Source organism: Saccostrea echinata, unplaced genomic scaffold, assembly GCF_033153115.1.
Source record: "Saccostrea echinata isolate AGI-Se365-2 ecotype Australia unplaced genomic scaffold, CSIRO_AGI_Sech_v1 ptg000009l, whole genome shotgun sequence".
NCBI classification, from domain to species: Eukaryota; Metazoa; Mollusca; class Bivalvia; order Ostreida; family Ostreidae; genus Saccostrea; species Saccostrea echinata.
In genome coordinates, this window is record NW_026889758.1 from 18,189,287 (window position 1) to 18,327,500 (window position 138,214).

A 138,214-nucleotide genomic window follows, 5' to 3' on the forward strand; every position below is an offset into this window, starting at 1 on the left:
TGCTTTTCAGTATTTTGTTTTCATAGTAACATATGTAAAAATTGGTTTCTCAAATATTTTTCATGCATCTTCACCTTTTGGAAACAGAACATGTTCAAAAGTGCCATTTTCAACTTTAGGGCATATTGCCATGATAACCATGACACATAGCAACCGATTTTTGCCTGATATATGTTTATGATATCATTGACTTTTATCATAGAGAGTTTGGAGAGATTCTGGGACTGTGCATGCCATGGCTCTACATAGGAGTTCCAAGGCATAAAATGGCTCTTAAGTATCACTGGCCCTTAAAATATCTGTATCATCAATAAAATCATCAGAATGAAATAGATTTGCTTCAATAATCCTCCACCTCAGTAAAATAGCTAGTTATAAGTCCAGGATGTAACAATATAAGTATCTCAAGAATAAAGCAGATATCATAAACTGCTTACTAAATGTATACAATAAATGGGTAAATATTAATTTAAAAATAAATAAATAATATTAATCTTGGAAGTATTTCCTTTTTACCAGTGAAAAGTTTTTTTTATATAGTGCTATTTTTTTAGTTTGTAGAATGTAATATATCAAAGCTAAAAATAAGAACATAAAAATTACAATTCCTTTATAGAAACAATAAAATGTTATCTCAAAGCAATAATTAATTCAATATTGGTCCAAAAGAAAGAGATGCGTTTGGCTGTGAGATTAAATCTATATTTCTGCATGATATCTCTGCCATCTTTTTATAAGCCATGTAAACATGTAGTGGAATCAGGACACAAATAAAATTAGTCTTCATCAAACATGCAACAAATGTATCTGTAAACTCAAAGCTATTCTGTATTTATTTCTGGAAGTATGGAATCATTTATTAAAAATACAATGAAGAAAATAAAACTCACAATATCTTTGATATAAAGATTAGCCATACCTCAAAATTTCTGATTTCTAAAACAAAATCATAAGAGGTACACTTATTAATCAATAAATACTTTTAAACAATTTGTACACAGCAAAACCATCATATAGAAATCCAGTTAAAACAAGTTTTATGAAAAATTATTTAATTTACTAGCTTGCTCATATGTGCATTTCCCTAATACAACCATATTAATTCAACTCTAAACAATTTACATATCAAATAAAACATAAGCACCTATCTAGTCTCCTCTGTTAAAAGTCTTGACAAACAAGTGTGACATAAAAGGAAATGTTAATAATGCCAAATTATACATCTTCCTTTTTTTTATGTTCAAAACTTCTTCCAACAGTATCGACACATTATCCTTAACAAGGTTCATGCTTTAAATTGTGAACAAATTTTCTAAAAGCAGATTAATCACAATTCATTAAACACCCAAATATCTGATTTAAAAAGAATAAAGCAAAAATCTGATTTAAAAATAAAATAAAACGAGATGTTTTTATATGAAACACAATTTTCACAACTGTGGCCAATTTTTTTTTTGGTGGAGATTTTTCTTCAACCTTTGAACTTGCATTTATATTTATGGCTAGTGTTAAAGACATCAATGAAGAGGAAGACATATGAATGAACAGAACAAAATAATATGACCTATCTTTGATCTGAAATCAATAGGAAATTATGTATTGAATTAATTAGCCATTCACTTATATAGTAGGCCAACTTTAAAATGTTTGCTTGCCCTCTCCCGACTCAGGTTGGAAAAATTGAGTCAGTAGGTAGGTGAGAACTTTTTTTTTTCAAAGAAATTTTCAAAATCAATGAGGAATTTTCAAAATCTTTTTTCTGGAATGCATAAACAAGAGGCCCAAGGGCCTTGAATCGCTCTTCTGATAAACTGTACAACCTATCACTTCTATTTGAAGCCTCTAAGTATCCAGTATATTTAGATAAACCCTTGAAATTCCAAAGGTAGGTCATCATGACCTACATTTTAGATGAAACACTCTGAGAATCAAAGATGATTCAAAGCCAATTAGTACCTAAGTAATGGTCATGGTGACCTACTTATCACTTGTCATTCTCTGAGGACCCAAGATGCATCAACTAAGTTTGAGGATTCTAAGCCAATTAATACCTAAAATATTTTTAAAATTATAACCATAAAATTTCAAAAGTAGGTCACAGTGACCTACTTTTCAGATGACATACTTTGATGACCCAAGATGCATCAACTGACAAAGTTTGATGATTCTAAGCCAATTAGTACCCAAAATATTTAATTATAGCCATATAAATTGAAAAGTAGTTCACAGTGACCTACTTTTCAGTTGACGTTTTTTGAAGACCCAAGATGCATCCCCTTACAAAGTTTTATGATCATAGGCCTTAAAATGTCCAAATTATGCTTCTAAAATGCTTTGAAATCAAATTCCTGCAAAGTTCAAAAAGTAGGTCACTGTGACCAACTTTTTAATAAATATGTTTTATCGCCCCAAGATGCATCATCTTACAAGATTTAATGATTCTAAACTTCTCAGTATTCGAATTAATGATCTTAATTGTTTTGAAAAATATTAGCCATAAAATTCAAAAAGTAGGTCAAGGTGACCTACTTTTTAGTTGGCGTACTTTGAAGACCCAAGATACATCAACTGATAAAGTTTGATGATCATAGGCCTTAAATTGTTCAAAATATGCCTCTAAATCATTTTAAAAAGAATGGCCGCAAAATTTACGAAGTAGGTCACCGTGACCTACTTTTGAGTCAACGTGATATGAGGTCCTTAGATGCATCAACTGACAAGATTTGATGATCCTAGTCCTTATATTAAGCAAAATATCAACATTTTAATAAAATGTAATTTTTGGTCAACTTTGAACTGACCTTGAGACAACGCCCTTTGCCCCAGGCTAAATCCCCGTGCAAATTTTAATCTACAACATACATGTATCCTCATCCTTTTGTGTAAGTTTGGTGATAATCTGCCCAGTGGTTCTTGAGAAGATTTTTCAGCAACCAGTACTTTTGTTTCTATTTTCCTAATTATCTCCCCTTGTTTAAGGGTCACAACCCAAGTTTTAGTATAAACCAGAGCCCTTGGGCCAAGGATACCCAGTGACAAATTTGACAATAATTGGCCAAAGCGTTCTTGAGTTATGGCCCATATTCTAAAAAGTTTACGCACACTGCACAAATGGCCATAGCATTAGCTCTTTGAGCCTTTGGCTCAGAAGAGCTAAAAATAATTGCTTCCTTAAGGATAAAATAAAGTTTGAGTTGGGCCATTTTTAGCCAGTCGGTCGGGAGAGGTGCAACCAAACAATTTTTTAAAGATAATGTACCACCTAAAACCATTATTTTAATCTTTTCTTTAAAACTACCCTCTGGGCAAGGTGACACAAGTTATAAAAGAAATACTAGTGTGCATGTTTAGTACAAATATTTATCTTAATGACTAGTATACTATCAATAAACTCATGCCTGAGCCACTGTTTGGATTCCCTTTTTGTGACAACCCATTCCTCAAACTATTGCTTAATATGGGACATTAAAAATAAAATACTTATGCAATAAAATCATTTCACAGAATCACAGTTCCTAATTTGGTAAAAATACAGATAAATAGAAATAATTTTAAAAATTATACATGTTCATTTACACTGTACCTGTAGAAATAGTTTAGGTTCCCTGTATTCTATACTAGAAATTGCCTACAGCTGAATGTTCTTCACCATGTGACCTGGGATTTGTATTCTTCTTTTAAAGAGAACTGTTTTACAGAATCATATACAAGTGTAGCGAGGAATGAAAATAAAATGTTCTGTATGAGCCTGGGACGCAGCCCCTTGGTAAGAAATGTCAAAAGCCCTTCGTCTCTGTAGAGATTCATGGCAGCTACCTGTATACTTGTCTGGCTAACCTGAAACAGTCACAAATATCATGTACTACCCAGATAATATCATTTTCTGTTCTAAATAAGGAAAGATTTCAGAAATTTTTTTGCACATGTTTTTAATCAAAGTCTCAACTTACTCATTCCATTCCATATACATGTATTTGAAATGACACACTGGATTTCAATATATAATTCATCAAGTTTCATTACAATATCAAACTAGACAAAATGAAAAAACGTTGCAGAAATGATAGATACATTGTAATTGATTAACTGTTAATTAAATAACTACATTGTATTTACTAAATATCTTGAATGGCAGTTAATTACAAATGAGTTGTTAAATTATATGCATCTTTGCAAGTCACAGGTATTCTGTGTCAATTCTATTTCCAAATACTCTTGGCTGCCTACTGCAAAAATTGCTCATTCTCATGAATGAATCACTGAATATTCATTTTAAAGTAATGTCAGATTTATTTCGACAAATGAAATCATTCTGTAGCAATTCGGGTAGGTTTACATTGAAGTTCTTAAATGAAATCATATTTGCTATATTGCTTCACAGATTTATTGATAAAAAAACAATAGATCCTGAAGAACAGAGGCAAGTAAATATATTCTTAAATACTTATAAAGCTTAACATTAAAAGACAGAGTTTTGAATGCGGATTTTGTGCAAATATAAGCTGAATAGCATTTTGTTTTTAAGACAAGGAAATTTAATCAAAATTGATATTTGCTGGTTATGTTTACATCCAAATATAGGATACCGGTATGTCAATCATTTTTCATTGGAGTAAGTAGTTAGATTGTTTGCTCTAGAGTCGCAATGTAAGGACTTGATCCTTATGTTGCGGGTTCGAATCACACTGCAGGACGTAGAGACCGGTCCTTTGAATGAGACCATATAAACAGAGGTCCCGTGTCGCAGTAGGTGCTTGCACAAAAAAGATCCCTCACTGCTCAATGGCCCCTAGTGCCTAGTATAGGTCTAAATTTGCAACCCTCCACCGGCAAATGGTGGCGTCTGCATATGAGTGAAAAATTCTTGAGAGGGACGTTAAACTTCTGGCAAAAAGCATCAGATCAATATTCCATTTGTTGAATAAGTGTCATCAATATTTATGGGAATGAGCAAATTTCACAGTAGAAAGCCACAGGTTTGTGGAAACAGAATGGACACAAAACCTGTGGCTTGTGATGATGAATTATTACATAAAAAATGAAGAATCAAAGAAGGGGAAAGAAAACAGAATGTAAAACAAAGTAAACAAGTTATAGGAAAATACCAAACTGACCACTGTAAACTGGAAAATTTTTACATTGATTTCTTTTTGCAAATTTGGGTCACAGTAGTATACATGTACTTTATTTTTATGCTTCTAAATTTTGCAAATTCACATCATTGTTAAAAATAAAGGAAAAACAACAAAAAATAAAAGTTTTTATTTATCAGAATTCAAAGCTTAGGTGGAGAAAATAAATAGAGGATATTCATTGTTTTGTGGTTGGATATGGAATTTATTTCACGAGTGGGACAGGATTTTTTGATATTTTTCTGTCTCACAAGTGAAATAAATTTCATATCAAACTACAAAACATTGAATTTTCTGTTTATTACATTTTCTTTGATTTTCCCTTTGCCTCTGTCTTTTCTTAACACAGTGTCATAGGCTATGACATCACAGTTGAGCAGTTGAGTCGCCATAGATAAGCAGTTTTTTGGAGATTGAAAACATTGTATTATGGATTTTAGCAACATACTTGGGAAGAAATTGGCAGTTTTAGTCTCTATCAAGATGGTTTAGTTGTATCTCTATCTTATTACAGGCCAGAAATCATTTTTTACTTACTTTGATATCCTTTCACACTGTGACAAAATATCAGTTTGGTATCCCTTCACACTGTGAGAGAATATCACTTTTATTCTATAAATAAATCACAGTATTTCACCAATGAAGATGTAATAATCTTTTTTAATAACTGATGTAAAAATAAGTGTTGTGTTTTTCTTAGGTACCTAGCTGCTTATATGTACTCTGTTATTTTAGGTCAGCATGCATGCAATGGGAAATTTCACGTCCCTTCAGTGCACACATACATGTAGTTCAAACAGAGAAGACAAAAGCTGCCAAAGATAATATTGGGCTGCAGAGAACCGATAATCAATGTGGGAGAAGTGCTATGGCCAATTGTTTGACAATTAAAGTCTCACTTATTATTGTAATTGTCTCCAAATTAGTGTCAGGTTTTTATGGTATGTTGATCCAAAAGTAATATGTCACAACAGTTGCTATAAATTCTTTTTAATTAATAATCGAATGTTATCCACAAAATTTAATATACTAATACCTCTTTTTTTTTTCACTTCTGCCTTAAAATTTCATTCAGATATATATGCAGTACTTTTATATATTAAAATAAACACAATGTTGGGTCTCATCAATCATCGCACAGCAAAGATGATATCAACATCGTTATGATGTTTCTCTTTGGCAGTCATTTTCAGTTCATCTGCAACTTAGATCTATGCAAAAAGAATGAATTTAAAAATAAAATTTGGACATGTTCAAATAATTTTATTACAATAACTCGAAACAAGACAATTTATGATAAAATTGCAGTAAAATTATTAAAAAGAACCACGTGAGATGTTTATTTAAGATATGCGGATGAACTGAAAATAAGTGCTGAAAAGTAACATCTAAAGGACATTCGTAATATTCCTGCCGTGCGGTGACAGACGAGACCTCGAGAACTAACTTTGTGTTCATTGAAAAAATATTAAAAAGTACTGCATATATTAGAATAAAATTTTAAGGTAAAAAACTAAAATTAAAATAATTAGGAGAATTAGTATGCAAATATTTGTTGATACCATTCAATTATTAAAGATTTTATAGTAGTTGTGACATTACTTTTCGATCAACCCTCGTACATACAAGAACTGCAGAATTAAATCTCGTAAACAAACCTTCAGATAAAAATTATTAAGAATAAAAATATTCAAGTTCATTTTAGTTAGATCAAAACCTCTTTTCACAAATGATTGATTAAAACATAACATTAAAAAAAGAATTTTACATTCAAAAATAAATTAAAATTTGTTTGATATTAAATTACTTTTTTTGTTTATTTTTATGATTTTTTTTTTTTTTTACATATGCATAGCATGTGCAAAAATTGCTAAAAATTTATTGACAATAAAAATTTTCAGATTGAAAGAAATGAAAAGTGTATATGATACTCTAAAAACTTTATAGTCCAGAATAAACCTCCATCTTCAGTTAGCACTTTAGGCCATGGGCCTCTTGCTCTTCAAATATACAAAATTAATTTACCTGTGCTCTTGTGGTTGTGATGGAGAGACCATTTGTTATTATCGCTACTCCGAATCCTGATATAACACCACTGGCAGTATTCCTCAGCACTCTAGATTTCTCAGGATACATATTGGCCAGAATACCTACAAAACACCACTCCCTTATTTCAAGCATACAAGCAAAAGGAGATGGGCGAACATAGCGTGCAGAAAGCCTATAGCTTCAGAAATGTAAAAATCATGTTCAGTTTGTGAATTTAATATTTAGAGCAAAGTTCTCATTATTGAAATTTATGTAATTGTGATAAACAAAACTTTTCTGAGGAAAATTTTCTTGGCAAAATTTATTCTTTTATGAAAAAAATTAATGTGGTATTCGTGGGGTTCGAACCCTAGCAATAAAAATCCTGAGAATCATTTTCTTTCGAGACTAGCACGCTAACCACTAGACTACACAAGTCCTGACGAACAGTGGCATTTAAATCATGTTTGTGATATGACCCTTGACTTAATGGACTTCAAGTATTTCTCGAAAAGATGCGAATGTTATGTCATAAAAGTATATTTTTAAGGTATAGTGGGTCATTGCTCCATATTTTTGGTAACCAAAAAATGTATATTTTTATGCAAACTTTGAGGATTAACTTTCAAAAAGGTGGAGCGAAGACCCACTCATATCGAAAAATAGTGTTATAGTATGCGAAAATTACTCTTTTTGCCCGCTTTAGTGTGTGTCTAATATTTCACAGGCAAATAATTTCAATCTTTGAGGGATTTTTGCAAATTGTAGAGATTTTACATAAAGTATATTTTAATGTTAGACGAAATATTAAGGAAAATTTTGATATAATAGAAATTTAATTTTTCATCTTCATGTTTGTCACACTATAGGCTTATCGCTCGTCATGTTCACCCATCTCCTTTACAACATATAAGGCAATATCATGATTCAAACTTGAGGATTCTTGTTCTTATGAAAATGGCTGAAACCCTTACAATAAATCTGTGTATTTTCTTTGTTTGATTTGACATTGTTTCAGCAGTATTCATGAAAGTTATTGATGAGAAATGTTATGTTTCTTCCAAACAGAAGAACTGTCAAATTTACTTTATTGAAGGGTCATATACATACTTACCACCTAAATCATCACCAGTAAAGTATTGATTTTAATTAAAATTGCTTCATTAAAAAGTTATTTGGAATTTTTTCTATGATTCAAGCAAATCACACTTTATTTGTGACTGTAATGAATGATGAGAAATCTGAATAACTGGAACATCAGAGCTGAAAGTATGACTACCTGACACAAATTCAAAGGAGGACCACCACAAGGCACTATGAAGTCCATTGTTAATCATCAGCAATGGCAGAGCTCTCCAAAAGCCCTTAAGTCCATGTCGATTTCCCACATCTTTAATAACTGAACTCTCTAATATCCAACGTCCTCCATGTCTAATTTCTTTGGGGTACCGCAAAGGCTGGAGGCTTTTAAGAATTTGGACTTCTTGTTGACTACTAGCCTGCTTTGATAACAGAATCACATACTGGTTTACCACATCAAATGGACAGTTTATGAAAGAGGCTGTGCATGAGGCAGTAAATCCTGCTATAAACGGGTGTGAAGTCAGTTCTCGTACAACTTCATAAGTACTAACATACGTTAGAGAGGACAGGGTCTGTCCAAATGCTCGAAATGTCACTCCCCTAAAAAGTCCATTAACTCCCTGTCTCCGATAAATCTTGGCAAAGGCATCAGTTATATTCTTATAAAGTTTCTCTTTCTCTACAAAGTAGATAACATATAACATTGCATTCACCTTAAAGTTACATTATATGGCGGAAATGTGTCTGTTCTTAAATTCAAAGAGAGACATTTATATTCTATCAACTTTTTGGACATATACGCACTTGCACTTCATGAAAAATATGCCCATGTGCAAGTCTGTGTTATTTACAAACCAATGACATTCACAAACTAAAAAAAAATCCTTATACATGTTATACATGTATATACATTTTAATGCTCTAAAAAAAAACCCAAAATACACTCCATATTTAAATTTTTTGCTGCCCTATGTCGTTATATATATATTTTTTTTACATTTCCATTGCATTATTTTGATTCACCATAACACAATTTCTCATGTACATGTATATTTCTTTGAGTGACTATACACAAAAATGACATTCAAATCAATTTCATAGTTGGCTTACTAAAATTAAAAAACAGTAAATGTAAATATATGTATATAATATCAACATCCTGACAATATGGACAAGGGATTTCAACATACATACCTTTCTGTTGCTGTTGGAGAATTGTGACCTTTGTAAATGGGTAGTAGAACACTCTCATGGCACAAGACGAAAAAGTCATAGTTGGAAAGAACTTGTACAGATCTAGCATGTGCATTTCTATAATGTTAGGATGAGGGACTGTTGTATTCACAGAAGGCTTTCCTGTTTCAGATATCATGTTGCTGACCTTTCCTGATATAAAACTCGGCAGAAGTGTGTAATGTTATCGTGGAAAATTAAAATAATGCATCATTGCTTTGTTACTTAATGTCACTGTCCAATGCATGTTGCACCTTTCCAAATTACATATTCTGAAAGACAAACATATTCAAAAATCTGTGCAATTGTATACAATATATCTACATGCACTCGACATTATAAAATTTCTTTATCTAAAAAAAAATACAGGTAGGTGTTTAATTTTATTTTATTATTACATATTGTATTATTTTTTTGTCAAGAAAAAAAAATGATGAGATTCATTGCTAGTGAATATATCATATTTGGTACATACACAAACAAGAGGCCCATGGGCCACATCGCTCACTTGAGCACATTGGCTAGGCAAAAGCACAAATCAGTTCAGTATTGAAAAGATTACTGGGGGGGGGGGGGCTTGAATTTTAAACTACATGATGATGCTTCCATGTCAATATAACAAATGGCTTTGTTGTACTTGAGAAGATTTTAAAAAAAATTTCCCATATATTCTTTTGTAAAAATTTGATCCCCCATTGTGGCATCTCCCTATCGAAGGGGTCATCATTTGAACAAACTTGAATCTACACTACCTGAGGATGCTTCCATATCAATATGACTAAACAGCTTTTCTGTTCTTGAGAAGAAATATTTTTTCTATATGTTCTTATGTAAAACTTTTGATCCCCCACTGCGCCCCACCCTACCCCCTAGGGTTTTTCATTTGAACAAAATTGAATTTACACTATCTGAGGATGCTTCCAAATCTAAACATGATTTTCAGTTCTTGAGAAGAAGATATTTTCCTATACGTTCCCAAGTAAAATTAACGATCCCCAATTGTGGCCCCACCCTATCCCCGGGGGTCATCAGGAGGATGCTTCCATATAAATATGACTCATCACGGCTTTGCTGTTCTTGAGAAGAAGATTTTTCCTATATATTTCTATGTAAAACTTTGATCCTCCATTGTGGCCCTGCCCTTACCCCGGGGATCATGATTTGAACAAATTTGAATCTACACTACCTGAGGATGCTTCCACATGAGTTTCATCTTTCCTGGCCCTGTGGTTCTTGAGAAGAAGATTTTTAAAAGATGTTATTAATTTTTCACTAATTCTTTATTATCTCCCCTTGAAAGAGGGCCTGGCCCTTCATTTGAACAAACTTGAATCCCCTTCACCCAAGGATGCTTTGTGGCAAGTTTGGTTGAAATTGGCCCAGTGGTTCTGGAGAAGAAGTCAAAAATGTGAAAAGTTTACAGACAGACGGACTACAGACAAAATGTGATCAGAAAAGCTCACTTGAGCTTTCAGCTCAGGTGAGCTAAAAATTATAAACTCTACTGCAGAGTTTTATTTAACTAGCCCTTGCCAAAATGTAGTCATTAAGTTTTGGGTTCATGAAGTTTCATGGAGACCGATATGCAGATGAAATATATGGAGATAATGAACAGTATTCAAGCTCAAAAGTCCATTATACAATACAAAATAGGAGCAGAGCAAACACGGACCTCCAAACATCAGAGGTGGGATCAGGTGCCATGGAGGAGTGAGCATCCCCTGCTGACCGGTCACACCCGCCGTGTGCTCCTTGTCATGATCGGGAAATAACGGAGAAATCCGTCGACAATTCAGTGTGTAAATAATGGCCTAACAATTAGTATGAAAAACGTCAGTCAGCATTTGACTCAATGATAAATAATTATTGTATTTGCTGACAAGGTCATTGTATCGACCATAGAACTTACGAAATGATGACTTTAAATGAGACAGCTGATATTCTTGTTTTATCAACTTATTTGTCAATAATTTACCTCGTTTTAGAAATTGTACATATGTAGAGCATGCTCTTGCGTATCGAATCAACTGAGAGATATAAACCCCTAATGCAGGTGATGAAGGTATATTGCTGCATAAGTAAGGGAAGTTGACGATTGAAAAGTTAAAGTCATCACGTTTATCATAAAGCTTGGTTGTTAGATTACCATTAACGTCTTTTTCAAGTAAAATATCCAAATATGAAACAGATGTGTCAGACTCTGTGGTATCTTTTATCTCAAGTTCACCAGGATATATCGTATCGACATAAGAATGAAAATAGCCATTGTTAATTGACAATACGTCGTCTATATATCTAAATGTCGAGTTGAACGCCACAGCAAGTGTTTTCTTCTTTTCACATACAAGATTTTGGACAAATTCTGCTTCATATGAATACAAAAAAAGGTCTGCTTATACCAGGGCGCAATTGGTACCCATAGGAATTCCAATAGATTGTTGGAAGACCTGGTCTCCAAAAACCACATAGATATTGTCAATCAGAAACTCAAGCATCTTTTTAATGTCAACTTCAGAGTACTTGTGTGTACAATCAGAATGTTTTTTAACAAAATAATTTTGCAAATGACCAATGACAAGGTAAGTATATTTACGAGTTCCATCTATTGCAAAAAGTCAGATGATAAAACAAAATTATTCGAAAAAAATCATCAATAATTCGAGAGTCCTCCCACTCTTACACTACCTTCTTATATGGAAATTTCTTGGGAAGAGTCAGATCTCACCTGGGAGTCCATGATCCCAACGACAATGAACATAGCAATACAGACCTTAGCCATTGTGTTAAGTTTCGTAAAAATATAGATCACTAAAACATCTTACAACATCATAATGTATAATTTTGACTAGGGTGATTCCACTGATCCGTTTATGATGATAAACATGTTATGATGTATAATTAAAGTAAGACACAAATATGTGAATAGCAAAGAAGTAAAATAATATTTCTGCATCCCAGCATGACAAATGGGCATGGGAAATTATTACAAAATGACAGAATGGATAAAAAAAGACCTATCCTAATTGGTATTTGGAGAGTTTTTGTTTTCAATATGGTGTGTACAATGCCCCTTCCTTGAAAACATATGTCCATATGAACTGATGAAAGGGTTAAGGGCGGAGTATGAGTCAGAGGAATTTCGGGTCACTCATACCAACAGCCCAAGAATAAAAACGTTAACATTCCTTTTGGCTCCTTGAGGAAAAAAAACCACAATATGTATTATACGTTAAACTTATTTCAGATCCTAGTGAATAAAAGTATGGTTATGGCATCAGCTGATAACTGCCGGGTATCAAGATGGCACTATGCAATTTCAGTGAAGACATTTTGTAAATCTAACAGTTTCTGTGACATAAACTTACTCATTTATAATACTTTAATTTCAAACATAGATCTGCTACTGGAATAACAAAAAATCATACTCACTTTAATTCTTTATAAAACAGTCCCATCCAAAATCAAGTACTACAACAAATCTTATATAACTATTATCGACCTTCCGGTGGGCTATTTTCACTTTTTCTTTAAAATACAATATCGATCCCGATGAGAAAAAAAATCATACGTTCTGTATATTTCATGTAACAACAACAACAATAATAATAACGTCATCGACACTCATTTATGGCATGTCAAACATTGCAATATTTGATCCTCTCTGTTTATATTGTATATTTTTTTTTCATTTGTATTGTATAATTCTTATTTGTATTCTATAATTTTCCATTTGCATTGTAAAATTTATCATTTGTATTGTATAATTTTATATTTGAATTGTATAATTTTTATTTGTATTCTGTAATTTTGCATTTGTACTCTAAAATTTTCCGTCTGAATTGTATAACTTTTTATTTGCATTCTAAATTTTCTATTTGTATTGTAAAAAAATTCATTTGTATTGTATATTTTTTTTTATTTGTATTCTATATTTTTCATTTGCATTGTATAATTTTTTATTTGTATTGTATAATTTTTATTTGTATTGTATAATTTTTAATTTATATTGTATAATTTTTCATTTGAATTCGATAATTTTTCATTTGTATTGTATCCGAAGATTGTTTATTTGTTTCATTACGAAGGATTTCATTGGTCAAGTTCTAACCTGTAATGTGTTGAAGACGAGCGAGATACCTATCTTCAATTCATTTAGATAGGTTCAATTGGTTTAAAGATAGGTACAATTGATTTGAAGATAGGTACAATTGAAACATATCAACAAAGGATTTGAAGATACAGGTACAGTTCAATTATACCTAAGTTCAATTCGTTTTGTGTTCTTGAAAATAATGAAAGCTCGCTCTTACAGCGTCTTGAACATGGAGGGAACTGCACAGAGCATTTTTATTGGAAGTAGTTGTTATTGTCAGTATCTTTAAAATTAAAGATAGGTTCAATTCAATTTCACCTATCTTTAAATCAATTTTACCTATCTTTAATTCATGGCATTTGTACCTATCTTCAAATCAATTGTACCCGGCTATCTTCAAATGAATTAAAGCTATCTTTAATTCATTTGGAGATATGTACAATTGATTGAAGATAGGTTCAAATATTTGAATATACGTATAAGTTGAATTTTTAGCGAGACGCAAATTAAGCGATTTATCAAAAAAAAAAAGGTATATATTTTTAGCGAGAAGTAATTTTAGCGATTCTATAATGTCAACCAAGATAGCTTTAACAACCAATGCGGGATAAATTAATAGCGATATTCAATTTGAGCGATCTCAAAACCCTCGCTAATAATGCCAAAATTAAATCCTCGCTAAAAATCCTGCTTATACGATCTGTTAATTCGGCGTTCCATAGAGGAACGTTATGGGTCACAATCGACGACGGAAAATTTTGTGTATTCTCTGCTTCCTACAATGAAGGGCGACCTTTCGAGGACTGAGAATTAAATATGAAAAAAAAAATTAAGGATAGTGGTGAATTTCAGTGAGACCCTCAGTCAAGAGTGGTTTGCTAGCCCAAAAATCATTGAGATGCTTAAGGGACTCGTGTTACATGTAAACACAGGGAGCAGTACTTAAAAATGATCATGACGTTATCAAAGACGTGAATTACGCTTGCTTTCGTGCGCCGATGTACACTAACACACGTTCTCCATTTTTACATTATTATTATTTTTTTTATTCAATGTGTTATTATCATTAAACTTTTAATTCACAATCATAAAATCTTGCATTTTACTCTGACAATAAAAGAAATTTAATTTAGCACAGATAAACTAAATTGTTTACCCTGTCTACGACTTTTTGACAACCCTCGTATATGAAACAGATGTTTTAGACTCTTTGATGTCTTTTTTCCGAGTTCAAAGGGATATACATGTAAGTATTTCTAATCAAGGTAGGAATGAAATTGAATATTGTGAATTGATAAAATACAAAAAACAGGTCTGCTAAAACGGGGTACAAAAATTATCAATGGGAATTCCAACAGATTTGTCTTCAAAACTATATAGATATTGTCAATCAGAAACTCAAGCATCTTTTTAATATCAACTGCAGAGTATTTGTGTGTATAGAATCAGAATGTTTTGTTTAACAAATAAGTTTGCAGATGACCAGTAACAAGGTATGTGAGGTATCTTTACGAGTTCCATTTTTATTGAAAAAGCAGTTGTCTATGACGTCAAAAAGCCTGGTCTTTAATCTACCATGGAGAATGGTTGTAAAAAGTGTTCAGAGATAGTACGTTTTGATGCTATTGATTTTGGTAAAAAAAAAAAATTAATTTGAAATTTTCTAAGAGATCCTTTGAGTTCTTTAAAAAGTATCCACATCTGATTAACACTAATTATTGAATATGTTGCACAGTAATTCTGAATTTTCTACTTCCTTAAATGCTGTTTACATTTTTGTGAGGAGTAAAGAGAGAGTCTTGTTGGAACATTTTCTAGAACCCGTTATGTATCTTCCTTTGTAAGGATTTTTATGTAGTTTTGGAATCCAGTTTCGGTATCGTAATTTATCCTCCCTTAGAAAATGATATTTGTTTAAAGAGAAATCTTTTTTTTTTATGTATCACTTTTAGAAAGACCTCTAAGCTATCATCACTGTAAAAATTAAGTGATGTATACTTGCAAACTTTAATCAATATACATGTAACTCCCCGAAATCTTTAACACTGGAACCAAAAGTGTGCAAAACTTGGATTGAACAGTCTGCTTATAAATTCCAACAATACCTCTATAGTGATCAAGAGTTCAAAAACAAAATTAAGAAAAATTCGCATAATATTTTGAATATTAATAAAGGCAGATAATCTAGAAATTTGGAAAAAAAAAAAACACTGAAAAATAAGTTTAACAGTTTCAGAAGTAGTCTGTAATACTTGCCATGTACATATGGGTTCCAGGACAAGTTAGTCTAAGACGTAAATACCGGTTGTATAAATATTTGTCAAACCATGGTTCTGATTTTTTTTTTGTGTAGGTTAAATAGAAGACTCCACAGAGTCTGCCACATCTGTTTCATATTTGGATGATTAACTGACAATAGACGATAAGGGCCAACTTAAAACTAAATTGTATGACAAACGAGACGACTTCAGCTTTTCCATCGACAACTTTCTTATTAATGCAGTAATATTCCGCTATCACCTGCATGTAGTGTTTACGTCTCCCAACTTATTTAATACTGAAGAGCATGCTCTGAGTACGATCGATTTTTAAAACCGAGACAGGCTACTGACAGATAAGTTGATGTTACAGGGATTTGAACAACCTCGTTTAATGTCAACATTTCGTAAATTCTATGGTTGTTATAATGACCTTGTTTACAAATAGAGCCTATCATTGGGTCGTATTTTAACTGATATATTTCACCAATTATTGGGTCATTGTGTTTTAAACAAAATTTGACTACAGATTATTCTATCTACCTGATCAATACATAGGGCTCTGTCTACCTGATCAATACATAGGGCTCTGTCTACCTGATCAATACATAGGGCTCTGTCTACCTGATCAATACATAGGGCTCACGGCGGGTGTGACCGGTTGACAGGAGATGCTTGCTTGTTCTGGCACCCCTAATTCCACATCTGGAATTTCCATTGTTTGCTTTCTGCCCTGTTCACAGATTTGTATTGTTTGTAGATCTTATGATGTTCGTTAACTTCATCCTTGTCACATCATAAAATTTTCTGACAATTTAACGCAAATAATTTTTAAACATATTTTTATTGGTTTAATTTCTTGAAAAAACTGACGAATTAGGTGATAAAACATTCATTATTAAGGGTCCTCGCAGTAACCATTTTTCTGATTAGATAGCTGGTGGCATTATAAATTTTAAAAAGGATTTTATCGAATTTGCTTTTTAAGTTTATTGCTAAGGTGAAAGCATTTTCTCCTCTCATTTAGTTGACCAAGAGCATCACGACAAACTTGCTTAATAATAATAATAATAATAATAATAATAATAATAAAAGTCATATTTTTCTGGAAGGTTTACATTTGGTCAATTCACTTAGGATAATCAGCTCTACATTGAAATTGTCAATTCAGTCAATTCACATCCAAGTTTTAATTTATGCAAATCAGTGCTTTTCAGAAAAGTTTTTTAATTTCAATTGGAAAACAGTCTTCCATTTTTAAGAGAAAAATGGTTCACATCTAGTTGAATAACTAATGTGTGGTATATCTAACATATTTAATTTATTATTTTATTATGAATAACCACAAAAGGATTGGACAGCAGGCGCTGCCTATATAAGTCCTCTCTATAATATCTAATGTATATTAACCATGAAAAAACAACAACCAAAATTTAATAACACATAGTGAATATCAATTTTTGTTTACACATAGAGAACATACAGAAAACTAAACTGCGTACAACCAATTAAAACAACAAAATGCATATTTAAAGTTTGAATCAATTATATCAAACAAATAAACATTTTGGTACATATACATGTAAAATGTGTTCTTGATAATGAACGTTCGTTTTAAACATATTTATAATATGTCGACCCGGAGCATAAAAATGTATTTATAATAGTATTGAAAATAGCTCATTAACCAAATTTTTGTTTAGACACTCTATCTCATTTAAGGCCATCTTTAAAAAAATGTTTGGTTGCCATCTCTCGAAGGATTGGCTAAAAACGGCCCGACTGAAAACTTTTTTTTAACTTCCAGGAGTCAACTATTTTTTATGCATTCTGGAAAATAGATTTTGAAAGTTGTTAAAGATTTTTTAGGAAAAAAAATTGTCACCCACCTACCGACCCATTTTTATCATCCTTAGTCGGGTGAGGGCAATAGATTTTGAAAGTTGTTAAAGATTTTTTAGGAAAAAAAATTGTCACCCACCTACCGACCCATTTTTATCATCCTTAGTCGGGAGAGGGAAATTAAACATTATTTTAAAGTTGGCCTAAGATCAAATATATTAACAAATACATCTAAAACACATGATTGATCAATGTTCTTCATCTTCACATTTTACATGTTAAAAAAAATATAAAAATCTTCTTGACAAATGATAATATTTAAAAACAAAACAGTAAATAAATAAATAAACCAAAAAATAGAATGCAAAACAATACACATAACTACAAATATTACTTAAACATTTACTATACAACTTAAAGCTCAGTTTCACCAAAGATTTGCCCTACATGTAAGGGTATAAGATAATAATAAAAATACAAACTTAAATCATAAACAATGTTTGGAAACATGTATAATTGTAAAACAACATGCCTCGACGACTTATCTTGTGGATATTCACAAGGACGGAAAAGTCACGAAACTCTTGTCCTATTACAGTATGTATTCCCATGACAAATCAAGGAAATCCACAGACTGGATTATATTGCATCTCTGGATTTTTTGTTCCATGTACGATATTCCTATAAATGCCCAATACAAACAATCATTAGAAAGTACATTGAGGAAAGCATCATAGTAAACAGAGATAATTTGTACAGCTGCCCAGACAGAAACATAATTTGTGTACTTACATTAAAAAATCCATAATTTGAAGAATTTGGTAACAAATCTCCAAGACAAAAACTCAAATCCACTCTCCCATAGAAGCCTACACAGCTTGTAATTGAGCATGACAAATTTTCCCTCGCAACTCCTGTGCAACTGGAACTTTGTGCATGCATATTCAACAGGCTGTTTGTTCTAGGCAATACTATTGCCATGTTGGCAAGCCGTTTTCTGAGACTATGCAAGAAAAAAATGTGTCTTTATACTTCTTGTACATAATATCACTTTGAATCTAGCCAATCAGGTTAACCCTTTTTCTTAAAATCGATGTTATTTTGCTGTTGGATTAGATTACATCAAGTGATATTTTGCCACACATACGATACCATGGTTTTCCACCATTTGCTGGGAGTTTCCATTCTTTTTGGAAAGATTGTCTTTTCTGTAAAGCATTCCCTAATATGATTACAGCGACATGCAACTTTTTTTCAATTTCAAAATACAACATGAAAAAAATGAAACAGATTTCAATTTTAAAGTGACATAGCGCTTGCAAGATGAAAGACAAATAAATTAATTTTACCAAATTTATTAATTAAAAAAAAGGGGGCCAGATAGCCGTCATAATGCCTACTTAGTATATAGGTCTGATATACATTATATATACATGTAAGTGCTTTTAAATGCATTATATCTTTATATTTTAGATAAAATTTTCTCAAAGTAGTGGGGATATTTTACCTTACCAAACAATGCTTTAAGTAACCTTGTAGACTGCGTGTTATAACATGTGCTATATTTCAGTCAGTCGTGGCTATAGCTGGCAGTTTTTTCCTGCATATATAAGCTCAAGAACGGAGACAATGTAGAGGTCTACTCCAATAAAATTGGACCGTGCTCTACTACTGGAAATGCGCACATAATAATTCTAATGATTGATATCTGTAAAAATGCACTTAAATCTGATTTGACTAGGTCCTCCTACTTCGGAGACTGATTGTTCTGTAACAGAGTCAAGCAGTCTATAGTTCCTTTATAGCTCTATAAATAGTTAGTACATTTATCAAATAGTCCTTTTTTACTTGACCCATATTTTCCGGTCATGTACTTTATTATATGAAGTACATGTATATAGAACAGAGTAAGTAGGTTTTTTTTGTCAGTGGTAAGAAGTACACAACAACAAAACAAATGCACATGAACATCTCTTATCCTATTGCTGAGTTATTTTATCGTTGTTCCGGTGAAAATGAATTGTTCAAAAAAATACACCCATTCCCCGCTAACCCTCCTTGATTCTTTGGGCCTAAGAAGCGGATACCTAAATATAGTTATTTGTAGGTAATAATATTAAGCCAAACTGTGTTCTCAAATGGTTAAACAGAAGTTGGACCTGTACGAAATAAATTACATTTGACACAGATACAAGTTAAAATATTTTACTTTTGTCACACAGTCTGATGTATTTCAGTGCATTAAGATAATTTTGAGCCACAGGAACATATTTGTTTTATAATGAAACACACTATTAAAGTAAAACATCTGAATTTGATCTATAGCAAGCATTAATTTGACGTATGAAAGTCACTAGTTTTAAGGAAAAACTAGATGCAAAAAGAAATCAGGCCAGGGATTAATCATATATCGTTTGACATTAGAACTACATTGGTAATTGTGACACGTCTTTGAAAATCACATTTCTACAAAATCCAAGAGATGTGTACCATATACAGGGTCACTAACTCCCTTGATTTCTGGCCCTTGGGGTGAGGGAGCAAGATCGGGAATGATTGATTGATTGTGTGTTGTTTTACTTCCCGTTCGAGAATTTTTCACTCATATAGAGACGTCACCGTATACCGATGAAGGGCTTCAAATTTAGACCTTTACTCGGCATTCAGGGCAATTGAGCAGTGACGGTTAATTATCGTGCCAACGCCTCGGTTTTTAATGTCTCATCCGAAAGACTCGCAACTTTCACTCTAAAAGTGCCAAGCACTTGGCGAAGGAACAGTGCTACCTATTTTTTTTTTTATCGACTTAGGTCAGTTGCAGCCGTGATTCGAACACACGACCTTCCGATCACGGAGCGAACGCTCTACCGACTGAGCTACCGTGACGGTCAGGTCGGGAATGAAAGCAAATGAGAATGCAAGCCTTAAAATGCAAGGGCGATAGCATTTGGCATCAAGATTGCTATGGCCACAATGCAAGAATAGTATCACCCTTGATATGTAGCTTTCGCCGCCTCGCCTTGTCATCCACCTCCTTTGCGTTGTCGGTGTAAACCAAATGCCGATTCTTAAGAACCCCAAAGAACTTTTGAAGAATTTAAAATCTCATAACTTTTCAAACATCAACACCATCAAAACATATAATATATATGCTTTATGCAACCATTCCTTACAATAAATTAAAGAGCAGGCATCATAGACAACTTTTTCCTCAATTAAAAAAACGGAACTCTTAAACTTGTTTGCCTGTTGTTTTAACGTACCTCTCGAGAATTTTTCACTCATATGGAGACGCCACCACTTGTCGGTGGAGGGCTGCAAATTTATTCCGATAATCGGCACTCAGGGACATTGAGCAGTGAGGGATCTTTTTCGTGCCAACAACTGCTGCGACACTGACCTCCTTTTACTCGGTCTCATCCGAAGGACCATTCTCCACGCCCCGCAGTGGGATTCGAACCCGCAACGGAAGGATTAGCTCCATACTGTGCGACTCTAGAGCAGACGCTTTAACCACTGCGTCACACAGGTCACTTTAATATCTTGTGATTGGTCATCTACAAAATTACATTATTAAAAACCATTCTGATTCTACATACAAATACTCTGAAGTTGATACTAAAAAGATACTGGAGTTCCTCATTGACAATATATATTTAGTCTTTGGAGACTAGGTCCTTCAACAATCCGTTGGAACTCCAAAGGGCATTAATTGTGCTCCTTTATAAGCCGACCTGGTTTTATATTTGTATGAAGCAAAATTTATTTAAAAACTTTGACACGAGAAGAACACTTTTGCTGTGTCCTTCAAATCGACATTTAGATATTTCGACGACGTTTTATTAATTAACAATAGTTACCCTCATTCATTTGTCATATCCCAGTGAACTCAGAATGAAAGGTATTACAGAATCTGCCACATCTGTTTCATATTTGGATGTTTACTGCCTGTAGACGATAATGGCCAACTAATAATCAAACTTTATGAAAAACTGACTGACTTTAGCTTTTCCATCGTATTATTCCATCATCACCTGCATAGTATGTGTTTACTGTATTTATGAGATTTATCAATGTTCTTTATCTTTGTTGCCCTCATTCCTTTGCGTTTTTCGCTGCACAAGATATCGCCATAGCTACCTCAGACTCAGGTGATTAAAATGTATTGTGATATTAATATACTTATTGGTGGAGGCCCGATTTAGTTCGGACAGTATTACACTTAGATACATACACGTTACTTGTTTGTGGAGGTAGGATAATTACCCATTAACAAAGTTGCAAGGAGCTTTGTAATCCTTTTACGTTCTTGTTGTTGTATCTAGTTTATCGCTAAGGTAAATTACTATATTAAACTTAAGGAGGGATTCTTCTCATATTTCTTGTATAAACATTAAAGAAATTTTCATAGATTCAAGAAGACATTATCATTAAATAATGGTATCAATTAGATTAAATTTGACCGTATTATTTTAAAAGCAAGGTCAGGTCAAGGTCATTATCTTTTTCCTTGACCTTAGGAATAAAAAAATACTGTTGCCAATCATGAAATGCCTACTTCTATTTCAAAAGATTAAATGTTTTTCTTTTTGCATAAAAAGATATTACCATATAGGTTATATCAGATGATGCTACCAAACTGACATAAATAATTTAACTTGAATAGATATTGGCTATCCGAATTTCCTCTATTTTTCTTAGATTTTAAGGATATATAAGTTATTTTTATATGCTTTGTATATTTAAATTTTTCTTATTTTCACATATGGTAAAGTAGTCATATAAAGATACAAATTGATACAAAAAGACAAAGTTTTGAAAGTTTACTAAGAGAGAAAATAACTTTTTATGGAGTTTGGCTCATATTTGTACTTTTTAAAAGTACCTTTTAAAAGTTAACAAAATTATAGTTTGTTTGAACCAAAAGTCTCTGATGAGACTGTAGCTCTACTAGTCTGTACGTATAACAAAAGTAGCACTTGGATTTGAAACTTTGCAACATGCGACAATAAACAGAATTATGTATCTTAATGTAGTCTACTTCTGTGCCAAGTTAAATTGAAATCAAACGAAAACTGTAGGAGGAGTGGCGTTTTGAAAGTATTTCACAGAAATTTCTATTTTTAGTAACCATGACAACACCATTCACTGAAATCAAAAACCGAAATACATATTATGTATTGTAGTGTATTCTAATTGTGTGCCAAGTTATATTGAAATCAGACCAAAACTGTAGCAGGAGTAATGTTTTAAAGGAATTTCCCAGAAATTTTTATTTTTAGTAACCATGGCAACACCGTAAATCGAAATCATAAACCGATGCACTTATTTATGTATCTTAGTGTAGTCTACTTGTGTGCCAAGTTATACTGAAATCAGACCAAAACTGTAGAAGGAGTAGCGTTTTAAAGGAATTTCACAGAAATTTCTATTTTTAGTAACCATGGCAACACCGTTCATCGAAATCAAAAACTGATGTACTAAATTATATATATCAGTGTAGTCTACTTGTGTGCCAAGTTATATTGAAATCATACCAAAACTGTAGGAGGAGTAGCATTTTGAAAAATTGTTTACAGACAGACGGACGACGGACACCTTACTATCGCATAAGCTCTTCTGGTCTCTGACCAGTAGAGCTAAAAATCATATTAATTTGATATATTTTTAAACTTCAGTCCATTATTTTTAATTTTACTTACATTTGAAATTTTCTTTTAGTCTTTGATTGTTTAAAAATTTTAACTAAATTCATTGATTTTGAGAAGCAGAAAAGGAGATATTTTCATACGCCGCTGTTCCGCCCAAAATATAGTCCCTGCTAGATTTCAAACTCAGTTTACCATTTCTATTTAAAATTGTACGATTATGGTGAGGAAAGAAAAATATGATCTTTTAAATCTCTTACATCTAATTATATAAGACATATAACCAAATATAATTTGAATATTTCATTTAGTCAGAAATCAGACAAGAATCCCTCCTTAATACTGTAATTTGTTTAAATAGCCCCGACGTATATTAACCTGTTTTCAGAACACAGATGAGTAGATATAAAAACTCGATTAAGCATTTATATCAGTGTAAGATGTATACATAAAAAGGTACAGTTGTTACATTGTTTTCTGAGACTTGAATGAAAACCCTTCGTCGGGGGGTATTTAAGAGTATAAGATTCAAAAAAAGATCTAGTCTATATCTTGGTCTGTCACAGAAAGCGGACAAATCTTTTTTTTTTTTACTTTTTCAAGAAAATATGATAGACTGATAGACTGTTGAATAATTATATCACATCCTCCAAGTCTTCAGTATATAGAATTTCTGTCTAAACCGCTTTTAGAATAAATAAAAGATGCAAAAAGTGAGTGTTCTCAACAAAATTATAGCAGCTTATTCCTAGCGTTAGGCTAGTATAAATTTTTTACTTGGTGCCTGCCAAATTTGATATGGTCAAAAACCTTTTTACGGATTAAATGGTTTAGTAATTTATTTTTATTTAACATATGTAACAGAAATAATACGATAATAATTTTCATAAAATACATTCTCATAACTCTCTCTCTCTCTCTCTCTCTCTCTCTCTCTCTCTCTGGATTACTGCTGCTTCAGTCCCCCGGCCAACATTGCTGTGAATTCTGCAAAAAAAAGTTTTCAGAAGCTAATGTACATTAACAGATGATGAGTTATTTAAGAATGATATTTATAAAAAGCAAGTTGTGGCCTTAGAATCGAGAAAATCTTGATCCTGACCTTTGAGACACTGTTCAGTCGAATATGATTTTTATTGAATAAAGGTGGCATGAACACCGTTTGCTCAAGTGAGTCATGTCACATGTTGAAAGAGGGGAGGGGGAAGGTCGCTCTTCTTAAGTTTTGCTGATAGCTGATAGAAATGAATTCCGATACTTAAGGACAGAATAAATGTGTTTCATTTCTTTGTTTCGAAATGGATTTCAAAGTTTTTGAAATATGTGTGTAACAAATCCATATGTAAAGACAATATTTGAGTTACAGTTATCAAACTTGACCAAAATTTGATTTGCAGTACCTTCGTAATCAATTTGTCCATCACCGTCCCTATCGGCCTCGAGGAGCATCTCATCAGCCTCATCATCAGAGAGTTTTTCACCCAAATTCGTCATTATATGACGTAGCTCTGACGCAGTAATGTAGCCTTTGTTTTCTTTGTCGAAGACTTTGAATGCCTCTCTTATGTCATTTTCAACATCTACTTCTTGCATTTTTCTTGCCATCATTTGCAAAAATTCACTAAAATCGATGATTCCATTTCCTAATTAAATAAAAATGATATGGATGAAACAATGCATACATTGAACAATAGGTATTTAATTTAATTTTATTTATTTGTTTTGTTTTTATTTATTTTAATTTTTTTCTTTTGCCAGTTTTTTAGTGGGGGGGGGGATTCAACAATACAAAGGGGTGGGATCAGGTACCAAGGAGGAGTAAGCATCCGCTGTAGACCAGTCACACCCGCCGTGTGCTGCTTGTCAAGATCGGACAAAACGGAAAAATACGTAGACAATTCGGTGTGAAAATAATGGCCTAACAATTTTTGTGAAAAAGGTCACTTACATGTATAATTTGATTTAATGATAGATTGTATTTGCTGATAAGGTAAATGTATCGACCATAGAATTTGCGAAATGTTGACTTTAAACGAGGCTGTTGATATCCTTGTTTTATCAACTTATTTGTCAATAGCTTGCATCTTTTTAGAAATTGTTCGTAAGTAGAGAAGTACGCATCGAATCAACTATAAATATCATATATTTATAAATATTAATTTTCGTCCGCCACAAATACTCTAATCAACTCAGCTGTTTATTCAGCCTCCCCCACCCCTATCTTTTCAATATCTCAAAAAGTTAATGAGATCAAATCCATTTTGAATCTAAAATAATTATTTTAAAGATGATGGCCTTGAACATTTGTACATAAGTTTTGAATACTAGACCATTATGAGCAGGGCTTTTTAATACGGTGCAGTTCTAAAGCACATGTCAGTTTGTATTTACTGTTATTCAATACGCTGCCAGTTAAATTAAGTTGTAAAATGCTAAAACACTAACAACTGTACTCTAAAAACAAAAATATCTTCAAATTTGAAAATAGGCGAATAAGCCTAGAAGAATGACTACGGTTAAACAAGAAAGTGAAAAATCAAATGTCAATTATAGAAATTTTTCTTTGATATTTCAGTTAACATTAATATGAACGTTTCCGTCATGTAAAATCTCCACAAATCGCAACAATCTCAAACGTATTAAAATCATTCGTCAGTGAAATAGCATCCACACACCAAATAACGCAAAAGTGATAATATTATCATACTGTATGACAATTTTTCCATATGATTGAGTCTTTGCTCCATTTTTTTGAAAGTTAATCTTAATGTAAGGCGTAAAAATAGTGTACATCCTTAGATGCATCATCCATGCAAGTTTGGTCAATATAGGGCTTATAGTTATTTGGAAATGAGACCTGCTCTAAAAACTTTAACCTGCTCTAAGAATTTTAACCTGCTTCAAAAACATTAACCTGGTCATTCTTCAGCTGAAATTGCAGCATCTCAAACCTTGACTGGTACAATGAAACATACTAGAAGCATCCTCCATGCATCTCTGATTGATATAGGGCACAGAAGTACTTGAAAAGAAAACTGCACCAAAAATTTTTACCTGGGACGCCAACGGTATTACATAAGCTACTTCGTTGAGGTGAGCTAAAAATGAGTGGTGAATTATACAAATTTCTACGGAAATACTGAAAATTTAGAAATTGAGTCTTGTATAAATTAAATACTTCAAAATACTTCAAATAATAAATTAAATACTTCAAAATTCTCCAGAAGCTTATGTAAGCAGGGTAATGTTAATACTTGTTTTAAGATAGGACAAAGAAAAATTACCATCAACATCTATGGCTTCCACTAGATCATCAAGTTCCTCAGGAGAGGGGTTCTGTCCTAGGGATCGAAGAACCACACCTAATTCTTCTGTAGAAATCGTCCCGTCACCATCCTTATCAAACACACGAAATGCTTGGCGGTACTCTGAGGAAATATCATATATTTAATTTTTTTTAATGGGAATCATTATTTCATTGTTTAATTGATATTGATTCCATATAAAACTATTAATTTGGACAGAGTTATAATTAGAGATAAAAAAAGATACCTTCTATTTGTTCTTTCGTAAAATTTTCCTGAAAAGTAAATTGAAATTAAAATAAATTCTTGAACAGTTTCCGAGCTCTTGAAGTGTCCCAAGAGAAAGAGGAATTAAAAATTTAAAATGCATATTTTACAAGCCTCCAAATCATAGAAGTTATAAAAAAGAAACCTTCATGTAAATACTTTTAACTTACCCTTGAGAATTTTCTTAAGGTTTAACAACTATGTTTACATCATACAATGTAATTCAATATGTGACAACTGTACATTAATTACTGTTATTTGTTCAATGAAGAGACTTTCAGATTTAAATACCCTCTTAAATCTGCAGGGTAGAAGAGCAGACCAACATAATTACATCTCTAAAGAAATTATTCTAAATAAGATTTTATCATTGTGTTCATTTCTCGCCTTTACCTTTCGTAAAATTAATACACTGTGTATGTACTTTGATAAAATATCAAGATTGCCCTGAAAGTTACTCAACATCCACACATAACTTTTATCATTATTTAACAACAATTATTATAAACATTATCTCAGTGAAAAATTAAAAGTTTATCAGTTACTTTCATCCTGAAAATATTTATCTTTTTTTCCAAATATGTTTTGATATAAAAATGTACATAAATTTTGTTTCTTACATATATGGAAATGAAACAACTTACATTATCAATCTCCTCCGTTTCTAAACTTTTCTCTGCGCTTGACATATTCAAATGCATTAAGTTAAATCATGATCATATGTTTTTATATTTTTATAAAAGCTTTTTTCCCCATATTGCCTCACGCTTACAAAGATGAAATCAAATCATCGTATCTTTTCATTCGGTACAAAAGAAAATGGAAAATATTTGACGGGTGAATAAAAGTATATTTTACGTCACTTACCATTTTGTGTAGATCTTTTGAAGGTTAATCCATGTACTCGTTTACTATTTTCTTTTGGCATTAATTTATCCTACATTTGCCGTGAGGTTGACACTTACAAAGACGTGTCAGTTTATGACTTCAGTAGATTTGGTTTTTCTCTCTTAATGTTTAAAATACAGGCAATACAGACGTTTCGTATTTTCGTTTATTTAATATCCTTACGTAATGTTAAAAGAAATCAGGTAGTTTCCTTTAATGTTTCACATCATTGGGTAACGATAAATATCTGCTGGAGTTCAACTTCTGACAGAAAGATTTAAATCAAGATATATACAAAGCTCATAAAACATTTATTTATAAATGATACCAAATTAAGCGAAATATTTAAACACACAACAGGGCACGTCTGTAAGGAGGAAAATCATAAAAATATTTGTTCTTCCTACTGTGTCTCCAGCGAAACAGGATTCAAGCGACCTTTGCTTGTAAATAAACTGAGTTTGCATTACAAGCTTCAATGCTTTCCCCGTGTTTACATATGGGATGAGGCTATTGTAATTGTGTTCGGTACTTTATTTTGGGGCATATATATTGAATATTGTCTCACAGTTTACCGTTAGGATATTGTTAAAGCCAAACTTGTTTACATATAAGTTTACTTAAAGATTTGATGCGAAAGAAATTTGTTATTGAGACTGAGTCTTTGTCTGTAGAATTAATCTGAAACTTGACATCAGAAGACATTCAGATTTTAAAATTTCATTTCTCGAGCACGATGAATTATTTATTTAAAGATTTTTGTGGTGCAGATGTATTTCGAAATAAATAAATAAATAAATAATTTAAAAAATCAATTTTTTTGTTATTTTCTTTTTTCCTCTCTCTCCATCTAACTCTCTCTTTTCACTTGGTGTTGGGTAAACGATGTAATTAAAAGTGAACACGATTCGTAAAAGGCAGAGATCTACGTTTGTCCGCCATATTACTCTGGAATTTTTGTCAACTGTACGGCCCTATGTAAGTCGTTAACTTGGTCTCGGTTCAACGAATCAGTCTTGACCGGTGTAGACAGGCGTATTCTACAAAGCTATTGTAAAACTTTCGGTAGCGACAAGAGTACGACAGGAGAGAAGGTTACCAAAGAAACTTGCATCAGTTGCACAGGTAAGTGCAGTACAAACAAACACAAATACACGTAAACTGCAATAAAATGTAAACAAGGGTAATGTAAGATAACCAACACAAACACGTGTCGTCCATTTCACGTAGGTACCCGTTACAAGAATGCAGTCAGGTGTAACGAATGCGAAGGGTATACCCCCTGATATCCTAGGACAACTATATGGCATATACCTCTTTACGAGTCGTGTTCAGCTTGAAGGAGCGAAGGGACATTATCCGAGGCTTTTGTATACTTTTAGGACTAGATAAAATGAAACACACTTTTACTTATTTCAAGGTTCCAGCCATTCTTAGGCCCGAGAAATGGAGCGATTTTTAAAAAAAATCTTTTTAAGTATTGAGCAAGCAAATTAACATGAGTATTAATGAGTAAATATATCCCCTACCAAATTGTGAAATACATAACCCCTGGATTCCGCTCAAAGGATGGAATAAACTGGTTAATATATTGAAAATACATTGCACACTTACTGATACATGTAGATTGATTGCTTTACGTCCCTTGCAAGATGAATTCACATCATATGAGACGTATGCCGGTGAAGGGTTTCAAATTTGGACATTATTTAGCAAGCAGAGCCAATGAGCATTAAGAAATCATTATCGTGCTAATGCCTGTCGTGACATGGGGACTCGGGTTTTAAGGTCTCAACCGAAAGACCTGCAACTTTCAATTTAAATGGCCTAGAGCTTGGCGAAGGGAGAGTTGCTTCCTAATTTTTATCGACTTAGGTTTTTGCGACTTGAAACCACAATTTTTCGATCATGTGGCGAGCCCTCTACCGAAAGGTCTACGGTGACGGTCTCACTGCATCATTGAAAATCTTAGGTATGGTCATCTACTCGTCTAGCAGGTAAAATGTTTGACTGATTACAAACAGCAAACTCTCTACCACAAGTGTGAAATTCATGTTCCCTTGTTCTAGGGTTCAACCCAAGATCGGGGTAATTTAATATATTGAAAATAATCACTGTAATGAAAATGTTATTTGTTACTAAATGATAATTATAATAGTAAAAATTTTATAAAAAATGTAAAATTTCTTCCATTTGGTCATGGAAATACGCATTTTAAAGTCTTCTTTTATCGGGAACATGTAGTAAAAAACAGGTTGCATTATTCTAATGATCAGTAAGCACTCTACCAAAAATAACTGAAACGTCTCCTGGGTCCAGGCAGGCCCATAGGAAGCAAATTCAGTTGGGGGGGGGGTACAGCCATACATTTTCAGTTGACAGTTGAGGGGGCACAAAAAAAGGTCATCAACTACCAAAAATTCCTTGACAAGCAAAAAAAAAAAAAAAAAAAAAAAAAAAAAAAAGGACATCAAACGTTTTTATTGAGGGGGCACAAGTATATAGTTTCTATTTTTACTATAGCAATCTATATATCGGCAAAATTATTGGGGGAGGGGGGCACGCCCCCCCCCCCCCCCCGGTTCCTACGGCCATGGTCCAGGGTTTACATGTAGGTTTCAAAGCTCCGTTGATCAAAGACATAGGAAACCCGTGATACTCAGGTAACCGTCAAGCAGCACCATATGCATGGATGGACTTTTTGTTTTATCAGTTATACTGTAAAGAAGATAGACAAAATAAGGGTTCTTCGTCGACATACGCTCTAAGAAGATAGACAAAATAAGGGTTCTTCGTCGACATACGCTCTAAGAAGATAGACAAAATAAGGGTTCTTCCTCGGCATACGCTCTTACTAACAAGTTTTAATAGCGTTCTTTATACCAGCCTGCCCTTAGAAAAATTACCCTACTAGCATGAAAGGTAAAAATAATAATAAGGTATCGAGTAAATAAATGACAATTCTTTATTCTCTGTCGTAAAGAATCACAAGTCAATTTCCCTCTTTATTTTGAGATCGTATCAATTTGTGAATTTTCTAGGTGGAGGTAAATGCATAATTTACATCATGTAAATTTTACATTTACCTCCACTTAAGTAAGTTCAATACTTACAATATGAAGATGGACATGGACTTTCATTCTCGAGCCATTTTTTTCATTAAAACCTCATTTCAAACCGATGAGATATCTTCATGCATAAATTCAAAGTGGGATATAGTAAATTCAATTGATGTTTGGACCATTTGCTTTTTAATTAAATGAAAACTTCTTCTCAAAATCAATAAAGTAAACTTAAAAGTGACTCAAAATCAATAAAGTAAACTTAAAAGTGACTTTTTTATTTCTTAATTTGACTTATTATGAATGGTGTTCTGAGAAAAGATATTTTAGGGAGATATCATTTGGTTTTAAAATGACAAAATACATATACTTGACTTCAAATATCTACATTATGATCGTAATCTGTTGTTTTCTATGTTCTAAAAATGTGTGAACTGAAATTTAATTTGTACTCGTGAGACACTATATATATAATAGTTATTAAAATGAAATCTGCTTAAGTTTTGACACTACCGATAAATAAAATATCATGCTCAGTATCACAGTCATATGAGGGGAAAACGCTTTATTACAGTGACTATCATAGCTTGCTGTTTCAAATGTTTTGGGAAATGTGTAAATTGAAATATATAAAGGTGTTTGTGAGGTATCTAATATTTAAGACTTCTTAAAATAAAATTTAATTAAGTTTTTACAGTAATGGTAAATAAATATGATACTCAGTATCACGGGCGAAAATGTTATTGGCGATAAACCTTTTGAGAGAGAAACAGGAACATATAAAATCAAATGTTTCAAAACCAATCATCATTCAGAGCAGGGAAGATGATGTTATACGAGTAAATGAGAGACGGGGTGCTAAAAATGGGGCAAATAATAACCTGTCCTTAGATCAGGACAAAGATCTTACGATGGCTGTGTCCAAGAGTTGTTTTCCTAAGCCACTACTTAGTGGCAGTTTTGATACTTAGCATACTTGCAGGTACATGTATAACAATTTTTAATTTTCACAGCAATTAAAAGGGTAGTGTGTTCTTTCCTTATGATTTCACTTCAACCATTTTTTAAATTTTACAAAAAATATTACAAAAAATCAAACTCTATAATTATTTTTTCCCTTCATTTGTTCCAATGAGTTTAAGCTTTCTTATTTCTTCCTTTCATATGAGGTTAGCATTTCATTTATTTGGTAAAAAATGTTTTCACTTTGTATATTGTGGACACCTACGTTTATTACACCTGCTGTATTTTATTACTAAGTATGTAATAAACATAAAACATACCCTTTTCCAAATCAAATTCTGAATCAACTCTCGACCAATATCAACTCTCAGGCCTTCGGCCCTCTGGCTGATGGTGGTGTCTCGGGCTGAAACAGGATGTAATATGGAAAAGGGTATGTATTATTCTCTATATATGATTAAACAAGTCTAAGAAACCCAATTCTGATAGGGATATTTTCTCCGTTCACAGTTAAAGTATAATATTAAATATATATTTCATTGTGGAGATCTCATAGCAGACTTCGAAGGGCAGTGTGGATCTATAAATAGAAGTTATAACACAAGTATGTAACAATAGAACTTCTGCTGTATCTTAAGAAAAATGTCAGAATATGCTAAAAAAAAAAATAAATAAATAAAAGTACAAATTCTTTTACGCTGTTGACGATTCTAGTTCATTCTGATCATGACATACAATATTTACTTCGGTGATATATATATATATATATATATATATATATATATATATATATATATATATATATATATATATATATATATATATATATATATATATATAGTCGCCCGCGTGGCGCAGTGGTTAGAGAGTCTGCTCTAAAGTCGCGGAATAAGGAGTTGATCCTTACGTCGCGGGTTCGAATCCTACTGTGGGACATGGAGACCGGTCCTTCGGATGAGACCGTATAAACCGAGGTCCCGTGTCGCAGTAGGTGCTGGCACGAAAAAGATCCCTCACACCTCAATGGCCGTAAGTGCTGAGTATAGGACAAAATTTGCAGCTCTCCACCGGCAAGTGGTGGCGTCTCCATATGAGTGAAAAATTCTCGAGAGGGACGTTAAACAATATACAAACAAACAATATATATATATATATATATATATATATATATATATATATATATATATATATATATATATATATATATATATATATATAGTAAAATTTGTCTAATCCGGACTCTGAATACTCCGGATTTTTGTCCATTCCGGCTATAAATTTTAGTTCCATGCACTTTTTTAGCAAATGTATTAGAAAAAATTCTGTGTAGACCGGATAGTGTCTATTCTGTATTCCGAACGGCCATACTGGTCCCAACTGCTCATAATTAACGGTAATTATGTCCTCTAATCCGGCCACGCATAATAACCTGAGTTACTTCAAAGCAATTAACACCTTTCGTGAAGATGTGCTAACGTATGTTTACATAAGTGCCATGAGACGAACTGAATCGCGGCAGTGTCAAAACTTGAAGAAATATAAGATTAAATTACAAGTAAATTAAAAAAAAAAAACTCTCACACATTTAACTTGCTTTTTACTCCATATTACAAAGTATAATAAAAATCAATACAATATAGGTACAGGATTTGCAAACCAAAATATAAATCGGGATCGAAACTCAAACGTCTCATCACAAAATGGCGCCATTACATTAGAGGGAAGACGTAAATTTTTAGATAAAAATTAAAATTTCAATCCAATAATTATCAAAGCGTGAATAGTTGTGTTTATAGTTATATTGAATGCGCTCTTTGACATGCAAAACCCGGGCCGCGTGATATGTATAGTATAATATACCAGTCTGTAGATTTTGACTCCGGTAACATTTCATGTTAAGTCCAAAACTTTGTGAACGAAAAAGAAAACAAAAAATACAGTAAGTCATGCAATCTCTCTAATAATTTCTAGACTCCAAAATACTGATTGATTTTATCAATTATTTATATATTATATATTGTACTCATAAATAAAACACCAAAATTAAATTTCAAATACTTTCCTGCATTTTTCCTGCACTCCGGATTCTGTCTAATCCGGCCAAATTTTACGGAACCGGGGGTAGCCGGTTTGGACAAATTAAACTGTATATATATTAGTTACTTTACAAATGAAACTTCAACAAAGGTTAGCATTTCATTTCATTTATTAGGTAACAAATGTTTTCACTTTGTATATTGTGGACACTTACGTTTGAAATCTTTGTATAAATGATATGAATAATATATAGGGAAAATTCACGTGAGATTTCCTACAGTAAACAAAAAGAAAAAGAGTGAAATGGGATCAAACAATAACGAAGACACTAAACGATAAAATCTAAATTAAAACAAGTATGGAATAACTAGACTAAAATTTCCATAACATTCTACATTTGCTCTGTTTTGAACTCGCCCTTAAAAAGCCTTCATGTGAATGCAAATCTAACTTCTAATCTGAGCTTTAAAGATGGTGGCCAAAAAATTCATACAAAGAACCAGTATGAAAAAAGTACCAAGTACACGATGTTCAACAAGACTACTGAACGACGTACTACACTATTTACAATTGGTAAAATTATCAAATGAAAAAAAATCCTAAGAATGGAAAGGATGTAGAAGCATAGAATTCAATATGAAGTTATATTCCATTGGCCCTAGGTTTTCTTTACACCTCTTCATCATTCTCTGTGTCAAAGTTCTTCTGCATCATACGTTCAAACTCTTAAAAAAATGATAAAATGACATTTTACGTTCTCTAAAAGATAAGATACATGTATATAAATTTGTCTAATACTAGGTACTGTAAAAAGATTCTACACTGAAGTAAAATTAAGATATTAAATCAGAAAAAATTTAAACTTAAGAGGAATCATTTCGTTTTAAAAGTAACTTCAAGAGCATTTAGTCTACATGTGCTGCATATTAACATTCGGACAGGTTTCAGTGATTTATTTTACATAATGAGTCTTTAGTATGGACATGCCCTTTAGGATGGGATTGGTGTTGTTTTGTTCAAAAGACCATTGATTTTGATTTACGCATATATTCTTCCCCTGCGTTTCATTTTTTGGAAAGGAAAATGCGATACCTTATGCGGATGATAGTATAAAGTTAATTTGAAACAGAAAAAAGCATTCATAGAAAATCGCTACATACATATTCAAAATACAGAAAGTGAAAGTTTTACGAAAGAATGCTTGTTTTCGGTATGAGAATGAATACATGTCATACCTGCGTAATTAATTCTTCCATCCCCGTCTAAATCAGCTTCCTCCATCATCTCATCAATATCTGAATCGTCCAGCTCATGTCCCACTAGGTTCTCCATCCCCATCTTTAGTTCCTTCCAGTCGATAAAACCGTTTTTGTCCACATCAAATGTTTTAAACATGTCGTTGACCTCTCCAACAGCAGCTGTCTTCAATGTCATCAAGTTCATGAACTCATTCATGTCCAAATGACCATTTTCTGATAAAACAAAAGATTTTTACACTATTTTACTAATTGTTAGGCCATTATTTACACACTGAATTGTCGACGGATTTTTCCGTTATTTCCCGATCATGACAAGGAGCACACGGCGGGTGTGACAGGTCGGCAGGGGATGCTCACTCCTCCATGGCACCTGATCCCACCTCTGATGTTTGGAGGTCCGTGTTTGCTCTGCTTCTATTTTGTATTGTATAATGGACTTTTGAGCTTGATTACTGTTCGTTATCTCCATATATTTCATTTAGTATCCCGTATTCTCATTGACCACATCTATGATATGAACTAATTATTATGACCTATATTTACGTGTGTTTGAAATTTTCCAGTCAACGGGTTCAAGAGCTACAATCCAGTTATAGTTGCATAGAGAACTGTTATTTTGAACGGTGTCCTTGAGCCAGTATCAATCCTCAACTTTCAAACATTAGGCAGCAAAAGACTAAAATTAAGAACTGTTCAAATTAAAGACTTCAAAGTAACGATTTTGAAAGGATTTCAATAATTTAAAAATTTCATTTCCCAGTGACATTGACTTTGAGTCAATCAGCTTCCAAACACAATTTAAGCTAGTTCACAGATAATTAAACCTAAATCGATCCCATCCAGGACAGAGATCTGGAGAAGAACATAGAATCAGGAGCAGTTTTATGACATACAACCATAGCTAAATAACGCTTCCTCCACGTTTGGTGGACGTACTCGTAACTATATATGTACCTAATGTCGATTAAAACAAAGTGTTTATTTACCCTATTTAAACATTCAGCTTACAAGTTTTTTATTCTTAATATTCATTATTTTAACGCAATTTCAAACTCATTACATAATTGATTTGGCTTGAAATTAAATTACATGTAAATTAAGATTATGTATAGGAGAAAGTTATCTTAAACAGATACTTTTTGTTGAAACTTTCATCTTTCATCAAAGTCATGAATCATGTTCCAGCAACTCATTCACTCATTCTTATAATGCTTTTTTGCATCCCCCACCTTTTTAGGTATCACAGTATAAATTGAGTAGGTTAGTCTAATGATTAAGAATACAAACCATCCTCATCAACAGTCAAAATAAGGTCACGGATTTCCACTTCACTTGGATTGTGACCTAGTTTTCGTAAGGCGATCCCTAGTTCACGCTCGGATAGAAAACCATCCCCATCCTCATCAGCCTCATAGAAAGCATCTGTAAAATTTACATGTGGAATTTGTGGATTATTTTTAGCCAGGTGGTTATAAATAGTTGCTTTAAAGGAGCAAATTGTCATAGAAACATACCTTTGTAGACCTCGTGAGCAAAATTATCCGTCTATCAAAATAGAAAAATACAAAACATTTAGAATATATTTTCACACCACAGTTAACAGTAAACAGATTTTTAAAAAATAATTTATACTTTTTATGTTTATATCAAAATCCTCAGAATTTTAAACATACATGTAAGTAATAATATTTATAGTATCAAACAAGTACTTAGAAGCTTACGCTCTGAAAATACGATGTTGATGAGTGTACTCTTTCCATTTAGATGTATTTATTCAAGAATTATTCAATTACTTTGACTTATTTTAAATGCCTTACACATTTTTAAACAAGCGTAATATCTAATTAAATTATAGGCGCATCTTAAATTGTACAATTGCTATTGCAGTGAATTATTCCAGCCAGAACAAAGAGTAGAATTCTCCCTAAGCTTATTCTTATCTAGGTCGATGTAAAATCAGTATATCAGGTAAGCAGAATACAGTATGCATGTTTTCTAATATTACCCCTTTTCTGTGAAACCTGGCATTATTAGTTTTAAAATTTCATATTTTAAACACAATTGATGCTTATTACTTCCAGTTTGGTAATCTAATCTGATGTTTAATTTTATGAAATGTTCCAGCTGTGCCCAATATAGATAAAAAGTGGCAGAGGTTAGTCTTTAGCATCGGGCGATAGTTGCACCCTTAAGATCTTTCGTCACTAAGGGCCGACTTCATTTGTTACAGAGCGGCGTACGCCGAATTGCGCCGGTCATATGACAGGCGTAAAACGGCTAAGTGGCAAATGAAGTAAACCGGCGAAAACAAAAAATAATTATACTAAATAATAATCAATTAATTATATTCTATCACTTTTTACATTATGTCTTAGCGATAAAAAGGTTGAATAATTCAAAATTCAATGTAATAAAAAAAATCATGGACCTCATGAAAAATCATAATTTCGAAAATAACAACAGATTTTAAATATATGAATGGAAATTTGTTCAAGAAATGCAAATAATTAAAGAACATGCCGAATTGGTAAAAAGTATCTGCATTTTAACAGTTGTTTAATCTTCCTGCCATATTTCTAAGACCGGCGAATCCGGCGCCGGTCATATCAAACCGGCGAGATCGGCGTACGCCGGCGAACCTTCTCCGGTCAAATGAAGTAACAAGCCGGGTTACCAAAGGTCAAGCGGCGCATTCGGCGTACGCCGGTTTGACAAATGAAGTCCCACCTAAAATGTCCAATGGTGTTGCCTAAATCCTGAAGTAAATATCAACACGGAGTTTATGCCAAGAATACCAAGTCACAGATCAGATACATTAATGAAAGGAATATTGCTCAAGCATTGCAATTGAGTTCTGAGAAAAAAATTGATATGTGGATTTTATTTTGGAGTCGTATCTAATTGGATTGCTGATGTTTTGGTAAAAATACTGTAGTAAGAAAAATAAAAGGGAGTAAGATTAATAAACTTTGGACAACTTTTTTCTTTTTTAATAATTGATTTATTTATTACAAAATTTGCAAAATGAAGCATACCAGTAGTTATAATAGCCGGAGTATAAAGTCTTTTTTAAGAGGGCTACAACTCCGTAGGATCTCCGTAATGGGCTAGTGTGGGAGTGGTCAATACTACACATATTTTGGCTCAATTGATCAATGTAACTGTTTCATTAACATTTCCTACCAGAACTCAAAAATTGTAGTTATGCAAGATATAAATTGATCCAAAACTCTCTGAGGCTATCTTTAAAATAATTTTTGCTTGCTCTCTCTTAACTCAGGATAAAAAAAATTGTGTCAGTAAGAAGGTGAATTTTTTTTTTTTTATCTCAGAAACAATTTCAATATCAATGCTGATTTTTCAAAATCTATTAAAATTGAGGGTATTAATAAAATTTAAATGGTTTTCCACGGATGGGAAAATTTCGAAATGGATAAAATAATCACTTTTTGGAGGTTTAAAAAGGTTCCGAGTCGGGCCATTTTTAGCCAGTCGGTCGGGAGAGGGCAAACAAACTATTTTTTCTATCATTAAGTTGAATGCTGACTGACCTTTATCATACAAATTGTTAGGTCATTATGTACACAATGAATTGTCTATGGATTTTTCCGTTTGCCCGATCATTACATTGAACACACGGCGGGCGTGACCGGTCGACAGGAGATACTTTCTCCTCCATGGCTCCTGATCCCACCTCTGATGTGTTCAGAGGTCCTTGTTTGTTCTGCTCCCGATTTGTATTGGTAAACAGGCAGTTGTATTTTACTTGTGTAAGCGTGTTAGCGTATAAAGGGCAAGATTGTTGATAATGAATAAAAATTCTTTCTTATTTAAATATTCGAATGAATATTTGATAAATTTTGCCTTATGTAGCCCACATTTAAATATTTTTGCACCATTACGGAGATCCCTTGGAATTGTTGCCCTTTCCTGAAAACAGCAGATAAAAATTGGAGAGGACTACATTATTGCAGTTAAGTTTCTCCTATATGGAGTTATTAAATAATTTACAGAGCAAATTACCTGTGCATAAAATTACATTTTGTTTCTTGGTAAATTATTTAAAAAAAACTGTTAGTTAGTACATGAAATGTTTCATTACATTTTTGTAGAATCATGACATACAGGTAGAATAAATCTGTTTAAAGGTAGTACATGTGTAGATAAGTGTCTTTAAAGAATTGTAAATCATCATAATTATTTCAAAGAAGTAATAACGTTTCGATTATGGATTGAAATTGCATTATATATGTGTGGAAAATATAATAAGAGCTGATAATTGAATGAATTATTTTCTTCATTGACAACTTACAAGGTATATTGAATTGTTCTGGTTGTGAGAGAAGTCATTTAAGTTTTAGATAATCATAATTCAACACCAGATTGGTGATAACGCGTCCAATTACAGGTTTCGAATTTCTGTTAAAATGAATCTTTCAGATCATGAAAGACAAGGTGGAATAGAAGGGTCTGGGAAGGATCACATTATCACAGAATTAGTATAGAAGAATCAAAATGATTTGTCTAACGATACTTGCTTGAGAAAAAGTAGTAAAACTACATAATAATGTAAAATGTATATGTGTGTAAGAAATGCAACAACTTAGTGGTGACATTCCAATTGTAACAATTTCATATTCATAATAAATTGTCAAATCAGCTTCTATCAATATGAACTTGACATTGATGTTATGTCACCAACAACTGTATTGGATAAATGGAAAGGTAGACTAATGAAATATGGAGATAACGAACAGCTCACAAGTCTCTTTAAACAATACAGATCAGGAGTAGAGCAAAGAGGACCTCTAAAACATTATAGTTGGGATCAGGTGGCATGAAATATAAGTCTTGAAAATATACTCATCTTTTGATATATTTATCTTACAGCATGTTGATAGAAAACAGATTTTGTTCTGATTGTCCAAAATGATATGAGGTTCCCAAAAGTGATCACCTAAGAACCAGTGCTATGCTGAGAATATTTTTAACAGTAATTTGATCATTCTACTGGTTCTTAGTCACGTTTTTTTTTTAATCCTACCTTCTTTTTTACTTTCTGTCAATTATTTTTTGCATATGAACGAACAATTTTTTTGTGTGTCAATAGTAATGAAATTGGTCTTAAAGGAAAGGATTTAAAAAAAAATTATCTTCTCAATAACCTCAAAAGGCATATATAATGCAAACAAACTCTGCTAAAACTAGTTAATAAAAAGGTGTTTAGTAGAATTTTAATATGCGTGGCAGTGAGATCAAAGTAAGGGAAATGGAATGTTTCTCAGTTTCCTTTGTCTACCTGTACAAATATTTGAGACTGGCAACTTCTAAGTCTTCTCTGTTTAAGAAATGAAACGTCTTGATAATTTTTGTTTGATTTTACATGTAGAAAGAAAAAAAAATACATGTATCCTTCTGTTTAAGTAGACTGGAATTGATAAAAGAATTAGAAAGACTACATAGACATTATGTTTTAGTTCCAGATAACAAAACCTGTAACAATATACTGTAAACCAACTGTTATTCGCGTCATCTTTCATTCGCGATTCGTCAATTTGAAATCAGTCCGCGACGATTGATTTTTGCGACTGAAGAAACATTCTCTACAAATGCAAAGCAATATAAGTGGTTAGCAGCCATTAATATTCGCGAGTTGAAATAGGTCGCAAAACTCGCGGATATTTCTAGCACGCGAATAAAAGTTGGTTTACAGTAGTCTTTGCAGCGTTCATTACAACTGCGGAAGATCTGGGCTTTTATTCCACAACGTGAAATCACACCTATAATCACCGTTCCCTTTCAAAGGATAAAATTCATCAAAATCACGTTTCAAATATTTTGCAGTTTTAACAAGTGAATGTGATTTCCCGTACCTATATTGGATTCCGAAACTTCATAAAAATCCTTACAAAGATATATTGCAGGGTCCAGTAAATATTCTACAAAGTCCCTATCTTTACTTCGCAAAAATATGATAACAGTTGTGAAGGAAAATTTTCATATGTACCGTCCCTCAACAAATTCTAGAAATGGTGTAAATTAATTATAGATTCTCGAAAAACGAGAGAAATTTAGAAAAAGTGATATCACGAAATTTCCCAAAAATCAATAAAATATAAACGTCAAATTTTTAAACGCTTTATATAACCATTTCTCATGATAAATTTAGGACCAGGTTTTTCAGCTTTTTTTTTTCAATAAAAATTGAACTGGGAAAAATTCATATCTTGTGATTAGCCATCTTCAAAATTACTTTTATTAAAAATCATTATGAATCTACACACAAGTACTCTGAAGTTGAAGAAAGATTCTGAAGTTCTTCATTGACAATATCTATGTAGTCTTTGCATTGGAGACCAGGTCTTCCAACAATCTGTTGGAAATGCCGATGGGTCTAACAGTGCTCCTTTATTAACTTTTGTCTTCTTACGAATCAGAATTTATTCAAAAACTTCTACACTAGAAGAATAAAACTCTATGCCTTCAATTTAGATATATCACATTTAAAGAACAAACTTGAAAGTTTGATGTCCATTATGCAAAAGTACATTTTACGCGCTCAGAATGTTGAGATGAAGATAAAAAAAGTTAATTACTACGGGTATGGCATTAAACAAATTAATAAAGGAAAAATTCGGATGAAAATTCAAAAAAAAATCAGCAAGGCTTAAAACTTACGGTTTCTTCGGGAACTTCCTGTTTATTTAGAAATGACATTAAGTTTTAAGATTCATGAAAACATGTAATTGGGATTTATGTAAAAATAAGAAAATATACTTTCATTTCATCTGTTGAATAAAAATGAAAAAGCAAAGCAAACATGGCCTTTCTTAAATACCATAAATAATTTCAAATGAATTTTAAAAACGTGGAATTAATTTATGTCAGTTGAATATTGATATTCTCTGAAATAATGAGTTATACATAACTGACCCAGTTTCTACATGTAGAAATTCAATGTAAATGTAATACCTCTTTTGAACCAAGTTAAACCACACTTACTGGCATGATAAAAAGATTAATATCAATATTTTCTAAAGGCGTTTTTATCTGCAAATATTAAGACTTAAACTACATTCTAGGTAGACGAAATTCTTTTTTGCACTTTAGTTCTTTATTGTTGTGTTAAGTATTTTGCATGAACTGCGAAAAGATATATTTCTGATATATATATATATATATATATATATATATATATATATATATATATATATATATATATATATATATATATATATATATATATATATATATAAAACTTAGGTATGATTTTTTTAAATTAAATACTCACTTAGTTTGAAGTTATTTCTCACATTGGAGAATTTTTATTTATATTTTATTACTTGAAGTCAAAATGGCATACAAAGTAAATCACAGCCAATATCTTTCTGGGGAGTAGAATGCAATCCTGAATCTTCATGGATGTCAAAATATGATATATATATATTTGGATCTAAAACTATCTAAAAATCTTAAGCATTAATGTTTGGCCCTATAGAAGAAACATTTGCATGCAAGAATATTTAAAGGACAGGCAAAATTTTTACACATTAATATTTTTCAAACTTAGGTACTATGATGGCAAAACAAAGGTACATAATTACTGAAAAATTAAGATACCCGTATTAAATTTCGGAGCTCTGCATGAACTGCGCGAGCCCTACAGGAAGCACGCCTGTCTGTCAGAACTTTTGTTGTTACGCATTAACTCGAAACAGTTTTCACTGTAATGTTTTCAAATTTTATTTTAAAAATATACTTTGCATGAAGAGGAAGAAACGAATATAAATATTTGGGGGTTACATCGCTTTGTTTGTCTGTATTTATATATAAATTTTTATGACACAATATCTCATTTTGCTTTGTAACAAATTAGAATTTTATACGGAAAGGCGTTGACCATAAGAGGAAAAACTTACTAAATATCTGTGGTCCGTCTTTCCATTAAAGTTCCGTTTAACGCAGTAACTCGAATAGTTTTCCTCCTAAAGTTTTGAACTTTTAAATTCTTTATCATTAGAGAAAAATCACCTAAAAATTTTGGGGTCATGTCGCTAACATGCCCCCAGTGGGTTCTCTCTGACAGTATCAATTAGAAAACTTACGGTATTTAAAATATCCTTACAAATGTTTTTGCTACATCGTAATTAAAAGAAATTGAAAAAAATCACCAAAAAACTTACCATCTCCACAACTCTATCATACCATGGTATAGGAGACTTTGTGGTAGACTGGAGCAAAGTAGGTCGATGGTATTAAGGTTGTGCAGAAACTTAATTCGGCTTAATCTGTGTTTTATAATGTGGGACAATATATGAATTTAAACACAAAGCTACTCTTTCAAACAATCGACATTAATACCATCGAGTGTGTTTATAATGGATCAATGTGACAAAAAAAAATTAAACATCATCCAAAAAATTTACCGATATTGGTACACGGGTTACATTTATATGTAATTCATTTTTGAAAATGATTCAAAAGTTTAAACCTTAAACAGTTGAAGAAAAAACTAGTAAAATTCATAACTTTTAGAAAAGAAATTAAACATCATTGGTTGAAATTGTTTGTAAAGATATGTAGAGAAAATGTGTCTAAAGATATTTAATACATATTCCCGAATTGCAAAAAAGAAAAGAAAAATAGATGTTCGAAGACACGGTTCACGAATCAATTAGAAATTTAATTTATATGACACATATGATTATTGTACTATTAGATCAGTTTTGATTATTTTGTTTTAGATTGATGTCAAAGGTGCCGATTTATAACTGGTAAGCACTAACTAGTAAAAACATAGTTCGACTACATGTATAATTCTGGAAATTCATGTAAAGATAAACTTTATCTACTACAGGGTATATCAATTAAATGACTTTCAAAAGCATGTACCAACACCAATTACTAGTATTGTGCCTTGGATGAAATATGTGGAGATAACGAACAGTATTCGAGCTCAAAAGTCCATTTAACATTACAAAATAGGAGAAGAGCAAACAGGGGCCTCTAAGACATCAGAGGTGGGATCAGGTGCCATGGAGGAGTGAGCATCCGCTGCCGACCGGTCACACCCGCCGTGTGCTCCTTGTCATGATCGGGAAATAACGGAAAAATCCGTCGACAATTCAGTGTGTAAATAATGACCTAACAATTAGTATGAAAAAATCAGTCAGCATTTGACTTAATGATAGATTGTATTTGCTGACAAGGTCATTGTATCGACCATAGAACTTACGAAATAGAAGAATTGATCAAATTTGTAAATACTGTACACCGATTGCTTATGATTAAGTTTCGCCAAAACTTAATTTGTGTCAAGAAAACATTAAAGACAAAAAATAATTTACTTATCATCATTTAATAAAGAGCAAAGATGAACTCAAATAAGCCTAGATTTTAGGAAAACTTCCTCTGATATATTCCGCTTTCTCTTTTCTTTTTTTTTAATATCGATTTTTTAAACCTTGTTGCTTAGATTTTGCTTATTGACTGTAGAACTTGAGTGCAGAAAAGGTCATCACCATTACATAGCATTTCCATAAATTGTGTACTGATCATTATTTTTGATATTAAAAAAGTAAAAACGACTCTAAAACCATGTTTATTAAATGAATGATAAGTATAAAACAAATTTCATTTGACTTTGTATTCATTATTAATACAAGACCAGACAGAGTAATAGATATTCTATATCGAGCATCATAAAGAAAGAAACGTTCGTTGACTCTTCCTAGACGAAAACTGGTTTAAAAATCACGCAAGACAGGTGCATTTGAAAGCTGTACGTATTCAATATCTATCCTTCCTTTATCTTCCTATCCGAAGTCTTTCTTTTTATATATACTAACTTGCAATTATTATTTCTGAAGCAATATTACATAAATATTACATGTAGTAACAACATACGAGGGATTATTAAAAGTTCCTGGACTAGCGTCATAAAATTAAAATCGCTTGAGGTTCTTCAATGAATTTTTACGTATTTAGTTACCATCATCTTTCCTATCTGTAGAAAACACTATAAATCATAGGTTGTATTTTTTAAATAAATTGTTGTTTGTTTGTTTGTTTGTTTTTTGGAAGCAATGGTATGACCAGGCGATACAACCTCAAAATACGACGTATTTTCTACCTGAGTCTAACGGAGAAAATTTATTTTGATATGAGCGTTTGTCATCCAATAATCACGTTCACTCAAGTGGTATGGCGCAATTATTCGGTATAATTTACCAACTTTTATCTCATTCTGTTAGTTCTATGAAATCTTATCGTAAGTTTTACTTTGAGTGTCCAACAATTAAGAAGATAAAATGACACGGGGGGGGGGGGGAGAGAGAGAGAGAGGAAGGATGCCTTTTTCTTACGTACATTCTATGAAGGGAAAAACTGGCATAGTCCTACGAAATGTTTAAAGGGGCATCCAGAGTATCTGTTTATTAATGCAAAAAAAGATTCAGAGAGAAAAGAGACGCATACTTAATGTCGATTTGTACCGGTAGTTCTGGTGTCCAAAGTCAGTTACGTCAAAAATGTGCGGTAGACATTGAACTCTGACAAGCAAATTATGCTTACATAATCAAGTGATGATCTTTCCCTATGTAAAGATCCATTTTCAATATTATGCACTGATATCCGATGTTATGACATAGTCAGATCAAATGATATATAAACAAGACGGGTTTCAGTCTTCTTAACTACAGGCTATCTCATCAAGGATCGCGTAATTGAGGCAGAGGGAGCGGATATTGAGAAACAATGGCGTTGTCAGACGTCATGAATCTCGACAATGCGGGGTGATTTTTTAATATTTGTTGTATTTATTGATTATTTGGCAAATTATAAACGTTTCAAGCTGAAATTTTCAATTCCTCTTAAACTTTTCTTGTTCCTTATGAATTTTGTAAGCACCGCCTACATAACTACTTGTTAAGTATCAATTTTATCGCATCGGTCCCCTCGTTCTCAAATAACAGGCATGTTACGAGTATAACTATTGGTTTCAATTGATGAAGTAATTAGTGAACGAGATACTTACTTTACAATCATGAAAGAATATCATAATCCATTATCAACATGAAAGTGAATGGATTATTCTATATTTCAATGAGGAAAAAATCAACCTTATATTTAACATTCTGCATACATGTCCATTTCGATGTACAGCATATTCAGAAATTGGTTTCAACTTTAGGTATGTACATATTTGTTCAAGATGTGTAACATTTATTTACTTATAGAAAAAAAAATCCTCATATCGTCAAAATGCACGAAAAATATTTTTTCCTCGTCCAGTTAAACATTTTGAAATAAATTGCTGACAAATACAGGATCAAACAGACTTACAAATGGACAGAAATACACGAGTGGAATACCAATAGCGGAAGAAAAACTAAGGATTCAAAAGAAATTATGGCATTTTATTGTTTAAAGGTTAACAAATAAATTTGTGAAACAATGTATAATATAATGAAACAAATTAAAAACTAAAGCTTGTATTAATATATCAACAATTGATTCATTCTTTTGTCAATATTTTCACAAACTCTGAAAAAAAAATGAAAACTGAATATCAAAGATGTGCAAAAAAATTCACTATTTTAGATTTATACCATTTGGATGTAAGTAGAAGGGGACAAAGCTTGAAACATTTTCAATTTTAGGTGACACGCAAATATTTTCTCATTTTTTAATGACAATGATTTATTTCAAGACTACATAATACACCGCCCATCTTCCCAATATCTAACAAATAACAGAAAGTTTACCACGAGATAAACATGAAAGCACTAGCGATTAAATTTTTTTAAAAAGCTTGTAAGGAAAGTTTTGATTGGTTTTCTGAACTGTTTTATAAAGTAACAAAACTTCATCCTTAAAGTTTAATATATTTTTAATGACAACTGCCAGAGTTCATCTAAGTAAAAGTTGATATCTTGTGGTTAAACTTTAAGATCTTGATACAGTTAAGTTTCATCAAAATCAGCACCAGACTTTTGTTAAGAAAGATGAAAACTAAAATTATTCTACTTTTGAATTACCATGGCAAATCATCCTCGAAATTTAAATTTGATACACAGAATTTAACTTCGTGTTCCTTTCCACTTTTGACATTTCCCAAGTAATTACATAAAACTGACTAAAATGTTAATCTTTGTTAATAACATATGTTGAGGATCTAGAGATTCTCACCTTTATACCTGACTTTTCCGTTTTTTCCGATTCCTGTCATTGTGACCATTTCGTCAACGTCACTTTGTGACAGTTTTTCTCCTAGAGTAGTCATTACAGACCGAAATTCCTCCATTGTTATGTATCCCTTCTTTTCCTCGTCAAATATCTATAGGAAGAACTTTAAACATATTAATTTACCATCGTATTCTTCGGTATCACGGACATTCTTTAACTCTGGACCGTGTACGCATCTTGTTATACTTTGTAAAAAATTTATAAATAATGGAAATTCGCGTTCTGAAACATTCTAACATGTATAACACAATATAACATAATACTGATTTTAATTATCATCACATCCCTCCCTACTACTATTGCCAATGAGTCTTTGGGAAAGTACAAAATTAATCATTACCTCGAAAGCTTCTATTAATTCCTTTGGTGAATCTATTGGTTGATTCATCCTATTGGCCATCATAGTACAAAACTCTTCGAATTCAATCTCCCCGCTTCCTAAATGAAGAACAAAAGCAACTGAAAAGAATGCATTGTAAAGATTACAGCGATTAGCAAAGTGTAAAGTGTTTAATTTTTTGTGAGGTTAAACATAACTTTTCTTGATTATGCTAAGTCTGATGAATTAATTGCAAGCGCTTTGCTTTAATCTCATGACGATCTAATTGCCACTTATATCACGCAGGTATATTTAAATATACACAGGAAGTGGACTTAGATTTTATCCTCGACAGCAATACACATAAGGTAAAGAATGTCCAAAAAATTACTTTAATTGAAAGATAAGTATATTCATTATCAAATGGATTTAAAGTTCTACTCAATTAAAAATAATCTGATCAGGATTTTAAATGAGATAGAAATCTTATCATTTAATGATTGTGCGAAAAGATTAATTATTGTTCACCTGTTTCAAATTTGAGTGATTTTAGAATGTTGCATAAAATAAACTGTTTATGCATGCATTTTTTAATACATTCACTTAATTTTGTTTGCAAATATATAGAGGATATTCAATGTTTTGTAGTTGAATATTTAATTTATTTCACGAGTGGGACAGAATATTTTTTCACGAGTGCAAAGCACGAGTGAAAATATCAAAATCCTGTCTTACGTGTGAAAAAAATTCCACATTTCACTACAAAGCATTGAATTTTCTTTTTAACTGCATTTTATTTGATTTTCCCTTTGCCTCTATCTTTTTTATAACACAGTGTCATAGGCGGTGACGTCATAGCTAAGACTGAAAACATTGTAAACATGGATTTTTAACAAAACAATACCAAAACAAAAAAAAAAAAAACAACAAAAAACAAACAAACAAAAAACAAAAAAAAAACTCGATTGAAACTAAGTTTGTTTTAGCTCCCTATGGACAGGAATGTACTTACCATCTTCGTCGACTTCCGCTATCATCTGACGCAGTTCCTCCTCTGAAGGTTCATGACCTAATTGTCTCATTACCGTCCCAAGTTCCTCGCAGTTCACAGTGCCATCTCCATCCCTATCGAAAAGGAGAAAGGTCTCCCGAAGTTCTGCATATGAAAATACAGTACTTTGAATTACTCTTACATCACTTTATTTTTCAACGGATTTATATTCGCTTTCATGATAAAAAGAATAGTAAATCATCAAGATTTTCCGATTTTAGAATTTCCTAATCTTATTAAACTGTTTTTGCATTGACTGCAAGTAAACAAGACTGCAAGCTTTTTTAGCGAACCAAAAAGTTATGCAATATCACTTACCTGCAATTTGTTCAGGTGTAAGCGAGTCCTGAAAAACGATGAAACATTTTTAAGGTTAAAATAAAATGTACTTAACAACTAGAATGGAAACTTTATACCTTAACTTTCTTTTTCGTTCGACTTTGAGCCCTGTACGTCATGTTTAACTTCAGGAAACAAAAATAAAACCTTAATAAAAATCATGTACAATAGGCTAAGACCCATCAATTTATCGCATTCTTTAAAGGTGAACTCTCAATCCTCTCTTAATTTCAATATCCTTTGTCAAAACACAAAGTTCTATTGGTGTCATCTTTATTCTTTTGAAATTGCTACATGTACAAACATTAAAAAAATGTAGAATACATTGTAAAGTAGAATCTAATAGCGATTAAGACTTATAAGATTTCTTATCAAAATATTTATGTAGATCTAATATGCATAAAATTACTTACCATGCTAAGAATATCTGGGACAAATCTTTTTATGTTCCTTCATTTCACGACACCGGCCAAGAATTGTTTTCCTCTATCGATTTAATGTCAATAAAAAAAACCCCAAACGTCACTAAAATATTTCACAGTCCAACAGGTTCAACTAAGTGAGGTTGTTATTTTAGCATTATCTTTCAGGATTTAAACATGTTTAAATAACTCATAGAGATTTTTTTTTATTTCACTAACGGCACTCTGGCGTTCCATGATAGACAACTTGTCGCTCTTTCCTCGATGATATTATCGTACCACCAGTTTTCAGTTGTACAACTAAGTAGACTCCGGAATCAGACAAGTATAATTATATAAAAGCCGTTTCTTTAATTGTTGCAATTCAAAATCAGGTTTATTTGAATTTGATTCAAAAAAGGGAAAGTTCCTTGGCCAAGAGCTATAACAAAGACTCAAGTCAAGGATAACAGGAAAAATATTTTATTAAACAAAAGAAGTAACATATCAAACATTTTCCTTTCATTTTACGTACCCTGTACTCATATAAGTGTTTTGATATTAATGAAAACAATCCAATCATTTGTAATTGTTTATTCAAATGTAAGATCCAGTTTATTACTTCGATGTTATATGCTTCACAAAGTCTGAAAGATAAAAAAAAATAAAGACAATTTTAATTCTAATGAACAGTCTGAATTATGCCTCTTTGAACATTCACATATGCATAACATAAGGAATATTGCTTTTAATTATTACTAGACAAGAAATAAGTTCAATAATTTATTGGTTAGTTACCACTTCTCGCAAATTTCTGTCTTCTTTGAACATTACAAAAATTGATCAAACACCGATTGAAACAACATTTTTAAAAGAAGCATAAAGTTTCTGCAAATTTTCTTGTAAAGGTTATTTATATATCTTCAGTATGGAAAAATTTGCTTGATTAATTCTTTAATTATAATGATTACAGTATCCATTCTCGGACAATTTTGTAAAGTGGATTTTTTAATTACTTTTTTTGAAAACAATGCATTTTAACACTGAAAAAAGTTAACCAAAATATACATATTCAGAGAAGTAAGACGAAATACTTTCCCTAACAAGTGGTTACAGCCATGCTGTGAAACAAAAATCACCATCAGTTATACATTGCTAGTTAAAGGTTTTTAATTTAGCGATTTCAGAGTTATTGAAGCAAGAACATGGCCGAATGTTGCAGCGGTTGCTACGTAATTCTTGAACAGAATTTTTAAAAAATATTTTTGTATTTTCAAAAAATATGCCCTAGAAACTGCTACTGTCCGAGCATAGGATTCGAGTCAGGCTCCGGGGCCATACAACTTAGATCGACGAGCTCACTTTTGATCTCAGTCTCACTTTTCCATAATATATTCCTTTTGCTAAAGTGATACTGAGATAAAAAAAAAAAAAAGAGCTCATCTTTGTTTTATGGCCCCGTAGCCGGTACAGGGTTTTGGCCTAGACATCTTATTACATTTATTATCCGCATATCGATGACAATATCCATATACATGGAGATTTTTTATGCATATTGGAGCCGTGTGTGTAAGTATGTGAAAGTGTGTGTGTAAAATCTACAAAAGAAAAAATATACCAGGCATCACCTACATTGACCTCAGTGAACAGGCAAACTTTCGGGAAAATCTACCCTCTGGATATTTCCTCAAAATACCGTCTCAAAATATAGGTACATTAACCATAGGATTATGCATGTATACTTGAACGAAACCGTCATTTTTTAAACTCTGAGGCAAATTATAGAAATACTACAATAGACCTTTTGCTCAGACCGTTTTTCATCTGTTAGGTCTTATTTCTGTTAAATTTATTAAATGATATTAAAATAATTTCTTTAAAATTGTTAATACTCTGTAATGAAAACCCAAGTAAGCCCCCTTATAAGTAACAATAACAAATGAAAGCACTGTTAATTTACTATATGTAATCTTAACCTTGAACAATTCAATAAGCACATAGAAGTATTTGCTTATGCTAAAGTGCCTGGATTAAGAACGCCAGGACCCACACCGTACAAGTTAAAGATCTTATGTATACCCTGCTATGAAGGCTGTTGATTACATGTATTTTACTTGTACATGTATATAAAGATCAATGGGCAGGGATGGCTTAAGAGAGAGAGAGAGAGCTACACATATTATAAGCAGCGAGCTTTTTGCCCAATTTGAATATTTTTAAAAGAATGGACAAGACAATGAACAAGCTTACATGGAAACTGAAATTTGGAATCCTACACAAGATTTTATTTACATCTACATCATTTACATGTGCATCTCATAGAAATAAAAACACTAGTCTCTACGAAAATTTGTGGGGAGTTTAATGAGTTAATGAAAGGCAACAGGTTGGGTTTTTTTTGGGGGGGGAAGGGGGTATTCAGATTGTGGGTTAACTTGATTTGTGCAAAATTCAAAGATAAAGGATGCTGGACTTGAGATTTGCTAGCTTTAACGTCGGGAGGAGGGGGTTGATCAGATTATGATTTATCTTATCTTCTGTTAAGTTCTATTTAAAGTTTTGATTTAACAATAAACCATTGATCTCAACTTGTTCAAGGTTTTTCCACACTTTACCCCTAAAAACCATAACATTGTATATATGTATGTACATGTCTATTTCGAGATAAGATATGTACAGAGACTTTTATCTATGGTTTCCTAAAATATATTTCACACAAACGTATATCTCCTCTTTATTTAGTGATTAATTATTCCAACGTCTGGGATATTGCAGAAAGAAAAAGAAAATGTAAACGGTCAAGGAAAGAACAATATTTTTAAAAGGAAGGAATTCGTGTGACAAAGATACCTTTATATCGAATATATCCATTGCTTCCTAATCCGGTATCCGCAATCATTTCATCCACGTCTTCATCGGTAAGTCTTTCCCCTAACGTTGTCATGACGCTTCGAAACTCTGTCACTGAAATATATCCTGTCTTGTTTTCATCAAACACTTGAAAGGCCTCGATTAGTTCGTCTGGAGAATCTGTGCACTGCATCTGCTTAGCCATCATTTGTAGAAATTCGTCAAACTCCACGTCACCGTTTCCTAATAACAGGCATCTAATTGATATAAGATTTACAAACGGAGTCTTTTATTGAAAGTAAGAAATGGGCTAGATTTCAACATAAAAATGATTAAAATAATGTAAGTACCTTTTCAATAGTTTATTGGAGATATGTATTCATACGTTCAAGTCAAATGATGAAACACATTCTTTACAGCTCTTTAGGGTTTTGTGAATAAAACAATGAAATCTAAAATCAGAGGACCTGTAGGCATTTTGACCAAATATCATTAAATGTTGAAACGTTGGAAACAACGACTTCACATTTTGGGAGATCAGTGTTGAATAAAGATCAACATCACAGAATTTAAAAAAAAGAAAAAAAAAGCAAATTACAAATTTAAATAAACATTTTTGAGTTGGGGTCTATTTTTTTTTTTATTTCAGTTATCCTTTTTTTTTAAAAAAAATCAAAACTTTTTTTTAACTTTACCGTCAACATCCACTTCAGCAATCATGTCCATAAGTTCTTTTTCCGTCGGGTCCTGACCCATTGACCTCATCACTGCCCCCAGTTCCTCCGTACTGACCGTCCCATCCCCATCCTTGTCAAACACCAAGAAAGCCTCTTTAATGTCTGAGACAAAGAGAACAACAATTAGTTCGTTAGATAAATAAGTAATTTTTATCAGAAGTGGATATCATGCAGGATATGATAAGGAAATTGAATCGTGCAATATTATATTTATATTCTGTCCGTCAGAGAAATAAAATTATCCTTGTATCAAAATATGTTGATAGATGGTTGATGAAAATGGAAAAATGGAGAGTTGTTATTTTAAAGGTCTCATTCCACTTTTCAAAAGTTTCTTTGTTGGCGTGCTATGGTTAACGGTCAACTTAATTTTGAACGTATTGTCTTCTCACAAATTATTATATAAAACATAAAATTTTGTATCATAACACAGAATTTTATGTTTCGATAAAAATAGTAATATGATTATAAAGAGAATATTATGAATCATTGTTGGTGTTGATGATTGAATTACGAACACTCTGCATCAATAATTAAAAATGTTGTGACATCATCGTATTTGCTTATCAGATAATAAAAAAATCAATCCCAGAAATTTGACAAGTTCTCTTTATCAGTTTAGTAAATGTATTCCGTTTTTCCTCTACTTTTACTCAATGTATCTTAAGCAAGATTGAACTTTAAAATAAAATTCATCAATCTTTTCTATGACATACCATTTATCTGCTCTTCTGTTAGGTTTTCAACCTTAAATATACATAAAAGGGGAAATAATGAAAACTTTGAATTAAGAGATATACAGACAAATGCAAGGTTGATCATACTTTCAAAACTTAGCGTGGAATATAGTGTATTTCAGTTCATTACTCACAGATTTTAAAACCTGTTTTAAATTATGTTTACACGTGAAAGAAAATACTCTGTAAATACATTTGAATTCCCTTTTTGTTTATTTTCCATAAGAACCTTTAGAATTTTATTTACATTAACGTCAATGATTTTTAAATTACTGCCCATGACTCCCCGTTTTGAAAATATCAAAATAAGTCTTTCTTCTTTCTCCATTTTAAAAACAAATTATTTTGTCTTTTTTGGTTGTGTAAATTATCACAGTTAATCTCATTAAGTAGGTGTAATCTCATTAGATTTTATACCAAAAAGATGTACATGTAATCTCATTTAATGCATCATCAAATCGATAATTACTTTAGTTAAATAGCCAGTATTACTTACCATTTTATTTGGCACATTTAGAATTCCAACCGCAGCTCTTCTTCTGCGCGCATTTATTCACGGAAATTTAAAATCAATGGCAAAAGTGCTTTCTTTGAAAATAAAACAACCTTTAGTTTTACAAATGTCTTTGACACACTCTAATCAATGACTACACGGTTATATGAGTGGAAACCAAATAAGCATTTGACAAGGTATATCATACACGAAAATCAATCTTTCCTCTTCTGCCACTACTGTGAAATAGTACCATTTCGTGACCCAACTTTGAATACAAAGAAATCATCAATATTTTTGTTGAACGCTTTCACACGGGACAAATGTAAAATTGATTGACATTTTTGACTCGATCAGTCCGTCGGGACAAATAAATATATGTCTGAAATACAAGTTATAATATTGCATTTAATTGAATAATACGAAGTCGGAAGTTTAATTACCAAGAAGAAATTTAAAAATGGCATCCATCATTGCTGTATACAAAACTGAACCAAAGAAGTGCACAAGAGGTTGTTCGCCAGTATTTACTTTCTTATATTCTGGTACAGATCAACAGAAATTGCTTGTTCATTCCATGATAAGCAAAAAGAAAAAGGTCTGGAAATGAATATCAATCATATTCAATGCACATTTATTTTGATTTCTTCACACCGTCTTCTTTAATTTCTATCAGAAAGAGTTTGGTATTACAACCGTATAAACTCAGCTATCATATCTTGAAGACTGTGTCACCAGCTTTATATAATCTGAAAGTAAAAAAAGTCTTTATAAAAAAAATTTAAATAACAAATTTAAAAATATCTTAAAGGCAAAAGAAATATCTGTAGTCCATGACGAAAGTCAATGACACTTTAATTAAACTTTGGCAATAACCCTCTAATTAGAAAAATGTACACGTAATTCATAGATGGTCTCTTCGTGTCAGAATGGTACTGATCTAAAGAATCAATACTCAATAAACGAATTACCTTGAAAATCGACCTTTCCTTTTTGGTTAAAGTCAGCAATTTGTATCATTTCATTGACTTCTTCCTCCGTGTACTTTTCACCTAGATTTGTCATCAGATGCCTAAGTTCTCGGACTGTAATATATCCGTCTCCATCCTTATCAAAAATTCGAAAGGCTCTTTGTAATTCATCCTCGATATCTGCTTGTCGCATTCTAAGAGTCAGTGCGTTGACAAAATCGTGGAATCCAAATTCCCCTAAATTCCATCGAATTACAAGAAATTGCAATTAAAAGTCCATTTAAACACGAATGACATAATTGCATGGCGGAAAAAACGAACATAGAACTGACGTCACAAGAGCAATAAAAGCTGTCTGCACATCTTGTATTACAATTACTGTCTAAATCAACATTTGATAATGAAACATCAATAGAAATATCTGATGGAAAACGTAACATTTCTAGAATACCTAGGAGTAAGCAAAATATTTAAAAAATAAATTTTAAAAAAATGATTAATAGGTTCAACAACATTATTTTGATCTTATTTGTTGAAAATATTTATTAACTAAAAAGAACATTATATAATACCATCTTTATTCAGAAGTTTTGCCATGTTGTTGATATCTGATCGTCTTGCTGTAGGATCTATTTTGCGAATGATATCGGGAAGTTGCGATATTGCCACCTTCCCCGTCCCACTGGTGTCCAACATTTCAAAGGCAGCGCGAAATTCTAAACATTCAAATCTTAGATAATGTTATGTAGTTAAAAGATGCTACACGACTTATATCATCACGGTAACACCTACTACATAAAAGCTAAATAGAGAAATTTGTTTCTCACCTTCAGTTTAAGGACATTGTATTATATAAGTATTTAAATGAAAGGTTTTTACAGTCTCTTCATAGCCTGTTTAATTAAACGGTAAGAAGAGAAATGATGGGACAGGTTTAACAGTCATTGATAGAAAATGTATGGTCTCTATACATTTCTCTAATTCAAATCTTTTAGTGAGGAAAATAAAACTGCTTTTTTCTATTTACATTTCATATACTGCGTAGGATGAATCCATTGCTTACTATGTTTACATGTTCTTTTTCTGAAATTAACATTTAAACAACCAGCAAATTGACAGAGAAATAAAAAATATAATCCTACCTGTAACTTGCTCATCAGTTAATACGTCGGGCCAAGCATTTGCCTATAAAAGGACATTTATATCAATATAAACATAAGCAGAAAATACACTGTAAAAAAAGATTACAATTTAAAATACTAGACGATTGGTAATATTTTCATGATACATGTATCATAAAATATATATATCAAGACATCAAGAATACGCCTCACCATCTTACGAGAAAAACAGACAGTCGTCTTCACAACCTTCTTCTAAGCCATTCCGCCAAATTGCAGTTAGTACACCGCGGTATATGTCTTGTCAGCTGGTGAGGTGCACTGGTTTCTATCTTATATTTCACACGAAGAACATGTCTTACTTTCTGGATTTTAATCATTATCAATTTAATCAATTCATTTTGGCTTTAGGTTTCTAGTCGACAAGCTATACACCTTTTTTATTTTTAAAACCCAGTCTTTTATATCTTGAAAAGTGTGAAAATTTTGTAGAGCTCGCTGTCAAAATAGTTTAATCAATAGATAAATGGTGTATCTGTCGTCACGAAGTTAAAGATATACGTATATTATTAAACAATCATCCAGATATCTCAAAATCTATGCAATTCTTCCGTTATGTCCATATAAAACTTTGACTTTAAATTCCCATGTTGATTTTACTAATAAAATTAAAATAGGAACAGAACATATAACATTCCTACTAATACATATCTTACAAACTTTTCTATCATTTATTTCTCATTCACTTTGTAAAGGACTTGATGATTCGGTTATATTGTTAATTAAACAAATTAATTGTACAATGAATTAATTCTTAGTCTTAATTAATCTTGTAAAGGAATAGAAACACGATTTCAAGGGTCTATCGAAAATTTAAATCATGTTAATAATTATAGTTAATTATAGTTAATTATAGTTAAACTAAACGTAGGAGGGATTGTCAAAAAGTTCATGGACTGACGTCATAAAATTAATACCGCTTATTATACATCAATGAATTATACACATTTATTTAAAATCATATTTTCTACCTGCAGAATAGACTATAAGTCAAACGGTTGATCTTTGAATAAATTGTAAATGTTTCCTTAATCAATGGTATCTCCACACGGCGCAACCTCAAAGTACGAGGTATTTCTTTGTGAGTATAAAATGAACATATCCTTTGAAATGAGCATTTGTCATCCAATAATCAATTGAAGTCATTAGTTTGATTTGACATAACCTTGTCGTAAAATTTACAATTTTACCTCAATTTTTCAGATCTGTGAGATCTTACCGTTAATTCAAAAGAGAGTACTAAACTCTTATTGGTTAAGGGGTTTTGAAAAACTCACATAGACTTAAGAAACTTTAGAACAGACCAATGGAGAAGACAAAATTTGTACAGATTACTCATTTTTAAAAGGCACAAAAGATTCAGAGAGAGAAGAGACACATTTAATGCTGATTCGCGGACCGGGTGTCCAAATTAAGTCAGTTATGTCAAAAAGTAACATTGCCCGTGTGCCTTAAAAATTTAATTTGAACGTCAACGAGCGGATTAAGGCAAAGTCAACTAAGAATCTTTCATCTTAAGTGTAGGTTTATTTTCAATATTTTGTTTTGAAATCGGCTGTTCATGAAATTTTAAAGTCATATAAACAAGATGAGTTTCAATCAGTTTTAATACAAGGATGTCTCGTCAAGAAAAGTATATTGAGGCAGTAGGAAGGAACATCGAGGGGCGATGACGTTGTCAAACGTCATAAAACAAAAGCACCTGGTGATCATATTATATCTTTTCCATTTAACGATAATTGGCTAATAGTAAACATATACATATAGAGCTAAATTAGCTAAATTATATATATATATATATATATATATATATATATATATATATATATATATATATATATATATATATATATATATATATATATTATAGTAATAATAATAAGACATGACGTCATAACATTTAACGTACAACAAAAACATGGTCCATTTGAAAACGTATACTTGGTAAAAAGTAACACAGCCCAATTGAAATATAAGGCTTATTTGATGACAGGTGACTTGCTTTACTTGACATGATGTAGATAGCATCCGACGGTGTAAGACGTTAGGAAGATGTATTCCATTTATCGTATGCATTTGTGTAAGGTGGGACAGCTATCACGGTACAAAGTCCATATGCATTGGGCAGAAACAGACAACAGTTAATGAAGGTAATTTAATATCAAGCAGTGATCACCATAAATTGATAGGCATCTCGTTAGAGTTCTTTTTTCTGTATCGGGAATTGATACATATACTTAACATGTTTCATTTGATAATGTTCAGGGGATGCCAGGCATGATATTTTATCCGAGAAACGGCAGTGACATGATAGGTAACGACATCCTTCAATGAACAGATTTTATACGAAATCTGGTAGTGAAAAACATCCACAAACCAAAAAGAAAAAGAACATGGATCCCATTGCCTATTCACAGGTTTATATAAATATATATAATTGGTGGCATATTTATTTTTGATGTGCCATCTTTTTGCTGTATACTTACTGTTTTTTATATTTTTTGCAAATATTGTTTATCGGTAAATTTAGGGGATCAGCATATTGATATGTATTGTGTGAATACCTTTTGGTCTGATCCCCTATCATGTTTATGTATATATATTTCTTATTTTCGTCATTTTTAATAAATGACATATTTCATCTCAACATTGGTGTTGATTTCATTGATTATAACTCAGCAAAAACAGAGCTGCGGTGAGTTTGTGCAGCATGAGGAAACATAAAACAACAATTATGTAAATAATTTCATTTATGTGTTGAATGCTGTCTAGTTTTCTTTTGTTTAAATGTAAGTAAGTAAATATTGTATTTTGTATTGTTTTAAATCTCAATATATTGATTTTTCTTCATCGGCTTGAATTCTCCCATGCCTTGCAGGTGTCAGGTGCACGTTATGCAATTTTCCCCATTTCTTCAGTTTCGGCTACTTGTTACACAACTCCAAAATTTTCCATGGTCAAACCTTACCCCTATGCAAGCTAATAGCCAATCAGAAATGACCATCATGGTCACGTGTTTTGATGCTGTCGGTGGCTGACCAGTCAGCGATGGGTCATTCTCGCCTCATCTATGCTACTAATAACAACAAAATATTTGGCACACCCACCACCACCCCTGTCTTTCCTACCTTATTTTGCATTTATATATTTTAATTTTACTGGCATATTTATTTTTGATGTGCCATCTTTTTGCTGTATACTTACTGTTTTTTATATTTTTTGCAAATATTGTTTATCGGTAAATTTAGGGGATCAGCATATTGATATGTATTGTGTGAATACCTTTTGGTCTGATCCCCTATCATGTTTATGTATATATATTTCTTATTTTCGTCATTTTTAATAAATGACATATTTCATCTCAACATTGGTGTTGATTTCATTGATTATAACTCAGCAAAAACAGAGCTGCGGTGAGTTTGTGCAGCATGAGGAAACATAAAACAACAATTATGTAAATAATTTCATTTATGTGTTGAATGCTGTCTAGTTTTCTTTTGTTTAAATGTAAGTAAGTAAATATTGTATTTTGTATTGTTTTAAATCTCAATATATTGATTTTTCTTCATCGGCTTGAATTCTCCCATGCCTTGCAGGTGTCAGGTGCACGTTATGCAATTTTCCCCATTTCTTCAGTTTCGGCTACTTGTTACACAACTCCAAAATTTTCCATGGTCAAACCTTACCCCTATGCAAGCTAATAGCCAATCAGAAATGACCATCATGGTCACGTGTTTTGATGCTGTCGGTGGCTGACCAGTCAGCGTTGGGTCATTCTCGCCTCATCTATGCTACTAATAACAACAAAATATTTGGCACACCCACCACCACCCCTGTCTTTCCTACCTTATTTTGCATTTATATATTTTAATTTTACTGGCATATTTATTTTTGATGTGCCATCTTTTTGCTGTATACTTACTGTTTTTTATATTTTTTGCAAATATTGTTTATCGGTAAATTTAGGGGATCAGCATATTGATATGTATTGTGTGAATACCTTTTGGTCTGATCCCCTATCATGTTTATGTATATATATTTCTTATTTTCGTCATTTTTAATAAATGACATATTTCATCTCAACATTGGTGTTGATTTCATTGATTATAACTCAGCAAAAACAGAGCTGCGGTGAGTTTGTGCAGCATGAGGAAACATAAATATATATAATGTGCTGATTACCTTTAGCATAAGTTTAACTTACGATGTGTATATTAACCTTTCACAGAATGATGGATATGTTCAGCATGAGTTCGAAGGATACTCGAAATAGAAGACACATCTGTTTCATATTTGGGTGATTTTAAAAAAAGTCAGAAAAAGACATTGATGGCAAACTGACAATTAAACTTTATGATAAATGTGATGTCTTCATTTTTTCTATCGTCAACTTCATCTATTCATATAGCAATTTCCACTATCACCTGCATATGGAGTTTGTGTCTCAGTTGATTCGATAGGCAAAGCATTTACTACATACGAACACTTTCTAAAACGAGGCATATTACAAATAAGTTGATGGTACAAGGATATCAATAATCTCCTTTAAAGTAAACATTTCGCATAGCCTATGGTCGATACAATGATCTTGTTTGCAAATAAAATCTGTCATTAAGTCGAATGTTAACTGAAAATTGTTCATACAGATTGTTAGGCCATTATGTTCACATTGCAATGTCTACAGATTTTTCCGTCTTTTCCGATCATGACAAGGAGCACATGCGGGTGTGAACAGTCGGCAGGGGATGCTCACTCCTCTATTGCACCTTATCCCACCTCTGATGCTTTAGAAGTTGCTCTGCTCCTGATTTCTATTGTTTGAATGGACTTCTGAGTTTGTATACTGTTTGTTATCTTCATAGTCCATGACATTTGATAGTCACGCCACATCATAGTAACAATAAAGACATACACGTATATACAGCTGTATTTTCTGAAAATTTTCTTCAAAGAAAATCAAAATAAACCATTAAAAATGCAGGTAATCTATCACAAAAGCATTGACAAAGCGCAAAATTGTCACTCTGCGTTTTTTTCAGATGTCATGGAAACAAACCTCGAACATAGCGTACTTGATTGTTTATGTTGTTATTTACATCTTACTCAATATGATTCTATATCACAGATGAAAAATTGCACATCATTTGATGTTAAATGAACGTTTTGCGTATCCCTTTTTTAACAAGAATGTCTTTCACGTAGTAATCATCATTTTTACGAAGTCTGAAAAATAGATATACGTATAAAAGATCATATGTTAAAAAGATTAATTGAAACAAAACAGTATTTGTAAGATTATGTATTTTTCAGTATGTTCAAAATATACCATATACTATTTCACCTGTTATGTTAACTAATCCGTCCTCGTCTTTGTCAGCCTTTTGTATAAGTTCTTCTGCTTCCTGTTCTGTGATGCCATTACCCAGGGCCGCCATTGCTTCTCTAAGATCATGAGCAGTGATCGTCCCACAACCATCCATATCGAATACGCTGAACACCTCTGTTAATTCTTCCTCCGTTATAATTTCTGTCTGGTCCCCTCTTTTGACCATGATTTCCATGAAATCGAGGTAGCTTATGAAACCATTTGCTTAAAAGAGACAAGGCCATATCACTGAAATCCATTCCGTAATCATTGATTTGTACTCACTCTGTTCATTATGATAAGTCTTAAGTTATTTGCATTTACTTAGACACATTGTATAAGAACCTTTTAAGAATTGTAAAATACATGTATTTTTTACACAAAATCTGAAATATTTTAGATATATTCCCCAGGACCCCAAAAGACTTGTAGAATACATGTAGTTTTTTTTACACAAAATATTAAACACTTTAAACATATTACAGAGGGTTTCTCACTCAGTATGATCAAATTATAATTCCTTAGTTGAAATCAAATGTATTCCTTTAAGTGATAAACTACATGTGTACGCTCTTTCGTTTGCTATATTATTTATTTGCGAAATTAATCAGGTTTTCCTTCCCGATATCCATTCATTTTTACACGTGAACTATAGATATCATGAAATCTTTGTTACAAATGTAGAACATAAAAATCAAGCTTACCACTTCTGTCGTACTCCTGTATCATTGATTTAATGTCGTCATGGGCAATATCCTGGCCTAAAGCCTTCATGACTTTTTCCAAGTTCTCTACGGATATCGTCCCATTCTTATCCTTATCAAAACGTCTGAACACTTGCTGGTACACTTTATAACAAATATGAAGTAAAAGATAAATTTCAAATTGCAGTTATATTTTCTGTATATAAAGTGATTTTTTATATACATTCCCTCCTAGGTCAAGGCAAACTTTACATACATATAGATTTTATTTACTATTTCTCCCAATAAAATTGGTGATACATGTATTCAGAAAAATAATGACTTACACTTTATTTGCTCATCGGTTATGACAGGCTCCTAAAATACGAAAAAACAAACACTGAGAAACAGAATCGAAGATGCACATCCTGCGCAGTTTCACTTAGTTTCCAAATTACCTTTTTAACTGGTTTCTTTTTCTTTCTCCTAACAACCTTTTTCGGTGGCATTATTAATTCTTTCTAGTTTGTATTTATCATGGAATCCAGTAAGTTTTAGAGTGCGTTTTCACATATCCATTTCAAAAGACAACAACCAGGGGTTACAGATATCCAAGTTTTGTTTACAAACTTAAAAAAACTTGACAAGAGTGTAAGGTGCTCTACAGTAAAATGAATTCAATAGACTCTTGGCAGGGTTTATATTTTTGGTTGCCTTTCTAATCTACTTTTATCATAGTTCCACTGATAATCTGAGCTAATCATAAGGTTTTGTAATAAATCTAATTTGAAAGAACTAAATACAGGTAGAAGTAAACAAAGATGGCTTACCATAACCGCATAATCGTTTAAAATCTTTGCTAATGGCAGTATTTCAATAGGGGAAGGTCGAATAACCTTGAATTTAAATCTCTTCGTACAAAGACCGGTTGAATAGACATGTGTAAAGATCGATACCCATACCACAGCTCGTTAGGACTCTTAAATGTCACTATAATTATAAATACAAGGTCCAATAGTTTTTCCTTTAACACTGAGCCCTCGAACATATTCCGGTGAAGGTACCATGATAACATTTAAAGTTTCCTTGTAATGGAATCTTGCAAATTATTTGTGTCATTAAATAAATATACATATACTGAAAAGAAATGTAAACTTTTGCTCCATCTAAACATCTATTGATACTTAATGTATTTTATGAAGAAAAAAATCTAAAATACTTTTGTTTTTAAACAATCCTGAAACGTAAAAGACTAGATATGGTAATGGCCGAGTTTAGTCCCCTGTTTGATACAAAAATCAAAACGCAGTAAAAATCCGATAATTTGCAATTTTAAAACTAAAAATGACGCTTGTTTTAAAACCAGTATTGATTTTATTTCATAGTGTACAAGATAGCAACATGAGGAGGACGATTTGATTATTTAACATTTATTCTTCGATTCTCGTCACATTTTAGATACTTTTCATTTCGGGAAACACAAAGCACAAGCTTGCCTATATGAGATTTTCATACACAAGATTTTTCTGATACTGGTGCATGAAATATCTAAATTTGGTAGATAGGCAAGGTTGAACCCAACATTTTCTGAGAGAAAGTTTGGAAATTGACAGATTTCTTGACATTTCTGTGACCTCTGTGTATGCTATCATTGATTTTTCAAAACTCCAAATTCAGGGCAAAGGGGGGATCTTCTCCAATCGCGTTCTTTAAAGTAGATATCGATACTCTGATCAGAATCAGAAAATTTTATTTAAAGTCGGATTTTCAAACGTCCTGAGACGTTATATATATATATATATATATATATATATATATATATATATATATATATATATATATATATATATATATATATATATATATATATTAATATATATATATATATATATATATATATATATATATATATATATATATATATATATATATATATATATATATATATATATATATATATATATATAAAATTCATTTTTTCGATGGTTCGGAGAAAATTTTAAAGGTTTAAAAATGAATAAGCCACCCTTCATTTTTTAGATTATTATCGATCTTATCAGATTTCATTCATATCTCAAAGGAAAGTTTGAAGATAATAATAAAGTTACATGGGATGTAATTTGAAAACCAACAATAGCAAATTTTGAGAAATAATTTTGCCAGCAAGTAGCTACATGTCTTGCTTGATATCTTTTCGCATGGAGGTTTTATGGAAATAGGTGAAGACAAATATTGATTAATCTTAAAAACTCTGTAAACAATACGAATTGTAAACAGAGCAAAAACATAGACCCCTGAAAACATCTGAGGTGGGATCAGGTGCCTAGGATGATCAAGCATCCCCTGTCGACCGGTCACACCCGCCATAATCCCTCTGTAGTGATCAGGTGAACGTAGTGAACAGTACTGAGTAGTTAAAATTGATATAAAAACAACGGCCCAACAGTTTGTAGGATACGTGTTAGTAAAAATTCGACTGAACGATGTTTTACAGTATTTGGAAATAAGATCATTACAGCAACCATTGAATTTGCAAAATGCTGACTCGAAACAAAATTGAAGCCCTATACATGTAACATCCTTTTTCAAAACCCTGCCTCGGTTAAAAAAATTATCGTACTTGGAACATGCTTTTGCGTACCTAATTAGTTGAGAGACATAAACACGATATAAAGGTGAAAGTGGAAATTATATGTATAACTTCATAAAAAGGGATAGTTGACCATGGAAAAGTTTATAAGATAATTTACTTTTTGTTGGCCATTAATAAATGTAGTCAGTGTAACATCCAAGGATGAATCAGATGTGGCAGACTCTGTGGTGTAATTTATTTCGACTTCACTGGGATATATTCAGTCTACATATTCATGAATGAAAATATTTTTTATTAATTCATATTGTGAATATATCATGATGTCAATTTAAATGCCACGGCAAGAGTTTTCGTAAAATATATGGAGATAACGAACAGTATTCAAGCTCAAAAGTCCATTAAACAATACAAAATAGGAGCAGAGCAAACATCAGAGGTGGGATCAGGTGCCATGGAGGAGTGAGCATCCCCTGCCGACCTGTCATACCCGCCGTGTGCTCCTTGTCATGATCGGGAAATAACGGAAAAATCCGTCGACAATTCAGTGTGTAAATAATGGTCTAACAATTAGTTTGAAAAACGTCAGTCAGCATTTGACTCAGTGATAAATTGTATTTGCTGACAAGGTCATTGTATCGACCATAGAACTTACGAAATGATGACTTTAAACGAGACTGCTGATATTCCTGTTTTACCAACTTGTTTGTCAATAATTTACCTCGTTTTAGAAATTGTACATACGTAGAGCATGCTCTTGCGTATCGAATCAACTGAGAGATATAAACCCCGTATGCAGGTGATGAAGTTATATTGCTGCATAAGAAAGGGAAGATGATTGAAAAGTTAAAGTCATCACGTTTATCATAAAGCTTGGTTGTTAGATTACCATTAAAGAAAGGGAACTAAAAATGAGTGTAAGTTGGATTACCAATCAAAAAAATTTCTTCCAAAATGCACTTGTTATATTGACCTACAACAAATGTCAAGTTTGGGTAAGAAAAAAGAAACACTAATTCTTTTACTATGCTACTTTATTCATTTTTTTTTTTACACAAAACAGTGATTATTCAAGATTTTAAAAAAATTCGATTTGAAGAAGTACACATGTAATATGAAGTCAATATAGGGACATAATAAAAGTGCCTATGACCAAGATAATAAATGCTACAAATCGTTTTGAAATTGACAAGTGAAATGCCTGGAACACAATACATAAAATTCTTGAAATAAAAAAATTAAAAATAATAAAATGAATAAAAAAATAATAAAACGCAATATGCTTTTATAATTCTTTTCTTCTCTATGAAAAATTAATTACTTTGTGCTTTGGGATCCATAAACATTAAATGTATACTCAGTATATGAAATAAAATCCATAAAAATTGAACTGTGATAAGACAATAGAAATGTGTTCACACGGTATAAAATAGTCTAACTAGGATTATCTTCACCAAACCAGCAGTTTTGAGCATTATTTTTATCAACAAACTTGAAAAATATGATACGTAAATTTCATTCACTCGCACAAGTATTGATTCGATCATGTAGTTCAACAGTGTTGAACACCGGTATGTGATTTTCAGTCAGGCGTCCATTTTCAACAATGATCTGAATTTCGTTAGCAGATTGATAAAATTCATTTCTCTTAGCATTCACTCAATTTCCTGTTTGTTGATTTCTAAGAGTCTTTCTTCCCAGATGCCATCATTTTAACAAACTCTGAAAGAAACAAAATATCTTTAAATCAGCATCTACACCCGAACATTGTAAACCTAGAAATGCTTCCAGATACCCTTCAGAAAATGATAAAAATATGTTGACAAATATTTTTTTTTAAACTTAGTAATAGCTGTAAGTCTAAATCTATATAAAAATGTGTCAGCTTGAACTTAAACCTACGGTGGCTGGTATAGGACATGGTATGTGTAAGTGTTTACAATCATATCAGTGTTAAACGTAAATGACTTACTTTTTATGTACTAAAATTACAAGCCCGTGGGAAGCAATTTCAATTAGGAGCACAACCAAACATTTCCAGTTTGGGGGACACCACCAAGCAATAATTTATTGACAAGCGTATAAAAAAATAAATTAATTAAAATTAATAATAATAAAAATAAAGGTCATCAGACATTATTATTGAGGGGGCACAAGTATGAAATAGCTCTGTTTTCTATAGTAATCTATATATCGCAAAATTAGGGGAGGGGGCAGTACTACTTAATGTCTACAATCATTTCAGTTAAACTTCTATGGCTTTTGATGTTTTAAAACAAAATTTTTTTTTAAAGATTTAGATTGACTTGCAAACTGTCCTTTAACCTCCATACTCTTAAAAGTTTTCAAACATCAGTCATAATACATCTTTTTGACATCTAATGAATGTATTTAAGATAGACTTATTTTTAAGATGAATGTGCGTTTTTCATGCCTAATGAATGACGAATGGATTTTCGTCTACAAAATATGAATTTGTCAAAAGAAGAATTGATCAATGAGGGTGCGTGGCCGTGAAATTTGATATAATTATGTATCCAGTAATGTTGCATACCTATCAATATTTCAGTAGTGTCGTTCAATATTGCATGAAGGATCTATTGTTACTAATACAATGTGTCTCATTTTGTCTTAAATTACCTTCGTAGTTGACCTGACCATCACCATCTAGATCCGCTTCTTTGATCATTTCATCAACTTCTTCGTCTGTGAGTCGTTCTCCGAGACTCTTCATCACGTGACGTAATTCGGAAGCGCTTATGAATCCATTACCGTCCTTATCGAACACTTTGAAGGCTTCCTTTAATTCTTCTGTAGTGTCTGTATCTCTCATCTTACGAGCCATCATTTGAAGAAATTCGTCAAAATCGATCGTTCCGCTTTCTGAAAGATAGTTATCAACAGAATGATGTTTTTTAAACATACCTTTTAGAAGTATTATCAAGAATACATCTTACTTTAATAAGATTTTAACCAATCTTTATAAACAGCTTTAGATGGTATTTAGACGTATATAGTTAATTTTATATCGATAAGATACGTTTGCTAGGCATAGTGTGTACCTATAAAAGGTCTTTAAAGAAGATATTACATATTTCTTTAATCCATAAATGTTATACAATGCAGAAGAATAACACATCAGTCCAGAAAATACTCAGTCTCCATTCGTAAGATGGTTAATGCTTAAAATGAGAGCATTGAGAGGTCATCTGGTTATCACTTATAGAATGCATTAATTTTATTAATACAGCAAACTGAAGGGATAAAAAAAATAGTAGTAACTGTCTACTCACAGGGAGTTACACTTTTCAACATAGTGAATAAAGTGATGACAGTTTTTAAACCTTTATAGTTCTCTTATAATCGATCTCAAATTCCCAACTGAATGCTAGTTCCTTCAATGATCAATGAATACTAAAGGTTTAAATGTATTTCGAATGATTCGATCATCGGTATGAAATTTATACTTCTCCACTAATGACAATTATCAATTCTATATCATGGAATAAATGTATAAATAGTGGAAATCTAAGACTGCATTTGTTCGTACATGTATGGCATTAAGAAAGTGACAAATATGTTTTATCACTTTGACGTCTTTTTGTGTCAAAAAGGAACGAATCTGAGAAATTCTGACTTTGTCATTCGTGCAATGAATGCAGTCCGATAACCATTTTTAAAAACAATGAACAAACAAATAGATGTGACAACCAGTAAGCCGAGACAGAAACAGGATCTCATTATACAATCCAATGACAGGTCAGCGACATGAAGTGAATGACAACACGTACCGTCGTAGTCCACTTCGTTGATCATATCCTGGAGCTCGCTTTCGGTGGGATTTTGTCCGAGACTGCGCATAACTGTACCCAGCTCTGTCGTTGTTATACTTCCGTCCCCATCCTTGTCAAACAAGTTGAAAGCTTCCCTGAATTCTAATAAAATTTTTAAAAAATGAAAACTTGTGTTACAGAAAACATATCTATTAGTTCATAAAGTTTGGTATAAATAATGACTATTTTCGGAAAATATTATCATTAATTAGGAAGTGGATAGCTAGTGTTGATATCAATTTGATTTAATTATTTACGTTGATTTACTTTTTTAGTATGAGCATTGATATTTCACATACGTCAATCAATGATATTTGGGGTGGTTTCTTTAGATTTCTTTTCAAAAAATATTTTATCATTAAATGTATAAAATATCACGGACTCACTGAGCTCGAGAGTGGTACCTATCGATGTTAAGTGAGTACTGCTGAAAACAGTTGAAACTCACCTGCAACTTGTTCGTCAGATAGCTTGATTTGTTCTTTTTGTGCCTAAAAAGACATTTTCATGTAGTGTATTTTACAGTCATTCTAATAAAAAAAAAATACAGAAAGTGATACACGTTTCAATGTAAACAAGCTTATAAATGCATAATTTGCTGAAGGATAAATGAGTTCGCTTGTTTGTTAGGCGATTGTTAATAATGAGAATATTCCACTCATCAGCCTTAAATTTACCTTCACTAACTTTACGTTTTACCATCTTGAATCTACTGTAATCGGTATATGATACTTTTAGAAAATGTTTTTCCTAGACTTTGCACTTATATCGCAATAAAAAAAAGAGTAGATCAACTCATAATTGATTCAATGGGATCCCAAATAAACTTGGCTTAAAACTAGCTGAGAGCATTGTTCAATTATTCCCGATGTAAAAGAAAGGTGACTGTAGCTTTAATTCTGTTGGCCTTAAAAATCTGCTTTTTAAACTCTGCTTCATCGATTTCTATAAATCGTTTCAGTTGATCAAGCACGACTGGGCAAATAAGCTAGCTCTTCTATGTATGAAAGGAAAATGGTCATTTTGTGAGATACTCAGTAATTCCAGTGAAATGAATAATATAAAATATATTGATGTTTTTTAAAAAGACAGTTAAGAAAAGAACCATGAGACCTGGGGTAAAGGGTATTGCTTAGGGATAACCTTAAATATAGTGTACAGAGAGTGTACCAGGAACGTGTTCGAGCATATTTCGAATTAATGTCTTCCAGCTGTGCCAAATTCAATTATTGACGCCTCTGAAGCGTGAAAGTATGCAACTATTATTTGATATAACAATAACATATTATTGATTGTAAAAGAACAAAAGGATTGGCTATATGTAATACCATGCCCATTGCTTTACCAATTATTAGTGAAATATACCTTCAGTTTCGGAACATCTAATATTAATGATAGCAAGTTGCGTTGATCGATTAAAGAGCGATCATAAATACAAAGAACTCCCTACAGGATATGTTTGTGGAGGGAATACTTTTATTTCAGATCCCAAATGAATGGTAAACATAGATTAATATTCCTGGTTTATTGAAAGCCGTGCGATGTATCAGTCACGTGACCAGAATGTCGGTCTGTTAATGCGAGTTTATTTTTTGAGCAAAGTCCCAATCAGACACAGTTGAGTACCAAATAGCGTGACGATAGAGCAACGTGATCGATAGTCTAAACGCTGATAAATGAGGGAAAAACATTAAATATGCAAGAGTTAAAAGAAAACGTGCCAATGCAAAATCATATGTTGTTATTGTATTTTCAAGTAGAGTTTATCGATTGTAATAATGCAATTATCTTGGCGTGCTAAAGTTTTCCCTCTTCTCGGCATCAACCCATACCATTTACTTGTATGCCTTGCCGATAAAATCCTTAAATTATAGTAAAAGTATACCAGAATATGGGTATGCCTAAAAATATTATGATTATGGACACTTTGCCTTATCTAAAACGCACTAAATGTATATGGTGTAAACAATATGAAAAAAACGTGATATATTAAAATTATTTGAAAACGAATAAGAAACTAAATAACTTTTTTTTAAGAAATCAAGAGAATATGTGTAGGAACACAAGTACACGCTTAACTATGATGTGCATTTGTCAGATTGTTGAAATTTTATTGAAAATATGGATTTAATAACGGAGGACTGATTTTTAATGTCGAAAGTCTGAATTCCAGACCTTATTTATTTTAAATAAAGCATAGTAAAATAAACAGAAAAATCATATTTCAAATTGATTTCAAATTCATTTCATATCCAATACTTTGTCCTTATTTAAAAGGAAATGTATCTCTTGAAATATAAAAGTCTATTAAACATAGCGTTAACTGTACTATTTTAAAACATTCCTCCGTTGATTGAATGATAGAGCACGCAATTAATAAAAAAAAATGTTATAATATGGAAAGGAAAACAGATATGAAAAGGAAACTATTCCATGCAATTAAAAAAAAAAACAATAGAATAGTGAGTAATTGATTAATGCTTGAAAAGGTGCATTTATCAAGGCTAAAGAAATGTGTCAATGTCTCTAATTCTTGCAGCTGTTTCAAGCTCCACGGCGATAAAGTGATTAGGAGGTTATCATTCATCCTTGTAAGGATTTCTCCAAATCGATTTTGTTTTCAAATGTTTCTTACAAAAATTAACAAATTGGTTCCATTGCCGTTGTTTGTTCTGCTCACATATTTACAACCACAGAATCGATGTCGGTAACGTTAGATCCACGATCACTCGACTTCTTAAACACTTCTTTTATAGATTATCATAAGTACTACGTGTATATGTACCATTATGAACCTAAATGTATTTCAAGTACTTTGAATTCGAAAACTTCTAGACTGCAGCCTCTCTTAATTAATTGTCAAGATTTCGTTCGAAAATCTTACAAAAAAGTTAATAATTTAAATAATAAATAAAAGTTCAATAAATTTTACTTACCATTTTTTTATGTTCACTTGTTATTTGAAATATAAAGATTTTCTTTTTCTCCTTCTATTTGATGAGATAAGCTTCACCACGATTGCTCCGTTATTATATCAATAGCTGTCACAATGCGACATGTTCTATCCGCATTAATAATAGAATAGTATTGGGCCGCACTCTACGTCCCTGGCGCACCCGAACTGAACGCGACTAGCATCACAGAACGCGGCTTAATTCATCGCCGAATATCGATCCTAGGTAGACCAAACTTGCCTCTATTGTTTGTCGCATAATTAATCAAACAAAACAGATTTTTGCACAATTTTTTCATCAATATGCTTGACCAAATTACACAATTAATCGTTACATTCCACTAATGGACTGATTGTCATTATACTAATCATCGTAAAATCAACAATTTAAACGATGTCTGTTTTATTGCCAAACATCGAGAATATTTGAAATTACTCATAGTCCATTATCTCGTCATGGAGCATAGTAAAACTGTGATAGCAAAGAGAAGTCTCACAATAATTCATGATTATGGCATTATGGCCAATCAATTAAATGTTTTAGTTTTAAATCATTTTGTTTTTATGTTTGTATCTATTTACAATGCTTTCGTTTCCGCTTTATCCTTGTTAACTTTTAACAGGTTGTGTATTTAGCCAAAGCTCGAGGATTAAAAAAAAACACGATTAAAAAAACAATTCATAATTCATTCTTTTTATCACATGTTTAACACGTATTTTTTACACATTTTATACTTTTTTTTAACAAAAATATGAATCCAATTAATTTGACTTTATCACTTTGACGCAAAAACCAAATGTGGATATGGATAACGATATCATATGACCGATATCCACTCTAGCAAACATGTGGTAAAACAACGCGAAATTCTCAACGCTTTTTTAATAATTAAAATTGAATTCTTAATTGTTGTCACATGCGATACGAGGAGTCAAGTATGCTGGGTAGAAAGAAGCACCAATTTTACAGTAGGAAAGAAATGAGTGAAATAATGTGTGAAAATCTGTGTCCCCTGGTTCTAACGCTATCTATCCCCCCAACTTCAGAAAATCGCTAATTCTGATTATTTCAAGTATGATTTCGATCTGTGCAAGAAGGGGTATCTTATCAAATGGAATCGTTATATTAAAGTGAACAGAAATCCCTGCTTGAGAGGCTCGTCAAGGTTACTCAGCCACAGATGTTAAGAGAAGCATGTCGGACACTATTAACATATATAGTTTACATATAGGGGTTATCAAAAAGTTCGTGGACTGCGCTCTAATTTCTAAAATTAAGACCGCTGTCTACAGAATGAACTACAAGTCATATGTTCATATAGATTAATTGTCAAATGTTTTATAAGCAGTGGTATGACCATGCGCGCAGTCTCAAAAGTATTCCTACCGTGATCTCAGGCATACAAATCTCTTGGGATGTAAGCATTTGTCAGCCAATAATCACGTAAATTGACTTGTGTGATGTGACACAATTATTCCGTAAAATTTACAGTTTTTACTTAATTTTTACAGTTGTATGAGATCTTCTCGTAGATTCGACATAGAATGTTTAAAAAAAATAGGGGTTAAAATTGACGCCGGGTGAGGGAAGAAGGTGTCTTTTTTCTGAAATCTATAATTTCACTTTCAAAAATCTGGCATAGAAATGTTTAAACAGGCCAGAGAGAGAAAAATATGTCCAGATTACCTGTTTTGAAATGCTATAAAGATTCAGAGAAAGCAGAGAGACATTTAATTAAGGACCCTCTATACACTAATGAAAAATGTTTTTTAGACTTTGCCAAAATTATATAGTTTAAAGGAGGATATTTTGAAATTAACTAATTCATTTTATATATAGGGAGCCTGCCTTTTTTATCCAGGAAAAATCTTCAAAGACAATGAAGTAATAATCTTGAAAAATTGATTTTGCTTTCTCAAATGGAGAAAATCCAAGCAAATAAAGTTTTCAACTACTCTATCTTGGTCTAATATAATGTGTAGAATACTTGAATTTATTTTAAATTATGTCATAGAATGCAGATTATAATTCATTTTTTGTGTGTGTCAAATTATGGGTCTGTCTAATTACACAAAGGTACCCTAAAATTAGGGTGCAGTGTAGAGAGGGTCCTTAAGGACCCTCTATACACGAAAGGAAAATATTTCTTGGACATTGAGACATGCAATTACATGTAAAGTGTGTAAAGGTGTAAATATCAAACTCATCTTGTACATTTTCAACATAGGGTACTTTGCATTTAACGCCAGGAAAAGTACTGATGAACAGAAATCAATGTTGTTTACTTTTAAAAGTGGGCAAAATACCTGCATGACGGGCTGCAATTTTACTGCACGGGTATACAGAGCCAGTCATGTCGAAAAGTAACGTTGTTTATGTGCTGTAGAACAAATCCAACAAGCTGTTGAAGTAATTTTTCTCTTTTGTATTAATCCCTTTACAATATTGTGTTTTGAAATCAGCTGTTTATGAAATTTTGAAGTGATATAAACAAGATAGAATTTAGTCAGTATTTAACACCAGGGTACCATGACAAGAAAAGTTCATTTAAACAGAGGAAGCAGACATTGAGAAGCAAAGACGTTGTCAAAAATAATTTACTATTAATAAAAATCATTTCTCGGTGACTACTTTTTCTGCAATGTGTAAAAAAAATTATTAAAGTTAAGGTACAATTAGTTTTGTTCATACTTTTTCAATAGCTTCCGTTACTTTTTCAGTTCCTGTTTCATTACAATATATTATAATGTTTCAAACTTAATTAATAAAAAAATAACTTGCAATTGTCCATTTTAGTATGAGATGAATAATTATAGCTTTGATTAGTATGTATGATATTTTTTTTATGTTTAAATAGTTTTTTTTAATTATGAAATTAAAGGAATAAATAAAAATATCAAAATTTTTTTTTCTTCCTATTCTTTCTGTAGATTCTCTTTCTCCAAATTCACAACTATAATATAGACTATAGCAATTAATTAATTACCTTACCTGGTCAATTTCCCGTTTTGCACACATTTTTTTTTTTCAATACCTGAAATTTATATGAGTGCAAAACGGAAACAAACCGTATAGTCAGCAACACTGAGCAACATCTGTCAAAGACATTGCTCCTAGTAGAGTCAGCGGTATTGAGCGACACTTCTCAAAAACAGTGCTTCTAGTTTTTATCCAGAATAGTGCTTCTGATTAAGTCAGTCAGCGGATTTGTCAAAGACATTGTTCCTCGTAAAGTCCAGGACATTTATATCCTAGGAAGTCCTTCTAGTAGAGTCAGCGGCAATAAGCGGTATTTGTTCAAGAGAGTGATTGTGATTAAGCCAGCAGCATTAAGCGACATTTCTTCAAGAAGATGCTTCTGGTAACGCAAGGGGCATTGAGCAGGATTAGTTAAGGAATGTCTTATCTGGTAAAGTCAGCGGCACTGAGCGACATTTCTCCAATAGAGTGCTTTATGTAAAGAAATCAGCACTGAGCGGTATTTGTTCACAGCAGTTTTACCGTGAAAGTTAGAAACAAGTGCCTCTTGTTTAGTAAGCGGCATTGAGCGTATTTCTCCGAGGCAATTCAATTGTCCAAGAAAGCGCTCTTTGTAAGGAAGCGGTATTTGTTCACAGTAATTCTCAGAAGTCAGCAGAACTGCATTTGTTCAAAACAGTGTCTTTCAAAGTAGCATTTGCCAAAGACAGTGTCCAAGACCCACTGCAAAGAAATAAGATAAATATATTAAAGGTTTCGTAGACAAGTTAGACTCAATGTAAAATTGCATATGAAGTTCAGTTCAAGTACTAAAACGTACTAAATATTATCATTCTACGTTGATATGGATGACAGACTTTATGTCAGACCACTGGTCAGTTAGGTACTTAAAACTGTTAATTACACATTAACTTTATTTTTTTATGTACAAAATGATTTTTTTGGTTTGCCTTCTATGCATTTCAACAGTGGTTAGAGCGTCTGCTCTAGAGTCGCGAAGTAAGGAGTTGATCCTTACGTCGCGGGTTCGAATCCCACTGTGGGACGTGGAGACCGGTCCTTCGGATGAGACTGTATAAACCGAGGTCCCGTGTCGCATTAGGTGCTGGCACGAAAAAGATCCCTCACTGTTCAATGGCCGTAAGTGCCGAGTATAGGACAAAATTTGCAGCTCTCCACCGGCAAGTGGTGGCGTGTCTATATGAGTGAAAAATTCTCGAGAGGGACGTTAAACAAAATACAATCAATCAATCAATCTATACATTTCAAAGAAATTCTGTCAGCTGGAAAACAACACTTTTCACATAAACTTTATCATGTTTATTACAGATTCTTTCACTCCTGGTGCCAAAAACTGAATTGGTTATTCACTTGTCTATTTCTGAAGCCCTGCATGCTCTTATTTCAAGTTACTAGTATATGTTAAAATCACTTCAATGAATTCATTTTGAGATAAGTGAAAATTCTTAATCTGGATGGTGGGATATGTGTAATTTGTGTTAAGTCGACTTTACTAGAAGTACTTTCCTTTAGAAATGTCGCTCAATACAGTTGAATTTACCAGAAGGACTTACTTTTAGAAATGTCGCTCAGTACAGTTGACTTTACCAGAAGCACTTTCTTTCAGAAATGTCGCTCAGTACAGTTAACTTTACCAAAAGGACTTACTTTTAGAAATGTCGCTCAGTACAGTTGACTTTTCCAGAAGCACTTTCTTTTACAAATGTCGCTCAATAGAGTTAACTTTACCAGAAGGACTTGCTTTTAGAAATGTCGCTCAGTACAGTTGACTTTTCTAGAAGCACTTTCTTTTATAAATGTCGCTCAGTACAATTAACTATACCAGAAGGACTTGCTTTTAGAAATGTCGCTCAGTACAGTTGACTTTACTAGAAGCACTTTCTCTTAGAAATGTCGCTCAGTACAATTAACTATACCATAAGGACTTGCTTTTAGAGATGTCGCTCAGTACAGTTGACTTTACTAGAAGCACTTTCTTTTAGAAATGTCGCTCAATACAGTTGACCTTACCAGTAGGAGTTACTTTTAAAGATGTTGCTCAAAACAGTTGACTTTACTAGAAGCACTTTCTTTTGGTAATGTCACTCAGTATAGTTGACTTTACCATAGGCACTTTCTTTTGGAAATGTCACTCAATACAGTTGACTTTATTAGCAGCACTTTCTTTTAAAGATGTCGCTCAGCGCAGTTGACTTTACTAGAAGCACTTACTTTTAGAAATGTCGCTCAGTACAGTTGACTTTACTAGAAGCACTTTCTTTTGGTAATGTCGCTCAGTATAGTTGACTTTACCATAGGCACTTACTTTTGGAAATGTCACTCAGTACAGTTGACTTTATTAGCAGCACTTTCTTTTAAAGATGTCGCTCAGCGCAGTTGACTTTACCAGAGACACTTTCTTTTGGAAATGTCGCTCAGTACAATTGACTCTACCAGAAGCACTTTCTTTTGGAAATGTTGCTCAATGCAGTTGACTTTACCAGAGGCACTTTCTTTTAGAAATGTCGCTCAGTACTGTTGACTTAAGCAGAAGCCTGTCGTGAAGAAATGTCGCTAAATGTCGTTGACTTTACCGGAAGAAATGTTGTTCAAAGCCGCTATTTTTTTTCTTGAAGAAATGTTGCTTAACGCTACTAACTTTGTCATATGCAAAATGTTGCTCAGTGCCGCTGATCTCACTAGAGACACGGTGAAATATGTGGAGATAATGAACAGTATTCGAGCTCAAATATCTATTAAACATTACAAAATAGGAGCAGAGCGAACACAGACCTCTAAGACATCAGATGTGGGATCAGGTGCCATGGAGGAGTGAGCATCCGCTGCCGACAGGTCACACCCGCCGTGTGCTCCTTGTCATGATCGGGAAATAACGGAAAAATCCGTCGACAATTCAGTGTGTAAATTAATGGTCTAACAATTAGTATGAAAAAAGTCAGTCAGCATTTGACTTAATGAAAGATTGTATATGTTGACAAGGTCATTGTATCGACTATAGAACTTACCAAATGATGACTTTAAACGAGACTGCTGATATTCTTGTTTCATCAACTTGTTTGTCAATAACTTACCTCGTTTTAGAAATTGTTCATACGTAGAGCATGCTCTGGCGTATTGAATCAACTGAGAGATATAAACCCCATATGCAGGTGATAAGGGTATATTGCTGCATAAGTAAGGGAAGTTGACGATTGAAAAGTTGAAGTCATCACGTTAATAATAAAGCTTTGTTGTTAGATTACCATTAACGTCTTTTTCTAATAAAATATCCAAATATGAAACAGATGTGTCAGACTCTGTGGTATCTTTTATCTCAAGTTCACCGGGATATATCGTATCGACATAAGAATGGAAATAACCATTGTTAATTGACAATACGATATATCTAAATGTTGAGTTGAAGGCCACAGCAAGTGTTTTCTTCTTTCACGTAAAAGATTTTGAACAAATTCTGCTTTATATGAATACAAAAATAGGTCTGCTAATAACGGGGTGCAATTGGTACCCATGAGAATTCCAATAGATTGTTGGTTGACCTGGTCTCCATAAACCACATAGATATTGTCAATCAGAAACTAAAGCATCTTTTTAATGTCAACTTCAGAGCACTTGTGTGTACAATCAGATTGTTTTTTAACAAAGTAATTTTGCAAATTACCAGTGACAAGGTAAGTAAATTTACGAGTTCCATTTTTATTGAAAAATCATATAATTTATCGTGGGGAATAGTTGTATATAAAGTTGAAAAGTCGTAAGTTTTTATGTTGTTGATTTTGGTACATTTTTGTGATTTCAAATGTTCCAAAAGTTCCTTGGAATTTTTTAGCATCCACATCTGATTTACACCACTTTTCGAATATATTATTGCACAGTACTCTTGAAGTTTCTCCTTCACTACTGTTAATATCTTAGTGAGGAGTAAAGAAAGAGGCTTGGTAGAACATTTACTGGAACCTGCTATGTATTTTTATTTGTAAGGATTTTTATGAAGTTTCGGAATCCAATATAGATATGAATTCGAATTCATTTTGGTTGTTGGCAATATTAAAAATATTCAAAACTGACATATGATTTTGAAGAATTTCCTCCTTAGAAAGGGAGATGTTGGTATAAGTTGGATTCTAAAGTTGCAATCTAAAACCCCCGGGAAAGAGGTCCTCTAGATCTGTTTTAAAATATAGAAAATGACAATTAATATTATAGTGATACATGTGGATTTGTTTTTTTTACTAATTAATATTTTATGGCAAGGAAAATCATATTTCATACTTTTAGATGAATCTATAATTTGTTGACCACCCATCACATCCCCCTTAAACGGGGAAAATGCTTTTAAAGACAACTTTGAAACTTAATTTTAAATTGCAAAAAATCAATTTTACAAATTTGAAATATTCAGACATGTGTAAGGTAGAAAATAGCTAATGTCCATTAAAATTGAAATGTAACTTTTTCCGGAAAGCTGGGCTTTCCTTTAGACCAATTCTTGTGTTATACAGTAATATTTACCTTTGCAAATGGTTTTTCCCTTTACATGTTTAATACTATTTGAACACCACATTCAATTTATAATGTTTAATTAATGTTAGAAAAAATCTCTTCATGGTTTAAAAAATATAGTACGCAAAAATTTGTTATAAATCAGTCACAAATGTAAATACAAGTAATAAGGTATCATTTTTTAACATTTATTTGCTCTTTGGGCTTTATGGGATTTGATCACATGACCAACACGTATTTACATCCCGATAACAGCCTCGTTAAAAGTCAGCATTTCGTAAACTTTATGGTCGTTATAATGACCTTGTTAGCAAATATAACCTATCAATGGGTCGTATTTTGGTTGACTTGTTTCATACCAATTGTTAGGCCCTTGTTTCTGTACTGAATTGATTACGGATAGTTCCGTCTACCTGATCAATTCATAGGGTTTACGGCGGGTGTGACAGGTTAACAGGGGATGCTTACTCCTCTAGGCACCTGATCCCACCTCAGGAATTTCCAGGGATCCGTGTTTTATGACTTATTCACATATTTGTATTGTTTGGAGATCGACCACTGTTCGTTTTATTTACCTTTTACATTTAAGAATGATACCTTATTTCTTGAGTGATCCTCCACTTAAAGAATATATTAAATGACAATGTTTTCTTTAAGGCTTATTCCACCATTTAATTCCCAGGGGCTAAGATTGGTATTCAATACGTGCAGTATGTTTCAAGTTCTAAAATCAGTAGAGTATTTTGATTACCTTTGTATAAAATATGCAGAAACCCTTTCATTAAAATCCCTTGGAACATTTTTTAGTCGTACGTTATATTACAGTAAAACTCCGACCTGTTTAATTTCATGTTTAATGAGAGAAACCGTTTGGGTCCTTGTATGAACTCGATCCCCTGCATTGTCAAATGTAAACCTGTTGAAAGGCAAAGAGAGGTAATTCCATCTCTAGTTTTGAACGCTTTCGTTTTAAGTATTGCTATTTTGATCGAAAAGCTTTTGCACAGTTTTTTTTTTTTTAAATTAATCCTTTTTTTATCATACGAAGAGTCACAGTGCTCCCTCGACAATTTTCACAGAAAAGATGGTGTGTCACATGGCCCCTTAGTAGATTGACAAAAAATAAATATCCGAAATTTAAGCTTATTTTTGCATATAATTAATCTTTGATATACATGTATGTACCTCCAGGAATACCACTTCTACAGAAAATATTTTATGCAAGATACATGATTTAATTTCCAGTTTCGGGTAGGGTACACTGACCCGAATAAATTCCTCTCACTTGCTTTGGTATGCTGCTCGTAGCAATTTCGGCTGCGTTTATGTAAGTAGATAATATAGAGGGTGTTGCAGAAACTCGTGATTATTCCCTAAATCGAGAAGGTCATTTAAATACCCACGACGCATGAAGAGTTATCTCTAAATATAGATAAAGCTACGTAGATTGCTTTATTTATACAGCGGGTATGTCCAGCTTGTTATAACAAAACATTTCACATTTTATGTTAATATCATGCATACATTTTCCTAAATAGACTCGCACATCATTTTGAAAGATGTACTGTAAAAAGCGTGCGTTAATATTTTTCAATATACTAGTATACAAATGTGTTCAATAATTACGCTATTGATGCAATATCCAAGAAACTCCATTGAGTCATTTCAATTTAGTTGTTTCAAGTCAAATCTGAGCCACTAATTAATAGAACAATAATGAAACGAAATGCATATGAATAAATTAAATTATTTTAAATGATAGTACTTTATTTTTTAAGACATTGCCACTAAATAATAACATTAAATGTATGTCTTATTAGTTTTAGACACAATATCAAAGAAAACATTTTAATTTTGCATTTATTTAAAATATTACCCATTAACTTTCTGACATTCTCTACCTCTCTCTTTCTCTCTCAAGAGAGTTGTTACATTATACTTCCATTATAGTGTATAAGAAAAAAATGTACATACCAGCCATGCCAGGATTCGAACCCATTCTCAGGTAAAAAAAAAAAAAAAAAAAGAATCTTCGCATAGAGGCCACACGCTTTACCACTAGAGCAGCTCCGACACTGAATTAGAGTGTGCTATTTTATGTACACACTTTTCATTTCGGGTGGATAATAATTTTTCTTCGATTTTTGTGAGTTTCAAAAATATGCCTCTTTGAAACAAAAATCGGAAATGGCAGTTTTGAAGAAAATTCCTGTCTCTTTATGCGTATATCAAATTCATTTTGTTTCAAGGAGGCAGTTTTTCAGAACAATGGGGATTCCCTATTTGAAAAACAGAAAACTTGACTTATTTTGCTATGTGACTAATTTACACTTCTTTTAATGGCAAATTGGTAGTCGATATGCATTTTGCAAACATTGTTCTACATTGTGCTGTATATTCTGTTGTATCTGAAAAAAATTAAGACCGTTTTCTGTTACTTAAAAATTTTCTTTTAAACTGCTACAGCTTTATGGAAAATAACAAAAGAACTGCAACACCCTCTTTATAGCTCTGTTAATTGTTGTGGTTTCGTATAAACTTAAACTGGTAGGTGTTTTCCTTTAAGTAAATATACCATCGATCATTATAATTTAGGATATTTTTATAGAGACTGCATTAGCTTGTACACAGGTTTTTCTTCGTGAAATAAGTTGGTCTATCTTGAGACCAGATTGCTTTGTGTTTAGACATGCTAGATGCTTTTTTCAACTTAATAGGGGAATATTACATTCCAAGTTATTTCCCACATCAGACATAAGAAAGCGTTATCTATAATTAGGTAAAGTCTTACAAATACATTGTACATTGTATGTGAAAAAAAACAAATGAAAGTTATTCTTGGCAAAGCCCGAGCACAACGGATTTTAAAACATAATTCAATTCTTCACGATAAAACACGAGTTTGACTTCGTCATTTCGAGAGCAAAGAATTAAAAAGATTCTGATCTGCTTGAATATTCCCATAAAGCAATGGACGATACAAAATCAATGTAGTCCGCAGAGCTAATAGAACATCTAGCAAACTTTCGGAAAATTCTGTTGCAATCTGAAAACAAAAGACTAAATTTCAATGATAGTTATTCTCTCAGTGATGAAAATTATTATAACTTGACAGGAATTTCTGAACCGCAGTTAAAAAAAAAATTAATGTTTAATTCGCATTTTGCGTAATAAAACGTACTCCAAGAAAACACTTGTTGGAATTCTATTAGCAATACTACGAAATGGTCTTTCAAATAATATACTAAAACTTTATTTGATATCGATAAATCTTCTTGTATTTATAAAATCACCAAGAGTGTGAGAGAAGCTATGATGACCCAATTCGACCCATGTACAGGGGCTTCGACCATATCGACAATATCTCAAGGTGAAGTGATTCGCAATCACAGTACCATATTTGCGCTGGAACTTCTTCCATCCGTTGATTCAATTACCGCTATCCCTCTTCTCGATGGAACATATATTTATATTGAAAAAAGTTCAGAATATTTTCAATGAAAGTCCTACAGTGTGTACAAAGGTAGTTCTCTTGTCAAACTAGTGATGGTTTTGGGTCCAACTTGTGGCATCCAACGGGTGCATTATTGACAACCTTGATCCGTAATTTGCAGATGAGATGAACAATGATGCCGCTATTCTAAACCAGTATTTATCCAAAAATGAAAACTATTTCAAAGTAGTCTGAGAAATGAGAATCTAGTTTTAGATTCTCTTGATGTGATCTAGTCGTTGTGATTACGAACAGATTCACCATATTTTCTGGGGAAAAACAAGTTTCTGTATCTAAAGCTAATGCATCTAGGTTATTGACCAAAATTAGATGTGCAGTTGAATCTTTAAATGGTAGATAAAATGATCGAAATTCTTAGCAAATATAGTTTCAAATACACAGAATTATGTTTATTATCGATTATGTACGTATTGTGGGATCATTGATCATTGCATTCAGACCACCCATACCGTCTGATTCTGTGAGCAATTTAGAAATGTCACACAAAATGCTCAAAAAATCAAAAAATAATGTTAACCCTTTAAGGGATATGTTTATTAATTCCTCTGGCAAACGAATATTATCAATGAAATTAACAAAAACGCGACCAGATGTTTCTGTTCTCTCAGAAGATTATCTTTGATTCCTCACCTATGGTGTATATCAAACAAAAAAGGCATTTTCTTATACACGTGAATATCTAGATGAAGACAGGGGTATGATATTTTTGTAGGAAAAATTTTGCCGAAAATAATACAGGGGAAAATATAGTTTAGACACGTATCCTCAAAATCATATTACATTGTATCTGTGGGCATATTTCGATTACGAGGATGAATTTGATACTATAAAATTTTGGTATTGCCAAAGTAAGTCGGAGTCGGGCAGTGGTCCAACATCATGATGCTTCTCTTCTTTGGTGTATAGGCATCCAGAGGCACAACAACATCACTTAACACTCAGATAATGCCAAAAAATGTGTTGGATTTATGCCAGTGAACTTGAAATAAAAGACATCACAGAGTCTTCCACATCTGCTTCATATTTGGATGTTTTACTGACTATAGACGACAAAGGCCAACTAACAACTAAATTGTTTGACAAACAAGATGACTTCAGCTTTTCCATCGTCAACTTTCCTTATTTATGTAGTAATATTCCGCTATCACCTGCATATGATGTTTATGTCTCCCAACATTTTTGCTTCTCAAGAGCATGCACTGAGTACGATCAATTTTTAAATCGAGGCAGGTTACTCACACATATGTAAGTTGATTTAACAGGGATTTCAACAACTTCGTTTTAAGTCAGTATTCCGTAAATTATATGGTCGATATAATGACCTTATAAGCAAATATCACCTATCAATGTGTCGTATTATGGCATACTTGTTTCCTACCAATTGTTAGACCTTTGTTTTTATACTAAATTTACTACGGAATGTTGTCGCTCGCGTGGCGCAGTGGTTAGAGCGTCTAGAGTCGCTCAGTAAGGTGTTGATCCTTACGTCGCAGATTCGAATCCACTGCGGGACGTGGACACCGATCCTTCGGATGAGACCGTTTCAACCGAGGTCCCCTGTCGCAGTAGGTGCTGGCACGAAAAAGATCCCTCCCTACTGAGAGGTCGTAAGTGCCGAGTACAGGTCTAAATTTGCAGATCTCCACCAGCAAGTAATGGCGTCTCAAGGGAGGTTTAACACACAAACAAACAAAAGCATTATCACCTGCATATGGAGTTCATATTTCCTAATTGACTCGATACGCTAGAGCATGTTCTACGTACAAACAATTTCTAAAACGAGACAAGCTATTGACAAATAAGCTGATGATACAAGGATGTCAGCAGTTATTTTAAGGCAACGTTTTGCAAATTCTACTGCCGATACAATGACCTTGATAGCAAATACAATCTATCATTTAGTTGAATATTAACTAAGGCTTTTCTTACAAATTGTCAGGCCATTATTTTCACACTTTTGCACGATCATGGCAAAGAGCAAGCGGCGGATGACGGATGTGACTAGTCGACAGGAGAGGCTATTTGGCACCTGGTCCCAAATCTAATGTTCTTAGATATCCTTGTTTGCTCTGTTCCCAATTTGTATTGTTCGGATGGACTTTGAGCTTGATTACTGTTCGTTATCGTCATATTTTACACACTGTATTTTCAACATACAATATAATACAATAGAAACGTCACATTGGATATTGGTTAAAACTGTTTTATTTTTTTCTTTATAATCGTTTTCATTTTTGGGACAGTTTCCCTGGACAGAGTACCAAATTATACAATGAACTCTAGAAAAAAATCTTTTGCAGACGTTTATGACCAACTAACAACTATATGACAAACGGGATGACCTCCGAGTAAGCTTTTCCATGGCCAATTTTTACTTAAGGCTTATGAGAATAAGCTAAGTTTATGTTGAAAAGAATACCGTAACTTTAACATCTACCAGGTTAGGTTCTGATGGTTACATTTAATTTGTTCAACGATTCTGATTGGATGTTATTTATAAACTAGATTCAGTGGCAGAGTGGATTGTAAACAGAAGTCTAATATTTATTGCCCGTTTTCCACGGTCTTAAAATTCTAATTGTGACTGTGCATTGCGTGTACAGAATTATGTGAGATATGTGAACAATTTTAATACAGAAGTTGTATGTTTCCGTGATTTATAAACTGTAATCGTAGTTTGGAATTCAGAGACAGTTATCTCACAATGGCGGATGGTAATTCAAGACCGCGCACTCGCCAGCGTCCATTACAAAATATGTCAAGTCGATGGGACGCTACTAACGTAAACAATTGGACAACTACACAGTTTCAAGAAGAACTTCTAAAATTAAACATTCGTGTCCCTGCTAATATTGGAAAGGCGACTCTTAGAAAACTCTACTTGGAAAATGTAAACAGAACCCCCACGGTGAGAGAACGGCGGGAAAATGACTCGTCCCAAAATAGTCATCCTGATGAGCTTCCTAATTCCTCGACAGAAACACCCATTGTGTCCCAGTCTGAAGAAACTTCCAATATCGGAACATCTACACATACCGAGTTTACCGACCAGACCGTCCAACGTGCTCAAACGCATATGAATTCGGGCTCGGAATCCTTGCGTAAAAATTCCAACATGGCCGCCAGTGTAAATAATCAAGTAATCAGCGGTATGCTGAATACTATGAACACAATGCAACAAACCGTTATGGGTCTACAACAGACAGTGCTCCGACTGATGTCAGATAAGACGGGAAATACAGGAAATAGCACAATGACACGGGTAATTCACTGGACACGGCGTATGCGGCCATGAGGAGCCAGACTGTCCCAGCAACTCAGAATACAGGTGGGTATAGATTACCTCAGACAGAATTTGGTGTCCCCTCTGAAAACCTAACGCATTTAGACATTCTTGGGGATAAATTCAGACAGAAGATATGGGGGGGGGGGGAAGACGTGAATTTAGCAGTATTGCTAATACCCAAATATGAGACAGAAAAGACGAAGAATATCACAATAAACTTGTTAAAATATGAGGATCCTCGACTCCATAAACAATTGACTATATCCGAATTTATTACTGCATTCGGACGATACAAGAGAGTCATGTGTCAAAAGTACCCTGAAAGGCAAGTTGAACTGGACAGGTACGAGGCTAACATAGCGGATATTCATAACGTTTATGGTCAAAAGTTCTATGATTACCATTACCAGTTTTCTGCCAGAGCAGCCACAGCACTAAGAGACCATAATGTTAAGGTGGATTGGTCAGTTAAGGACTTGAATCTTATGATGATAGTGATGGGAAATGCTCAAGCCAATACCTGTAATACATGTTCATCAACCTTACACATGTCTGCTTTCTGTCCAAAAATATCTGAAAGTAGAATTCCAGTGATTACTTCATCTCCGTCACAAAACCCGAAGTCATCATCAATGGACAGATATGGACGACCAAGGACCATAATAGATGGGAAAGAAGTGTGTAATAACTTTAACGAAAACAAATGCAAAAGACAAAATTGCCAGTTTGAACATCTGTGCACAACATGTCATTCTAAGGACCATGGATCCTCATTATGTAAGAATGTTTCCAGAGTCCAGCCTAAGGTTGGAAAAAAGTGACTAGAAAACAGGACAATGATGACAGATGATCTCCTAACAACGCCTGTAAGCATTAAAGTTTTAACACATGAACTTTTCCATCATCCTGACAAAGAATTTGCGAAATATTTGTGTGATGGTTTTACTTATGGCTTTGATACTATGATTTCTAATGCAGATGCTGATTCAGAAACCTTAGAATGTAGAAATCTTCTGTCGGCTAGAAATCAGCCAGAAATAGTAGATAAATTAGTGAAGACAGAAGTGGAAAAAGGTTTCGTGGTAGGTCCACTAGAGTCACTTCCATTCCCAAAATACAGAGTAAGCCTAATAGGCGTGGCAATTGGGAAATATTCAGGGAAACCAAGGCTTATCATGGACTTATCATCCCCTCATGATAACGAGCATCATGCCAGTGTCAATTCCATGATAGATAAAGAAAACTGTTCTCTGTCTTATGTTAAAATAGATGACGCCATACGAATTATTCAGACTCTAGGACGTGGGACCACTATGTGCAAAACAGACATTTCCGATGCCTTTAAACTTGTCCCGGTTCTACCCGAACAGTGGCATATGTTTTGTTTCAAATGGAGATCACAATATTATTACTATACAAAATTATCATTTGGTTGCAGATCAAGTCCAAAGATATTTGACAATCTTTCACAAGCAGTGTGCTGGATAGCGTATAACAATTATGGAATCAAATATATTCTACATCTATTAGATGATTTCATCACTTTCGAACATCCTGAAAATGACGGTGAAACAAACATGAATTTGTTGTATTATATCTTTCAAACTCTCAATATACCAATGGCTCTGCATAAAACCGAAGGACCTACCACGTGCTTAGAGTATTTAGGCATCATTTTAGACTCACAGTTAATGGAAGCCAGACTCCCAAATGAGAAATTCCAAAGAATAACAGAATTCCTTCACAAATTTCAATCACGCAAATCTTGTACGAAGAGAGAACTTCTGCAGCTACTGGGCCATTTGAACTTCGCCAGCCGTGTCATCCTCCCAGGAAGGTCTTTTGTTTCCCATCTTATTGCCCTATCCACCACCGTTAAACAACTGCATCATTATGTGAAAATAAACGAACAATGTAGGGAAGACATGCAAATGTGGCTGAGTTTCTTAAGCAATTGGAATGGCATTAATCTATTTTATAGTATGTCTCAGATTACATCAGAGGAACGAACTAAATCTTTATACAGATGCTTCTGCAACGGTAGAATATGGAGGGTTCTTTAAAGGAAACTGGTTCTCCGAGCCTTGGACAGATGAAGTTAAACAATTATGTGATAGTGATACAGAATTATCAATTGCTTTCTTTGAGTTATATCCCATTGTTGTAGCTTCCATTCTCTGGGGTCATATGTGGAAGAAACAAAGAATAGTTTTTATGTGTGACAATTCGGCAACGGTAGCAATCTTAAATAACGGAAGATCAAAGTCTGTACATATTATGCCGTTAATGAGACGATTAACTCTTGTGTCTGCTCAACATAATTTTGTATTCTCTTCAATTCATGTTCCTGGTAAACAAAATACTATAGCAGATGCTTTATCACGTTTACAGATTTCGAAGTTTCGCAGTCTGGTACCCAGTGCCCAAGAGCATGCAACCAAAGTACCACCACCCAAAGATGTTTTGTGGAGCTCGAAGACGTAGTACAACAATTATGGACAAATGCCGTAGCACCAAGCACAAGATCCACTTATAGGTCTGCGTTCCATATGTACGTTCAATTTTTATTGATGTCATGTGCCATTTCTAGTGCATATACTTCGGACATCCCAGTGACTGAAGACTATTTGATATACTTTGTAGCTCACTGTGTTAGTAGGCTTAAGCTAAGCTTTTCAACCATTAAGCTGTATTTGTGTGGTATTAAATTTATATGTCTTGAAAGCAACATTGCTTACCCAGATGTCACCAATCTGTCTCGACTTAAAGCATTGTTAAATGGTGTCAAACGAATGCAGTTACCATCTTGTAAGCTAAGACATCCTATAACTTTTGACATACTGAAAAAAGTTTGTATATATTTTCGTAGAACAGAAAGTTTTAGAAATTTTATGTTAGAAACTGTATGTACTATAGCATTTTTTGGTTTTTTAAGGTGTGGGGAATTTACCATTAAGGATTCTTTTGACCCCACAACAAACTTATGTGTTAGTGACCTTAGTGTTCTAGAAAGTTGTGTATTGTTAAATCTTAAGATCTCAAAAACTGATCCTTTTAGAAAAGGAATTACAATTAAACTGTTCCCCACAAGCAACATAATATGTCCATTTTCAATATGTTGTAAATATTTAAAAGCACGCTGTTCCTTGCCCTTTTCAGCCAAGCAACCATTATTTGTAAATAGCGATGGAAATGCTCTAACAAGAACTGAATTTATTTCTGAACTTAAGCATGCTCTTAAATGTATTGGATGTAATTCAGATGTATATAATGGACACTCATTCAGGATAGGGTCAGCAACCACTGCAGCTGCTGTCCATATGGAAGACCATTTAATCAAGGTGTTAGGTAGATGGTCTTCTGATGCTTATTGTAGATATATTAGAACACCAGAAACTGTTTTACGAGAGGCACAAAAGTCAATGACAACTGTTTAATACCTTGTCACCTGACACTTATTTTCAGTTTTAGGTTTAGTTGACCTTTGTCAGATAATTGCATACAATTTTCGTTTTTTCAGCATTAAGAACTTTTATGTTTTATATTAGGATGTACATGTATATCATTTCTATTCAGTATTATTAATATTGCATTTTTGGGGGCACTCAGCTTCATTTCGATTGCAACTACATTCACCTGAGTTTTGGCCATCATTTAATAATTTTTTACCATATATATATATTATTAAATTTTAAACCCCCAAAAAATCATGTAACTTGTTTTAAATAGCTTATATTCCGGCTCTTGTTACCTAACTATGAAGTGGCTTTCATTTCGGCATGCTGAGAGAAATATCTCACTAAATTCATAGAGAGGCTACACCGAGTTTATAAGCATCATCTTCCAGACATTCTCTTCCGGCTCTTGTATCCTGGAACCAGTCCATCTTTCAGTCTACCACACCGAGTTGAGTACTACGTGCTCTTCCGGATCTTGTCGGTCAAACATGACTGGTCTCCTATGCTGCTACACCGAGTTGAGTTTTGTCTTGGAAGTTGAACCTCAATCTCAAAGCACACCAGTTTCACCGAGTTGACTGGTACATATATCTGTACCTTTCTTCCGGCTCTTGGGACTGGTTCCGCTGTTCTGAGGATAGGGTTTTTAACTGATTAAAACTATGAGAAGCTGAGTCTGCCCCTATTTCTGCCAAAGTATATATATGTATTTCAATGTTATTTGATGTTTTTGTATTGGAAGTTATTTGTGGAATGTTTAAATGTTAGACTTTGAATAAATGTTTTAACCTACTATACTATTTTATCTTTTCAACATAAATTAAGGCTTATGAGAATAAGCTAAGTTTATGTTGAAAAGAATACCGTAACTTTAACATCTACCAGGTTAGGTTCTGATAGTTACATTTAATTTGTTCAACGATTCTGATTGGATGTTACTTATAAACTAGATAAAGTGGCAGAGTGGATTGTAAACAGAAGTCTAATCGCCACCACCCCTACGCATCTCCATATTTTTCATTTTCATGTAAAATGCTTATTCATATATATTTTCATTCCCAAATTGGGTAGACTCAGCCTTTTATTCATCATTTAATAATTTTTTACCATATATATATATTATTAAATTTTAAACCCCCAAAAAATCATGTAACTTGTTTTAAATAGCTTATATTCCGGCTCTTGTTACCTAACTATGAAGTGGCTTTCATTTCGGCATGCTGAGAGAAATATCTCACTAAATTCATAGAGAGGCTACACCGAGTTTATAAGCATCATCTTCCAGACATTCTCTTCCGGCTCTTGTATCCTGGAACCAGTCCATCTTTCAGTCTACCACACCGAGTTGAGTACTACGTGCTCTTCCGGATCTTGTCGGTCAAACATGACTGGTCTCCTATGCTGCTACACCGAGTTGAGTTTTGTCTTGGAAGTTGAACCTCAATCTCAAAGCACACCAGTTTCACCGAGTTGACTGGTACATATATCTGTACCTTTCTTCCGGCTCTTGGGACTGGTTCCGCTGTTCTGAGGATAGGGTTTTTAACTGATTAAAACTATGAGAAGCTGAGTCTGCCCCTATTTCTGCCAAAGTATATATATGTATTTCAATGTTATTTGATGTTTTTGTATTGGAAGTTATTTGTGGAATGTTTAAATGTTAGACTTTGAATAAATGTTTTAACCTACTATACTATTTTATCTTTTCAACATAAAATGTATATATTATTTTAGTAATATTCCACTATCGCCTGCATATGGTGTTTAAGCTTCCTAACGTATTCGGTACTCTAGAGCAAGCTCTGTGCACAATCAACTTTTAAAACTGAGGCAGAATACTGACAAATAAGATGATGTTAAAGGGCTTTCAAAACGTCTCAATCAAAGTCAGCATTTTGAAAATTCCTGGGTCATTATAATGCTCTTGTTAGCAAATACATTTATTTTTCCATTAAAAAAAATCATAAGATTATAATTTTTTTTAAATTTTAGAATCTTAAAAAAGCATGATGGTCATAACTTTTATATATACGGAATATAATAAACCATATAGTACGATGCCGTTAAAGACCAGAAAGAAATATAATTCGGACGAATTTTGATATATATTTTAAAAAATAAGGTACTGCAATAGTTCTGACTAAGTTTGTTCTTCGCTCGGATATATGTTATCTGTGTGGACATGTAAGTTCTTCCTTTGGACAAATTAAATAAATTTTTATGAAATTGTTTTTGATCGGAATTCTTCGGACGAACTTGATATTTGCTCGGACAACTTAGCTAATTACATGTACATATTTGTCGAAAAGATTTGATGCTTCTTTATTCAAGATTTATCATTACTCTGATAAAGGGGAGCATCCAGAAAATCTGAGGTGGTACATATCAGCACATTGATTAACTGGGCAGGCAAATACAAAGAAGGACGTTTCAAAGTATAGTGAGCTATGCAGGTATTAAAGAAACAGTCAGTATTCTAAGGCCACAGAGTTGAGAGGTACAATAGGAATATGTTAAATATTTCTGTTATTTGTTTCCATATTTGTATTTCTTATCTAAAGATAGGTAAAACTTCAGAGTTCAAAGAAAGGGCGATGCTCATTTTGGACAACATCGGATTGCCAAAAGCTTAAAAACAACCAAAATTGGTCCTAGTGCATTAAATGTACATTTCCATGTGGAATTAAACGACTATTAGCTCTATTCAAGGCTATAAAGAGTACTTATAGGATCTGATTTCTATTTTCCAAAATCCAATGACTGGAAAGGTTTTACAATTTTACTTCCTTCAATCTGTTGGTGAGTAGGCATTTTTTTCTGCTATTTAACTATTATATATATCATATTGTTTTGTTCAGCAAGTATATACACACTTAATATGACTGCGTAAATTAGCTTTTGTTTTGAGAAATTATCGGAACTGTAAAATGTCCAATGTTGATATGTATTAAACATTTTAATTATAGTATACAGTGCAATTTTATAAACAAGTAAAAGCTTATATATGTCATAATAAATAGAATCAATCCTTAAGTGTTGGTAGTGTGGGCGTGCCCTGTAGGATGGACTAAACATGGCCCCGCCTGTTACCACATGGGACCAGAGGAGGAATCTTGGTTTGATGGGATGGTATGTACGAGCACATGTCTGAGAGGTGTCATGTGTATTTATAAGTAGTGTAATCTTTTCAGTTTAGAGGGGTATTAAGCCGAATATTTTAACTTGATTACATGTATTAAATATTTCAACACGGTACATGTACCTCTAAAATAGGTTCGATGTATGAAGACGTGTATAATCATCAGTAAAGAGCAACTAAATTTCCATAGGAAATACTACTATCATTCCAATAACAGCGTGTCAGTTTGCTTGATCGACCGTAGTATAATTTCGCAAATTAATTACCATATTATCCATCGATAGGATGTTTGATTTCAATGAAATCAATACCACTTTGCATATGAAACACAAATACCTGCAATACCACTGATAATACTGGCAAATCACATTGCATGATTCTTTACGAGTACGGCATTTGTTGTAAGCACCAACACGTGGTCAGTCAAATCCCGTTTTCTGCATATGTTATAATATTTGGTTGATTAAATATTCCTAGTACAAGGAGAAGACCTTTTAAAGATTTTGATTTATTACAAAAAAGCGCTAGAGTTTCTTGGACATCTAAATTGAAACTCTAGCGCTTTGTTGTGTGAATCAAACGTTCTGTAAAAATCATTTTTAGCTATCAATTGCATACCGCACCCATGTAATAAAACTCAGGAGTGTTACTTTACTAGTTTTCATGTACATGTTCTTATAATATTTTTATCCGGTCAATTCACGACACGTACATGTATGATCAAAGGTAGTAAAACAGGCTTTGACTGACCACGTGTTGCTGTTTTCTTCCGTAGTAAACAATCATTCAAAGTGATCGATGGTGAATACTCTTGGTGGTATTTGGAAGTCCAGTGTTTTATATTTTGATTGATTGATTTATTTTTATTTAATATATTTTGATGCAGGAGCACAATGAAAACTAGCTACTTGCTAATTGTGTAATCCTGGATAAATAAAGATTATAATTATTATATATAAGGTACTGTGCATTTTTTAAGCTAACCAGCCAATCAACGAGTAATATAGTAATCAAGGTGTAAAAATTTAGCACGCTTGATCAAGCAAACTGACACACTGTTATTTGAATGATATCTCTCTTTTATGTCTGGTGTATATGAAATATATGGAGATAACGAACAGTATTCAACTTCAAAAGTCCATTAAACAATACAAATTTTGGAGCAGAGCAAACACGGACCTCTAAAACATCAGAGGTGGGATATATATATATATATATATATATATATATATATATATATATATATATATATATATATATATATATATATATATATATATATATATATATATATACCGGTATATATATATATATATATATATATATATATATATATATATATATATATATATATATATATATATATATATATATATATATATAAAGCACATTTTACAACAACTCTTAAGCTAACATAACTGCCCTAAGTGAAGAAATATTTAATATAGAAAGCACAAAGAAATTCACTTTTTATAAGGATACCCACTTCCGCCCCAGCCCGGGGTTGAACTCTCGACCTACGGAATCTGTTTCCTAGCAGTACAGGAACAGCGCACCAGACCGCTCGGCCATCTAGACAAGTCAAAAAACTTCTTCACGGTCATTGAGAATGGAAGTGAGATACAGTTATTTGGACATTAGTTTATTATTTGGACATTAGAGGATCTTTACCGATACACATTGTGATGAAATTTAATTTTATTTATAAAGCACATATTACAACAACTCTTAAACTAACATAACTGCCCTAAGTGAAGAAATATTTAATATAGCAATCACAAAGAAATTCAATTTTAATTTATAAGTGTTAGTTTAAGAGTTGAAGTGTGTATCCCTATAAAAAGTGATATTCTTTGTGCTTTCTATATATATATATATATATATATATATATATATATATATATATATATATATATATATATATATATAATTTTTTTTTAAAGAAAATGTGTCAAATTCATGGATCCAGCCTCGCAACAGTGTTAAGTCAAGAAGAACAGAATTTTATTGTAGGCCTTATGAAACAATCACACAGTAAGTTTCGGAAAAAAATGACTGTCTACAGATGCTCATTTCACAGACAGTTTTATAATTTTGCAATGTAAAAAGGCTATTGATAAAAAACCAAATGTCTATCACATAACAATTTTCGCAAAAATAAGGTAATTATAAAAAAAGGAAAAGGAAGAATGCCATTTTAAGTTGAATTAATGTAAATGACTTGTAGATTTTATACGACCTCCCTTACATTGTCATGACAAGCATATACGTACAGCACCGTTTTGAGATGGATTGGTCCAGTATTTGTATGATATATGTAATTTGATGCCTTTGATTGGTCCAGTATTTGTATAATATATGTAATTTGTCTAACTGTAAATTTCAGACAGTGTTGTTTGGTTAGGTGGGACTGATTGGACTTTAGAAGGCACCTTTGTCTGGGAACCGTATGGGGACAAAATGAGTTACACACATTTCGGTCATGGGGAACCAAACAATGGAAATGGGCGTGGTCACGAAAATTGTCTGTTGATTGACGGTTCCTCACATAAAGGCTACGCCTATGTCTGGGATGACAGAGACTGTGATGATTCGCACTATTATATTTGCAAACAAATGTAAAATTACATCTAAGTTTTATAATCTTTTTTGAATGATAATCTCTTTTCATTTTCATTTCATATGGGGTAAAATACAGAATATAATTATGTAACTTTATATTTCATATGATAGACTCTTTCGAAACAAACAATCCAAAGGTGCTTGATAACAGGATTTGGTATCCCCCCCCCCACCCCCGTTAGTTTTCCTAAATCAGATTCCCCTTACACATGGCGTGATTTCAAATCAAAAGTCATTGAATGAAAATCGTTTGTATATAAACTGAAATTATACAGAAATATTTATGAAATGTTTGTTTTCAGTCATTTTTAAACCTTTGGTATTGAATTAATGGTTAACATTTCATAAGTGAATCGAAATATTCATTTTCAAAAGTCTTAGAAAAAGGGATGGGATGTACAAATGTATGTTGTAAAGATATCATAATTGTTGTCTTTTAATTGTTTTGTAGGGACGATATAACTGGAAACTTAATTGGTTGACCACTGTCAAAATTATTTCTATACACGATCGCGATGTTTTTGAAATAAACTTGAAAAAGAGAATTGTTCATTATGATATGAATATCAAACAAATAGCGACCGGTTATTAAATTATTATTAAATTCAAGACTTTATTTAGTTGTATTTATTTTATCAATACGCAACACATTATCGTATCATGAAACGGAGTATTCTTTCTAATGTTTCAACTATAAGAACAGAGGAACGAGATCAATATTAAGTTTAGCAGAATTAGTATTAATAACTTAGTTTGTTATCATATGTGGGTGTAAAGACAAATAATGACCCCCATAGAATAATGACCGGGGGTCATTTTTCGCCATAGAATAATGACCCCCAGTCATTATTCAACGGCGAAAAATGACCCCCGGTCATTACTCGGCGTCGAAAAATGACCCTTTTGCCCGTAGAAAAAGTGTCATCATCCTAAAAATCTGCACACCCTACGTGACGAAAAATGACCCCCGTAGAATAATGACCCCTTGTGCATTAAAGTTGAAATTTTTAGGGGGCAAAAAAATAAAATAAATCAAGAGACATGTTGGCCAAAATGCTTACCTGAGCATGTCAGGCATGGCATCGAAAGGGGAAATGGGCATTATAAGAGGCAAAAATGACAAGTTACCTTAGAAAAATCTTTGATGAACCCCTAAAAAAGTTTATTGATGTAAGGGGGATTTCCTTTTTCTCTACTCTATCAAAAAGTTGAGGGTAGGGCAACCAAACTTGCAATTAACATTTTCAAGCGAAAAAAAATTAAAAATTACGTTCATGAAAATGGAAGGGGGAGGACACCCCACCCAACCCCTGATTCTATGCGCCTGAATGTTATGTTCACCTTGTCAACTAAAGTATGAGAGATTTTTTTAACTATACTATATAAAAAAGAGGGGCTGTTTACAAGACTTTAAATGAACTTTTTCAAACTATAAATTGCTAAAATTTACATTCAGAAAAAGTGGGGGGGGGAGGGTATACCTCCCTCTTCTCTGATTCTTTGTGCCTGAATATTATGTCAACTAGAGTGGAATTCGGATGGAGGTGAAATAACTTTTCAGAAATCTTTTCAATCTATTTTTAGTTCAGTGTAGGAAAAATAAATTCTTATGGTCACCTTGAAGGTCAATAAAATAGTCTGTATTTAATAATAAATTGAAAACATTAATGTACTTCAATATAAACTGTATTGAAATGTTTCCATATTGATGTGACAAATGTATCACTGTTTTAAAGTGCATTTTAAAAAAAAAAAATATTCCTCTTACATGTATTTATCCTATTCTTAGACGACCATGTTAACAGACTTGAATGTACATTATACTGCATGGGATTCTTCTTTATTGCTTCTATATATTTGAAAAGAAATTCCCATGGACCACTTTTTAGAAATAAAATTGAATGCACATTATACGATTGTGTACGAGACATGCAGAAATTTTATGTCCTTCTTATGTTTGCTACGTCTGCTTCATATTTGGACGTTCTTCTGACTATAGACGATAAAGAACAACTAAATTGTCTAACAAACGGGAGGACCTCAACTTTTTCCATCGTCAACTTTCCTTATTTATGTAGTAATATTCCGCTATCATTTGCATATTATGTTTAAAGGTGCTTAGACACAGATTTGAAGTTAATATTTTCTCAAGTTTTCTGTATAATATCACGACTTATATATTGCAATAGCATTTCACACGAAAATAAAATTAAAAACTTATTTTATCTGGAAATTATTGGAACTAAAAATTCCTGGACGCGTTTGATTAACACATCATTGCACTTTCACAAATGTTATCTTTATCCTTAATATTTAAGAGAAGAAGCAATTTTGTTGTGTATTAATGAAAAATATTACATCTATCATCTAGAAAATTCAAAGTAGAAATGTGCAAAAGCAAACCCCCTCATTAATATCGTCAGCCCGTGCTCAGTATTGTGTACAGAGTTTAACAAATTGAATACACCCGTGAAACGTAAACTGTTTTTGTAAACAGGGCACGAGCTCTGTTATTGTTAATGTTTACGATTCACCGGGTGTGTTCAATTCTTAAAGTCTGCACACACCACTGAGCACGGACTGACAATACTGTGAGTGGGTTTTTCTTTCGAACATTTCTACTCTGAATTTTCTGGATTATAGTTTTAATATTTTTCATCAATACATAACAAAATTGCCACTTTTCTCAAGTGTTAAGAATAAAAATTAAAATTTGTGAAAGTGCAAGGATGTGTCAATCAAACGCGTCCAGAAATTTGAAGTTTCAATAACTTCGAGATGAAATAAGATTTTTATTATATTTGAGCATGAAATGCTATAGCAACATATAAGTCATGAAATTATACAGAAAATTTGAGAAAATATTAACTTCAAATCTGTGTCCAAGCACCTTTAAGTCTACCAACTTATTCGATACCCAAGAGCACGATTAATTTTTAAATCGAGGCAGGCTACTGACAGATACATGTGAGTTGATGTTACAGGGGTTTCAACAACCTCGTTTAAAGTCAGAATTTCGTAAATTCATTGGTCGTATCAATGACCCTGTCTACAAATATAACCTATAAATGGGTCAATTAATTTGCCTTTGCTTTTATACTAATTTCGACAACGGATTATCACGTTTACCTGATTTATTCATAGGGCTTATGACGGATGTGAGGGGGCAACAGGGGATGTTTACTCTTTCGAGGCACCTGATCCCACCTCTGCAATTTTCAGGGGTCCTTTTTTATGCCCTGTTAACAGAATTGTTTGTGGATATTTTTAAATCATTACTGTTCATTATCTTCACCTTTTTTCATTAGGAAATATATCCACGGTATGTCGTTCGCATGAGATATTATGTCATTTTATTATGTCAAATGATATCATCATTTTTCCTTCACTTTTTAGAAAAGTTAATCGTACTCAAAGCATGCTGAATACTTTGGTAGACATGTTTACCACTGAAAAGCCAGAACATCCCGCTTGTCTATTATTTAGCTAGGTATGTCTATATTCGGTCAAATATCCAGATATGAAACAAATGGAAGACAGTCATAAAGGGAGATTATGTTAAGTGTTATATAACCAATAGTAGCCATTTTGTGATTTTTAATATGTGCTGAGAACACAATAAGCTTAAAAGATAGAAATATGCTGTTAATGTAGTGCTGTTTTATTGCATTTTAATTGACCGTTCGTCCAGTGTTGGTCAATAAGGGCATGAAGAAGAATTAAACATTGAGATTCAAACTTTGGCATCAATCATTATAAATCATTATAAATTTTGTATCACTTTGTTGGAAAAGGGGTCATTTTTCAACCGGGTTCTGTTTTTTATAGGACGCACATATAAAAAAAAAATGACTCCTAGGGCTCTTTTTCTACAAAAAATGATTTTTTTTCTACGGCTGGGGGGTCATTTTTTTTTCGTTGAAAAATGACCCCCCGGTCATTATTCTATGGGGGTCATTATTCGTCTTTACAGGGGCAATCTTTTTAATAAAAATCATTGCTGAAGATAAAAAAAAATATAATGGGATCATAGTATTCCATCAGTTTTAGATTCATTTCTCTTAAAAGAGTCCTTTGTAGTGTAATAGTAATACTGTTTGTGTAAATATCTATATTGTTACAGCATGATCTTAATACTCAAGATGTACCCGATTTATTCTTTTTTGAATTTAGCTTCACAAAAACATGTGTAAGGTACAAATTCGAAAAAGACAAAAACTGATACTGAAGGTTTTTTTTAAATGTCTTAAAACGCAAAAGTCCAGCAAATTAAGGCGAAAGAGCAAGGTTCACAAAGCCAATTTGGCCCAGTAAATTTCTGAAAAATCAAAACTCTCATTCTAGATGACACAACATTAGATATCACTTGGACACTTGGTGACTGCATATCTATTGAAAATGACAAAATATTCTCACTAGTCCTTGTGTTACGACGTCATGAATTTCGTCAAATCCTGAAATTTTCCTGAAAACTGCCAAAAGTTTAATAATTTGCATAGAGCGAAACCTCTGATCCAGAATGTGCAATTATATGATGAAAGAACTTTGCCTATAGGTTTTAAAAATATGTTCTTTTTTTTTTTTTTTTTTTTTTTTTTTTTTTTTGGCTGGTTTCATATTTTAATTCTTTGGTGAAAATACTCAGAAACACCAAAGAATTAAAATACAGTGCAGTTTCACACAATCTGTTTTTAATACATGGATTCGGAGGAAACTTTGTTAAAGAAATTATAATCACTAAGTATCCACTTTATATTGGTGTTTAAAATAGGTCGTTGGTCTTGATCAATGTATTTGTATATAGAGAGGGTCATTCTGTACATAAAGTGTACTTAGTTCTTTTAGTATATTTGTGCGAAAGTTTTCATACATATGTATGTGGATATATTGATATTTATGTTTGTTTTTTAAATGTCTATTATGGCATATTTCTGCAATCCAGATAATTTTTGTTAACATAAGAAATCGCGTCAAGTCAAGATAATTATTTCGTCAGGTCAAGATAACTTGATGGTTTTGTCAAGATACAATAAAATTTCTATCTCGTCTAGTCAGGATAAACAACCACATTCTTTTTTCCGATAGCTATTTTTGACGCGATATCTTATGTTGACATAAATTATGTGGATGGCATAATTCAATCTCATTAAAATTATTAAAATTTTCATTAGATTGGGCATAATTGTAAATAGTACATGTAATTAAGGAAAAAATCATTGGTTGGTTTACTTGTATTTTATTTTATTTGTTCCAACTGAATTCATTTGAAATTATGCGTGAAATACTTATTAGAGTAACAATTTTATAGAAGAGATCTGCGTATTTCATTAGAAAATGACCGAGGCACCCGTAGAACGTCTTCTATTTAGATAGCTATATATATGTATATACAGTTATCGTGACTGCAATTCTGAAGAGGCAGTATTGTCAACGCAACAATTTTGTCATGATAAAAGATAAATCATTGTCATGTCAAGATAGGTATAACAAGAAAATGTGATAGCTCTTCGTGACTAGAAAAGATAAAAGTTGGTGTATCTCAACAAAACCAGCTAGTTATCTAGATCTTGACCTGAAGAGATTTCTTATGTTGACAAAAAATATATGGATGTCATAAGTATGCCACCATATACGCCGAATTCAAACTCGTCTAGTCAAGTATCACATTTTGTTTTGATAGATATCTTGACATGATATAGTGTATCTTGTATCCTGATACATCGAACTCTAACCCGTCTAGTCATGCTATCAAATTTTGTTTTGATAGCTATCTGGACATGATGGTAATTTATCTTGTATCGTGACAAAATTGTTGCGTGGACAAATACATGTACTACCTCTTCAAAATTGAAGTCACAAGAACTGTATAAACATATATTATATTATAAATGTAATGTTTGCTTGCTAAATATCTATATTTTTATTGATATTTTCAGGGAGGGGATACTTACCTGATCCCACCTCTGATGTTTTTAGAGCTCAAACTTTGCTCGTTTTGAATATAAAGCATAGATTTCAGTGTATGTAGGAATTTTCTCTCAGACATTTTCTTATTTTGTAATCTACATTTCATCTTATACATAGTGAAGCTAATAAAGGCTAACAAATTATTCAAAAGCAAAGTTTTTTCACTACTTTCATTATAAAATCCAAGTACAATTAATTTTTAAGTAATATCAAATTTTAGAAAAAGGCTCATATGAGTTTAATAATTTTACAATCAAACAGGAGATGTTTTGTATCATCTTTAATTTCACAATTTCACACAAAGGAGAAATATCTTTATTCCACTTGCTTACAGAACCATTGTTGTTCAAAATACCATGTAATAATTTATAATTAAATTCTGATATTCTCTTCTAGTATATATTCAAAATCTTGCCTTTATAGATATTTTTTCATATAAAGCCATCCAGCATATTATTTTTTTTCCATCTGTTTTCAAACAATGTTTTTCAATAAAAATTGAGTAATAAGAATTGCTTCTTATCTCTCGTGCTGATTTTACAGCATTATTTTTATATAAAAAAAAAAATGTAAAATTGGTTTTAGTTTCACGTATTTAGCATAAAACAGTCAAAATTTGGTTTAAAATCTTTAACAGCTTTTTCAAGCATATAATATTCACATAATATATTATTTTTTCTATTCAATTTGTTCAAGAAATAATTGATACAACTGTATAAATTTCCCCTGATTCGTCAAATATATCTTTAATGTATAAAATATCACTTTGTATCCAATTTTTAAACCACAGGGGTTTTGATTGATTGATTGTATGTTGTTTTACGTCCCATTCGAGAATTTTTCACTCATATAGAGAGGTCACCATATACCGGTGAAGGGCTTCAAATTTTGACCTTTACTCGGCACTCAGGGCCATTGAGCAGTGAGGGATCTTTATCGTGCCAACGCCTGCCGTGACACAGGGCCTCGATCTTTAAGGTCTCATCCGAAGGACCCGCAACTTTCACTACAAAGTGCCGAGCGCATGGCGAAGGAACAGTTGCTACCCATTTTTTATCGACTTAGGTCAGTCGCGGCCGAGATTCGAACTGTCCACCGTGGACGTGAACGAGTACCGTGAACGGTCCACAGGGGTTTTGAATTAAATTGAAAAAGTTTATTATTCCATAAAAGATTCACTTAAAAATTCGCCTCCCTTTAAATCATTGGCATTTTTTGCATTTTACATCTGTTAAAAGCTGTAAACACATTGCCGTAAAATTTCGGCAGATTTAACATTTTGAAAAACTCAGATTCAATAAAATTACACTCAATAGTTTTGATAATATCAAATACTGAAATATTGTACTGTTGCAAAATATTATTGAGAACTCGATTTGTAACACTTTCTACATTAACTATTTTGCTAATCCACGATGCCTTTGCAGCATGAATTTGCTTTCAACATCGACGATTCCAATCCCACCGTTCTCAAATTACCAATAAGAGTATTTCTTTTAATCCTATCTCTTTATTTCCATATAAAATTATATATGAGCTTCGAAACATTTTTTGAAAAAATCGACATTTGGATTTTGTAATATGAAGGCATTATACAATATCATAGAAATAGCTAATGTGTTTATGATGGTATATTTTCCGAATATTGTTAGATTTCGTCTTCTCCAGACACTAAGTATTTTTTCAAGTTTTTCATGTTTACTTGTCCATTTTTTTCATGACATTCAACCTTACCATGCCTTAAATAAATACCAAGAGATTTTTGAAAAACAAAGATTAAGATAACAGCTTTAACCAATAGGTACTGTGACGTACCTATTTCGCGATTTTTATTGTGTGCTGAAAACGCAGTAGATGAAATATTTTATCTGAAGATAACGAAAATCAAGTTCAAATGTCCATCGTAACATTAAATTGGAGAAGAACAAACATGGACCTATAAAAAATCATCAGAGGTGGAATCAGGTGCCATGGAGGAGTACCCGTCGACCGGTCACATCCGCTGATGCTCATTGGCATGATCGGGCAAACGGAAAATCTGTAGACAATTCAGTGTGTAAATAATGGCCTGACGATTTGTATGAAAAAAGTCAGTCAACATTCGACTTAACGAAAGATTGTAATATGCTTACAAGGTCATTGTATCGATCATAAAATTTGCGAATTGTTGACAAAACGAGATTGCTGATATCCTTGTATTATCAACTTATTTGTCAATAGCTTGTCTTGTTTAAGAAATTGTTCATAAATAGAACATGTCTTTGTGTATCGAAGCAACCGTGAAACATAAACTCCATATGCAAGGATGATGGTATATTGCTACCTAAATAAGGGAAGTGGACGATAGAAAAGTGAAGTCATCACGTTTATCATATTTTTGTTAGTTTGCCATTAGTTTCTTTTTCTAGTAAAACATCCAAATAGGTACAATAGATCTATACACATGTAATGCTCTTATATTACATTTTAATTGTATGTTCTTCCAGTGTTCGTCAGAAAAACGCAAGAGAATTAAACGTTGAGAACCAAACCTTGTCATTAATCAATTCTTTTAAACTTTGTATCACTATGTTAGGATGGGGGTATTTTTCAGTGGGGGTCAATATTTTATGGGTTGAACATGTAGAAAATTAAATTGACACCTGGGGTTCTTTTTCTACAAAAAATTACATTTTTCTACGGCTGGGAGGTCATTTTTCAACGTCGAAAATTGACCCCCGGTCATTTTTCTACGGAGGGTCATTATTCGTCTTTACACCCCCTCCCCCATGGCCTACTTATGGCTTGATCTGTACACAAAGTAGGCGTGTACTAATGCACAAAAGTAAGACATTTCTCAAACTATCCTTAGTAACATACAGTAACAATCAGACGCAACTTAACAGAAAGCAGTCTCAGAGAAGACCATATGAGTTTATATATTTTGTCTTTGCATTTCTGAACTTTAAACACAGGAGGTCAAATAAAGGTAAAAAGTCACCGTGAGGGAACGTGGAAATACCTGTGAATTTGGGGTTAAACCAAAATGAAATTTAAATCTTTGCAGAGGCTAGCCCGTCTATATTATAGCTTCATATGGAATTTTGTATCACTTCCCTGCGCTTTTCGTCACTCTCAAATTTAATTGAACTCAAATTCCTCTTATGTTGACAACAAAGCAATTAAAGTGAAACAATTTTTATACTATTCTTATTAATATGCCTTGGAACATAGATCAATCTCACTGCAAGTATGCTTTTTACCTTAAATAGAACATGATTAGTATGCTTTAAAGAAACATAGTGTTCCTGAGGGGGCTATATTTGTTTGAGACTTTGTTGACAAACAAGTTGATGCAACACGAATATCAGCAGTCTCGTTTAAAGTCATCATTTCGTAAGTTCTATGGTCGATACAATGACCTTGTCAGCAAATACAATGTATCATTGAGTCAAATGCTGACTGACGTTTTTCATACTAATTGTTAGGCCATTATTTGCACACTGAATTGTCGACGGATTTTTCCGTTATTCCGGATCATGACAAGGAGCACACGGCGGGTGTGACCGGTCGGCAGGGGATGCTCACTCCTCCATATCACCTGATCCCACCTCTGATGTTTTGGAGGTCCGTGTTTGCTCTGCACCTATTTTGTAATGTTTAATGGACTTTTAAGCTTGAATACTGTTCGTTATCTCCATATATTTCATTTTATCAATTTGAGAACAGGTGGTCAAATACATGTCAAAAGCCTTTTCTAAAGTTTTAAGAATCTTGAAAAAGAATTATACATATATGAAGGAATAGTCGATCCAGGAAAAAGAAATATCAACTCAGAAAGAAGTTTGATAGAAAACGCGCTTTTATTTGAGCCATTTTCATCTATGCAGCAGAAAAACTTGCCTTCTTAACATGTAGATGACATATCTAATATCATCATGACAAAGCTAAGATCAAACTCATCTTACTGAACTGTTGATAAATGACAGCTACATGTTCATAGTATGTGATAATGCTCTCTCTCTCTCTCTCTCTCTCTCTCTATATATATATATATATATATATATAATATTCAAATTCTTAACTAGCAATCTTCCACACACTTACTCTATATTTTTACGTTTTCTCTAAATTTCTCCTTTACTTACACACTTTTTAAAACTATTAACTTTGTCTTTAATAAATTCCCTAAATCCAGGAATCCGCACTACGTATACAAGAGGGTTAAATACAGAATGTAGAGTAGAAATACAAAACAAAATAGTACGAACGATGGCATCCCCACTATCCTCCATCAAAAATCCTTCCGCGAATAGGAAGAAGTAGAATGGTCCGTTCAACGCTAAATGTAACAAAATAATTATGGACACAGTTATCAATGATTTTTTATGGCGAAGCGTTATGGGGTTTATAGTAAGTGGTTTATTCATTACGCTATCAGATGATTCAGGTTTTTGAGCTTTTGTGTCTTGTGAACTCTCCCTGTCTGTGGGGACTTTCACTGAAGTCCGTCCTGATCCGTCTGATTGTACAGAATCCAATGTAAAGACGAGCGTTTTTGAAGAGGTATGAAAGTTAGGTGTGTCTTTAAAGGAGGATAAATTTTGTGATACCCGCGGTATATTTTCTGTATCGTTAATTATGTTCAACTTTCCTTTCGATTTATCTTTACTGTTGTCACTCCTTCGAACTGGGTCATTGAGAAATTGTTTACATTTACTAGATGTTGAAATAATTGTCGATTTATGCAGATTTTGTTCGTGGTATTCTATTCCCTTTGCCTCATTTTCGTCTTTACTTATAGTCATTTCTCTGACGGTGACGAGACTGCTGTTGGAGACATCATCATTATGAACTGTGTCTTTCGTCCGTGTTAGTTCACTTGCATATTCGATATTGATAGGAAAAATTCGCCTTAACCAAGTCTGCCTTGCATATAGTTTGCATCCGACTATAAGATTCATAGTTATCAACAGTAGACCACAAGCCACTAACGTCGTGCTGTGTAATTTTAGGAACAATTTATGTTCATCGCCAAAGACGCTCTCCAAGGTACATAAAATGAATGGCACGTTTTTCCTCGTCAGCGTGAAAAAAGTCATGCCAGTTGAAAATAAAGCTAGAAACCATGTAATGAAAATTACTAGAATGGCGTTTCTTAGTTCGAATTTGAATACTGTAAAACTGTTTTTTCCTATTGCGTAGCATCTCAAAAATCCAATGATTAGCACATGGAAACTCGAAGCTTGTATGCAAGTTGTATATCCCGCCAGCGCTACGGTACACGAGTTAAAGCTCACTGAGTAAGTATTGGCCATGTAAGAAATCAAGGGGCGAATGGATACCCCAACGAGAAAGTCTGTGAACGAAAGACTTATAGTGGTCAAGTTATATCCACTTTTTCGCAGACGTTTGCTAAATAATGCAACGAGGAACACAAAAGCGTTGAAAAATATTGCCATACAAACTACTAGACCAGTGATTACTTTTCCAGCTAAATTATGATCTAAATCAGTAAAAGATGACTTAGTACCACTGGAGCTGTTCATCGTGGTTCCTGTCCTCTCTGTCTCTGAAATGAAATTTAAAGATCATGCTCCAAAAATTGTATCATATTAACTCAGGCCCGAAATGGACATGAGCTATAAAGTGCAATGCTAGGGCTGAGTAGGTCATCGGTTTCCTTGCATCCTAAATATAAAACTATATTCAGTCTTAATGTGATAACATATCTAGAACAAAAAACATTTCTGTAAATGTTTGTATATTCCATTATATTGGTACATACAATGTATGTAAAATCTGCTAATTTCATGATGAATGAATTAAACGCAACCATAAGGATATCCATAACTTCCCACACAAAAAATGACATTTGAAAGACAAGCAAACGTAATTTTATTGAATTACGTGATCAAAATCATCTCTACTATGGAAGAAAATAAAGAATTTTCTACATTACTTGTACAAGAAATGTCAGTGGCATAGATTACCTTTATGCAGAATTACAACTGTCTCACTAAAAATTGTTGTGGCTTACCATTTCCGTTTTAGGAATACCATCGCAGAACATCAACTGTAAAGTCTACGTATTATAACTATTATGTTTCTTTGCTTGTGAATTTTGTTTCAAGTCCTGTAAAAAGTAAGCCTCAATTAAAAAAAAAACATTGGCATATGTCCCCTACATAAACTTTAAGTATGAATTCTTCTCATATTTAAAATTTGTTTAATTTTCACAGAATTAAGAAGACCATAATGTATACAGGGTTATTTCGCTTCTTTGTTATTTCAGCGATCTGGCACCTGTAAACCATTTTGCACCTTTATTTTTTTTTTTTTAAATTTGCTAATTTTTATAAAAGCGATAAGTTCCTTGAATTCGCCAATTTGCAACGAGGATAAAGGAAAAGAATAATTCATGGGCGAAAAATTCCTTATATACAGTATCACTATGATGGTAAAAATTTAATCAAACTTACCATCTCATTTTAGAAGCAAGGCCAGGTCAAGGTAGTTATCTTTTTGTTCGACATCAAGGGTTAAACATTAATCAAGCTAATTTCGTGATACCTAATTCTTTTTTTTTTTTTTTTAAATATGTTTTTCTTTTTGCAAAGAAAGATAATGTGCCTCATAAGATCTATCGAATAACTATACCACTAAATCGAGATAAATATTTTTACTAGAATAGACAGATCAGCTGATCTGAATGTCCTCTAATTACCTTAACTTTTACGCATGTATTAGTTTATTTTCAAAGCTTCGTACACTTAATTTTAATGATAAAAAAAAAGTCATATGGAGATACAAAATGATGAAAAAGCAAAAGACATTGTTTCCTTATTTTTTCACTCAAATTCATCTTTAGAATGAAAGCTAAACAAAAAAATTGAGATTATAATTTGTTTGTAAAACCATATTTATTTTACATATTCTGAAACTCTACGCCCATAATAGTAAGCTTCATTTCGTTCAAAAAATTGATTTAAAATCTGAAATGAATTCATTATTCTGCAGTAAATTTGAAAGGCAAACAAGTTATACTAGCTAGTATTTTCCTACGCTGCTTTTCCACCAAAAATATAGTACCCACTTTAAACTCAGTTTACCATTTCTGTCAAGTTGCTAGAGTGTTCAAAGGAACGCATGTGTCGCCTACTTTGTAATTTCATTAAAGATGCTAATAAATATAAGAGTAGTCAACTATTTACTACAAGCATTAAAGTTTATGTGTTCAATAATATTTAAGAAATATTTTTTTAAAAAATCCACGGATAGTATGAGACTGCGAATCTGACAATCAGAGAAAATATGAATAGCTAAATTCAAATTATTAATTAAAAATTATTATTTATCATTTTATTAGTACGTTTTCAACAATGCTCTAAAATAGATTTCAGTCTTTCGTTACTGCAATTCCCATCTACACTATCCATTCTGGAATCTCGATGCATTTTTTTTTAATATTTAAATATAAGTTAGTATAGTAACTGAATATCATACAGTTTTAAAGTACAGTATCATGAGTTTATAAACATGTATAAATGCTAATTATCAAAACCCTGCCTCTCAAATTTCAAAAGATTTAAGTAAAATTAAACACTCTGAGGTATTTTTTGCAAAGAAGCCCAAAGGTCAGGTGGATTGTAATGCTGGTATTTTTTCAAAATGTTTTATGACAGACAGTACACATGCTAAAAGGCATATAGTTACTTCTTAAATGCCAAAAATATATCGACATTATGAACTATTTTGAAAAGTTGGTCAAGGGTCACGAGGTCAGTAACCATGGTAATTTACAAAAGCTAAGTAATTTATGTGCAAGATATCAAATCCATACCTTTTACAGTTCTTGAGGTATGAGGTGTGACAGACGGACAGACAGACGCCGAATGAAGTGATCCTTATGTCGCTCTGCTCTGCAGGCGACACAAAAAAGAAAAGGAATTATGACCTTTCAGATTCCTTACATTAATATATAAAGGATATTTCTTCAAATGAGTATTTCAATTTGTCAGAAACCTGACAAGAATCCATCTTGAATTGACTTAGGTACACTAACAAATTCCACAGTATCTGTCTACATTTAATAGATTTAGAGGTTTCTTCGAAGTTTTTGCATTGATACGTATATACCTCTATACCATTTGTACGATTTTCCTTTCAATTACACATGAAGTATTTACAGTTCCCTCAATGTGAAACTGGTGAAAACATGGATAGATGTGTATTTGCGTCTACAAAATCTGATTTACTTATGACATTTAATTGTGACGTGAGTCTGAAACGTTCACGCTTAATTGAAATAGCTACCATGATATTGTAAGGACAGGTCATAGAGATTTCCGCCACACTAGACTGAGTATAATGTTTTTGAGATGCTTTGGGGAATGCTGAATAGCTTTTATATTTGTCATGTTTCGGTTTAGCAGAAGTAGAAGTCAGTGATTTATGAAGTCTGCGATACATAAAAATAAATTTAAGCATTTTAACGAAAATAGATTATATAGCCACTCGTTGGTTTACTAGTATTTTTTTCTCAATGTAAAGTGGTGAAATACATACAAAAATACAATTCCATATTTCATGTAGCTTATTATGTTTCACGATTTGTCTGTGTAGACTTGTTTAAAATAAATTGTGAATACATGTGTATTAGAAAGTGTGTAAAACATTTATAGACATTCATATTTCATGAATATTTGATACCGATGTCTAGTTATATAAAAAACAAACATTCGTGTCACAGATCTTAAGATTGTTATCGACTATATTAAAAAAGGGTAATATATTTATATTCAATTATTGGCAAAAAATGTATAACTAAAATGAAATTACATGCAAAAAAAAATTGAAGAAATTAAAAAAAAAAAAAAACAGTTACAGAAGATCGAGGTGTTAGGCTATCGAACCTTAAAAAGATATTGTAACACCTACAGGTACTTCCGATGACCAAGGAAAAATCTGGTAAAAAAAAATCAATATGATCTCTTTCATCTAAGGAAAAATGCCTTTTCTGATTCTATTATATTAATTCTAATACATCTATATTACATGTGCTTATAATTAGATTGTTTTACGAGTGATCGACCAGCTTTTACAATTTCTTTGCAATAGTTACATTTAGCACAGAAAAGCAAACACTGGACAAAATTTGGATATTTTTAACGTTCATAAAATATTTTGTTTTTATAATAAAGTCAATACCCCCCCCCCTCCCCCCCGGACTGAAATGACTGATTCTACCATTTTGAAGATTTTAGGGGGGAAATACGACTTCTTTCTTTAATTATTATTATTTGTTCAAGATAATTATCTGTCAATACTCACAATTGGTCAAAAAGACGAGAAAACATTCCAGTTTCATAATTTCATCAGAAGCAAATTCTTTGAGAATATTCATAAATGTCACAGATTTTACTAATCTCTTTGACTGTCTACGGTTCTGGGAAGGACTGGTTATACTTTTAAGAATTAACAAAGTATATCACAGTGGATTTATCGATTTTCTCTGTCATCCTACAAAACTACGTATAAAGAGTCCAGATATAGCATTGATATTATTTTAGTCTTTGAATTCAATCTCTCTGAGTAAAGGAGATGTACATTCATTTGAGTTTTTCTGCCAAGGCTGTATTAGTCATTTTAATTTTAAATGAGATGTTAATTAGAAGGAGACATGTTGGTTTTGGAAAGGTTGTCTGTCTGGCTTCACTCTTCAGTAAGTTTGAAGCCCATATCTTGAAGATGTAGCATCACTTTTACACAATGTCATAATTCAAAGATTAATGTTATAGGACCGGGGAGAGAGAGAGAGAGATCCGTTTTTATCCCCAAATTTCAAGAATTGAGCTAACTTTGTTTCTATACTGTCCAAATACATAAATGGTGACTTGTTTTATAAGGACCAAAAATTTCTTTCGATGTAATATTTTTAGCTCACCTGAGCTGAAAGCTCAAGTGAGCTTTTCTGATCACCTGTTGTCAGTCGTCCGTCCATCTGTCCGTCTGTCTATCCGTCCGTCTGTAAACTTTTCACATTTTCAACTTCTTCTCAAGAACTACTGGGCCAGTTTTAAACAAAGTTGGTACAAAGCATCCTTGGGTAAGGGGGGGGGGGTTAAATTTTAAAAATGAAGAGCCAAGCCCCCTTACAAAGGGAGATAATCAAGAAAAGACAAAAATAGGGTCATTAAAAAATCTTCTTCTCAAGAACCACTGGGCCAGAATAGTTGAAATTTATACGAAAAAATCCTCGCGTAGTGTAGATTCTAAATTGTTCAAATCTTGAACCCCGGAGGTAGGATTGGGCCACAATGGGGAATCAAAGATTTTCATAGAAATATATAGGAAAAATCTTTAAAAACCTTCTTCTCAATAACAACTGGGCCAGAATAGCTGAAACTTGTATGGAAGCATCCTGGGGTATTGAAGATTCTAATTTGTTCAAATCATGCCCCCCGAGGGTAGGGTGGGACCACAATAGGAAATCAAAGTTTTACATTGAAATATAATGGAATTTTTTTTTTTTTAATTTTCTCAAGAGCCACTGGGCTGGAATAGCTGAAACTTATATGGAAGCATTCTGGGGTAGTGTAGATTCTTAATTGTTCAAATCATGACCCCCGAGGGAAGGTTGGACCACAATACGGTTTACAAAGGGGGGAAATTTGGTGAGGAACAGCAGGGCCAAAGTTACTCAGATGAGCGTTGTGGCCAATGGGCCTCTTGTTAGCTTGACTGAGCTGAAAGCTCATGCTTGTTTCTGAGCATCTGGGATTTGATTTTGTTGTACATGATTACTGTTAATTTTCAAAGCCCTAAAATGATCCTGAATATTTTCTGATGAAATATATATAGATAACAAATGTTCATTAAACATTACAAAATAGGAGCAGAACAAACAGGGACCTCTAAGACATCAGAGGTGGGATCAGGTGCCATGGGGGAGTTAGAATCCCCTGCCGACCGGTCACACCCGCCGTGTGCTCCTTGTCATGATCAGGAAATAACGGAAATTCCGTTGACAAATCAGTGTGTAAATGATGGCCTACATGTAACAATTAGTATGAAAAAAGTCAGTCAGCATTTGACTTTATGAAAGATTGTATTTGCTGACAAGGTCATTGTATCGACCATAGAACTTACGAAATCATGACTTTAAACGAGACTGCTGATATTATTGTTTCATCTACTTGTTTGTCAATAATTTACCTCGTTTTAGAAATTGTTCATAGAGCATGCTCTTGCGTATCGAATCAACTGAAAGATATAAACCCCGTATGCATGTGATAAGGGTATATTGCTGCATAAGCCAGGGAAGTTGACGATTGAAAAGTCAGTCATCACGTTTATCATAAAGCTTTGCTGTTAGATTACCATTAACGTCTTTTTCTAACAAAATATCCAAATATGAAACAACACATCTGTCCGTCTTTCTGTAAACTTTTTATATTTTCAACTTCTTTCCGAGAAACAATAAGTTATTTTCAATCACATTTAACACAAAGCATCCTTGAGGGAAGAGAATTCAAGACTTAAGTTTGTTCAAAAAAGGTCCAATTCTTTTTGAAAGGGAAGATAATTATGACAAAACAAAATTTAGATGGGTGTCTAAAAAAAATCTTCTCAAGAACCACCTACTTATAAAGCTTAAACTCATCTGAAAGTTTCCTGACATAGTGAAGATTCAAGTTTGTCCAAATCATGACTTAAGGGGGTAGGGTGAATCTACAATAGATGATCAAAATTAAACATTTATAAATGGGAAAAAATCTTTAAGAATATATTTCTTTTAAACATCAGGGCCATGATTAGTTACATGTATATATCATTAAGTCAAATGCTGACTGATGTTTTTTTATAATAATTGTTAGGCCATTACGTGTACACTGAACTGTCTACGGATTTTTCCGTTTTTTTTTTTTGTTTTTGTTTTGTTTGTTTTTTATCATGACAAGGAGCGCACGGCGGGTGTGACCGGTCGGCAGGGGATGCTCACTCCTCCATGGCACCTGATTCCACCTCTAAATTTTGAGGTCCGTGTTTGCCCTGCTCCAAATTTGTATCGTTTCATTAGACTTTCGAGATTGATACTGTTCGTTATCTTCATATTTCATACAAGAATCCTCAAATAGAGTGATTCAAGTTTGTTGAAATCATGGCCCATGAGAAAGGGTGGAGTCACAATAGGGGATCAAAGTTTAAACATAGAAAAATGTAGAGAACATTTTTTTTTAAATATTTTTTTTCTGAAAAAAAACAAAGCCATTCATTATTAGTCATTTAAATGTGCAATAATCTTTGGATAGTGAAGATTTTAGTTCTTCAAATCATGCTCCCCCCGGAGGCAGAGTGGGGTCTCAATAAGGATCAAATTTTACATGGGGTTATATAGAAAAAAATGTTTAAAAACTTCTTGTTAATAGCAGCAAGGCCACGAATGGTCATATCAATATACACACAAGACTTAAGTATTCTCAAGTTGTGTAGGTTCAAGTGTGTTCAAATCGTGGCCGCTAGGTACACGTAGGATGGGGCCATAACAGGGTATCATTTTTTTTCAAATCATGACCCCTTTGGTAGGTTAGGACCACAATAGAGGATAAAAGATAAATCTTTAAAAAAAAACCTCTTGGTCATGGTCATGATAAGTCACATTAAAAAGCAAACATCTTAATGTGGTGTAGATTCAAGTTTTTCAAATTATGGTACCCCGGGGTAGGGCGGGGCCACTGTTCTAGAGAAAGAAAAGCCACTCAGGTGAGCGTTGTTTCATAAGCCTTTTGTTATATAAAAGCAGTCAGTCACTGTTTAGCTGATGTAATACTTGTAATGTCGTTCCCTTTGGAATTTTGCGGATTCAAATAGAACATTAACATAAATGCATGAGCAGAACATACAAGTATATTTATACATATTCAAATTGTATTTACTGGATTGAATTTCTAATATTAGTACATTAAAATATATTACAATGTTAACTAGTTATAATTGTAACGGGGACCGTTACAGATGTTCCCCAAACGCTCCCCAACTCCCTTTTGGTGACTTTTTTTCCTGTAAGCTTCATTAAATAAGGCAATGAAGTATATTGGTCATTTTTTTTGCATTTCACGCGCGCGCACGTGCATGCATGTGCAGGATGACCAAGTCATCCCGTCTATACTATATATGCATCTTTATATTCTCAGTATCAAAACATTTCATCAAAAAATATATAAGTTCCGGCTAAATCAAGCATATTGGTCATCTTAGCATTGCGCGCACGCGCACATGCATGCATGTTCATAATGACCATACCATTTTGTGTACACTTATAATATGTCTGTTAATTCATAGTATCAAAGCTTTTCATCAAAAAATATAAAAGTTACGGCTATATTAAGTATATTGGTCATTTAACACATTGCACGCGCGCGCATGTGCATGCATGTGCATCATGGCCAAATCATCTTGTCTACACTTTTAATATATATATATATTCTTAATATCAAAGCTTTTCATCAAAAAATATAAAAATTACGGCTATATTAATTATATTAGTCATTTAACACATTGCACGCGCGCGCACGTGCATGCATGTGCATGATGACCATGTCATCTTGTCTACTCTTTCTATATATATAAATATTTTGAGTATCAAAGCATTTCATCAAAAAGTATAAAAGTTACGAGATTATCAAGTAAATTGGTCTTTTTACGCTTTGCGCGTGCGCGCACGCGCATGCATGTGCATGTTGACCATGTCATCTTGTTCACACTTTTAATATATCCTTATATTCTGAGTATCAAAGCATTTCACCAAAAAATATAAAAATTACAGCTATATCAAGTATATTGGTCATTTTACCCATTGCACGCGCACGCACGTGCATGCACGTGCGCGCAAAATGACCTTTGTTCCGCAAATCTACATAACATGCCTATTAACCCTAAAAAGGTTTTAACTCAATTGGTTGAGCAGTTTCCGAGAACACTCGCGGACAAAAAAGTACCGGAGAAGAAATAAGAAGAAAAAAGAATAATAATAATAACTAGTTATAATTGTAACGGGCACCGTTACAGATGTTCCCCAAACGCTCCCCAACTCCCTTTTGGTGTCTTATTTCCTGTAAGCTTCATTAAATAAGGCAATGAAGTATATTGGTCGTTTTTTTCCATTTCACGCGCGCTCACGTGCATGCATGTGCAGTATGATTATGTCATCCCGTCTATACTATTAATGTATCTTTATATTCTCAGTATCAAAACATTTCATCAAAAATATATAAGTTCCGGCTATATCAAGTATACTGGTCATCTTAGCATTGCGCGCACGCGCACCTGCATGCATGTTCATAATGACCATGCCATCTTGTCTACACTTATAATATGTCTGTTTATTCTTAGTATCAAAGCTTTTCATCCAAAAATGTAAAAGTTACGGCTATATTAAGTATATTAATCATTTAACACATTGCACGCGCGCGCATGTGCATGATGTCCACATCATCTTGTCTACACTTGTAATATATCTGTATATTCTTAATATCAAAGCTTTTCATAAAAAAATATAAAAATTACGACTATATTAAATATATTGGTCATTTAACACATTGCATGCGCGCGCACGTGCATGCAAATGCATGCATGTGCATGATGACCATGTCATCCTGTCTACACTTTTAATATATATAAATATTTTGAGAATCAAATCATTTCATCAAAAAATATAAAAGTTACGTCTATATCAAGTAAATTGGTCATTTTACGATTTGCGCGTGCGAGCACGTGCATGCATATGCATGTTGACCATGTCATCTTGTCTACACTTTTAATATATCCTTGTATTCTGAGTATCAAAGCATTTCATCAAAAAATATAAAAGTTACAGCTATATCATGTATATTGGTCATTTTACCCATTGCACGCGCACGCACGTGCGTGCACGTGCGCGCAAAATGACCTTCGTTCCGCAAATCTACATAACATACCTAGTAACCCTAAAAAGGTTTTAACTCAATTGGATGTGCAGTTTCCGAGAACACTCGCGGACAAAAAAGTACCGGAGAAGAAATAAGAATAAAAAAGAATAATAATAATAATAACTAGTATTAATTGTAACGGGGACCGTTACAGATGTTCCCCAAACGCTCCCCAACTTCCTTTTGGTGTCTTATTCCCTGTAAGCTTCATTAAATAAGGCAATGAAGTATATTGGGTTTGTTCACGCATTACACGAGCGCGCACGGGCATACATGTACAAAATGACCATGTCAATTTGTCTACACTTTTAATACATCTTTATATTCAAATTTCATTAAAAGATAAAAAAAAAATATTCGGCTATATGAAGTATATCTGTCATTTTACGCATTGCACGCGCGCGCACGTGCATGCATGTCCATGATGACCGTGTCATCTTGTCAACACTATAAATATATCTACATATTTTGGGTATCAACTCATTGCATCAAAAAGTATAAAAGTTACAGCTATATCAAGTATATTGGTCATTTTAGCATTGCATGCGCGAGCACGTGCATGCATATGCATGTTGACAATGTCGTCTTGTGTACATTTATAATATGTCTATATATTCTGAGTATCAAAGCATTACATCAAAAAATGTAAAAGTTATGGCTATTTCAAGTATATTGGGCATTTTACTCATTGCACGCGCACGCACGTGCATGCAAATGCATGCATGTGCGCGCTGATCATGTCATCTTGTCTACACTTCTAATATATATTTATATTCTAAGTTTCAAAGCAATTCATCAAAAAATATACAAGTTAAGTCTATATCATTTGTATAAGTTATTTCAATCAATGCGCATGCGCGCACGTACATGCATGTGCATTCTGACCATGTCATCTTGTCTACACTATTAATATATCCTTATATTCTGAGTATCAAAGTATTTCATCAAAAGACATGAAAGTTATGGCCAAATCAGGTATATTGGTCATTTTACTCATTGCACGCGCACGCACGTGCATGCACGTGCGCGCAAAATGACCTTCGTTCCGCAAATCTACATAACATTCCTATTAACCCTAAAAAGGTTTCAACTCAATCGGATGTATAGTTTCGGAGATCACTCACGGACAAAAAAGTACCCAGGAAGAAAAATAATAATAATAATAATAACTAGTATTAATTGTAACGGGGACCGTTACAGATGTTCCCCAAACGCTCCCCAACTTCCTTTTGGTGTCTTATTCCCTGTAAGCTTCATTAAATGAGGCAATCAAGTATATTAGTTTTTTTTACGCATTACACGCGCGCGCGCACAGGCATGCATGTACAAAATGACCATGGCAACTTGTCTACACTTTTAATACATCTTTATATTCAAATTTCATTAAAAGATTTTAAAAAATTCGGCTATATGAAGTATATCTGTCATTTTACGCATTGCACGCGCGCGCACGTGCATGCATGTCCATGATGATCGTGTCATCTTGTCAACATTATTAATATATCTACATATTTCGGGTATCAAATCATTTCATCAAAAAGTATAAAAGTTACAGCTATATCAAGTAAATTGGTCATTTTAGCATTGCATGCGCGCGCACGTGCATGCATATGAATGTTGACAATGTCGTCTTGTCTACATTTATTATATGTCTTTATATTCTGAGTATCAAAGCATTACATCAAAAAATGTAAAAGTTCTGGCTATATCAAGTATATTGGTCATTTTACTCATTGCACGAGCACGCACGTGCATGCAAATGCATGCATGTGCGCGCTGATCATGTTATCTTGTCTATACTTCTAATATATATTTATATTCTGAGTTTCAAAGCAATTCATCAAAAAATATACAGTTAAGTCTATATCATTTGTATAGGTTATTGTAATAATTGCGCATGCGCACACGTGCATGCATGTGCATTCTGACCTTGTCATCTTGTCTACACTATTAATATATCCTGATATCCTGAGTATCCAAGCATTTCATCAAAAGATATGAAAGTTATGCCTATATCAAGTATATTTGTCATTTTACTCATTGCACGCGCACGCACGTGCACGCACGTGCATGCATGTTTGCGCTAATCAAGTCCTCTTGTCTACACTTCTAATATATATTTATATTCTCAGTGTCAAAGCAATTCATCAAAAAATGTACAAGTAAAGTCTATATCAATTGTATTGGTTATTTCGATCAATGCGCATGCGCGCACGTGCATGCATGTGCATTCTGACCATGTCATCTTGTCTACACTATTAATATATCCTTATATTCTGAGTATCAAAGTATTTCATCAAAAGATATGAAAGTTATGGCTATATCAAGTATATTGGTCATTTTACTCATTGCACGCGCAAGCACGTGCATGCACGTGCGCGCAAAATGACCTTCGTTCCGCAAATCTACATAACATTCCTATTAACCCTAAAAAGGTTTCAACTCAATCGGATGTATAGTTTCGGAGATCACTCACGGACAAAAAAGTACCCAGGAAGAAAAATAATAATAACTAGAAACTCATTGCGAGCAATGAGAGGTCTTCCGTCCGATTCTGAAAAAAGAAAACTCAAGCTGAAAAAGTGATAAAAGAAATTCAGACACTCTGGAGATTTAACCCTGGTCGTCAGCCTGAAAATCCAACGTGCTAACCATTAACCATTCCCTTTTTTGCATCACTTCCTGTCACGACCGGAAGTAACGGCGATACAAGATTTTGTCACGATTCAATAAACTGATGACTGACTATCAGTCCTGAAAGTTTTAGACTTTAGTCGTTTACTGTTGCCGAAAAAACAGCGAAAGAGATGACATAAAGTGATGCAAGTTTTAGTTTAAAAATAATATGAGCGCATCCTCTGATGTAAAAAATAAAACAGGTTTTGTAATCCTCAGTAATAGTTCTATCATTTAATAGTTGCATATTTAAGATCAGAGGTTACATCCTATATTAAATATCGAAAAATAGCTTTGAAAATTGGCCGTTTTGTAGAAATTTTCAGGATACGAGGAAAATAACGCATTTCATGACGTCTTAATGCAGAGGCTAGCCAGAAAATTACGTCATTTTTGATAGATACGCAGTCATCAATGGTCTAAATGATATTTAATGCATTGTCAACTAAAACCAAGCAGTTTCAGTTTTTCTGAAATTCACAGAGCAAAAAAAGCCCTAAGTGAACCTTGTTCTTTAATATTGAAACCACTACACTAGCGCAATGTACCAGCCATCATCGATGTTTGCCTTGCACTCATTCCCTGAAGTAACGAGTGTCAGGCAGGTTAATTTTTTTTTTTTTATAGTGCAGAATTATAGGATGAAAACTAGCCAGCTAAATTTTGTGCAAGTGCTAGTAGATTTACATCGAATTTGTTACTTGAGTTTTAACAATAACTGATAGCAGAGAAAATAATCTGTTACAGATAAAAACTAAAAAGAACTATTGTGTTAACTTCCTTTATTCTTAATGCATTCAACATTCTATTCTATGCAATTCCAAATACAGACATGTCAGTGTAATCTTTTTCTGTACTTCTACACTACTGCATCAGACCATTTGTGAAAGGCGGGTCAAGATACATTATTTCGCGCCAAACGTCAAGAGTAAATCTTTGCACCTTTTCTTTGAAATGTGTCTTCAATTGAATAAGTGTACGTGATAGCTTCAATGAAATTTCAAAAAAAAAAATGTTGCTATAGCCTGATTTTCGAGCCTAAGAATGTTTATTTATCACACTGTACATATAACATATCGTATACGGGCAAGTAACATAAATGCAGCGCTAAGTTTTCTGAGACATTTTATATTCCTCTTTACCCCAGAGTGGACTATTCCAATTAGTAACTCATTAATGAAAAGAATGGAATGTTTTGCAACAAAACACGTCTCGCCATATGACGCTCAAGGAATCTGATACCTATTATGTTCCGTAACTTGCATCTATAAAGGAATATAACCCTACTAAGATCAAAGAAAAATATTGAAAAACGTAAAAGTTGAAAAAAATGGACTTTTTTAATTCGCTTCCGGTAGCGACCGGAAGTACTCATGACGCACGAAAAGGTAAACCCGCATATCTAGAAGTCATGTTCTATGCTCTCCAACAAGTCTCCAGTTCATATCTTTAGCCGTTCTTTAGATCTCGCGCGGATAAAATTTCATTTTAAAATCAGAAAAATGCCCATAACTTGGAACCGGAATCGAATTTCTCCAAAACTCTTTCAAATGTAACAATGGCATTTTATATTGCATTATCCCTGAAAGTTTGATGAAAAACTACTGAATAGTTCTCGAGATATTGCGTGCACAAAATTTGTCTAAAAAATAAGAATAATAATAATAACTAGATACTTATTGCCTAGGCAATAACAGGTCTTCCGTTTTCTTGACTTCTTTGAAAAAAAAACACAATCTTCTCAATAAGATTACTCTAAATAAATAACAAAAGTTATCTCAAGGCTTCCAAAGATATGTAAATACAGATAAAAACAAAGGGAATTACTTTTCTGTTTTCTTTATATACTTCGTCATGAACGAAAGTGCTCCAAACGAATTAAATGTTCATTCTACACCTAAATTATTCACTACCGATCATCCCTAAAAGCTTCCATGAAAAACTACTCATGTTTGAGACAACTTCTTGTTTTTCGGTTGGAACTTCCAATGAAAATAATTTGCATGGTCATTGTCTATCTAACATCTGCATTAGCCTAACATTTCTGTAAAACGAAAAAAAAATTAAAAAATTAACTTTTTTGCATCGCTTCCTGTCACGACCGGAAGTGACGGCAACGTACGATTTTTACATGATGTAGATAAACCAGTGACTGACTATCAGTTCTGAAAGTTTTAGACTTCATTTATATACTGTTTTTGAGCAATTAGGTGAACAAAATCTCAATTTGAGGACAGAAAAACACGCGACCGGAAGTGCATTTTCTTAAGATGGTTGACTTCACACTAGATAATTGCAGTCTCAATAACATATGTAAAAATCATTTCAAAAACTTTATCAATAAGTGATATTTTCGGGAAAGTTAAAAATACCGATTAAATAGTTTCCCTCTCATATCCGGAAGTTGTCGTCATTTTTTTCAAGTGAGACCAACACATATAGAAACTGTGAAAGAGATTCAATTATATGATGCAAGTTTTATTTCAAAAGAGAAAAGTTTAAATTTTTGATTTCTTTGATCACTTCCTGCAGCGACCGGAAGTGACGGCTGACGCTATTAACCCAAAGGGTTTTGCCTACTCATTAAGTTCTATTAATTATATAAGTTTGGTGTCTTAATCTCTTACCGTTTCTGAGATCTCACTTTGACAAGTTTTTATTTTGCGGACAGTAAAACACGCGACCGGAAGTAAATTTTACCAAGATATTTGACGTTACTCTAGACATTTGCAGTCTAAATAACATATCTTAAAATCATTTCAAATACTTCATCTATAAGCGATATTTATGGGAAAGTAAAATACTCAAATTATGTAGTTTTTCGCTTATAACCGGAAGTTGACGTTTTTGTTTCCGGTGGGACCAACATATTTCGAAACTGCAAAACAGATGCAATAATTTCATGCAAAATTTAATCAAAAAAAGAAAAGTTGAAATTTTCGATTTCTTTGATCACTTCCTGTGACGACCGGAAGTGACGGCTGACAGATTTAGAAATGTTCCACAAAAGTACTTGTCATGATCTATAATCCCTGAAAGTTTGAGGTCTTAATCTTTTACCGTTTCTGAGAAAACGTCCGGACATGAACTCTTTTGAAAAAACGGAAATCGGACATATCTGACGATCGGAAGTGAATTTTGCAAAATCCTTCAAAATGTTTTTAGTTTATTTAATTTTACATAATCCCTGAAAGTTTCAAGAAAATCCATTGAGCCATCTCTGAGAAATCGCTTGGACAAAAAATGGGAAAAAAATAATAATAATAATAATAACTAGATACTTATTGCCTAGGCAATAACAGGTCTTCCGTTTTCTTGACTTCTTCGAAAAAAAAAAACACGATCTTGTCAATAAGATTACTCTAAATAATTAACAAAGGTTATCTCAAGGCTTCCAAAGATATGTAAATACAAAGAAAAACAAACGGAATTACTTTCCTGTTTTCTTTATGTACTTCATCATGAACGAAATTACTCCAAACGAATAAAATGTTCATTCTACACCTAAATTATTCACAACTGATCCTCCCTAAAAGTTTCCATGAAAAACTACTCATGTTTGAGACAACTTCCGATTTTTTCGTTTGGCACTTCCGGTGAAAATAAATTGCATGGTTATAGTCTATCTAACATCTGCATTAGCCTAACATTTCTGTAAAAAGAAAAAAAAACTTGAAAAATTCACTTTTTTTTCATCGCTTCCTGTTACGACCGGAAGTGACGGAAACGTACGATTTTTACATAATGTAGATAAACTGAAGACTGACTATCAGTTCTGAAAGTTTTAGACTTCAGCAATGTACTGTTTCTAAACAAGTTGGTGAATAAAATCTCAATTTGAGGACAGAAAAACACGCGACCGGAAGTGCATTCTCCTAAGATGGTTAACGTCACACTAGACAATTGCAGTCTCAATAACATATATAAAAATCATTTCAAAAACTTTATCTATAAGCGATATTTTTGGGAAAGTTAAAAATCCCAATTACATAGTTTTTTTTTTCTCATAACCGGAAGTAATCGTTTTTTGTTTCCAGTGAGACCAACACATATAGAAACTGTGAAAGAGATTCAATTATTTGATGCAAGTTTTATTTCAAAAGAGAAAAGTTGAAATTTTTGATTTCTTTGATCACTTCCTGTGACGACCGGAAGTGACGGCTGACGACATTAACCCAAAGGGTTTTGCCTACTCATCAAGTTCTATTACTCCTATAAGTTTGGTGTCTAAATCTCTTACCGTTTCTGAGATCTCACTTGCACAAATTCTTATTTTGCGGACAGTAAAACACGCGACCGGAAGTGAATTTTACCAAGATATTTGACGTTACTCTGGACATTTGCAGTCTTAATAACATATCTAAAAATCATTTCAAATACTTCATCTATAAGCGATATTTATGGGAAAGTAAAATACTGAAATTATGTAGTTTTTCGCTTATAACCGGAAGTTGACGTTTCTGTTTCCGGTGGGACCAACATATTTCGAAACCACAAAACAGATGCAATAATGTGATGCAAGATTTAATCAAAAACAGAAAAGTTGAAATTTTTGATTTCTTTGATCACTTCCTGCGACGACCGGAAGTGACGGCTGACAGATTTAAACATATTCCACAAATCTACTTGTCATGGTCTATAATCCCTGAAAGTTTGGTGTCTTAATCTTTTACCGTTTCTGAGAAAACGTCCGGACATGAACTCTTTTGAAAAAACGGAAATCGGACATATATGACGACCGGAAGTGAATTTTGCAAAATCCTTAAAAATGTTTTTAGTTTTTTTAATTATACATAATCCCTGAAAGTTTCAAGAAAATCCATCGAGCCATCTCTTAGAAATCGCTTGGACAAAAAATGGGAAAAAAATAATAATAATAATAATAATAAACAGTACAATCACTATAAGGTCTTCCGACTGAAACGGAAGACCTTAATAAACAGTACAATCACTATAAGGTCTTCCGACTGAAACGGAAGACCTTAACTAGATACTTATTGCCTAGGCAATAACAGGTCTTCCGTTTTCTTGACTTCTTTGAGAAACAAAACAAAGCACAATCCTCTCAATAAGATTACTCTAAATAATTAACAAATGTTATCTCAAGGCTTCCAAAGATATGTAAATACAGATATAAACAAACGGAATTACTTTTCTGTTTTCTTTATGTACTTCATCATGAACGAAAGTGCTCCAAACGAATAAAATGTTCATTCTACACCTAAATTATTCACAACTGATCATCCCTAAAAGTTTCCATGAAAAACTACTCATGTTTGAGACAACTTCTGCTTTTTTGTTGGCACTTCCGATGAAAATAATTTGCATGGTCATGGTCTATCTAACATCTGCATTAGCCAAACATTTCTGTAAAAAGAAAAAAACTTTAAAAATTCACTTTTTTGCATTGCTTCCTGTCACGACCGGAAGTGACGGCAACGTACGATTTTTACATGATGTAGATAAACTTGTGACTGACTATCAGTTCTGAAAGTTTTAGACTTCAGTCATGTACTGTTTTTGAGCAATTAGGTGAACAAAATCTCAATTTGAGGACAGAAAAACACGCGACCGGAAGTGCATTTTTCTAAGATGGTTGACTTCATACTAGACAATTGCAGTCTCAATAACATATGTAAAAATCATTTCAAAAACTTTATCAATAAGCGATATTTTTGGGAAAGTTAAAGATCCCAATTAATAGTTTCTCTCTTATAACCGGAAGTTGTCGTTTTTTGTTTCCAGTGAGACCAACACATATAGAAACTCTGAAAGAGGTTCAATTATATCATACAAGTTTTATTTCAAAAGAGAAAAGTTTAAATTTTTGATTTCTTTGATCACTTCCTGTAACGACCGGAGGTGACGGCTGACGCTATTAACCCAAAGAGTTTTGCCTACTCCTTAAGTTCTATTACTCATATAAGTTTGGTGTCTTAATCTCTTACCGTTTTTGAGATCTCAGTTTGACAAGTTCTCATTTTGCGGACAGTAAAACACGCGACCGGAAGTGAATTTTATCAAGATATTTGACGTTACTCTAGACATTAGCAGTCTAAATAACATATCTAAAAATCATTTCAAATACTTCATCTATAAGCGATATTTATGGGAAAGTAAAATACTGAAATTATGTAGTTTTTCGCTTATAACCGGAAGTTGACGTTTCTGTTTCCGGTGGGACCAACATATTTCGAAACTGCGAAACAGATGCAATAAAGTGAAGCAAGATTTGATTAAAATAGGAAAAGTTGAAATTTTCGATTTCTTTGATCACTTCCTGTGACAACCGGAAGTGACGGCTGACGGATTTAAACATGTTCCACAAACATACTTGTCATGGTCTATTATCCCTGAAAGTTTGGTGTCTTAATCTTTCACCGTTTCTGAGAAAACGTCCAGACATGAACTCTTTTGAAAAAACGGAAATCGGACATATCTGACGACCGGAAGTGAATTTAGCAAAATCCTTAAAAATGTTTTTAGTTTATTTAATTTTACTTAATCCCTGAAAGTTTCAAGAAAATCCATCGAGCCATCTCTGAGAAATCGCTTGGACAAAAAATGGGAAAAAATAATAATAATAATAATAATAAACAGTACAATCACTATAAGGTCTTCCGACTGAAACGGAAGACCTTAATAAACAGTACAATCACTATAAGGTCTTCCGACTGAAACGGAAGACCTTAACTAGATACTTATTGCCTAGGCAATAACAGGTCTTCCGTTTTCTTGACTTCTTTGAAAAAAAACCTCACAATCATCTCAATAAGATTACTCTAAATAATAACAAAATTTATCTCAAGGCTTCCAAAGATATGTAGATACAGATAAAAACAAACGGAATTACTTTTCTGTTTTCTTTATGTACTTCGTCATGAACGAAAGTGCTCCAAACTAATAAAATGTATAAAAATAATTTGCATGGTCATGGTCTATCTAACATCTGCATTAGCCAAACATTTCTGCAAAAAGAAAAAAACTTTAAAAATTCACTTTTTTGCATTGCTTCCTGTCACGACCGGAAGTGACGACTACGTACAATTTTTCATGATGTAGATAAACTGGTAACTAACTATAAGTTCTGAAAGTTTTTGACTTCAGTCATGTAGTGTTTTTGAGCATTTAGGTGAACAAAATCTCAACTTTAGGACAGAAAAACATGCGACCGGAAGTGCATTTTCCTAAGATGGTTGACTTCACACTAGACAATTGCAGTCTCAATAACATATGTAAAAATCATTTCAAAAACTTTATCAATAAGTGATATTTTTGGGAATGTAAAAAATCCCAATAACATAGTTTCTCTCTTATAACCGAAAAGTGTCGTTTTTTGTTTTCAGTGAGACCAACACATATAGAAACTGTGAAAGAGATTCAATCATATGATGCAAGTTTTATTTCAAAAGTGAAAAGTTTAAATTTTTGATTTCTTTGATCACTTCCTGTAACGACCGGAAGTGACGGCTGACGCTATTAACCCAAAGAGTTTTGCCTACTCATTAAGTTCTATTACTCATATAAGTTTGGTGTCTTAATCTCTTACCGTTTCTGAGATCTCACTTTGACAAGTTCTTATTTTGCGGACAGTAAAACATGCGACCGGAAGTGAATTTTACGAAGATATTTGACGTTACTCTAGACATTTGCAATCTAAATAACATATCTAAAAATCATTTCAAATACTTCATCTATAAGCGATATTTATTGGAAAGTAAAATACTCAAATTATGTAGTTTTTCTCTTATAACCGGAAGTTGACGTTTCTGTTTCCGGTGGGACTAACATATTTCGAAACTGTAAAACAGATGCAATAATGTGATGCAAGATTTAATTAAAATAAGAAAAGTTGAAATTTTTAATTTCTTTGATCTCCTTCTGTGACGACCGGAAGTGACGGCTGACGGATTTAAACATATTCTGCAAACGTACTTGTCATGATCTATAATCCCTGAAAGTTTGAGATCTTAATCTTTTACCGTTTCTGAGATATCGTCCGGACATGATCTCTTTTGAAAAAACGAAAATTGGACATATCTGACGACCGGAAGTGAATTTTGCAAAATCCTTAAAAATGTTTTTAGTTTATTTTATTTCTCATAATCTCTGAAAGTTTCAAGAAAATCCATCGAGCCATCTCTGAGAAATCGCTTGGACAAAAAACGGGAAAAAAATAATAATAACTAGATACTTATTGCCTAGGCAATAACAGGTCTTCCGTTTTCTTGATTCTTTTGTCAACTGGTTTGAAAGAAAAAGCTGAGAATGCAAAAAAAAAAAAAAAAAAAAAATGTTCTCCCAGCAGGGATCGAACTCAAAACCTTTGGTTCGTAAGGCAGGCGCGCTAACCACTGGACCACGTATTCCGATGAAGATGGGGGTAGTAAATTAATTGTTTAAGAATAAATAGAAATAAAAGCACGTGTTCTTTTGTTTGTTATGGGATGTAGTAATCAGTATTGAAAAAATTGTGAAACACGATTGGTGTGTAATGCAAATGCAGATTTTCGGTTTAAAAAAATATTTAAGTTTGTCTATATTTGGAATGCATTGAGTTAATCATTCAGAGCCTATGATGCATTAGAACTGCAGTGTCGAGACTTAGTTTACAAATATAGGAAAATTTCGGATCGGGTTCGGATGTGACTGAATATCCTAAAATAATAGGTAAGATTAAAATAAGCATCTCTGTGTGGATTGAATTAAATGTAAGTAGCATAAATTAAAATTTCAGATAGGGATTTTAGAAAGAAAAATGTGTCAATGAGAGCGTGAAAATTTATTTGCTAGGAAAAAATCGCTGTTTTCGACATTCATTCGATTAATATTAATTCTAAATAAAATTGAAATAAATTCCACATACTAGAGAAAGCAAGAATGCTTGGTGTTAAAATATCATATCATATCAAGAGAATCGACTGCTATTCATAACAACTGAAGAAATAACCGAGAAAAGCTTTAATTAATTTTTATGCTCATCGGCACCTAAATTTCAGATACGAAAAAAGATATAGTGTTTGCCGTTAACATTCATAATTTCTATACACTTCAGAGATTCACAGTCAAATTTTCAGGAAACTTTCTTTCAGATATTTTCTGTAATACCTCGAAATTTTATGTCGATCCGAGGTGTTTTATGAGATCTAGAGAAATATTCTAGGCTGATATTAATCTGATTTTTTTTGGGGGGGGGATTTTTTGGGAAGGGGAGGGGGGAAAGAGGAGTGAATTAATTATTGATTCTGACCTTTTGGTTAAAGGTCAAGGTCATCAAAGTTCAAGGTCAAAGGTTAAGATCAAAGGTCAAGGTCATTGAGAAAATCCCGGAAATAAATTTACTTTCTATGTTTTTTTTTTTACTTCATCAAGACTGAAATTTCTCCAAACAAATGTTCATTCTACACCTAAATTATTCACAACTGATCATCCCTAAAAGTTTCCATGAAAAACTGTTTGGAACAACGTACGGTTTTTAGGCCGGCACTTCCAGTGAAAATAATTTGCATGGTTTTAGTCTATCTAACATCTGCATTAGCCAAACATTTCTGTAAAAAGAAAAAAAACTTGGAAAATTCACCTTGTTTGCATCGCTTCCGGTCACGACGGAAACTGACGGCAACGTACGATTTTCACATGATGTAGAAAAACTGGTGACTGACTATCAGTCCTGAAAGTTTTAGATTTCAGTCGTTTACGGGTACTGAGCAATTAGGTGAATAAAATCTCAATATGAGGGGAGGAAAATACGCAACCGGAAGTTAATTTTACTAAGATGTTTGACGTCAATCTAGACATCTGCAGTCTCAATAGACAAACTCAAATAATTTTTTAAACCGACAATCTGTATTTGCATTATACACCAATCGTGTTTCTCAATCTATTCAATACTGATCACTACATTCCATAACAAACAAAAGAACATTTATTTTCTTATAACCGGAAGTTGTTGTTTATTGTTTCGGGTGGGACCTACACATATCAAAACTGTGAAAAAAATACAATTATATGGTGCAAGTCTTATTCCAAAAGAGAATAGTTGAAATTTTCGATTTCTTTGATCACTTCCTGTGACGACCGGAAGTGACGACTGACGCTCTTAACCCAAATATTTTTGTCTACTCCTCAAGGTCTATTACTCATGAAAGTTTGGTGTCAAAATCTCTTACCATTTCTGAGATCTTACTCCGACAATTTCTCATTTTACGGACACCTAAACGCGCGACCGGAAGTGAATTTTACAAAGATATTTGACGTTACTCTAGACATTTGCAGTCTTAACAACATATGTAAAAATCAGTTCAAATACATTATCTATAAAAAATATTTATGGGAGAGAAAAATACCCAAATTATGTAGTTTTTCTCTTATAACCGGAAGTTGTCGTTTTTGTTTCCGGTGGGACCAACATATTTCGAAACTACAAATGAAATGCAATAAGGTGATGCAAAAAAAGATTCAAAAAAGAAAAGTTGAAATTTTCGATTTCTATTATCACTTCCTGTGACGACCGGAAGTGACGGCTGACGCTCTTAACCCAAATCGTTTTGCCTACTCCTCAAGATCTATTAACCATTAGAGTTTGGTGTCTTAATCTCTTACCGTTTTTGAGATATGACTGGGACAAAATATTTTTGAAAATGACGGAAATCGGACATATCTGACGACCGGAAGTGAATTTTGAAAAAATGAAAAAAACGCCTGAGGGTATTTTTATTTTCTATCATCCCTGAAAATTTCAAGAAAATCCGTCCAGCCATCTCTGAGAAATCGAGGGGACAAGAAAAGGGGAAAAAAATAATAATAATAATAATAATAACTAGATACTTATTGCCTAGGCAATAACAGGTCTTCCGTTTTCTTGACTCTTTTGTCAACTGGTTTGAAAAAAAAGCTGAAAATGAAAAAAAAATGTCCTTCCAGCAGGGATCGAACTCAAAACCTTTGGTTTGTAAGGCAGGCGCGCTAACCACTAGACCACGTATTCTGATGAAGATGGAGGTAGTAAATTAATTGTTTAAGAATAAATAGGAATAAAAGCACGTGTTCTCTTGTTTGTTATGGAATGTAGTGATCAGTATTGAATAGATTGAGAAACACGATTGGTGTATAATACAATTGCAGATTTTCGGTTTAAAAAATCATTTGAGATGGTCTATATTTGGAATGCATTGAGTTAATCATTCAGAGCCTTTGATGCATTAGAACTGCAGTGTCGAGACTTTGTTTACAAATATAGGAAAATTTCGGATCGGGTTCGGATGTGACTGAATATCCTAAAATAATAGGTAAGATTAAAATAAGCATCTCTGTGTGGATTGAATTAAATGTAAGTAGCATAAATTAAAATTTCAGATAGGGATTTTAGAAAGAAAAATGTGTCAATGAGAGCGTGAAAATTTATTTGCTAGGAAAAAATCGCTGTTTTCGACATTCATTCGATTAATATTAATTCTAAATAAAATTGAAATAAATTCCACATACTAGAGAAAGCAAGAATGCTTGGTGTTAAAATATCATATCATATCAAGAGAATCGACTGCTATTCATAACAACTGAAGAAATAACCGAGAAAAGCTTTAATTAATTTTTATGTTCATCGGCATCTAAATTTCAGATACGAAAAAAGATATAGTGTTTGCCGTAAACATTCATAATTTCTATACACTTCAGAGATTCACCGTCAAATTTTCAGGAAACTTTCTTTCAGATATCTTCTGCAATACCTCGAAATGTTATGTCGATCCGAGGTGTTGTATGAGTTCTAGAAAAATATTCTAGGCTGATATTAATCTGATTTTTTTTTTTTTTTTTTTTTTTGATTTTTTTTTGTTGATTTTTTGGGAAGGGGAGGGGGGAAAGAGGAGTAAATTAAAAATTAATTATTGATTCTGACCTTTTGGTCAAAGGTCAAGGTCATCAAAGGTCAAGGTCAAAGGTCAAGATCAAAGGTCAAGGTCATTGAGAAAATCCCGGAAAAAAATTTACTTTCTACGTTTTTTTTTTTACTTCATCAAGACTGAAATTACTCAAAACAAATAAAATGTTCATTCTACACCTAAATTATTCACAACTGATCATCCCTAAAAGTTTTCATGAAAAATTACTCATGTTCCGATTTTTCGGCCGGCACTTCCACTGAAAATAATTTGCATGGTTTTAGTCTATCTAACATCTGCATTAGCCAAACATTTCTGTAAAAAGAAAAAAAAACTTGGAAAATTCACCTTGTTTGCATCGCTTCCGGTCACGCCGGAAACTGACGGCAATGTACGATTTTCACATGATGTAGAAAAACTGGTGACTGACTATCAGTCCTGAAAGTTTTGGATTTCAGTCGTTTACTGGTGCTGAGCAATTAGGTGAATAAAATCTCAATTTGAGGGCAGGAAAATACGCAACCGGAAGTGAATTTTACTAAGATGTTTGACGTCAATCTAGACATCTGCAGTCTCAATAACATACATAAAAATCATTTAAAGAACTCTCTCTATAAGGGATATGTTGGGGGAAAATTCAAAACCCCTACTATGTTGTTTTTCTCTTATAACCGGAAGTTGTCGTTTTTGTTTCCGGTGGGACTAACACATATCGTAACTGTGAAAAAGATACAATTATATGATGCAAGTCTTATTCAAAAAGAGAAAAGTTGAAATTTTTGATTTCTTTGATCACTTCCTGTGACGACCGGAAGTGACGACTGATGCTCTTAACCCAAATGGTTTTGTCTACTCCTCAAGGTCTAATACTCCTATAAGTGTGGTGTCTAAATCTCTTACCGTTTCTGAGATATCACTCGGACAAGTTCTCATTTTGCGGACATTCAAACGCGCGACCGGAAGTGAATTTTACAAAGATATTTGACGTTACTCTAGACATTTGCAGTCTTGATAACATATTCAAAAATCAATTCAAATACTTTATCTATAAAAAATATTTATGGGAAAGTAAAATACTCAAATTATGCAGTTTTTCGCTTATAGCCGGAAGTTGACGTTTTTGTTTCCGGTGAGACCAACATATTTCGAAACTACAAATGAAATGCAATAATGTGATGCACAAAAAGATTCAAAAAAGAAAAGTTGAAATTTTCGATTTCTATTATCACTTCCTGTGACGACCGGAAGTGACGGCTGACGCTCTTAACCCAAATGGATTTGCCTACTCCTCAAGATCTATTAACCATATAAGTTTGGTGTCTTAATCTCTTACCGTTTCTGAGATATGACTGGGACAAAATATTTTTGAAAAAAACGGTAATCGGACATATCTGACGACAGGAAGTGAATTTTGAAAAAATGAAAAAAACGCCTAGGGGTATTTTCATTTTCTATCATCCCTGAAAATTTCAAGAAAATCCGTCCAGCCATCTCTGAGAAATCGCCCGGAAAAGAAAAGGGGAAAAAAAAATAATAATAATAATAAAAAGAAGAAACAGTAGAATCACTATAAGGTCTTCCGTCTGAAACGGAAGACCTTAATAATAAACAGTAGAATCACTATAAGGTCTTCCGTCTGAAACGGAAGACCTTAATAATAACTAGTATTAATTGTAACGGGGACCGTTACAGATGTTCCCCAAACGCTCCCCAACACCCTCTTGGTGTCTTATTTCCTGTAAGCTTCATTAAATAAGGCAATGAAGTATATTGATCGTTTTTTGCATTTCACGCGCGCGCACGTGCATGCATGTGCAGGATGACCATGTCATCTCATCTATACTATTAATGCATCTTTATATTCTCAGTATCAAAACATTTCGTCAAAAAATAAATAAGTTCCGGCTATATCAAGTATATTGGTCATCTTAGCATTGCATGCATGCGCACCTGCATGCATGTTCCTAATGACCATGCCATTTTGTCTACACTTATAATTTGTCTGTTTATTCTTAGTATCAAAGCTTTTCATAAAAAAATATAAAAGTTATGGCTATATTAAGTATATTGGTCATTTAACACATTGCACGCGCGCGCATGTGCATTCATGAGCATGATGTCCACATCATCTTGTCTACACTTTTAATATATCTGTATATTTTTAATATAAAAACTTTTCATAAAAAAATATAAAAATTACGGCTATATTAAGTATATTGGTCATTTAACACATTGCACGCGCGCGCACGTGCATGCATATGCATGCATGCATGTGCATGATGACCATGTCATCTTGTCTACACTTTTAATATATATAAATATTTTGAGTATCAAAGCATTTCATCAAAAAGTATAAAAGTTACGAATATATCAAGTATAATTGTCATTTTACGCTTTGCGCGTGCGCACACGTGCATGCATGTGCATGTTGACCATGTCATCTTGTTTACACTTTTAATATATCCTTATATTTTGAGTATCAAAGCATTTCATCAAAATATATAAAAGTTACAGCTATATCAAGTATATAAGTCATTTTACGCATTGCACGCGCACGCACGTGCATGCACGTGCGCGCAAAATGACCTTGATTCCGCAAATCTACATAACATGCCTATTAACCCTAAAAAGGTTTCACCTCAATCGGATGAGTAGTTGACGAGATCACTCGCGGACAAAAAAGTACCCAGGAAGAAGAAGAAGAAGAAGAAAAATAATAATAATAATAAGAAACAGAGTAAAAACAATATGTTCCCCAACTTCGTTTGGGGAACATAATAATAAGAAACAGAGTAAAAACAATATGTTCCCAAACTTCGTTTGGGGAACATAACTAGATACTTATTGCCTAGGCAATAACAGGTCTTCCGTTTTCTTGACTTCTTCGAAAAAAAACCCACGATCTTGCCAATAAGATTACTTAGATAAATAATTAACAAAGGTTATCTCAAGGCTTCCAAAGATATGTAAATACAAATAAAAACAAACGGAATTACTTTCCTGTTTTCTTTATGTACTTCGTCATGAACGAAAGTGCTCCAAACGAATAAAATGTTTATTCTACACCTTAATTATTCACAACTGATCCTCCCTAAAAGTTTCCATGAAAAACTACTCATGTTTGAGACAACTTCCGGTTTTTCGGTTTGCACTTCCCATGATAATAAATTGCATGGTTATGGTCTATCTAACATCCGCATTAGCCAAACATTTCTGTAAAAAGAAAAAAAAGTAACAATTCACTTTTCTGCATCGCTTCCTGTCACGACCGGAAGTGACGGCAACGTACGATTTTTACATGATGAAGATGAACTGAGGACTGACTATCAGTTCTGAAAGTTTTAGACTTCAGCCATGTACTGTTTCTGAGCAATTTGGTGAACAAAATCTCAATTTAAGGACAGAAAAAACGCGACCGAAAGTGCAGTTTCCTAAGATGGTTGACGTCACACTAGACAATTGCAATGTCAATAACATATATAAAAATCATTTCAAAAAACTTTATCTATAAGGATACTTTTGGGAAAGTTAAAATCCGAATTACATCGTTTTCTCTTATAACCGGAAGTTGTCGTTTTTTGTTTCCAGTGAGACCAACACATATAGAAACTGTGAAGGAGATTCAATTATATGATGCAAGTTTTATTTCAAAAGAGAAAAGTTGAAATTCTTGATTTCTTTGATCACTTCCTGTCACGACCGGAAGTGACGACAACGTACGATTTTTACATGATGTAGATAAACTGGTAACTAACTATAAGTTCTGAAAGTTTTTGACTTCAGTCATGTAGTGTTTTTGAGCATTTAGGTGAACAAAATCTCAACTTGAGGACAGAAAAACATGCGACCGGAAGTGCATTTTCTTAGGATGGTTGACTTCACACTAGACAATTGCAGTCTCAATAACATATGTAAAAATCGTTTCAAAAACTTTATCAGTAAGTGAAATTTTTTGGGAATGTTAAAAATCCCAATAACATAGTTTCTCTTTTATAATCGGAAAGTGTCGTTTTTTGTTTCCAGTGAGACCAACACATATATAAACTGTGAAAGAGATTCAATTATATGATGCAAGTTTTATTTCAAAAGTGAAAAGTTTAAATTTTCGATTTTTTTTATCACTTCCTGTAACGACCGGAAGTGACGGCTGACTCTATTAACCCAAAAAGTTTTGCCTACTCATTAAGTTCTATTACTCATATAAGTTTGGTGTCTTAATCTCTTACCGTTTCTGAGATCTCACTTTGACAAGTTCTTATTTTGCAGACAGTAAATTACGCGACCGGAAGTTAATTTTACCAAGATATTTGACGTTACTCTAGACATTTGCAGTCTAAATAAAATTTCTTAAAATCATTTCAAATACTTCATCTATAAGCGATATTTATTGGAAAGTAAAATACTCAAATTATGTAGTTTTTCTCTTATAACCGGAAGTTGACGTTTCTGTTTCCGGTGGGACCAACATATTTCGAAACTGTAAAACGGATGCAATAATGTGATGCAAGATTTAATTAAAATAAGAAAAGTTGAAATTTTCGATTTATTTGATCTCCTCCTGTGACGACCGGAAGTGACGGCTGACGGATTTAAACATATTTTGCAAACGTACTTGTCATGATCAATAATCCCTGAAAGTTTGAGGTCTTAATCTTTTACCGTTTCTGAGATATCGTCCGGACATGATCTCTTTTGAAAAAACGGAAATCGGACATATCTGACGACCGGATGTGAATTTTGCTAAATCCTTCAAAATGTTTTTAGTTTATTTTATTTGTCATAATTCCTGAAAGTTTCAAGAAAATCCATCGAGCCATCTCTGAGAAATCGCTTGGACAAAAAACGGGAAAAAAATAATAATAATAACTAGAAACTCATTGCGAGCAATGAGAGGTCTTCCGTCCGATTTTGAAAATAAAAACGTTAATTCAAGCTGAAAAGGTGATAAAAGAAATTCAGACACTCTGGAGATTTAACCCTGGTCGTCAGCGTGAAAATCCAACGCGCTAACCATTAACCATTCACTTTTTTGCATCACTTCCTGTCACGACCGGAAGTAACGGCGATGCAAGACTTTCTCGCGATTCAAATAAACTGATGATTGACTATCAGTCCTGAAAGTTTTAGACTTCAATGATTTACTGTTGCCGAGCAATATTGTGAGAACAAATTATAATTCTGAGGACAGGTAAACACGCGACCGGAAGTGAATTTTATGAAAAAATCTCTGACGTTTCTCTATACATTTGCAGTATCTACAAAATGCATAAAAACATTTCAAGTACTTTATCGATAAGCAATGTTTATGAGAAAGTTAAATATCGAAATAACGTAGTTTATCACCTAAAACCGGAAATTGACGTTTTTGTTTCCGGTGGAATCTAACATATTTCAAAACAGCGAAAGAGATGCAATTAAGTGATGCAAACTTTAATTTAAAAAAGAAAAGTTAAAATTTTTGATTTCTTTGATCATTTCCTGTGACGACCGGAAGTTACGACGGACGCGTTTAACCAAAATGGTTTTGCTTACTCCTCAAGGTCTGCTACTCCTAAAAATTTGGTGTTTTAATCTTTTACCTGTTTTTGAGATCTCGTTCAGACAATTTTTCATTTTGAGGACAGAAAAACACGCGACCGGAAGTGAATTTTTGAAAGATATTTGAGGTTACTCTAGACCTTTGTAGTCTGAATAACATATTTAAAATTCATTTCAAATACGTTGTCTATAAAGAATATTTATAGGAAAGTAAAATACTCAAATTTATTAGTTTTTCTCTTACAACCGGAAGTTGTCGTTTTTCTTTCCGGTGGGACCAACATCTTTCGAATCTGCAAAAACTATGCAATAAAGTGATTCAATTTTTAAATAGAAAAAGAAAAGTTGAAATTTTCGATTTATTTGTCACTTCCTGTGACGACCGGAAGTGACGGCTGACGCTCTTAACCCAAATAGATTTGCCCACTCCTCAAGATCTATTACTCATATAAGTTTGGTGTCTTAATCTTTTACCGTTTCTGAGATATGACTCGGACAAAATATTTTTGAAAAAAACGATAATTGGACATATCTGACGACCGGAAGTGAATTTTGAAAAAAAAAATGAAAGACACATTTGTAGGTATTTTCATTCTCTATTATCCCTGAAAATTTCAAGAAAATCCGTCCAGCCATCTCTGAGAAATCGTGAAAACAAGAAAGGGAAAAAAATAATAATAATAATAAAAAGAACTAGATACTTATTGCCTAGGCAATAACAGGTCTTCCGTTTTCTTGACTTCTTTGAAAAACAAACAGAATCTTCTCAATAAGATTACTCTAAATAATTAACAAAAGTTATCTCAAGGCTTCCAAAGATATGTAAATACAAGTAAAAACAAACGGAATTACTTTCCTGTTTTCTTTAAGTACTTCGTCGTGAACGAAAGTGCTCCAAACGAATAAAATGTTCATTCTACACCTAAATTATTCACAACTGATCATCCTTAAAAGTTTCCATGAAAAACTACTCATGTTTGAGACAACTTCCGGGTTTTCGGTTGGCACTTCCGGTGAAAATAATTTGCATGGTTATGGTCTACCTAACATTCGCATTAGCCAAACATTTCTGTAAAAAGAAGAAAAAACTTTAAAAATTCACTTTTTTCATCGCTTCCTGTCACTACCGGAAGTGACGGCAACGTACGATTTTTACATGATGTAGATAAACTGAGGACTGACTATTAGTTCTGAAAGTTTTAGACTTCAGCAATGTACTGTTTCTGAGCAATTTGGTGAACAAAATCTCAATTTGAGGACAGAAAAACACACGACCGGAAGTGCATTTTCATAAGATGGTTATCGTCACACTAGGCAATTGCAGTCTCAATAAAATATATGAAAACCATTTCAAAGACTTTATATATAAGCAATATTTTTGGGAAAGTTAAAAATCCCAATTACATAGTTTTCTCTTATAACCGGAAGTTGTCGTTTTTTGTTTCCAGTGGGACCAACACATATAGAAACTGTGAAAGAGATTCAATTATATGATGCAAGTTTTATTTCAAAAGATAAAAGATAAAATTTTTGATTTCTTTGATCACTTCCTGTGACGACCGGAAGTGACGGCTGACGCTCTTAACCCAAAGGGTTTTGCCTACTCATTAAGTTCTATTACTCATATAAGTTTGGTGTCTTAATCTCTTACCGTTTTTGAGATCTCACTTTGACAAGTTCTTATTTTGCGGACAGTAAAACACGCGACCGGAAGTGAATTTTACCAAGATATTTGACGTTACTCTAGACATTAGCAGTCTAAATAACATATCTAAAAATCATTTCAAATACTTCATCTATAAGCGATATTTATGGGAAAGTAAAATGCTCAAATTATGT

At 32.9% G+C, this 138,214-nt stretch overlaps 8 protein-coding genes across 8 annotated transcripts; 2 read left to right on the forward strand and 6 right to left on the reverse strand.

Annotated features, from left to right (window-relative positions):
- Positions 1 to 815: 815 nt before the first annotated feature.
- On the reverse strand, positions 816 to 12,987 carry LOC133181937 (solute carrier family 25 member 44-like). Its single transcript, XM_061316588.1, has 5 exons — positions 12,906 to 12,987; positions 9,438 to 9,748; positions 8,440 to 8,922; positions 7,158 to 7,282; positions 816 to 3,837 (listed from the first exon to the last, which is right to left on the reverse strand). The coding sequence occupies exons 2-5, from the start codon at positions 9,613 to 9,615 to the stop codon at positions 3,646 to 3,648; spliced, it is 978 nt and encodes a 325-aa protein (XP_061172572.1). The 5' UTR covers positions 9,616 to 9,748; positions 12,906 to 12,987; the 3' UTR covers positions 816 to 3,645.
- Positions 12,988 to 24,228: 11,241 nt separating this feature from the next.
- Positions 24,229 to 27,987, reverse strand: LOC133181944 (neo-calmodulin-like). Its single transcript, XM_061316597.1, has 5 exons — positions 27,757 to 27,987; positions 26,870 to 26,897; positions 26,602 to 26,745; positions 24,718 to 24,960; positions 24,229 to 24,304 (listed from the first exon to the last, which is right to left on the reverse strand). Exons 1-5 carry the CDS (start codon positions 27,757 to 27,759, stop codon positions 24,264 to 24,266), a joined length of 459 nt encoding a protein of 152 aa, XP_061172581.1. The 5' UTR covers positions 27,760 to 27,987; the 3' UTR covers positions 24,229 to 24,263.
- A 6,503-nt stretch (positions 27,988 to 34,490) lies between these two features.
- LOC133182488 (neo-calmodulin-like) lies at positions 34,491 to 38,777 on the reverse strand. The gene is made up of 5 exons (XM_061317333.1): positions 38,766 to 38,777; positions 36,613 to 36,643; positions 36,386 to 36,520; positions 35,075 to 35,311; positions 34,491 to 34,564 (listed from the first exon to the last, which is right to left on the reverse strand). Exons 1-5 carry the CDS (start codon positions 38,775 to 38,777, stop codon positions 34,509 to 34,511), a joined length of 471 nt encoding a protein of 156 aa, XP_061173317.1. The 3' UTR covers positions 34,491 to 34,508.
- Positions 38,778 to 46,494: 7,717 nt separating this feature from the next.
- On the reverse strand, positions 46,495 to 54,351 carry LOC133182489 (calmodulin-like). Its single transcript, XM_061317334.1, has 10 exons — positions 54,275 to 54,351; positions 53,758 to 53,788; positions 53,000 to 53,143; positions 52,305 to 52,547; positions 49,168 to 49,178; positions 49,033 to 49,060; positions 48,676 to 48,819; positions 47,685 to 47,782; positions 47,288 to 47,435; positions 46,495 to 46,642 (listed from the first exon to the last, which is right to left on the reverse strand). Exons 1-10 carry the CDS (start codon positions 54,275 to 54,277, stop codon positions 46,614 to 46,616), a joined length of 879 nt encoding a protein of 292 aa, XP_061173318.1. The 5' UTR covers positions 54,278 to 54,351; the 3' UTR covers positions 46,495 to 46,613.
- Positions 54,352 to 54,877: 526 nt separating this feature from the next.
- LOC133181945 (calmodulin-like) lies at positions 54,878 to 63,048 on the reverse strand. The gene is made up of 7 exons (XM_061316599.1): positions 62,930 to 63,048; positions 62,819 to 62,849; positions 62,493 to 62,636; positions 61,765 to 62,013; positions 55,815 to 55,958; positions 55,243 to 55,479; positions 54,878 to 55,020 (listed from the first exon to the last, which is right to left on the reverse strand). The coding sequence occupies exons 1-7, from the start codon at positions 62,978 to 62,980 to the stop codon at positions 54,977 to 54,979; spliced, it is 900 nt and encodes a 299-aa protein (XP_061172583.1). The 5' UTR covers positions 62,981 to 63,048; the 3' UTR covers positions 54,878 to 54,976.
- A 3,045-nt stretch (positions 63,049 to 66,093) lies between these two features.
- LOC133181942 (calmodulin-A-like) lies at positions 66,094 to 72,170 on the reverse strand. The gene is made up of 5 exons (XM_061316594.1): positions 71,831 to 72,170; positions 69,343 to 69,385; positions 68,853 to 68,996; positions 67,702 to 67,944; positions 66,094 to 66,783 (listed from the first exon to the last, which is right to left on the reverse strand). Exons 1-5 carry the CDS (start codon positions 71,831 to 71,833, stop codon positions 66,743 to 66,745), a joined length of 474 nt encoding a protein of 157 aa, XP_061172578.1. The 5' UTR covers positions 71,834 to 72,170; the 3' UTR covers positions 66,094 to 66,742.
- Positions 72,171 to 85,243: 13,073 nt separating this feature from the next.
- On the forward strand, positions 85,244 to 91,314 carry LOC133181938 (uncharacterized). Its single transcript, XM_061316589.1, has 2 exons — positions 85,244 to 86,190; positions 88,540 to 91,314. The coding sequence occupies exons 1-2, from the start codon at positions 86,154 to 86,156 to the stop codon at positions 89,583 to 89,585; spliced, it is 1,083 nt and encodes a 360-aa protein (XP_061172573.1). The 5' UTR covers positions 85,244 to 86,153; the 3' UTR covers positions 89,586 to 91,314.
- A 3,376-nt stretch (positions 91,315 to 94,690) lies between these two features.
- On the forward strand, positions 94,691 to 95,867 carry LOC133183406 (perlucin-like). Its single transcript, XM_061318368.1, has 3 exons — positions 94,691 to 94,783; positions 95,136 to 95,363; positions 95,819 to 95,867. Exons 1-3 carry the CDS (start codon positions 94,692 to 94,694, stop codon positions 95,847 to 95,849), a joined length of 351 nt encoding a protein of 116 aa, XP_061174352.1. The 5' UTR covers position 94,691; the 3' UTR covers positions 95,850 to 95,867.
- Positions 95,868 to 138,214: the final 42,347 nt, after the last annotated feature.

Bases quoted from the DNA above. Each gene is read 5' to 3' on its own strand.
- LOC133182488 (XM_061317333.1), bottom strand. The intron at 35,312-36,385 runs GTTTGTATTCTT...TTGTTTTATCAG, and splicing joins TTTGACTGTTGATGAGGATG to AAAATGGTCATTTGGACATG. The intron at 34,565-35,074 runs GTATGACATGTA...CATTTTTTTAAG, and splicing joins TGGAAGAATTAATTACGCAG to AGTTTGAACGTATGATGCAG.
- LOC133182489 (XM_061317334.1), bottom strand. The intron at 48,820-49,032 runs GTAAGTGATATT...TTTCATATGCAG, and splicing joins TACACCTGAACAAATTGCAG to AACTTCGGGAGACCTTTCTC. The intron at 47,783-48,675 runs GTAAGTACATTC...TTCTTCATTTAG, and splicing joins AGCGGAAGTCGACGAAGATG to GAAGCGGGGAGATTGAATTC.
- LOC133181942 (XM_061316594.1), bottom strand. The intron at 68,997-69,342 runs GTGAGTTTCAAC...AAATTTTATTAG, and splicing joins ATCTGACGAACAAGTTGCAG to AATTCAGGGAAGCTTTCAAC. The intron at 67,945-68,852 runs GTACGTGTTGTC...ACTATCTTTCAG, and splicing joins CAACGAAGTGGACTACGACG to AAAGCGGAACGATCGATTTT.
- LOC133181937 (XM_061316588.1), bottom strand. From the start codon at position 9,615: ATGATATCTGAAACAGGAAAGCCTTCTGTGAATACAACAGTCCCTCAT. The intron at 7,283-8,439 runs GTAGTCATACTT...GGTGTTTTGTAG, and splicing joins CTCCTTTGAATTTGTGTCAG to GTATTCTGGCCAATATGTAT. The intron at 3,838-7,157 runs GTAAATTAATTT...TGACTGTTTCAG, and splicing joins TCACAACCACAAGAGCACAG to GTTAGCCAGACAAGTATACA.
- LOC133181944 (XM_061316597.1), bottom strand. The intron at 24,961-26,601 runs GTAATTTTTCTT...TTATTTAATTAG, and splicing joins GGAAGCCATAGATGTTGATG to GAAATGGAATCATCGATTTT. The intron at 24,305-24,717 runs GTACTGCAAATC...TTTTTTTTGCAG, and splicing joins TGGACAAATTGATTACGAAG to AATTCACAGCAATGTTGGCC.
- LOC133181945 (XM_061316599.1), bottom strand. From the start codon at position 62,980: ATGCCACCGAAAAAGGTTGTTAGGAGAAAGAAAAAGAAACCAGTTAAA. The intron at 62,014-62,492 runs GTAAGCTTGATT...GTCTCTTTTAAG, and splicing joins ACAGGAGTACGACAGAAGTG to CAAATGGTTTCATAAGCTAC. The intron at 55,480-55,814 runs GTATTATATAAT...GATGGAATTTAG, and splicing joins AAAACTTCTGAATAAAGATG to GGGAATTTGGATTCCACGAT.
- LOC133181938 (XM_061316589.1), top strand. From the start codon at position 86,154: ATGAGGAGCCAGACTGTCCCAGCAACTCAGAATACAG. The intron at 86,191-88,539 runs GTGGGTATAGAT...TCACGTTTACAG, and splicing joins CCCAGCAACTCAGAATACAG to ATTTCGAAGTTTCGCAGTCT.
- LOC133183406 (XM_061318368.1), top strand. From the start codon at position 94,692: ATGTGTCAAATTCATGGATCCAGCCTCGCAACAGTGTTAAGTCAAGAA. The intron at 94,784-95,135 runs GTTTCGGAAAAA...AATTTCAGACAG, and splicing joins ATGAAACAATCACACAGTAA to TGTTGTTTGGTTAGGTGGGA. The intron at 95,364-95,818 runs GTAAAATTACAT...ATTGTTTTGTAG, and splicing joins TATTATATTTGCAAACAAAT to GGACGATATAACTGGAAACT.